The sequence below is a fragment of the Primulina tabacum genome, chromosome 14, assembly GCF_025594145.1.
Source record: "Primulina tabacum isolate GXHZ01 chromosome 14, ASM2559414v2, whole genome shotgun sequence".
Classification (NCBI taxonomy): domain Eukaryota; kingdom Viridiplantae; phylum Streptophyta; class Magnoliopsida; order Lamiales; family Gesneriaceae; genus Primulina; species Primulina tabacum.
Window position 1 is genome coordinate 28649975 of NC_134563.1, and position 109774 is coordinate 28759748.

General features: G+C 34.6%; 4 protein-coding genes and 1 long non-coding RNA gene across 7 annotated transcripts; 3 read left to right on the plus strand and 2 right to left on the minus strand.

The window, feature by feature from the left end:
• Positions 1 to 18375: 18375 nt before the first annotated feature.
• Positions 18376 to 22223, minus strand: LOC142525415 (E3 ubiquitin-protein ligase AIP2-like). The gene is made up of 5 exons (XM_075629702.1): positions 21978 to 22223; positions 20885 to 21110; positions 20234 to 20433; positions 19173 to 19388; positions 18376 to 18713 (listed from the first exon to the last, which is right to left on the minus strand). Exons 1-5 carry the CDS (start codon positions 22122 to 22124, stop codon positions 18564 to 18566), a joined length of 939 nt encoding a protein of 312 aa, XP_075485817.1. The 5' UTR covers positions 22125 to 22223; the 3' UTR covers positions 18376 to 18563.
• Positions 22224 to 25543: 3320 nt separating this feature from the next.
• Positions 25544 to 29555, plus strand: LOC142525130 (fatty-acid-binding protein 2-like). 3 transcript variants are annotated; one of them, XM_075629301.1, is made up of 10 exons: positions 25544 to 26851; positions 26958 to 27189; positions 27670 to 27745; positions 27835 to 27937; positions 28177 to 28245; positions 28586 to 28622; positions 28707 to 28781; positions 28865 to 28916; positions 29076 to 29120; positions 29193 to 29555. In XM_075629301.1, exons 1-10 carry the CDS (start codon positions 26358 to 26360, stop codon positions 29288 to 29290), a joined length of 1281 nt encoding a protein of 426 aa, XP_075485416.1. In that variant the 5' UTR covers positions 25544 to 26357; the 3' UTR covers positions 29291 to 29555. The 3 variants fall into 3 exon arrangements, with proteins under 3 accessions (XP_075485416.1, XP_075485415.1, XP_075485414.1); XM_075629300.1 differs by having other exon boundaries at positions 25544 to 25657; positions 26260 to 26851; positions 29076 to 29555; XM_075629299.1 differs by having other exon boundaries at positions 25544 to 25657; positions 26283 to 26851; positions 29076 to 29555.
• An 11050-nt stretch (positions 29556 to 40605) lies between these two features.
• Positions 40606 to 89322, minus strand: LOC142524581 (myosin-15-like). Its single transcript, XM_075628619.1, has 17 exons — positions 89270 to 89322; positions 81017 to 81211; positions 80103 to 80324; positions 79327 to 79466; positions 79051 to 79162; positions 78567 to 78656; positions 78231 to 78401; positions 77602 to 77742; positions 76943 to 77119; positions 69731 to 69868; positions 69574 to 69641; positions 69401 to 69500; positions 69269 to 69325; positions 69121 to 69177; positions 68922 to 69003; positions 41451 to 41532; positions 40606 to 41146 (listed from the first exon to the last, which is right to left on the minus strand). Exons 5-17 carry the CDS (start codon positions 79159 to 79161, stop codon positions 41023 to 41025), a joined length of 1398 nt encoding a protein of 465 aa, XP_075484734.1. The 5' UTR covers position 79162; positions 79327 to 79466; positions 80103 to 80324; positions 81017 to 81211; positions 89270 to 89322; the 3' UTR covers positions 40606 to 41022.
• On the plus strand, positions 81208 to 83966 carry LOC142523909 (uncharacterized). Its single transcript, XM_075627642.1, has 5 exons — positions 81208 to 81619; positions 82155 to 82877; positions 82958 to 83128; positions 83209 to 83864; positions 83957 to 83966. Exons 1-5 carry the CDS (start codon positions 81602 to 81604, stop codon positions 83964 to 83966), a joined length of 1578 nt encoding a protein of 525 aa, XP_075483757.1. The 5' UTR covers positions 81208 to 81601.
• LOC142524569 (uncharacterized) lies at positions 83965 to 84359 on the plus strand. Its single transcript, XR_012814913.1, has 3 exons — positions 83965 to 84055; positions 84126 to 84182; positions 84261 to 84359. It is a non-coding gene; the product is annotated as an uncharacterized LOC142524569 (long non-coding RNA).
• Positions 89323 to 109774: the final 20452 nt, after the last annotated feature.

The following is a 109774-nucleotide window of genomic DNA, read 5'->3' on the forward strand; positions in this document are numbered from 1 at the left end:
ATAAAATAAAACATGTAGATATCTGAGTTGTTTGAATTGTGGTATTTTTTTTTAACCATTTGACCAAGTAATTTGAGATATATGGTCAAAATACTAGAGCATGGTAAAATACAATATATGGTCTAATAGCAGAATGATCAGTAAATACAATAGTCGTTGATCCAATCAAATAAGAACGAAATTTATCTAATGCAAATATTACAGCAAGTAGTTCTTTTTCAGTTGTGGAGCAATTCATTTGAGCATTGTTTAAAGTTCTACTTGCATAATATATCACGTAAGGCTTACCGTTTCTTCTTTGACCCAGTACTGCACCTACTGCATAATCACTCGCATCGCACATGATTTCAAATGGTACAGACCAATCAGGAGGTTGCATGATAGGAGCTGATGTTAAATGTCGAATGATTTTATCAAAAGCATTTTGACAGTCTTGAATCCACTCAAATGCAGTGTCTTTTGTTAAGAGGTCACAAATGAGTTTAGAGATTGAACTAAAGTCCTTTATAAACCTCCTATAAAATCCAGCATGTCCCAAAAATGAGCGAATTTCTTTAATGGTTTTTGGAGGGGGTAAATTGGCAATGACATCAACTTTGGCTTTATCAACTTCAATTCCATGAGATGACACGACATGTCCCAAAACAATCCTAGAAGTAATCATGTAATGACATTTTTTCTCAATTTAAAATAAGACCTTTTTCCTCGCATCTTTTTAAAAAATTTTCCAAATTTTCAAGACATTTATCAAATGTATTCCCAAAACAGTTAAATCATCCATGAAAATCTCCAAACAATTTTCAAGCATGTCGCTAAAAATGCTTAGCATACATCTTTGAAATGTTGCTGGGGCATTGCATAATCCAAACGGCATCTTTCTAAATGCAAATGTTCCAAAAATACATGTGAATGTAGTTTTATCTTGATCTTCGAGTGCAATGAGAATTTGATAATAACCTGAATATCCATCAAGAAAACAGTAGTATGGATGACCTGCTACTCTTTCTAAAATTTGATCCAAAAATGGTAATGGAAAATGATCTTTTCTAGTGGCGTCATTTAATTTTCTATAATCAATACACATCCGCCAACTAGATGGGACTCGACTTGTTAACAATTCACATTTTTCTTTTTTTATCACTGTGATGCCTGATTTTTTTGGAACTACATGTGTTGGGCTTACCCACTTACTATCAGAAATAGGGTAGATAATCCCAACATCAAGTAGTTTGAGAAATTCAGATGTTTTTGCATTTTCTTCTAAGTGAATTTTGAGATGTTTTTGCATTTTCTTCTAAGTGAATTTTTGCATTTTCTTCTAAGTGAATTTTGTGAGTGCAAATTAGTGGATTAATGCCCTTGAGATCTTTTAGTGTCCAACCAATTGCATTTTTATGTCTTTTAAGCATATCAACTAATTTACCTTCTTGATCACTTGCTAGTTTGGAAGAAATTACCACCGGATATGTTTCATCTTCCCCAAGAAATGCATACTTCAATTCTTCTGGCAACGGTTTTAACTCCAATATGGGTGGTTCGTCTTTGTTCTCATATTTTGCCTCAAATTCTTTCTCTGATCCTGGTAACGAGTGATACCTGATAAAATTATCAAGATCAATTTCAATATTTTCTTTAACAGTTTCAATTGAACAAATATCTAATTGATCACGAGTACTCCTTTCTTGAATGTTTTCTTTCACAAGAGTTTCAATAAGATTTTCATCTTCACTTTCATCTCCTTTGTCATGTGGTTGCTTACAAAGATTAAAAACATTGAGCTCCAAGGTCATGTTACCAAATGACAACTTCATTATTTCATTCCTGCAATTTATAAGAGCATTAGAAGTTGCTAAAAATGGACGACCCAGAATTACAGGAATTGCATTACAAGCTTCGATAGGTTGTGTATCTAAGACTATGAAATCGACAGGATATACAAAGTTATCAACTTGGACCAACACGTCTTCTACCATACCTCTTGGCACTTTAACAGATCTATCGGCAAGTAAAAGTGTTACCGAAGTAGATTTTAACTCGCCTAGATTGAGTTCTTGATAAACTGAATATCCAAGTAAATTCACACTAGCTCCAAGATCAAGCAAGACTTTTTTAATCTTTCGTTCTCCAATAATACATGAAATAGTAGGACAACCAGGGTCTTTGTATTTCAAAGTGTTATTATTTTTAATGATTGCATTTACTTGTTCGGCAAAATATGATTTCTTTTTCACATTCAATTTTCTTTTCACAGTGCACAAGTCTTTCAAAAATTTGGCATATGATGGTACCTGTTTTATTGCATCTAATAAAGGAATATTAACTTTTACTTGTTTAAAAATCTCATATATATCAGAATTCAAATTTGATTTTTTTGTATTTTTCAATGAATGAGGGAATGGTGGTGACACTGTCTGTTGAACCTCCTCTTCGCAAGTTATGGGTTCCACATCCTTACCTTTTGGAGTTGATTTATCATCATCTTCACAAGGTTCAGGAATGGATTTTTCCACAACCTTACCACTTCGAAGGGTAATAACAGATTTTACCTGATCCATCGGTTGAGTTCCAGAAGTTCCAGTTTGTGAATGATGATCCTTGGGATTAGGCTGTGGTTGTGAAGGAAATTTACCCTTTTCATGAACATTGAGTGCAGATGCAAATTTAGCAATAGTATCTTTCAAATCTGTCATGGTTTGAGCAGTTTGAGTATTGATAGACTCTTGCTTTGCAATGAAAGAATTCACTAAATCTTCCAAATTTCTTTTAGGTGGAGGAACATATGGTGCATAATTTTGAAAATTTTGTTGAGTTTGAAAATGTGGTTGCGGAAATTGTGCAGCATTATCATTCCTCCAACTAAAATTTGGATGATTTTGCCAACCTGGATTGTAATTTTGAGAAAATTGTTCAAAATTTGGCCTTTTGAAATTGTTCAAAACATTGACTTGTTCATGGAGACATTCTTTAAAAGAGGGCAAAGTGGGACAATCTTTTGTAGAATGATTACTTGTATCACAGATGTGACATGCAATTTCTTGAATAGCTTTTAATTGACCATTTTTTTTCAATTCAAGTGCCTCAACTTTTCTTGCCAAAGAGGTAAATCTAGCTTGGAGATCATGTTCATCTTTGAGGGTGTACATACCTCCACCAGATGTGGGAGATTGAATCTTGTTTGATGGTTCGATTGTACCTATAGTGTCCCAATTTTGAGCATTTTCAGCTAATGAATCGAGATATTCAATTGCCTCATTTGGATCTTTATCTTCAAATGTTCCATTACACATAAATTCAACCATTTGCCTATCTTTAGGTGTTAAGCCTTCATAAAATTGAGAAACAACTCTCCAAATTTCAAAATCATGATGTGGACAAAGATTAAGCAATTCTTTGTATCTATCCCAACACTGATAAAAAGTTTCTCCTTGTTTTTGAGTGAAAGTGATGATTTGCCTTTTGAAAGAATTTGTTCTATGAGATGGAAAAAACTTTTTCAAAAATTGTTGTTGCAATTTATCCCAAGTTCGAATGGATCCCGATCTAAGATTTTGTAGCCAAGTTTTAGCTTTATCTTTTAAAGAAAAAGGAAAAAGCTTAAGTCGAATGATGTTCATGCTACAATTTAGATCATTATATGTGTTGCACACTTCTTCAAACTCTCGTAAATTCATGTATGGATTTTCAGAATCTAAGCCATGAAAATTGGGTAAAAGTTGGATAATACCAGGCTTAAAATTGAAATGAGATGCATCAGAGGGAAAAACTAGACATGAAGGTACACTAGCACGTGTAGGATTCATGTGATCTCTAAGTGTTCTTCGTCTAGCATGATCATGTTGAGATTGAATTTCATCTTCATTTTTTTGGATGGGTTCTTCCGCCATGTTTTGTAAAAATAAAGGGTTATTTCGAATGAGTCGACTACTAAGTGTACGTGACCAAATGCTCATGCAAATGCAAATGCAAATGCAAAAGAATAAAAACACACAAAAGCAATAAAAATTCAAATAAAGAAAAATAAACTATAAACAAAATTAAATAGACTTGAAATTAAATTATACTTCCCCGGCAACGGCGCCAAAAACTTGTTGCGACTTTGATTGTTGCACTCCCAAGAGCAGGTTGTCAACAAGTAGTAAAATTCGGTGAGTCCGAATATCGTATCCATAGGGAAGCTAAGGTAATTACAAGTTCACTACAATGTCTTTTTGTTTTTGTTTTTGTTTTTTTTTCTTTTAATGGTTTGAATATTTAATTGTTAATTTTTAATTGTTCAAATTTTAATTTAAGTAGTTGAGATTAAAGGATCCACTCTTGGTATTTTAATAAAGTTAACATTAATTAACATTATTGAAATCCACTTAATAAAATGGTTCCAATATATATTAAATAATCATATTTTTTATTATGTTATATATTATTATCTTATAAATATATAATATATACCAAAACTTGTAAATGTTATCAAGTATTTATTGTGCTATATATATATTTGTAAACACTAAATCAAGGTTCCCACTTTAAATGGTTGGTAAAACTAAACAAACATTTAAATGGTACCAATAAATTAATATTATGATATTAATATATAATAAATCAAGGCATCCACTTTAAATGGTTGGTAAAACCAAACTAACATTTAAATGGTTCAAAGAAATTAATATTATGATATAATCATATAATAAATCAAGACATCCACTTTAAATGGTTGGTAAAACCAAACAAACATTTAAATGGTACCAAGAAATTAATATTATGATATATTCATATATAATAAATCAAGGTATCCACTTTAAATGGTTGGTAACACCAAACTAACATTTAAATGGTTCCAAAAATTTAGTGTAACATATAGCAACAATAAATCAAAACTCCCACTTATAAATATGATATAATAATACGTAAAGAAATAAATATAACATAAACAATAAATAATGATTAAATAATATAAAACATAGATTCTTACCTTTTAATAACCTTATTATCATGCCAAGAGTTTCACCTTTTCATCTCAACTTTGGAAAGTTAGCTACTCATTATTCAAAGTGTAAAACTTTGAATATGAATTTCACATGCTAATTATATTTAAATGAAGAAATAAAGGAAAAACAAAGAGAGAAATATTATGAACTCAAAGGTTTGTTCATAAAATGAGGGATATCTCAATACATTACAATGCACCCCTATTTATAGCCAAATTTGGGGAGATAACCACAAATAAAATATTATTTTTTTACACATAAGTCTTCATTGGTATTCCAAGAAATTAATATTTTAATAAACATCACTTTTGAAAATCTTCCCATCTGAATTTTCTTCTCCACATAAAATAAAACATGTAGATATCTGAGTTGTTTGAATTGTGGTATTTTTTTTTAACCATTTGACCAAGTAATTTGAGAGATATGGTCAAAATACTAGAGCATGGTAAAACTGCCACTTCTTTGGTAACTTTAATTGTTGCTTAATTTGATCCCACTTGTGAGAAGATTTTTATCTCATGCTTGCCACCAATATTGTAGATATTAATATCAACTTTCTACAGGTCCAAGAATCATCTTAATCCCATTTGCAACGCCAAGTTTATTCTTGTTTTATCGAACCTGTAAAAAATAGTAAAAACTTATAATTACACAACAACTTATATTTTATACAATTTATTATAAAACATATAATATTTAAACATTTAATAAAACAAAAACTATATATTTATATTATAAAACATTTAATTAATATACAATTTTTTATCTTTATCAATCATCGTCCTCACTGGATTGCTGAGAGTCAGAGTTGGCGGTGGATGATGAACTGTAGAAAGGCTCAACCCTATTGTCTGCGAATTCCTGCTGCTTTTCTGCATCTTATTCATATTTAGATTTTCAGGAGCATGCACAGTGGTAGTGCGATTGTCTTTCTTCAGGTTTACCAGAAATTGAGCAAAAAAGATCTCTTCCTCATCAGTAGTTGTGTATCCTTTAATGATCACAGTTTCATCTTCGGAACTAGAGCTTGAGTTCTTTTCAGTAAGGCTTTTTCTTTAGAAATTACATTGCATTTTATCTCGTGATCAATTCAAAATTTGCATCCTCGTAATCATCTCCCGAGGAGAAATGAAGGATAAAAGGAGTAGAGGAGGATTATACTTTACTCTTAAGCTTCTTAGATGGAACCAAGTCAAGATCATAACATGCTTATCTATTGGACCTGCATAGTGGAGGAGGAAAACGAAATCCTGATTTAGCATATTGAAACCGGGCAGATTTTCTAGGTCATTGCATTTCATCGTTCACCAAGGGCTACTTACTCCAGGGGCACTGGATCTTTGTCCTCTATGCAATCAAGGAAAATGGCTGAGATGAGGTCGGCGAAGGGCTTTGTCAGATGGTGTTGGCACACCATGTGGAACACCTGTTCTCCCAGCCATTTCACTTCGAATATCATTAGGGTCAAAACTCTTTCCTGCCATTGTTAAAAGTTCTAAGAGAGTTGGTAATATCAGAGAATATAGCAGAGAAAATCAAACGGATATAGGAAAACAATTCAAAGAGCATATACACTTAAAGATTATCATATCAAGGGAAGATATAGAGTAAACAAGGTATTCGTTGAAATGATACGAATTGGAAGATAACAACAACCCTTCATTTCCTAATTGGTCGTGAAGAAATTACCAACGGTGACAAAAGTTAACGGGTATATTTATGAATTTTTAGGAAAAATATTGGCACAATAAAAGAAATAATCCAACGTAATTTATTTCCAAAATAAATTTTAGATTTAAAATTCACATCGTCTTAACTCAACTAAACCATCAGAAATCATAAATATTTGATTTTTTATAAAATAGGATTTTGCACCATGTGTTGCGTGTTGAACATTTATAACCTCATGAGCAGAAAATATTCACAAACCTAGTGTGTGTGTGTGTGTGTGTATATATATATATATATAAATATATGATCTAATTATGCCTAAAAACATAATGGAACACAATAAAATATGATAAATTGCATGTGATGTGTTCACTTGTGAGGTGTTTCGACCGATGTTGGCAACATCTCCTGACAGCACACTCAATCATGAAATTTTTTAATTTTTTTCCTTTCATAAGTAGTAGCTTCCAGACTAGAAGAACGATCTTCATTGTACCTCTCTAGATAGTTTTTTTCTCTTTTCCTCCACATTTTGAAATAAATGAGATAGCTCACATACTAGAAGAAGATTTTCATTGGACCTCTAGATAGTTTTTTCCATTTTCTTTTATATACATTTTTTTCTTCTTATTCTAGTTTCTCCAAGTCACTTTTCCCTTGGGACAAGATCATGGAATATACAAACATCTCTCAACTACTTTGTGACCAAAACAGAGTATTCACCACAACCAAGTTCTTGATGGAAATTTTGAGAGCAACTGAAAGCACATCAAGAAATTAGTCGGCACAGTACAAACATCATATATGAAAAAATGAATGAAAAGTGCACAATCTATAATGTCCTAAAATGCACATTGATGTTAGGTGTTGTCCTAGATGTTATAACATCCAATCCAACATTCGCGAGTTGTCAGAATGCACACATGCTTAGAGATTTTCTGAGATCGAAAAATCTCTCGAAATCTAATGCTTTTGTGAATATTTCCCGCCAATGATTATTAGTCCCAACAAATTCCATACGGACCAATCATTTTTGTACTAAATATCGAATAAAATAATATATGATGTCAATATGTTTTGTGCGAGAATGTTGTACATTAATTTTTGAGATGTTAATTGCGCTTGAATTATCACACTACACAATGTGAGTCTCACTCTTATGGTCATAGTCTTCTACCATTTGATTCATCCATTGAAGTTGAGAGCAACAACTTCCAACTGATCACATATTCAGATTCCGCAGTTGAGAATGATACACAATTTTGCTTCCTACTATACAAGAAAACTAAGTTATTTCCAATGTAGAAACACCCACTCGTAGTACTCTTTCTTAATCTAAATACTCAACCCAATTGGCATCACTAAATCCTAATATATTGATTGGTTTCTTATTGTACCACAATCTCACATCCAAAGTGTCTGTTATGTATCGTAACATACGTTTCATAGCTTTTAAGTACTTGATTTTGAGATTTGATTGGTACTTTGTACACAAACATACACTAAATATGACATATGGACGACTTTCAATCAAATATAGGAGACTGTCAATGATGTTGCGATACAAGTTGTTGTCAACACCTTCAGCAACACGTCTTTGTATAGTTTATCACTAGACCTCATGTGAGTTTTCATGCGTTTAGTATTATCATTGCATAATTTTTTCACAAGATTCATTGTATACTTGCTTTGACATAAAAATATCATCATGAATTTGCTCGATTTTTAATCCAAGAAATAAACTTAAATCTCCTACCATATTCATTTCGAAAGTCGAAGTGAGGTATTCACAAAATTATTTACATGTTTTTGTGATGAAACACAAAACATAATGTCATCCACATAGATTTGACAAATAATTATATCACCTTTAGACCTATGAATAAAGATAGTTTGTCAACCTCACCTTTTTTGAAGACAATTTTGAGTAGGTATTCAGTTAACCTACCATACCATACATGTGGAACTTGCTTCAATCCATAGAGTGATTCCTTTAACTTGTAAACATGGTCCAAGTGTTGTGGATCTTCAAAGCCCTTTGGTTGTCTCACATTGAATTCCTCACTTAAGATAGCATATAGAAACACACTTTTCGCATCCTTTTGATAGAGTTTAATTTTCATATGACATGCAATAGCAAGCAACGATCGGACTGACTCAATGCGGAATACATGAGAAAAGGTCTAATTGAAATCAACATTTGTACCTATGTATATCATTGAGCAACGAATTATAAGGTAAGCTTTCAAGCCTTTTTACTAGAAATTAAAAGGCGCAGTGAGCTGTAATTGTGAAAAGATTGGGATATCTGGCCAAATAAGATGATAGCTCTGTATATTTGTTCCCATGGTTTGATCATTTCCAGTAAAATGTGGCACGTTCGAATTCTGATTGCTTTTATGCGACATCAGGCTCGTAGAGAAAGCTGAATGAGATGTGGTAGATCGAGGCTTCCCTCGGCCACTAAGCGATAGATTTGAGATAAATAGCTTTAGCCGATCTGATCTGCAACTAACTTTTACTTTGAAACAGAGTAATCAACCGCCTTACCAGCGGGAAGAGTATTATGTTGACAAGAGAAAAGGCGCTTTCTCAGGGCGGGGAGACAAGCTATTTTACGGAATAAAGGAAGGACTCGAGAGAGTGATAAGAAAGTAGAGACCCTTTCCTTATTCTTAACAATGTTTCTTGACTCATTCGTTTTGTTTTTAAAAATCCATTTGGTTCCAATGAAGTAACCGTGTTAATGAGGTGGAACTAAGTACCACATATCATTTCACACAAATTGTTCAAGCTTATCATGCTTTGCGTTGATCAAAAACTCATCTTTTAAATTTTCATTAATTTTTCGACTCAAGATTAGAAATGAAACAAGAGTGTATTACCCGAAAGTATACAAAACTCATACATACTAGTCCAATCATCTTTTGATAGTTAACTTTTTCCTCCTTCGAGTTTGTCCCCAGGTACATCTCCAATTATCTTTGATGATGGATGACTCTTTTTTTATTTTGCTACAAATATATTTTTCATCATTGTTCATACCATCATCACTTTGTTGATCCTACTTGAATTCTTTTGATCTCAGAGGTATTGTTGTGCTAGGTTGTAGGACCGAGCACTTGCCGCTTTACCAAAAGTTATAGCTAGTAGTAATAGTACAACTCAAATCTTTTAAACCGCACAGCAGCTCAAGCACCATGATTCGATCGCTCTACCAAGCAGGGATAATTATTGCACCCAACAATCTCCCTCCCAATAATTGCACTCCTTGCAATAAATGGGAATCGAACACGTGACATTGGCTCTGATACCAATTTTAGGACTGAGCGCTTTCCGCTTTACCAAAAGCTATAGCTAGTAGTAATGGTGCAACTCAAATCTTTTAAACTGCACAGCAGCTCAAGCACCACGATTCGATCGCTCTACCAAGCAGGGACAATTATTGCGCCCAACATAAGTGTTAAAACATCTAGCACAACACCTACATTATCCGGTGGTATGGATACTTCCAGCAATTCTTTTGTATCATCTTGAACTATTTTCCTTTTGAGATCTGCATAATCATCAAATACAACATTAATAGATTCCATAACTTTCCTAGTTCTTAAATTAAATATTTGATAAGCATGAATATTTATAGAGTATCCAAGTAAGAAGCACTTATTCTTATTGGAATCAAACTTGGCTAGTTGATCTCTATAATTTAAAACATAGCATATGCATTCAAAAACATAAAAAATTGAATATTTGGTCTCTTTCTCGTGATTATCTCATAGGATGTCATATTAGTAACATTTCTCAAATATACGCCATTTGAAATATGACATGCAGTGTTTAAGGCCTCAGTCCAAAATTGTTTTGAGATATTTTTTGAACTCACCATCACCCTAGCCATCTTTATCTTTTGCAAGGTATGATTTTTTCGTTCGAATAAACTATTTTGTTGGAGAGTCTTTGGGGCAGAGAACTCATAAGTTATACCCTTCTTATAATACAATGATGAAAACAGAGAGTTCTCGAAGTCCTTACCATGGTCGATTTTGATTTTGCTTACCTTCAAGTTCTGCAGGTTAGTAATCTTTACGAATAAACTTTTAAAAGAAAAAAATGTATTTTTTTCCCCAAGAAAGCTTACTCATTTGAACCATGGAAAATCATCGACAAAAATAAAAGAACACTTTTTACGTCCATATCTTACCACTTCCATTGGACCCATGAGATATGTAATAGCTCAAGGCAGCATGTTGTGCCGAAGTGTTGGAATGCGGGGTGTGACACCCGAGTTTGCTTCTTCTTTTGACAAGCTCGACAAACAAATGGTACTCCTGAGGATAAATTGAACATACCTCATACAACATCATGCTTACTAAGGTTCTTCAATGTAGTTTGCATGCTCCAACTTTTAATATCATAGATCAAGTTCACTTGTTTTTATATGTTCGCAGTTAAGTTCTTCTCCTTGCTATCATTACACAAGTGTTAGCCTTATCAAAAACTTCACAATTATTTTAATCAAACTTAACATTCAAATCATCATCATACAATTGATCAATGCTTATTACGTTTGAATTAAGTCCCTCGACATGAAGCACCTTGTCAAGTTTGGAAGTCCTTATACATTCAGTGTTCTTTTTCTAATTATCCTTCTTTTCAACACCCCATAGGTCACTCTTCAACTCTTTCGTTCAACATAGTTTTTTAGATATTCTATTGAACCTATCATGTGACACGAGCTTTCATTATCAAAGTGCCAGAGACCTACAATGTTAGTTCTTATAGAAGTATAAATAACATGACATTTAATTTCAGCCTTAGTTACCCAAATTTTATTCACTGAAGTTTGTTTGTTAGAGGTTGTTGTCGTAGATGTTGGGAAACTTTGGCAACATCCCGCCATTGTTTTAATCTATGGGTCAGGCTCCTTACCCAAGGATCCCTCCCTTGCCTTCCTTGCTCGATTGTCTTCCCAGTACATGTAGTCTTGTTTGAGCTTAAAATATTGTGGTTTGATATGACCAGGTTTGAGACTATAATAACAAATAAAATGGGGTCTCTTTTGCTTCGGCTTCTGAGTGGAGACTTGCTTCTTTGATGGGAAGACTTTGGCCATAGGAGTGACTGTAGGTGTACTTGATGTGTTACTGCTTTTGATCACAAATACAGTTGGTTTTGATGATTCTCAAACTTAAAACGCATGATTGTTGAAAACTAGACTAGCCTTATCATCCTTTTCCATCATCAATATAGAGTCAAGCTTGGTTGTGCTTGTATTGAACTTAGTAAGAGTTTGAGTTGTTGTTTCAAGTTCGCCCTTGATCTTGCACAATTCCAAATATTTTTTTGCTTAGGATTATCTCAAGTTTGGCCACATCACCCTTTCTCTCAGTATTTTTCTTTGAGAGAGTCGTGTTCAATTTATTTTTTATGATCCAGTCAACATACAACTCCTCATACAATTTTTGTATGCTTTCTAGGGTGATTTCCTCATCATCAACTTCCATATCTTCCTAATCACTTGAATTTCCATCAAGTCCGTCGCTAAATTTAGCGATGGTTTTTCATAATGTCCGTCGCTATGTTTTTCATTAAATTAAAAAAAATTACTTTTAATAATTTAATAAATCTAAAAAAACTTACAATCAGACTATGCTAACAATATTTATGATCTTTACTAACATTTAAAAATTTACCAAAAATTGAAACGAAAAAATTTACCCTAAATCGAAACTAAAATAGTTTGAGAGAGAAAAATTTTAAGTGTTGTAAAGTGGTGTGGAGGAAAATAGACTGAAAACACGGATATTTACTGACAATTTGCGATGATTTTTGATGAAACTATCGCTAATGATAAACATTCGCTATTAGCGATGGTTTAAGCAGACACCGTCGCTATTAGCAACGGTTGTGTATTAATCCGTCGCAATTAGCGACCGTTGAGCAAAAAATGTCGTGATTAGCGACGGTTTAATAAAACACCGTCGCTAGTAACTTTAGCAAAACCGTCGCTACATTTAGGAATTGCGACGGTGTTTTGTTGAAACCGTCGCTAATTTAGGAATTGCGACGGTTTTGAAACCGTGGCTAAATTTAGCGACGGTTCGCTAAATTTAGCGACAGTTTAGCAAAACTGTCGCTAAATATAACAAATCGTTGTTGTTTTTCCAAAAAACACGCTAATATAAAACCGTTTTCGATTGTCCAAAAAAACGCGGTAATAGACAACGGTATATAGAACCATTGTCTTTGACTCTAAAAAACCGCTCAAAGACAACAGTTTGATTGTGTTTTTTCTTGTAGTGTTCCAAGAGCTATAACATTGAAGCAGACTGAATACTGAGTGATGTACCGGCCATGTTTTGCAACACAAGATACAACACCCAGTGGATTGACTTGCAACCAATATATTTTTTCCAAGAGTGTAGTCAGGAAAGTGTGACTTTATTCTTTATTGGATTCTTGCTCTTCATCTGATTTCTCATTGCTTAAGAAGACTTTCAATCCTTTATTTTTGTGAAATCCGTTCGCACATTCATTCGCATAATGTTCAAAATCAGTGCACTCTCTACATTGCACAGAATCAAACCTCTTAGGATTAGATTGATTCTTATCTTCATTCCTCTGTCGAAATTGTTCTTCGGTGGATGAAAAACTTTAAGATTTTTTGCGAGCTGTTAGACTTGGCAACTTAGATTGTTGTCCAATTTTATTTTTTTTAAATCTCTAATCATTTTCAAATAATCTCAAAACTTATTTTTGATTAATGAGATAGAGACTTCAAAAAGGTCCGACTCATTGACTTCTTGTGACAATTGAAGAATATTGTTGTAAGAATCATTAGAAACTTGGAAAACAATAGTCTTGATATTGAAGCACTCCGGAAGTGATCGTCATACTTTTCTGACCAATATTTCATTTGAAATTGGATCACCAAGGTTGAACGAATCATTGGCTATCTCTGTCAAGCGACGATCATACTCGGTGATTTTCTCAATTTCTTCTATCCTCGAACTTTCAAATTTAGATGTTAGCATTCTTAAATTCGTTTTTTTGGACACTTTCAGATCTTTCACAATAGTTTTGAAGGATTTCTCATGCATCCTTAGCAAAAACGCAGTTAGTGATCAGAGTGAACATGTTTATATCAAATAATGTGAAGATGCCATTTAGTGCCTTTAAATTATAGTTCAAAATTCTAACTTCATCAGTTGTCCATTCACTTTTTGGTTTGATCATACTGTCACCATCTTCATCAACTCTTTTTGATGGAGTCTAACTCGTTACCATGCTCGGTCATCTATGGCCTTGATATATAATCTTATTTTGACTTCCCAAAAAAGCATAGTTAGATCCATCCAAGACAGGTGGTCGTAGTGCAGTGTTGGCAAGTGACACGTCCATTAAATTTTACCTGTTAAACAAAAATAACCATAATATTACATAGTAAAGTCTAGAACTGGCTATGATACCAAGTGAAAGAATTTTGTTTAACATTATAGTAAGTATTGTGTGTATCGGATATAAGAGTTGTCTCATATGTTGTAATGCTTGACAACATGCAACAAAATAATATAACGCACAAATAAAAAACTTAATTAAAAATAGTACAATGATTAATAATGTCGCATGGCAAAATAATCACTAGAAAAGCAATTGAGTTTACAAAGTCAATTCTAGTGAAGAAATTAAAAAATATCTTCTTTAACAATTTAAGGAAATAAATTGCATCCTAAATATCAATAACAAAAATAATCAAAACACGAAAATGCAAATCTATGTGACCGAAATTCGGAGCAACAAAAAAATTCTTCAATCAACACTTTGTACGAGTGTTTTTTTCAGTTGTCTTCAACACATCATGACAACACAGTGAAACAACAATATTTCGTCTTTGCAAGTTCTTCAGAAAATTCTCACCAGATTTATATATTCTCTCTTTTTTCCTCTTGTATCTCTCTCTTGCATTGTGCACCAACTATTCTTCAAAATATAGAGACTTGTGTTGATTATGAAACAAACTCTTTTTAATATTATAGATCAAATCTAGAATTTAAGAAACTCAATATTCTAGAAAGACAAATCTCTTAATATACAATCTCATTTAAAAAAATAATAATAATTTTAAGATACTGTATCTTGTAATGCAAGTCATGTATAAAAATTTATAGTATATTTTACTCTAATGAAAGGACATGTTTCATAAATTTTAAAGCAATCTGACATTTAAATTCATAAATTAATTTTAAAAAAATGCAAAATTATTCAAATTTTTTATAGCAGTTTCAACATCGAATTCATTGCTCTTCAAGCTCTTGTATTTATAAGTCTATATTTCAACACATGTGTAATCAAGGACGTAGCCGTAAACTTTTTATCTTGTGGAATTATTTGTTTCAATTTTTGTGACCAGAAAACACCCAAATAGGGCGTCAGGCATTGCTCATTATTTCATCATTATCTCGCCCTTTCCGACAAAGCAAATTATGTTAGAGCAGATGTCTTGCAAGCCAACGGTTGGCCAATAAATTTATTGACTCAAGTGAAATCTTTATTTTAATACAATTAAAATTTTTATGGTTTCATTTTACTTTATCTGTATACTCATGCAATCAGCATAGATAAAGTTCTTGATTATACTTGAATACAAATTAATCGTAATTCGATCTTGAAATTCATTTGCAAACACTGTATATTCTAAATTCGTTCCTAGTTGATCCAGTCATCTAAAATAAGGATAAATGCAGCTTGAGCTTGAGACTAGCATCTATGATGTTGTGTACTGTGTTTCATGGTAAATGCATAAAGATGTCCAATCATGCAGATGGGTAATCATACGATGATTGTACCGAACAACCCTCCTTCGGACTTTCCAAGTGGTCAGCATTCATCGAGAGAAAAAGTCTGTGGTTGTGATTGTACATGATTAGCCCTTACGACTCGGGACAACACTGAGTCTCTAGATACTAGGATTGTGCTTTGACTCGTTTACCGACTCCGCGGGGGTCACAAGGTGGCGAGGTAGGGTGCAATTGCGAAATATGTGGAAGCCAGTGTATTGTAGTCGGGGATTCACCGCTCACCTACGGGTATGAATATCCTATGTGATCTAACGAAATAGTAGTGCATGAAATCTCTGGACAGAGTGTGAGATGTACATTAGGGAAATAGTTCTCTAGTTGTGCATATGATAACACTATGAAAATTTCATTATTGTATCACACATCTATCGAATTAATATGCAACCCTCGATGAACCAATGATTGCAGATTCGATCGGGATATATGAGATGAAGGGACCGTGTTGTACGTTAATCATAACCTAATGGTTCTTGCAGGCACTATAAGTAATACCTAGGGAATCATGGGGAAATGCTACTAGACGCTCTTACCATGATTCGATGGGTTTGATCAGAAAATAGTTTCTGACATTCTCATGATCAAATGTTGGTGCATGAAATGTGGGCAAATTGGGGTAATTCCCAATAAAGGAAATTGTCCTGAATCACAAAGAGTTGTGAACCCACGGCTAGCTGTATCCCTGAATCATTGAGGATCACACAAGCACTGATTTACTTGTTCCCGTTGAGATAATGAATTCAATGAGTTGAATTTATAAGAAATAAGTTTGATCTAATCAATCGATAAGCTTATAAATAAAGTTTATAAAAGCTTCTAGAAATTTTGAGAGATTGACTGCTAAAGACAGTCAAAGGAAGTGCACTGCCTTATTTGGACATTGGTGATCTCGAAACTAAAGTTTACATCATAATAACGAACAATTTGAAATTTTCACATCGATGATATTTGATAACCGATCGGGTTTATGATGAGATTAATGTAATGAGAGCATGGATCATGGGCTTGTAAGAGTATAAGCTCATTATGCTAATTTATTAAAGTTCAAATGGGCTTTAATAATCAAATTATATTTTAATTGAGTTAAAATATAGCTCATTAAGTTTCTATAATATATGGTATTGATTTGTGTAATATGAAAATATTCATACCATAATTTTATAAAATTTGCACACAAAGCAAAATAATATTAATGCGTGATATTCTCAAATATATATGTATTAAAAATTAGATTGGCTATGATATGACATGAATTTAGAATCTTTAATTAAATTAATTAATTATATTAATTTAGTAAATTAAGGATTAGAAATAAATATAATGATTTTGATTCTTATTTGTATATAGGCATCCGAAAGGTTATTTTTTTAGAAAGAGATTTTCGGCTCTTTCCAAGATCAAAGTGTGCTGCTCTCGAAACCTTTTTTTTTTTTTTTTGCAAGAAAAATTAGGCTTGTCTTAATTAATAGTATTGAGTCGATTTTTTCTTTGTGTTTTATCTCTAAGCAAAATATCTTCTAATTTTCTAATGTAAGTTAGAAGATGAACAAGTAATCCGGTAGTGGAACTGATTCGGAGATCGAAGAAAGTTCGTAGAGATTTACAACAAGAACTACGTCCGTTAATACTGGATTAGTTGGAGCCGAGTGAATTATTCACTAAAGTATATCTTCTGAGATCCTATGTATGTTTATGTTTAATTTAAACCATACGAATGTCCAAAATAATATTTGAATATCAAAATAAAATTTTAAAAATTCCGCTGCGCTTTGAACACGAGAAAAACGATTACCCAATAAATTATTTTCACAAAATATTATACCCAATATTTTAAAAAATAAATAAAAGAGTAGAAAATAATTAACAATCCAAATTAAAAACATAACACAACAAAAATACCCTTCAATCTTCATTTTATTTTAAACTACTCAAAATTATCTCCAATAATATCTCATCACTTGTATTGTTTTTTTTATATATCACCATATCTTTAATCAATATCATCCTAGTTCTTGAATTTTTTATATAAAAATAAATTTAATGTAATTTTATAAAATTATAGAACAGTATAATAGATTTGGATATTTGGTGGAATTCTTTTGGTTTCGGATGATCTTAATTGAGAAGAAGAAGAAGAGCGGTTGTTGACTATTTGTCTGAGCTAAATGATTTGCGAATTGTGGCAAATTTAGGGTATGATCAAATGATTGAAATAGACTTCACCAAAAACGATTTTTATTTATTGTGTCCACCACTCAATATATGTAGTAATAGATATTATTAAAATAAAAAATGAATTATTGTTAATTATTTAACTGATACATGTTGAGTTAGAAATTAGAGGAGAAAACTGTTATGGCCTTGCACCAAATTGATATTTAGCACCCAACATCAAAAGAGGGGATTTATTTTTAGATGCCAACAGCAAATGTAACATTAAAAAGTCGGCCATATTATTTCAGGAGTAGGTCTCTCGTCTGACATTCTAACGGTTTTTATTTGTGAAACAAGTCAATTATGCTCATATTTATAATAAAAAGTAATATTTTTAACATAAAAAAAATATTTTTCATGGACGACTTAAATAAAATCTCCGTCGTATAATACTGACCCGTTTCTCACTAGAGTTTTTGTGTTATTTCAAATATTCAGATCATGAACAATTTTGAAAATAAGTATCATTAATTTTTGCCGATGTTTATAGCTCATCTGTTGGTACCAAGATCTTAGTTTTTGGTATCGAGTTCGAAGTTCAATTATAACAATTTGTCCATATTAAAAAAAATAAGAAGCAGCTATACGCAAAATTATGCAAGGCACACGAGTACTAGGCCATGCCAGATAAGGAAAACTAGCAAATGCATGTATTTGGATATTCCGATTTCTCTCTTTAGATCAAATTCCTTTCTGTGATCTGTCATTAATAATATAACCCTGTTCGAATGAGTATATTATTACGATGAAAAACATCAGCATACAACGAAAATAATGATGAATACAGTGGATTCAAATCCACAAGTCACAAACACTGGAATCAAGATCTCACGACTCATTTCTACACGTACATGTATTCACCTCCACGTATGGCATTTGCAGCGCCTTTCCTCTCTTCTTCGGCTTCTTTTTCCCTCTCCTTCCAGCTTTCGTATGCATGATCATCTGTCTTCAGTTCATGCCGACATATTGGACAAGAATTATGTTCATCCTATCATGTCGAAAAATTTCAAGAGTAAGCTCGAAGTTAACTTCTTCAAAGTCAGATATTGAACAATTCCCTGAATTATGTTCATACTATCATGCAAAAAATTTCAACAAACTCGATTGAAATTTAGTCTCTTAGAGGTCGGGATATCAAGGATATAATTGAATACTTCATAGACAAGTTGTTCATTCTATAGAGTCGAAGGTTTCTAAGAAAACATTGAACCGTGGAGAAGCCAGATATTTAGTGGGACATTTAAGGGATGATGATATAATTTTAATTCATATAAAAATATATAAAAAAAAAATATAGTCTAAGAGGAAATTTAAAAGGAGGGGATGACTGCCCCTTTTAGCCCCTCTCATCTGGTACCACCAATACATGGATAAGTCAATCTCAAGTATACTTTCTTCAACTAAGACATCACACTGATAGATAATAGCAACGAGTGACAAAAGATACCAGCCATGGTTTGAGACAAGGAGGATGGAACATGTGCTTGCAGGGTAATTCTTGCATCTGATCTTCAACAACCAAATTTTCTTGGCAAATGGAACATGCAGCATCTTTACCAAGTTTGTTCAAGTTTTCTTCTGTAACTTTAGTAACTGGAAGCTTAGCCACAACTTCCTTGCTGGCAGGTGGGACTCTAGGGCCACCAGAATCGATGTCTAGGATCTTGAACCAAATGAAAATAAGTGAAAAATCATAAGATATGCTGAGTTAACCAAAGAACGTTGTTGTTTTTTTTTTTTTGCAATTCTTAGTTGGTAACAGATTTTATACACCCTGCCTTGAAGAATCTAGCTTGAAATTGTTTAACAAGCAACAAATCTTTCATCTAGTCTAGACAAATTGTAGCGCAATTTGCTGAATGCTATAAATTCTCGTCTGCCCTAAGTCGCAACAACTAAAAAAACAAAGGATCGGTTGATATACAGAAGCTATTTCTATAAAAACAACTTATTAATCTTTCAATGGTTATTCTTAAAAAGAAAGAGGCAGTTTTAATATTTGAAAACAATAATGAAAAACAGCCATTTTATTCTAAAAATTGAAGCGCACGCAGATGCCCAGAAACGACAATCTCCTTTTTTTCCCTCAGAAGAAAAGCCCTTTTTTGGGAAAAAAAGGTGACGTTTTGATGGATAACTTATTTAAATGAGTGAATTCTCGGAAACTGTTTTTAAGCACTTCATTTAAATAAGTTATCCATCAAAACGTCACCTTTTTTTCCCAAAAAAGGGCTTTTCTTCTGAGGGAAAAAAAGGAGATGTGAGTCAGAGTGTCAAGACTAATTCTCAATCCTAATGGAATCAAAGAAACTCATTGGGAACAAAAGATTAGCCTAAATGCGAAATACAAAATCTAACTAATTATGCCAAACTGGTATGGGTAACAGTTATTAGTCATAAGAAAAACAAAACAACGAACAATCTGATTCTTTTGCTGACATCTCCTTAAAATCTGATTTTTCGGTAGGAAAATATATTGGTAGACGAAAGATAAATGGCAAAAGATACCTCTGGGATAATATTATCCAGCCTATCGGCCAGCTCCTGGAGTATGTTGACAGCACCTTCTGTGGTGTTACTACTGCCCAATTGCCCAGAAGATTCACCATGCAACAAGGTAGCAGCTGCGGTAAGCAAATTCGATTGCACTAACCAATCAGGCTGTGGAGGCTCGGGATCTACAGTGAGATGCCCTTCAAAGAGATAACCTGAATCAAGCATTAAAAATTAAATTAACATTCCCTTGAAAAACAATGCACCATAAGAATAAAGCATTTAAAGAGTCTGAAATTTTATTGAATGACTGCACAAAACCACGGTCATAAAGATTATGTAGAACTGAGCCTTTCCAGTACGCAAAAAAAAAAAAAACTATAAATGATATTAATAATGCAGCTCAAATATTTTAAATCATGCACCCACACTCAATGTTTCAATCATTTTATTTTATAGGCAGCAGTCATATAAATCATTTATGCAATTTTCCCCACTCAACAAATTTCTACAATAATTTTCTCCAACTAGAAACACATGGTAATTGAAACCATGAAAACCAATTCCTAGGATCATTAGACGTTCAGTCTTATAAGTTATATGTAATAAATACTTATAACACACCACAACACATTTATAATTATCGGGAAAATGAGATCTTGAAACCTCTATTAATTCTATTTTGTGTATCTCTTAGTTCTTCAGATCCGTTCTGTATTTCACCCAATTGCTCTCGTGCCTGAGTGATGCAACTCTGCAAGTGTTTCTGCTTGGAGTCATCCTTGACCATCTGCTCAGCCTCCTGGAAAAGCCTAAGCCCAGCATTCCAAAATCCAGGGGACGTGTATCTCGCCTTCAAAATAGTCCCAACTCGGCATAGTACTGAATAGAACTGCAAATGAAAAATAAAACAAGTTGATTCCTAGAGAAATGGATACTAATGTTAACTATCAGCATCCAAAAAAGGAATCTAAATGGATAATACACATAAAAACAACTCTGTAAATGAAGGATTGAACGTTTGACACTTTATTAAATGCAATGTCTGATGAAGATAATTGTGTAATTCAAATCCCTTTAAATCATACAGCATCCCCCATAACCATATTATTTTTCACTTTTTCAGTGGGTACAATTGTTACTTCCAATAAGTTCCCACCTAAAACTGCACCAATTAAAAATTACTGAATCGAATAACTCGCGGCTTAGAAGCCAATAATAGGACCAAACACATGTAGTTTTAGTCATACCTTATGCAAATAAAATCCCTCGAATCTTTTTAAATGGCAAAGCAACCCCACAAACCATTGTTGCTCCCAAAAATAAAATTTTAATCTACAAATGAATCTCTTCTAAACGTATACATAAACATTACATTTTGAATAAGGAATTCCAAAGAAATTATGTAAATTATAAATTTAAACTCACGCCGCCACAACATTCATACATGTAAACGAAGATGAAGTCGTCTCATGTTAAACAGCGTGAATTCTTTCCCATCATATCATCAATACAAAAACGAGAATTATGTGACTATTGAACCCAAACCAAAAATGGGCAAGGAGAAAAAAAAAAGACGAAAAATAAAAAAACAGTTCATCCCAATACAACCCAGATGAAGTCAATTCCATAGAACATCTCACAAACACTGGCATATTCAGGGAAACTTTTCATCAACCAGCCATCAAACTCACGAGAGAGAAAACCTTTAATTAATTTTTTTTAAAAAAAATCGAATTTAGGGAAGAAAAAAACATACCAATTCTTGCAGAGAAGGTGAAGCAGATGAATAACGCTGTTGAAGGAGAGATCTGATGTTGGAAACAGATTCCTCGAACATCTGCTTCTTGGCAAGCTGTTTCTGCAGCTCCTGCAGCCTCGATTTCACGCCTTCCTCTTGCTCCATATTCTGTCAAGTTTTTGAAATAAATTTGGATATGTTGGATTTATATGATACGGAAGTCATTGAATGAAGCTGGCTTCTTTAGCAAGTAAAATCATTATTCGGATGGAGAACTTAATTTCAAATAAAGTATTTAATATTTTTTAGCTAAATAATAAAGATTATACGTATATAAACCTTTAAAAACAATTAAAAATATTTTTTATGTTATGACTTGTATATTCAAAATCATCATCTTTACAAAAAAAATTAAATTTTTTTGTATTGTTATGACTTGTATACCCCAAATCATCATTTTATTCAAAGTTGAGTTCAATTGATTTATCATGCGGAGGCGGCAACCCAAATTTGCATGTAATCTTTGGTTTCGATTATAATGTCATTAAGTTCGTGTTTAGACTGATGGATTTAAAATTCATAGATTTCACACATATTTTTGTTGTTTAGATAAGTAAAACTATAAACTTCAAGTTCAATACTTACGTGTTTATATAGTATTTCATATTAGACAAAAAGTTGTGTGAGACGGTCTCATGGATCGTATTTTGTGAAACGGATATCTTATTTGGATCATTCAATGAAAAAGTATAATTTTTTATTGTGAATATCGATAGGATTGACCCGTCTCATATATAAAGTCTCGTGAGACCGTCTCACAAGAGACCTACTCTTCATATTAATCTAAATGGATAATCAATTACATCCAATAATTATGTTAATTGAAATTCATTATAATTTATATTACTGCGTAAATAAATAACGCGTGAATTTAAAATTTCATATATTGTTTCATTATCAACAATAAAACTAATCGAAATATGTGGATTTCAAATTCACCTCAAATGCATCCTAAAATTTTATTTCACGAATTTTTTCGAAAGCGAGCCTTGTGATCATCAATAATCACGGAAGATGCTGATGACTTCGTCGTGGGTTGATATCACAATTATGTGATTGTAACTGAAAGGAATATTTTATTCCTAATCAATTAAGATTCGATTTTTATTTTGCATTTCTAGACTAATTTGAAAGATTTGTTTCCTTAGATATAGATAATCTTATTTTTGGGAATTATTCAATGTAAGTTGGGAACTTATCTATAAGATATAATGTACTAGCTTTGAATTGAGTTTTTATTCCTATTAAACTCTGATTTTCCTTGTTTATAGGCGACATGTATCTATGGAGATTGAGGAAAAAGAAGAAATATATATGTGATCGAATAGTGATAAAATGAGGGAAGAGAACGACGGGAGAAGAGTTGCTTATGGTTACTGGAGTTTTACTGAATCTGATAAAATTCGGTATTGAAGCTTCGCGTAAAGAGTTTGGGTGATTGACTCACATCGTGATCGTGTTGTTGTCTAGTGTTGACAACACTCGAAGAACAACACTGACACAGAGTGTTGATCGAAGAGTGATTCTGTTTGGCTTTATGCAACACGTTCTGTTTTTATGCATCTAGTTTTTAGTATTGATTTATTTTGATGTATTTTGCTTTCTGTGAGTGTCAAGAAATTTAGATTTGTTAGCCTCACTAGTATTGGTTTATTAAAACAGGTTACATAATTTTCTAGTGATTTTTCTTGTCATGAGGCATCGCACAAGTATTTCGTACTTGTGCTTGATTTAAATAAATGATGTTCATTTATTAAGCTTCACGTGTGTGTTAAATATTAATTTTCGCTGCAGTGTTGGTGTTGACAACACCGAGCACAACACCAAATTCTAATATACTAGTTTACAATTATTTCCTGTAAATTTATGAGCAACAACCCTTTCAGTAACTATAATCAGGTATATGATGATATTGTTTACATAATTACATCTTAAGATTATTATACAGGACATCCTAATAAAACGAATTCTGCCTTATTTGAATCCGTTCTAAATCCCATAGCCAATGGACCCGAGAGGATTTGTCTAAACAAAAATTGAGAATTAAAAATTATTGGTATTACTCCATATTTTCCTTTAGATTTTGTTAACGTCAAATCCAAGATTCATGCTTAAGTGAAGATTAGATAAGAAAGTTATCCTTGCTTTTTAAAATTCTTCTATAAATTCAGAATAATGAAACCTAATTTCATCTCAATACTCAACCGGCCTTCAAATAATTGAAACCTTTTTTTCTTTACTTTTTTTCTCAATTGTAAACCTTTATGCCTCTCTTCTCTTGGAAAATCTGATGAAAACTTTAAGGTATAGTTTGGTACATGAGATAAGAGAGAGATTGATAAATAATCTTCCTTATCTCATGTTTGGTATCTTTTTAGTCATGGGCTCGTGATAAATAATTTTATATTGGGATAAAATATCCCTTTTATGAGATGTGATAATTTTAATCTAATGATAAAAACACCACAAATAACTTAATTGCCCTTAATATATAAAAATTCTAAACCCTATTGTTCTCTCATTTCACTTGTAAGTAGAAATTAAAATAAAAATAAATGTTTTTATTTATTTTTATATATTATATAATATGATAATTATATAAATGAACTCGAGATAATTATATAAATGATTTGTATAAATCTCAATAAAATTATTAGTATCACTCGATTAACCTTAAAATTTTATATTTGAATTGACTCACAAAATTAAAGGCTCAATTATCATATTATATAATAAATAAAATTAGGTAAAAAAAAAATAAATCATGCAAGCACTGTCGGCGCATGAACATATAAGAAATATGTACTCAGGTAACAACATTGAAATTATAAAATTTATTATGATAAGGTTAATTTTGTCATTACAATCTAATATATAAATTTAATCACTCCTATTAAAATCATACCAAACATTAAATATAATATCCTACAACTTATTTATCATTAACTTATCATTATATTATATATCACATGTTTATCCTATTATGTGTACCAAACTATGCCTAAATGTACAGTGAAAGAGGTAACCCTATTTATCAATTTGTTAAAACATTTGTTTCTTTGTGGCAAATGTTTGCTTTGAACTATGAGATTCATATCAATTAGGTTTTAATTGTTGTGAGAAAGCCATCCAAACGAAATCGTAGTTGTCAAAAAAAGACCAACTGTCGAGCCGACTTGCAACCCACCATGACTAGTTGAACGAGCTTACTTGCAACATGAAGAAAAAAAGAAACATTGCTTCTATTTTATTTATTTTTATAAATAAAATGGAACATTATAGGTCCGACAAGCGTTGGACGTTACATGAGATTAATAATAAAAAAAATGATCCTTTAATAGAACATAACAGAATTGACACGTGGTCTAATAACAAGTAGAACACGTTTTTGGTTTTACCCAAAAAAATAACAAATAGTTGCCAACACGTTGTTAACCAGCGTGAAAGTGCGACTTGTCCAAGGAAGTCTTTTTGGAAATGTACGAAGTATATAACCTCGTTTCGTGAACGTCCCATTAGAAGAATATTCTTTTTCCAGTTCAATTTTCTTGATGAAACTTTTAGATTTGCCTGAGAAATCTTTGTTAAAAGCATATCGAAGTTCTTTTCCCGTATTCAGTTCTTTACCTTTTTCACAGGTTTGTTCCGTTTTTTTTTCCTTTTTGTTACGTTTTGCTTTAATCCGTACATAGTTTGATTGTTTGGATGATGAAATGGCATGCTTCATCGTGAACCATTCCAAGATTTTTCTATTGTTCAAGATTGCGATGTATTAGAGCGGGAATGGCGGTTCATTGTTAAGGTTTCCTGGTGGGATTTTGCATTCTTCTAGTATTTGTGAATTGATCCAAGAATATTGATCAATGCGACAGAGTTGTGCTTTTAATTTGCTTGTCTAGGTTGAGTTTTTTTTTATGTTGTTTTTAATTCGAGAGTAATTAAAATTTTATTCAACCTTCAACTTTGTAGTTCTCTTTGTAATCTGAAAAGGTACTCTTAAGATTTGTTTTTCTAACCTTAGAAATATAATCTAACGTATGGTACGAATTCTTTTAGGGTTAGTTGTTTTGCTAATCTTGTTGCAACATTTGATCTTGAATTTTGATCTTTTTGGTTTCTGGGATTTTTTTAGTCCGAGTTGTTGTAGGCATTTCTTATTTTCTCCATCGAATAATCTACTTTTGCATTTTTTGTTTGAAATTACTAAATATTCTGTTAGTTCTCGTATGAAATTAAGCAGGTTTCAATATGTTTGTGGTGTAGCTAAACTATACGAAGAGATAGTTGTCACACGGTTTCCTTCATTGTGTAAAAAATCAAGTGGTGGTTGCCTTGGATATGAGGAACAACTTTTTGTTCTTCATTGACCAGGATGGCGGGTCATCTGACATTTTTTCGACGAATCTCCTTATGCCACATGGTTCAAGGTGTCATTGGCTCTCTCATATTGCTTCATTCGTTGACAGTTCAAGATGTCTTTATCTACATGGAAGTGTTGTTCTTCAAGAGGCTTTTAATTGTATGTCAAAATTTTCTGGTGCTCTAGTGTTATGGCTTGCGACAGGGTCGAATACCAGCAATTCCAAACTACAGGGTGATCATATTGGTTCCAATTCCAGCAATAGTAAATCTTATACACATGTAAAGCATATTTCTTCAGTAAGACGGGAATTAACGGGATTTTGGTGGAAGGCGAGGTCTAGAAGGAAAACTTCCATTTTCAGAAAGATATCGAGTTTTACCCTGAAGCAATTGTATAGAGAAACTGAACGGATTCAGTCATTTCCATTGATTTCATTAGCTGCCATGTTGGTACCACCATTCACAAACGTGTAGGTGCAGTTGTTTTATCTTCTTTATTAACGATTATTGCGGTACATTTTTTTGCTTCTTTCATATTTGGTTTTTTATTTTACCTCTTCATTTTGTTTTTCTCAGCGCTACAAATGCACTAGCTTTTCCACTAGAAACAAGCTCTATGGAGACACTGACGACTATAGATCAAAAGCCCTGTGAGATTATAATTGGAGGATGCGGACCCTTCAATGATCTTTATCTCCAGAGTTTAGCTTTTTCTAAGAATGCAGTTGAGCCCAGAACAGGCATCGAATTCCCCACCATGTTGGACAGCAGAATGAATGGAGAAAGGGATTCCAATTTCAATCCAGAGGTATGTACATCATATCTAAATCTTTTGGCCAAAGGTTTCAGTTTTCTTGCTTCTATTTTCTAATTTAGTAGTTGGCTATGACTCTAACAAGAGATGCAGTGCAGTGCATCAATTATTTGTGATCTAAAATAACTTTGATACTCTTTCCCTATATGGGGTAGTGCAATAAAAAAATATAAGAACTTGTGAGTGCGGCATATAAATTTTACTTTTTCGAATAATAAAAAGCAAATGGAAATGTTTTCTCCTAAGTAAGATGGTTTTAATTTTACTTTTTCGAATGCATGATAATCACAAACAAATGGAAATGTTTTTTCCTAATTAAGATGGTTTTTACCCTTATGATTTTTATCTGCCAATCCTAATGCTGACTAGATGGAAAGAGCAGTATGCTTAATTTAATATTAAGCCATCCTTTCACATTTGCCTTTGGATTTCTGTTATGGTTAATGCTTGCTGACAATGTTGCCTAATTTTCAGGTCCTTGTTGGAACTGGATCTAGAATCATGACAATCATCAGAATTAAATCCCTAAATATATATGCATTTGGCTTTTGTAAGTGCTTGACCAGCTTTTGTAACCTTTAAAAATATTTTATTGCATCAAGTTCCTATGTTACTAGCTCATAGTGCCTCTCCCAACAGATGTTCATCCGTTTGACATTTGTGAGAAATTGGGGCCAAAGTATGCTTGCATTCCAGAATATGAGTTGAACAAGCGCCGGGATTTTTATCAGGATCTTCTTAGGTTTGTCGTAACTTTTACTGAATTATCTTATGATTTTTTTACCCGCACACACATACTGTGACTCGATTCTAGAAACCAAGTCCTATCAACCTGATTGTCCAAACATTTGACTAATTAATTGGCATGCACTGAATTGTTGTTTGATTGAGGAGATGAGGTGCCTCTGCCTTTGACAAACTGTTTGTGAATTGAAAGTTTCTTGGAACACTTCTCGTCAATATTTGGGCGATGTGCTGCAGGGAAGATATCAACATGACACTTAGACTTGTCGTCAGTTGCAATGGAATCAAAATCAATGCTGTGAAAGAGTAAGTTATGCGTTGCTCAAGCATTCTCATTTAAAAGATAATGATACTTGGATTGGCTGTGGGTAACATTTATTAGCTCTAAAACATCCTCGAATGGAGAAACTTTACTATTTTTTCAATTTTCTGATATTCTCCCTATACATCTGAAAACAGCTATAAAGAGATTTGCCTGTGGAGAAATGTTATATTCTAAAAAATGCCCACTTATGAAGTCTCAAGGGGCAAAACTTACGTGATTGCATCAACACTGGTTTAAAGAGAATGAGAGAAGGCATATATGCATATGTAACTATAACCTACAAATGTTTCTGATTCATTTTTTCCAATTCTTTTTTGTTAGTGCTTTTGAAAAGTCTCTCCGAGCTCGATTGACAAAAGTAAGTACTTTTAGACTTTTACCTGTTATCTGTTGTAGCGTTTCCTCAAATTATTGGGACTGACATTTTTGTTTACTGATTTAGACAAACCCTAACGCTGACTTTCGTTGCATAGATGCCTTTGGTTCATTATTTTCACAAGACATTCCCTTAAACATGGTAAAGATCAAAATTTGATCTTTTAGTTTCTTATCTTATGCTCCATTCAGAGATACATTTCTGATTACATTCAAAATATTCAGGGAACAATAATTGATTTCAGGCGTACAGCTGATGGACATATAATTACTGAAGGTAAGAGGCAATAAGAACTGCAATGTTCTGCTATACTTGTAGTGGCCATCTTGCCCAACCTTTTGTGTTTTGGCGAATGCGATACAATTAATTAAGACCTTAAAATATAGAAGAAACAGTCTTCCAATTTTACGCGTAATCTCTTTTTTGTTTGTGCAGTTGGAGGAAATCACATTGGAGCAGTCCAAAGCAAAGATTTGTGCAGTAAGTCGAACTCCGCTATCTCTACTTTCTTGTTTATCATTATTTTACAGTCCGATATATTTCTTGTTACAGGGGCTTTTTTCGATATGTACATCGGCGATATACCGGTGTGCAAGCAAACAAAAGAAGAGATAGGGAAAAACGTGGCCAATATGATGAGGAAATGCTGAAGCAACTTTCTTAGGAACACTTTATTGATACATTGGTGCTCCCACTTGTAGAGATCTGTTCCATATAAATGCTATAGCAGAAGTTGGACTGGTGGTTTGAATATTTGACAAATCCCCAGACTATTACATCCGAGGTGTTTACTGTTTAATGTATTTTCCTATAAATGATTTTTTTTTAGGTAGACCAATGTTCTGGGAGCATGTCTTAAGTATATTTATAATATTATTTTCTGTGTATTTTTGCTTAAATTAAAAGTTTTTTGTGCTTCTGGTTGTTTTTAAAACATGTGCGTGAGTTGTACGTGGAACATGTATTATTAGAAAAGAAGGAAAAAATTCAAGTGGATCAATCGGTATCAAATTATGTTGTTTTAAAAAAGAAAAAATTTGTATGAGACGGTCTCACGAGTCATATTTTTTGTGAGACAGATTTCTTATTTGGGTCATGCATGAAAAAATATTATTTTTTACGCTAAGAGTATTATTTTTTATTGTGAATATCGGTAAAATTGACCCGTCTCACAGATAAAATTCGTGAGACCGTCTCACAGATAAAATTCGTGAGACCGTTTCACAAGAGATCTACTCTTCTCTATACTACTTGATCATTTTCTCTACCAGTAGGTGTTGTTCCCCCTTTTGATCGTATTTGAACTTCTAATTTCAATGATACAGAATATTATCATGTGGATACTTTGTCTACTTCACTTCGATTAAATCAACGGTAGACATCGAATATAATACTATGACATGCATCGTCATAGCATACATGCCCTGTACGTGAATTTGACAACGTTTAACATGGACTACTGAAAACCATAATGACAACCAACATACAAGAACAAGAGGTTTTCGACCATAAGAAATGTAGACAGCCAAAATCACATTCAGTTGCAGAAACATAAAATACAAAAAAAAAAAAAAAAAACCCAAAGATATTAAATAAGTTTACATAACATTCCTAATAATAACAATAAATAGATATATAAATGTTTAAATATCTTAGTTTATGTAACGTCTTAATGTCAACGTACGTAAACCAAATGTATGTAAACGATTTAAATTGCTTATTTGCTTTGTTTAATTGGTTTTAAATACTTATGATATGATCGATTAGGGGAATCATCGTTGAGCTACTACAGTTCGGTTTTTGAAATATTGAACTCCGATAAATTAAATCGAGTTTGGTTTTCAAACCAAGCGGAAGACACTTGAAATAATTTTTCGTAGAAATCGATTAAACATTTGGTAAAGCATTTAAAATATATGTAAGTTGAATTAGTAAAAAATAATTTGGTTGAAGCATTTTATCAAACATTTGCTATGCAATAATTTTGTATTTGAAGAACACATAAAATGCTTCAACAATGCATCCTTAAAATAATGAAAATGATAAGTAAATGCAATAAACAAATAGACACGAATTTGTTTATGGATGTTCGAAGACTTCAAATGCTCCTACGTCACCCCTTCTTCCCCTTGGGAATGATTCACTAGAACACTTTGATTTATACAACTACTTGTACAAACCCATTCAGCTAAGACTTACGCTACTGCCTAACTGAACTCCTAGCACTCAAGATTGTAGGCAGCACCTCACAATCAGCATATTGTTTAATGTCTCATATGCAAAGACTACAAACACAATGCTTTACATCTTTGTGTAAAGACTCATTCAACTAATATTTGAAGTTCAACTCTCTTATATATGTGTGAGTGATTGTGTTTGAAGAATTTATCATTTACAGTGTACATCTCAAATGTATCCTTACACAAGGATTTGTGCTCTCAACTAGCTGATTTCTTCATGCTAACTGCTCATGCTTTGAATCCCATTCAAAAGCTCTTGTTTGATCTTCTAGATGTTGTATTTATATGCCCCAACAATGATATATACGTTACACAAGAATATGACCGTTTGGAAAGTTTCTGTACTGTTTCTGAGATTGCAACGGTCAAATTCACCTTGTTGGAATTTTTCCCAACTGGTCAACTCAACTGGTAGTTCAGCTCAACTGGTCAGCAGCTGGTTCAGTTCAGTTGGTCAGTTGTTGGTTCGGTTCAGTTTAGCTAGTCAGCAGCTGGTTCAGTTCAGTTCAGCTAGTATGCTGAAATCAGCCTAGCTGATTTCAGTTTGTGAAAAACCAGTAACTTCATCATCATTTATCAGCATCTTAAGCTTCGATTCGGACTTTGACTTCTGAAGATAATTTGTAGATCTTTGTCTTAACTTTCCAACGCATACTGAATCGATTAATTCTAATAAACGAGTTGAGAGATATGGCCAAAGTACCGCAACTGCTCATTCCTAATTGATTGTTGTTTTCATGCAATCGGTTCGGTAATTGAGCGATCAGTTAGACCTTGATAACATCCAAATTTGTCCAATTGACATGAAATACGACTTGTTCCAAATTGAGTTTTCTAATCAGATAAGTTAGCGGATTATCATTTGGATCATCCAGTTTAGAGGTATGATCAAAATACCGAAGCTTGCCAGAAATTTAGTTTATGTAGAATTCAGTTTCAGCTTGCTTCTTGTTTTAATAACTTCACACTTGAGTAAATATGTTAGAAACACAACAAGTTTTGTAACATCAAAATCAAGATTGCGAACATGAAATATTTCAACAACTTACATGATGCATATTATATGAGTAAAGGCCCAATTGAATGAGTAAATAATTATATGATATTATTTCATGTGAATTGAAGATATTATCGAAATATTCAATAATAGACTGGGGAAAGGAGACCGGGAACGACCAAGATAAAATAAATATTTTTCAATAAATATTTTCAAGGTTTATTAATATGATTAAATATTATTAAATTTTTCTAAAAATGGTAGAGTTCAAATTATTTTACGAGACGAGCTTGATTTTATCCGGGAAGCCGGTTTTGGGCAAACGAAGAACTTTTAAAAGATCAAAATATTATTTTTGAAAATTAATTTTTATAAACTTTTATTTTTCAATTAGATCGATGTTATTGGGTCTAATTTACCTAAGATTACTAGGCCTAATTGCTTCTAAAAACAAAGGCCCAAAATCTAAGCTCATTAACATGGAAATTTTAAATCTATAAAATAGAAATCCTAGAGTTTTTCTAAGCACATTCAGCCGAAAATTCACACACACCACACACACAAGAATTTGAAACCTTGAGGAGGAGAAAATAAGGATTCTTTGTCGCTCGTTCGTCCTTCTTCGCTCCCCACGCTAATATCGTATATTCGAGTGTTTTAAAACGCAAAGGAGCGTTTCTAAATTACTTTGATGCATCATTCAAACCATATTATGCTTTTTTTTTATTATTTTTGCATGAAAAATATTGAAGCATGAACCGTTTAATGATTGAACAAATATTTTCAAAGTTTCGATGATTTTACGTTTGTTTGAAAAACGTTTGAATTTCAAGGACATGCTGGCAGTAGAATGTGTTTAAAGGCTAGGAAAAGAGTCGTTAAGAGACAACACGAAGGCTGTAATCGAGTTGGATAAGGATGGAAGAGACCTAGGGTTTGCTAGGGTTTATTGGGCTCGCATGACTTCAAGGCCACAACTAGGAGGGGTGATGCACCAAGGCTCGGCCATGGCTGGTCAGGGGCTCGGTGTGGGAGGTGACTTGTGCTAGGAAGAGTCATAGCATGGCTAGGACTCAATAGCAACGGGTAGGGATGAGTCCTTCACCGCAAGTAGGGATGGCAACTTTCCCCGCGGGTTTGGGGCCCTGCGGGGAAAACCCGAAATGGGGATGGAGATCCCCGATTTTTTCGGGTTCGGATTCGGGTTCGGGGATTTTTTTAAATCTCCGATGTAATTTGAGACGGGTATGAGATTACTAGCCCCATCCCCAAAATCCCCGAATCCGTCCCGAAAATAATATCGATAATAAAATAATAGTATTATTAATATTAATAATATAATAATAATATATTTTTTTTAAATATTAATAATCTTATTATTATTAATATTGGTATTGATATTAATATGAATATTATCTCTAATAATAATAGATAATAATAAGTTTTGGTTTGAGAAAATCTCTGAATTCGTTATCGTCTTGCAATATTAATATTTTTGAAACGGGGATGGAGGCGGGGATGGGAAGTTGATCCCCTAAGTTTCGGGTTTGGGGATTCCCCGAACCCGAAAAAACGGGGATTGGGACGGGTATGGGGGTGGGGATGGAATTCGGAGATGGGGATGGGAAAGGCAAACCCGCCCCCGCCCCGGCCCATTGTCATCCCTAACCGCAAGGGCTCTTCCCATGCACGCATAGGTGCGACTTTAGAGGGAACGGTTCGTGTCTTGGTTGGGGTGGTCTAGGCTTGTCCAGTAGGGTCTAAGGCCGAGGCGGCTTGGTCCAAGATGGCTTGATGATAGTAGGAGAGACTCGCGCTACTAAGGAGTTGATCGCGCATGGGCTCTTGCGTGGGCTAGGTATGCTGGTCCAGAAGGGTTCAACGAGGGTCTAGAAAGGTCAGGGCTTGGTCTGGGCGAAGGTGGCTTGGCCATGGTTCGATGGATTTGGGTCGTGGCTCGATGGGGGCGAGTTAGGGTTCAAATTTTCGAGTTTAATGGGAAAAGGTTCGAACCATGGTCCATGGGGGTCGGTTCTGGTTCACGAGGGTTGTTTAGGTATGAAAAGTTTTTTGTTTAAAGTTTCGAAAGAAAATATTTAAATTTGAATTAATTCGAGAATTAAATGCTTCACGAATTAGTAATTAAATAATTAAATCGAAATCATCGAGTTTACGTTAAATAAAATATTAGAATTCAAATTTAAGTTTAAATAATTATTTGGGCTAGTCTTGAGTAAATAAAAGTGAGAGAAGGTCTAAATCGAGAAATTTTAAGTCCAAGGGCAAAACAGTCATTTTACATCTGGGTAATACGAAAAGGGTTTGCAGTGTCCCGAGGGATCATAATTCATGCTAAATGATATTTAAAACGTTTATGATGAAAATACGAGATTTTATGATTTATGGTAAAACTGTGAAATTTTTATTATTAAATGCTATTTTTCAAATGTGGAAAGAACACGGCATTTTATGATTAAAAAGAAAAATATTTTGAATGATGTGAATTGACTCTGACATAAAGGATATGATATATGATTTTGGGAAAATCGTGAGGGAGAAGGCCTCAGAGCGAGCCCGTTTACAGGAAAAAACCCCAGATAGAGCCCAACAATCGTATTTCCATTTTACGTCGGCGTCTAGTGCCTGTCCCCATGCACAATGGTGAGCTAAGACTGATCAGTTGACCAGAGGATAAAGCTAGTCACTTTCAAGGATCAAACTTCACCCAAAATGATAAACAATTGAAAGCTTTACGATTTGACGATTTATGATTTATTCATGCTTACAAGTTTATTTTTAAAAAAGTATGATTTTAATGCATGTGCATGTATATATATTATTTGCTACTCTTGTTTAGAACGTGTTGAGTCATTAGACTCATTAGGTTTGAATGGTGCAGGTGATGATGATATTGAGGAAGGTGCTGACGCTTGAGTGGATCGAGTCCGGCAATACACTTCCGAGGGACTTTATTTTCCGCATTAGCTTGATAGTCAAAGTTTTAAGGATTTTGTTAATGATTTAATTAGAGATTTTTATGATTTATTTTGAAGTTAGTTTGATAATGTTAAATGTTGAACTTGAATGTTGTTAATTCACGATTTAGGGATTTTTATGCACTTGAGATTTTAAATGTTAAATTATTTTGATTTATGGAAATGCTAAGTTATTTTAAATGGTGAATTTCGAAAGTATGTATGAAAAAAATAGAATTTAAAGTTTAAAATTAAAGGACGTTTCAGTTTACAATTAACCAACGTGAGCCATATGAGACACAATTGAATTATAGAAACAACAGCATTTTCCTTCAAAAGAAGTAGAGAAGATGGCAAGTCAAATTTGTTACTTTGGCCGACGACTGCAACTTTCTTTCTTCCAACTGAAATATCAGTTTCATGAGAAAAGCTCCAGATAACTTGTTTCCTCACTAAAAAAAAAAATTAAATTCTCTTTTAGAATTAACTTTTTGTACCATCAAGTATTGTGCAGGAAGTTCGAGATAGATGTTTCTTTACAAAAAAAAAAAAAAAAAAAAAAAAAAAAAAAAAAAACAAGATGTTTCTTCTACTTCAAACTCATCTTCTCGTGCTATCAAGCATTGTACAAGTATATATATATGAATGTGTATATCCGTATAATGCATCAATAGTTCCCCTTTTAAGGTGCAAGGGACAAACAAAGAACCGAGCAAAGGGGCCTAAAAAATTCTGTGTAGATGTTAGGTTAGGTATAATTACAAGCCTAAATAGTTTTTTTTTTTTAAATATAATCAACGACTAACCAACTTAAACAAAAGACCCAAAAATATCTTTGGGCTTTTTTTAAAACCCTAGAATATTAAATGTGGTTCAAATTTTGTCAAAGACGCCAAAGGGACAAACGATAAAAAAAGAATGTATGATTTATTTCTCTATAAATAATGTTTTGTTATGATATTTGATTATAATATTTTTATTTTCAATATTATATGTTAATATATATTTTAGACTGTATTTTACATTTTTTAAATTAACTACTAACAAAATAATTAATCGGGGCCCAACTTTTTAAATTCCTTTTGGGCCTGAAATTTGTCTAAAAGTGTGGCGGTGAATTTGTCCATTTTATCGCAACGTATCAATATTCGAACGACGTGAAGAAATTACATTTAGTTTAAAAAATTATTTTATTTATACTTTTATATCTATAATAATGACATACCAAAAAATCACAATAGAAAAATATCATGTAATAAAAAAAATACAGAAATAAAAACAAATCAGTATGCCTGTGCACCAACAATGAAACATCTACTACATAAAATACTACTAGAAATTTTTTTTATTTAACTCATTTTCGAAAATTATATCTTTATGAATATATGCGATAAAAGCTGAAAATTTCATATTTTAAAAATAAGTATTCAACTATTAGTAAAAGCACTGCAGTTAAAAAAAATATGACGAAGGTCAAATCTTAGACTGTCGAGCAAAATAATTCAAAAGCGAAGCATGCAAAATCTTAACAACCATCAACATATAAAATGAAAGCGTATGAGAAAAATATCCAATGCAATCCTATCTCATAAACATGATGCCCATGCTCACCTGCAACATTCACACCTAGTGAGTCTAAAGACTCAACATACCTGTAACGTTATAGCAAGTACATATACGTAGTAGACAATAGTGAAAAATATCCTAGAAAAATTACATTTCATGATCTTTAAAGCCTAAAAGTAAACATAATAAAGCATATGTGTCAAAGCATATCTCAACATATCATCATATACGTGTTCATCTCTTTTAATTGAATTTCATTCATTAGTTGTAACTTTTCGTATCAGCTCTATCGTATCAGTTTTATTCGATGCATCCATCTACGTATAACTGTAGTACCCGGCAGCGGGGACATCAGCGACAGTATTACCTATCCACTGAGCCTTCGCCTTACAGCTCATCGTATACATATTAGTCACAACCAACTTCCATCCTTCAAATCATGTCATCATATTCATCACTTATCAAAATCATGCATATGCGTAATTTTCCTTAAAATAAATCATGCATATGCGTAATTTTCCTTAAAATAAAGCATGCAACGTATTTTTCATAATTTCATAAAAAGTCATATATATGATAATATAAACTTTTAAAACATGTCAAAATCGTGTTTAGGGCGCTGTTAGGACTAACCCAGGTGCAAAATGACCATTTTGCCCCTGAAAACTCTAATTTACCATTTTACCCCTGGATCTCAGAATTTCGACTCGAATACAACCAAACTCCTTAAAACACCTAAAAACATAATAATAAGCATTTCTTAGACGTAAACTCGAGCATGTTTCACACTTATACGATTCGTTTTAAAACTTGGACGGGGATCCCGATTTTAACTCGAATCAACTCGAAATTTAACCAAATCTTTTCCAACTTAAACCATGACCCAACCGTGCCCTACCAGCCCCTAAACCACTTAGACCAGACCACTTAAGACCCTCGACCAGCCCCGGAAAGTTGCAGGAATTTTCTGCTCTAGCCAACTACAAAACCCTAGCGCCTCAAACCATGAACCTTTGACCTTAGCCCACACGAAGCCGGACCAGCTTCGAACCAGCATACCCTAGGACCATGAACAAGCCGAGAGCCCCTTCTTTGACCAACCTAACCATGCACTCAGCCCCCAAGCTCGCAAACGTGCGGTTTCATCAAACAAGTGCAGCCCGAGTCAAAGCACTCTTCCCTCGCGATCTGTCGCCTAGCCCACATGCGGCTTGCTCGAGCTATCCCAGGACATGTCTCAGACCCATCAGAGCCTGGACCACAGCCTGGAACCACCCTTGTGTCGCTGCAACCCGAACTAAACCCATATAGCCATTGCATGCTCTACACGGCCCAAACACTCAACCTGAAACCAGCCATGTTTCGATCGGTTCTCAGCCCTAGGTATCCATGCTCTGCACGTGATACAGCCCCTACAACACTACATCTAGCAGCCCCATTGCAAAAAAGCAAAGAAAACGTGAGATATATGAACATACATATTTCATGACAAACCGAAGTCAAAAACGTTTTAACATGCAAGGACCAAGCAATCTTCATACACGACACACATATCATCATATATGCAACATGAATGATGAGAAAAAGAAGATACATGGCGTGCCTTAACGTTTACGTGCTCGAAAACTCGAAGGTATTCGCATAGGACTTGCACTGGAGAGGTGGGGAAGAAGCTTTCTTGAAAACTATGGAGGAAATCGAGAATGGCTGCTGGTTTTTCTTCGAAAATAGGCTGCTGAAGGAGGGGAGGGGCGACCGTGCATAATGAGTAGGGTTAGGATTTGATGGTGTAGGGTTTAAGTAGATAACTCATGCATAAATGGACCCTAATAAAAATTAAATGAATTTAAAAAAAAAGGTTTTGGGCCCACTAAACACTAAAATTAACTTATCAAGCCCAAATACACCCTCGAAAAATATTTCGTTTTGGTACGTTTTTGAAAATATTGTCCGAACCCTCAAAAAATCCTCCATATCGATAAAATTTGTGTACCGGTTTAAAATACGGCCCGACGAGTAAAAATACTCAACCAAAGCACATTTTCGAAATTCTCCCTTAAATACATCTTATATTAAATAATTATTCAATAAAAATATTTTTCATGATTATCCCTGGTTTCCGTTACTCATTCGAGCGCGAAATGCAACTTAAAATCTTAATGCATGAAATTAAACAACCAATGAAATAAACACCTAATCAGGTAATAATCATGCAATAAAATGCATAAAAATCATTAAACACATATTTTAAACTAAACCCTAGATTGCATACAGTCGGGTTACGTAGTTCGAATTTCCTAGACCTTACAAACAAACTCAGAAAGTATCATAAACATTAAAGTTCACATTTGATCAATTCATAGACTTTGGCGACTAATTATGCCTTAGCTATGTCATCTGGCAGGTCCTAAGCAACGAGCCTGATTCTAACATTATTATGTGTACTCTTTTTCGTATTCACATTCTTTTGAAAAGTCTTATTATCCAGTAACAAGAACCGCTAACTCAAGCACTTGAAATCATCTAAAACCAAGAACTATAACACATAAATATCTAATTTTTGAAATAATATTGTTTTATGCTACCATGAAATAACATAGATTATAAGTTTATAGGTCACAAGGATTTATAACTAATAGGAAAAAATCTTTTCACTTGTGTTATAATTATGTGCAAGATGAAAGATAGGGTTGTTTTAATACTATTTTAAATTTTCCTGTTGAAGATGGGAGAGCATACCTGCAACCAAACAAATTAAATAATAAACATTTGAAATGCAAATAAAAATACTAATTTAGACAAAAACTTATTAGAGACGATTTATTAATACAAAATAAATTACAAATCTAAATCGTCGTAGATCACGCACATTCAATTTCAAATGTTGCGTATATTAAAGACATATTATAAACACAAAAGCAATTTCAAACACCAAATTAGATATTCAAAATATTATTGTGGAGCTAAGGAATTATTCTTTTCATATGAAATCATATTATCATTGTATGAAATCAACAAATCTAAAATAAACAAATCAATCATATTAGTAAATTGAGTTTTTTCATCATATACAAAACCAAATACATAACCCACTTAGAGATTATTATTTATTAATTATTAAAGTTAACTTTAATACCTCACATATATTAGTTTTCATTCTTAATTAATGGAAAAAAAAAATAAAAATAATTGTACGAATAGGCATTTTGTCAAAATATAAATATCAATTATTCTCTTCCTATCTTCGTAATTATTCTTCTTATTATTATAATAAATTACAAATTCTCAAGAATTTTGAATAATTAAAATATGTATTAAAACTTCCAACTATAATAGTAATTAATTTAGGTAAAAATCATAAACATTCTCGAGAATTATTTATTTCCAATTAAAACATAAATTCTAATCTTTAATATATATCCATTGAAAAATTAGAATAATAATAACATATAATTCATGAAAATGAAAAAGGAAACATGTATTTACATTAATCATGATTTTTTTTTTAAAATGTCATTTTTGATTTTTCTATAAAAAAAATAAATCATTAACTTGTTAATCTTGAACTGCAAGTGCTTTAGGTAATTTTCTACAAATTAAAAAATTTTCTTATCGTTACCACGTGAATTTTGAAAAATAATGTGGACAATCACAAGCTGGCAACTGAATTTAAATGATGGAATTTCTTTGAAAGAAAACGAGCTATGCATTCTTTGTTCCCAATTGTTAAGGAATTCAATTCAAATTTCAGGACACAATCCACCAAGATATAACTCAAGGAATGTAAGTAATTTGCATGCTAATATTCTCTCATTGTCCTTACATATTTTTTCGTTTTTTGGTGTATTTCAAATCCATCTCGATTACAATTACATTTAGCTAAATTAATAAATGATGGATGAGAAATTCAACTAATATAAATTTATCCAAACGATCAAATTAACATGGAATGAGGAATAAACTTCATTCAAAAGTCAACTTAGCTCTTCAGAACTGATGGACATACATCAATGTATGCATAAAGCAACAACCTGACAAGTGAACTTCCAAACTATAGAAACTCCACCTCTTCTAGACTGTGACCCCAATGTCAACAATAGTCTTTACATACAAAAAGAAACGAAAGATCCATGTAATACAAAAGCAAATGAAACGCAAAGAAAGCCGGCTTCAATTGCCCAAACATGTAACCATAAAGCACCTCTGTAGAGCATGTTACAGTAATGACAGTGAAGATGCAAAGAATACAACAAAAAGGCATCGTTGCTAAGATATTGAATTCATTTATGTACATAGCTCAATGAAAAGCTTTAGAAAGATTCACCTGATCCTTGGAGTAAATTTACTACCTATTCCTTTGTACAATCACAGGATATCCTAACCTAAATGTGATTTGAGTAATCTCATGGCATCGATCAACATGTAACACTTCTTCCATCATCTTAAACCCTGCCAATTCTAAAAAAAAACTATCCTTGTCTTAGGCAACTCAACATTCCAAGCAAACAGGGATAAGAACCAAGATAAATGCATGGTACCTCCAGTGTCCACAGCTGGACACATGATCAACAAGCCATACCATCAAAAGGAAGTGGGATAATATTTTACTTCAGAGTCTGCTGCGGTAATTTGGCTGAAGGATATTCTGAAAGGAACTCTGGAAGCTCAATATCTGAAGGATCTATTGCCGGAATTGCCATGTGTACATCTTCAGTGGAGAATGGAATGCTGCAGAGAAACGAAAAGGAAAGCAGCAACACATAAGGAAACTCTATCAACAGTTTAAATACACGATTTATTGTAATACACAGCTATAGCACCATTTATGCAAAGAGGACAAAATTTAAACAAAATGCAGGATTTTCATTATTGAAATTCGTTCAACCAAGCAAACCAAGCAGCTGGTGCAAAAGTTGGATATAGAAGAGTTAATAGCAGAAGAAGTTATGCACCATATAATTCATGAGGTTAACCATAATTTCATATAATATGCAATTTTTCACTAATATCTAACACAGCAGCAAGTTGTTACCTAAGATCGCCATCCAATAAAAAGGAATTTGATGACAAACTCTGTGAATCCTTATTTACAATCTCCCTCATCTGGGACACAATGTGAGAACCGAAAATTTCTTCAAACTTGTTAATTAATCATGTGTAGGGAGATTGAAGAACTTAGGATCTTGGATTATGGTATTAAGTGAGAAATATATTGGAAATTCTTGTATTGGAGATTTTATTATTGAAAATCTTAATTATCAAGTCAACAATATTCATATTAAGGCATGCAATTTCGAAAATTTGGAAGAGAGTCTTGCAAGATTTGTGTATCATACAAATTAAAAGAATTAAGGCATGATTTTGCTAGGAATTTTCGAAAATCCAACCATATTACATGCCAATTTATTGTGATGGTTAGATACTTAATTAGTTGGAAGCAAATCATCCAAGATTGCTCAAAATCCTTCCCACCTAGTAACCTAATTTTCGAACAAAGGGAGGACAAGGAAATCAAGGGATAAATCTCACCACTTAGGTAGCTGAATTTCGAAATTAAGCAAGGAGATTTGGAGTCAATATTGTAAGATTGAGGCAATTTTTAGCATGATTTAGATGCCATACTTAGTCTCATACTCCTCCCCTATAAATACCACATTAAAGCCTAGCATTCCCTACAAAAGATTTTCGAAATTTCCCTTGCTGAAATTCTCGAAATTCAGCAGCTCCCCTAGCCGAAGCTCTGCCCGAAAATTGTCCCGAAGTTAGCCTAAAAATCGAGCCGAAGCGCTGCCCGGACGAGGAGCGAGAAGCGACCTAAATCCAAAAGCCAAGCACCCACGTTTTTTTAGCATTCAAACACTGTAAGTGGGCTTGTTTTTAAACTTAAAATTTCGGTTTGTGCATACATGTTTTTCGATTTTTTTTATAAAAGAACAGTAATAAAAATTCGGTCGAGCACCGTCTCCCGAGTCCCGTCTATACGTTTTTATGAAATTTTGGTACGTTATGTTTGACACTGTGAGGACTCCCTGAAAATGGGTGGAATTCCAACATATGGCCCTTAACGGTGGGATAGAACCGTTTTATGGCCTCGCCCCCTTAGAGGATTAAAACTTAGGGACCGACGTCAGTAAACCGTTAAAGGTGAAAAATCGCAGTGTCGTTATGTTATGATATAATGTTACGATTATGAAAAGCATGGTGTATGTATACGTTATTTTCGAAAATTTTGGAAAATTTTTATGTTGTGTTCGATATCCCCGCTTGCTGAGTATTTCCCAAAATACTCACCCCCCTCACAACCTGTCCCAGAGAAATCCGAGGAGGAAATCGAGGAGGAGGAATCGGACCATTTTTGGGGCTGGCGAATTGCGAGACTTCAAGATTTTAGATTAGGTTGAACTTTTAATTTAGTTTTACGTTTCCGCAATCAAACTCTGGCGTTTTTGAGATTTCGCTATTGTAAAGACAATGGTTATTTCTTTGAGATTATGATTTATAAACTGGTTTCGGTGTACACTATACTACAAAGGCTTGTTGTTTCGATTGTGTGATTATTAAACGCCGGTGTCAATCCCGAGTCTAGGGGCGTGACATTTAAGTGGTATCAGAGCCGCCAGGTTCATAATCCGGCTGGGAAAAATGAGAAAAATTTTTACAAAAAAAAAAAATTTCGGTGGGATTTTTGAGTAAGGCCGATGCTATCCCCTCCGAAACGGCCCAAAGAGCGATTTTCACCACTTCGTCGTGACGTAGGGGTCGAAATCGCGAAATTCATTCGTTTAGGCCTCCGAAACGTCGTTTTTGCCGTTTAGGAAATATTCGTAGATCCTATAACTTCTCATAGGAAATTTCGAATTCGATTCCGTCGATTGTTCTGGAATCCTCTCGACATATGCTTCGAACCCATATGTCTAATTCCAAAATTTCCATTTTTGGAAAAAAAAAATATTTACGTAATTTTCGAAAATTTCATATATATTGCATACTGTCCATTATTCTACATTGTCTCTTTCTGATTCTGAGCATTTCCATTTTTGATTTCAGGAAATGGCTCCATCTACTACCTATCGACCCCACACCCGTGCCCAAGCTGCTATTCGTTTGAAGGAGCTTGCCCTTCACTATCAGTCCCGTCAGATTCAGCGACTTAGAGCCAGACTGAGTGAGAGGAAGAGGGAGGTCAAGACTTTAGCAGCCGAGAAAGAAGAGATTCGTGTCCGCCTTAACCAGTCTATCTATCAGGGTGAGCTAGTTAGAGGTGATAACATGGACCTAAGAGATGTCATAGAACATTGCAAGTCTCAACATGGAAAGTTACGAGAAGATACGGAGCGTTACCGCAAGGAGCTGGAGGAAGAGAAACAGCAGAATGCCAAAGGTAAGAGGAGACTGGAGAATTCAGGTGAGGCCATGAACAGCCTTGCGTATGTGAACCAACGTCTGACTCAGCAAGTTGAAGCACTGAAGGAGCAAATCAAGCAGAAGAAACAGTACCATCTGCAGTATCAGCAGCATTGGAATGACGAGATGGACGTGGCTGATGCGGAGATACAGGGACATAAGGCACAGGTGGCGCAGCTCATGGAAGAGAACGCCCAGCTCACCCATATGGTGGAGATACTGCAAGAGGAAGAGCCAGAGGAGGAACCGGAAGAGGAGGAGCCGATAGAGATAGATGAGCCTATAGCAGCAGTTGGCGACGGAGAGATAGATGACTAGGCTGTCTTAGTGACCTTGCTTTATTACTAGGAGTTATTTTATCCTTATTGCTATGTTATTCAGCACGATTTGTTTTCATTCAGTACTATTTGTTTCCATTCAGTTGTTCCTCAATGTTCAAAATTAATAAAGTTATATTTATTTACTTATCTCAGTTGTTCCGGCATAACTTATTTATTCAATCATGTCGTTATGCTCCGCAAACTCTTAGAAACGTTTAAAAATTGTAGGAAATGACCGGTAGACCTCTAAGTCAAAATCGCAACCCTCGCTACGCTAACAACAACAATGCCAACGAAGGCGATAATGGACCGCCATTTGGGTTCAGTCTTAACCAAGCAGACCTGATGGCTATAGCCACGATCGTGGCAACAACACTGCAAGGGTTAGTGAACCAAAACGCCAATCAACCACCACCACCTCCATCACAGCATGGAATCAAGTTCCATTATGAATCACTGCGCAAGAACAGGTGCCCAACTTTCGGTGGCGCTGCAGACCCTGAAGTTAGCCAGAGTTGGCTGAAAAGTGTGGAGACTCAGCTACGACTGTTGGAAGTCCCCGAGGCACTGAAAGTGGATGTGATAGTACCTTTCCTGGAGGATAAAGCGGGCAAGTGGTGGGAAGCAATCTCGCCAGCCATGACAGCTGCAGGACCAATCACGTGGCAGTGATTTAGAGAAGCCTTCCTGAAACAGTATTATCCAGCCGAGGTCAGACTGCAGAAACTGAGTGAGTTTGAAAACTTCATTCAAGCTCCGGATATGTCAGTCGTGGAATACACCTCCCAGTTCAATGATGGTCGGATGAAGCCTTGAAATTGCATCGTTTCAAGAAGGGATTGAACAGTAGAATCCACTCGGCTTTGGCAGTCTATCAGCCAACGAATTTTTCAGACCTGATGGGCGGCAGCTATCTGAGCTGAAACTGATATCCAGCGCAGGGAGAAGGAATTTAAGAACAAAAGGCCTATGAGTAGTCAATCCCCACATAACAGCTAGACTTTCAAGAGGCCTAACCAGTCTGGTAGACCATCAAAAGGGCCTTCACCTGCCACAAACTACCAAGCTATTAAGCCTTGCCCAACGTGCCATTTACGACACCTGGGAGAGTGTCATAGAGTGAGCGATGTGTGCTTTGGATGCGGGAAACCAGGACACTGTATGGCAGAATGTCCAGACGCCACCAACAGAACTGGGCCGGGTAAAGCAGACGGGTCAAACTCAGGAGTGAATACCAACAAGCCACGGGAGAACAAACCGAATGCCAGGGTGTTTGCCATAACGCAAGAGGAAGCAGACGAGGCGAACGATGTCGTGTCAGGTACCATATTTATTTAGCAAGTGCCTGCTTATGTGTTATTTGACTGCGGTGCTACACATTCTTTTATGTCTAAGAGATTTGCTAAGAAGTTAGGATGTAAGCCCGAGAAACTAAATGAGCCCTTTCGAATAGCCACACCTACAAGTAGGGCCATTGAAACTCAACAAAATTTATAGAGATTGTAAGATTAGTATCAGTACTCAGACTTTTAGCGCCGACTTGATACAGTTGATCATGGTCGATTTCGACATCATCTTAGGGATGGATTGGTTAGCCAAGAACAATGCAATGGTAGATTGTAAAGGGAAGAAAGTCAAACTCATCACTCCGAATCAGGAGGAAGTCGTGTACCAAGGTAGATCCAAGGAACGGAAATCATTGCTTTCCGCATCTCAAGCTTGGAGAGCCTTGAAATCCGGAGAAAACATCTACCTAGCAGTGGTCAGTGAAATAAAAGATGAAGTCGAGCTGAAACTGGAGGACATCCCGATAGTGAGAAAGTTCCCAGATGTTTTTCCAGATGAACTCTCGGGGACGGTCCCGAACCGCGAAGTGGAGTTCGAGATCAATCTGGTTCCCGATGCGCACCAATCTCTAAAGCACCTTACAGAATGGCACCAGCCGAACTCAAGGAGCTAAAAGAACAACTCCAAGAATTCCTAGATAAGAGGCAAATTCGACCGAGTGTGTCCCCATGGGGAGCTCCAGTACTCTTCGTGAAGAAGAAAGACGGAATTATGAGATTGTGCATCGATTATAGAGAACTGAACAAGATCACAATCAAGAACAAATACCCTCTACCTCGGATAGACGATTTGTTTGATCAGCTTAAAGGAGCCGCCGTCTTTTCTAAACTGGATCTGAGGACATGATACCACCAGTTGAAAGTTAGGGCTGAAGATATCCCAAAACAGCCTTTCGAACCAGATATGGACATTATGAATTCACAGTGATGCCTTTTGGTCATATTAACGCACCGGCAGCATTCACGGACCTGATGAACAGAGTATTCAAGCCATTCTTGGATCAGTTCATAGTGGTATTCATCGACGACATCCTCGTCTATTTCCCCGATAAGATGAGCCACGAAGAGCACCTTCACCTTGCTCTGCAAACTTTAAGAGAGAATAAGCTATATGCCAAGTTTAGCAAGTGTGAATTCTGGCTAAGGAGTGTGTCATTTCTAGGACACGTGATATCGAAAGAAGGAGTGTCAGTGGATCCAAGGAAAGTAGATGCAATTACAGAGTGGCCAAAACCGAAGAACGCCACCGACATCAGAAGCTTTTGATTCCAATTTATTGTTTTGGGAATCATAATATTACTTTTATTAATATCAGTAATAAAGAGAGTAGTTTCACCTCTTTTAGAACTAATTTGATTAGTATTAATTCTAAAATTAGAGATTGTCGAATTCATAACTTTATAACAAATTCTATATAATAAAACAACATTTTCTGTACCATCTATCATATCGAAGCCTTCAGTTTTTATATTTAATGTGAGGGCTTTCATGATATTTGGATCAGAAAGGGAGATCGGAAAATTAGGGAAACAACTAAAATTTATAGGTCCTTCACATAATGAAGACTCTACAATTCCTAATAATGAATCTTCAAATTTGTTATGCCTTTGATCCCGTACTAGGATTAAAGCCGAAGTATTTAAACCTAATCTGGTGAGTGGTTTTAAGCCTACTTGAATCATACCCAGATGCATAAATCTATAAGATTTCATATGAATATTTATGAGATTTTGAGATAACAGACTAAAAGAATCATAACCTCCTTTTAGAGGAATAGCTTCTTCAATAGTTTTTATAATATAGTCAGATTTAAAATTAAATCCTTTAGATCTATATATCTTCGTATTACAAGATACTGGTAATTTCCAGTTTTGAATATTTTTCTCGAAATTTTCGGAAATAATTAATTCTTTATTTTTAGTATTACTACTTGAAGATTTATTCTTGTTAAAAGATCGTATTATTTTATCCATTCAGGAATTTAGTAGATACGGTCAAGGATTTACCCCATTATGGAACCCGACTTGTAGAGCTACAGTCTTCCTTAATAAGATAAAAGAATATGATATTTTACAAGAATAAAACAACTTTATTGAAGATTTTCTTCAGATAAAATGGCTCTGATACCACTATTACAACAACAAAAATCACAAAAAACCTTAATAAAGGTAATCTTCAGCTTTACGCAGCAAGCTGTGAGCTCTGCTTCTCGAATGCCTTTAAGGTAATGTTGGATCTCTCCAAATGTGGATAAACAAACCACTGTTTATAAACAGGATTTATCTTTGGATCTTTTAATCGATTTTCAAGTTCTTCAATTTGAGTTTTGATTTAATTTTCTTTTTTAAGATTTTCAAATAATTTGCAGACGGCATGATATAATCAAATGGAGGATCATAAATATAATCATATGACATAAACTTACATAAATCTTGATGAAATGATGAAACTAGAAACTGAAGTACTTGGAGAAAACTTCGGAACTCTTATTATCAGAGAGAGTATTAGAGAATATTTTGGTGTGTGGATCACAAAGGGAGTCCACTCCTTAAATAGAGCAATTCCACTACTAGCTACAGTACAATCACGAATAAAAACTTGCCACATAAAAGTAAAAATTACAAACTTTAATAATACACAACAATAATGCATGACTTTTAGTCGAGACATAGTTCACAAAGCTCGTGACTTCCAGCTCACACATCCACCGTCTCATGCATTCAATAATGCAAATATGTCTTCACCCTCGTATGGGTCCTGAGCATCTTGTAGATCATCTTGATCGGTCATCTGTGTATCGTCTTCCATTTTTTCCCTTCCTTTTGAGGAGGTTGATTCTTGAGTGGATAAATTTGATTTTTCACCAAAAACTTCTGTAAACATAGAAGTAATGGTATCCTTGTCCAAATGTTGAAAAAGTTCTTTTAACAATATGGTTTGTGTTGGGGTGTCATGATTCAAATTCTTCATAGTTTCTCTGTCAACTTCCAAAGCTATTACTCCCTGTCGATCATAAACTTTGCCTTCTGCAAAGAAGTCTTCTTTTCCCCACCATTTTATAAGAATTTTCCTAATTAATACAGTAGGGGCAAATTTAATTTCAAACTTTTCTTTAGCCAGGTCTTGCAGTCCATATTCCCATCGAATAATCCATGGAACATTATAATTAATGGCAAATTGAATTATGGCTGTTAAACCATCGAACTGGGTATTGGCATTTTGGAACTTAATCCATATGTTCTTAACATTTCTTGGAAGGATCGAGGGCATTACCCCCCATGAAAAGAAAAAAGTTTTGAACCATGTGGGTATGAATTGATGAATATCATCTAATTGGAATTTCATCCACCAAGAGTGTTTTCTTTGAGAATTCTCATATAATACAATTGTATCCCAAGCCATGATATAATCATGATAATTAAACATATTAGGCATTGCCTGAAAAGTATTTAATTGTCTGGCTTGACTAAGGGGTAAACCCCAATTAGCCGCTGGGATAATCTTTTTTATTATCATTTTAGAAAATGCATAATCGCGATTTCGATCCATATGTTGAATTTCAACTGATCCAGTTTCTACTAAAATTGTTTCAAAGTAGTCTCTGGTTTTTTGCCCAATATGGGTTGTAAATCTTTAATTAAATAGCTTTGAGCTATATGGATAGGTGATAGACCTTTAAGGTCTTTATCAACAGGACAACAGTTAAGGCATCCTGAAATTAAATAGGGATATTTTAATTCTTCTTTTGATCCCTTTAAGGCAAATATGGCATTATTATAATGATGTATTTCATATGCAGTAAAATCTTCTGCGAATTCTTTAATTGGATCAAATTTTTCTTCTTCTGTGGTAGCCATATTAGACTGATGAATAGTGGCACCTCTTTTAAAAGGTGGTTTATTCATCGGCTTCTTCCCGGTGGCTGGTCTTTTTAAGACTGTCTTCCAAGGCTGATCCCTGCAAGAATTCTCTAGTTAGAAAGTCTGGTAAAGAATTAGATTTTCCAGATATATGTTCAATGTCAAAATCAAAACAAGCTAATATAGCTTGCCATCTAGCAAATATTTGTTTAGATGCTATAACTTTAACATCTTTTAAAAGAATATCTTTGGCAGATTTGCAATCAACTCTTAATAAAAATTTCTTATTTAAGAGATCACTTTCGAATTTCGTAATATATTTAACAATTGAAAGAATTTCTTTCTTTATTGTAGAATAATTTTTCTGTGTATTATTCCAGGTTCCAGAAGTATATCTGACAAGAATTTCTTTAGATGTATTATCTATTTTTGTTTAAGTATTCCTCCATATCCAATATCAGAGGCGTCTGTTTCAACTATTTTAAATGCTTCAGGATTAGCAATAGATAAACAAGGGAGTTCTTTAACTCTTTCTTTTATTTTTTGTATTGCCAAAGTATGACTATTAGTCCATGGTTGAGGATTTTTCTTTAACCTTTGAAATAATAATTTACAATCTTGTGCGAGATCTTTATAAAAATCTCCTATATAGTTAAGACTTCCAAGAAATCTCTGTAGTTGATTTACATCAGTGATTTTATCTGGAAATTTATCAGCAAAAACAATTGCTCTTTCAATAGGAATCATTATTCCATTTTCTATATAATGTCCTAAAAATTTTATCTTAGTTTGAAAAAGTTTTACTTTTTTTTGATTTACCGTTAATCCAGCTTTTTTAGTAACTTGAATAAAAATATTAAGATGTTTAAAATGCTGATCAATATTATCAGAATAAATAAAAACATCATCTATGTAAACTATGATATAATCAATATATGAATTATAAATTTCATTCATTATATTTTGAAATTCCATTGGAGCATTTTTTAATCCAAATGACATTACATTCTATTCATAATGTCCAAATGGTACAGTAAAAGCTGTTTTGTATTTATCTTCTTCTTTTAAAAGAATTTGATAAAATCCTGATTTTAAATCGAATGAAGAGAATATTTTTCCTTTAAATAATCTATTTAATAGATCTCTTTTATTTGGTAATGGATGTTTTATCCATTTTAATGCTTTATTAAGCGGTTTATAATTAATAACAAGTCTAGGAGCTCCTCTTTCTATTTCAGCTGCATTTTCTACATAGAAAGCTGGATAACTCCAAGGACTATTACTTGGTCTAATTAGTTCTTTTTTAAGGAGACTATCAATTTCTTCTTTGCAATAATTTAAAAGTCTAGGCCCCATTGCAATAGGCCTGACTTTTGTAGGAATTTTATCCTCAAAAAATTCATCTGTATAAGGAAGACTAACTTGATGTTTTTTCCTATTCCAAAAGGCATTAGGAACATCTGCACATATCTCTTTAGATATGGTTTCTGAAATAATTTTTATTTTTTCTTGGATTTTATCAGAATTTATTTTTTCTTTAATATTTTTTAAAAGAACTTCATCTCTTAATGAAGTAACAAAATTTTCTTTATTAGTCACAATTTTTTGCAAAATATTGATAGATTTTGAAACTGGTATTGTTGTAAATGGGAAAAATAAATCATTTCCTTTGATGTTGGTATATAACCCTTTTTCATTAATTTTATTAATGGGAAACAACATTTGGAAAAATGGTGTTCCTAAAATAACAGGAGTACATGTATTTTTAATAATAATAAAAGTAGTATTTAAACAAACTCCAGAATTACATATTGCCACATCGGACAATTTGTAATTTACTATGAGAGGTTGCTTATTAGCAGCTGTTATGAACTGAGTGGTCTTTTTATAATATTTAGAAAGAACAATTCCTTCACTGATTCAATTTACATCAGCTCCTGTATCTAATAATGCTTCAATCGTAATTTTAAATTTTTTATTAATAATTAATATTACTTTTGAGTACCATTTTTGAGAAATAATCTGATCAATTTTATTGATCCAAATTATTTGATTTATTTCATTATTATTGTCATATTTGGATAAAATTTCTTCTTCTTCTTCATCAGAAGTGAAATCTTTTTCCCAAATATGATTATTATTAATACTAAGAGTATTTACTCTTTCTTTTAAATATTTGATCTCAGATTTTATCTGATCTATTTCTCCTTTTAATTCGGATATTGTAAGTTCTCTTTCTTTTTGTTTAGCCTTTTCTAATATTTTATTATAAGAATATAATTCATTTTCTTGTATAGTATTTTGTACAAGTTTAATTGGCTTATGATTTGCCATATTTAAATAATGTTCTATAGCTTTTCTTTTTTCTATAGGGTTTTTTATTTGCTCTATAAGATCTAAAATGAAAGTTTCTTCATTTGATATAACATTTATCTCTAATCCCATAAAATTTATGAGACATGTATCACAATCACAATCTGGTTCACAGATTTTTTCTTCTGATATTTCAAAATCATTATCTGAGCTATTGTTAGAATATTCCGAGAATTCATTATCAATAATATTGATATAAAAATCTTTTTGTTTTAGATTTTCTTCGTTATTAAGAAGAATATTTATTAATGATTCTTTTAAATAATTATTTATATTAAGATTATTAATCTTTTTCTTGACATAACACTTATTAGCCTTATGTCCAATTTTTCGACATTTCCAGCATACTGGAACTTTAGTAGAATCATTTTTTATAGGTTTTTTAAATCTTTTCTTTGAATATTTTTTAGATTTTTCTTTATCTTTTAGATAATGTTTCTTTCTTTTAAAAGGAAATCTTTTTCTTTTCTTATCTCTTTTAGGATATTGTATTGGTTGAAAGCCTATTTGCTCACAAAAATCACCAATAATATTTCGATTTTCTTCTTTTTGCATATCAAGCTGCCTTTTTAGCCTGATATCATTACAAAGAGTTATTTCTTCTGCAGTTATTTCTGCAGATAAATCTCCATAAGTAAGAATACTCCAATCTATAGAGTTTGTTGGAGATTTAGATTTTAATCTATTTTTAACTCTTTCAGCAAAAAAGAACTGGAAGTCCAGAAATAAATTTTTCTTTCCAGAAATTTGCATTGCAATCATTTCTAGTTAAGACCTTTGTCATAAACACATCTTTATACCATCTAAATTCAGATAGTGTTGGACATCTCAAATTCATTAATTGTTCTTGAGATCTATCTAATTAAAGTTCATTAGCTCCAATAAAATTAGATAGAATGGTATAAATCAGTGTATTAACTGCATCAGACTCTTCTCGTCCATTAAGATCAATTATAGAAGAGTTAATAATTTTATTTTTTGCTTCTTTTGAGAGATAAAAATCCCACCAACCTTGAAGTTGGCCAGTAAAACCAGTAATAATGGCTTGATCAATTTGCCTATCATTATTACCTTTTATTTTTGCGGCAGAAGAGTATATTAACATTTGTTTAATAACAGTTTTAATCTGATATTCAGATTTACCATCTATGTTCCATTTAGTAATAGCCTCACCGTTAAATTGAACATAATCTTTCTTTTCTTCAATTTGAAGATCAATAGGTGTTGCCTTTTTATAAAAAGGTTTTACAATTGATACTTTATGCATTTAATTAATCTGCATTTCATTTTCAGAAGAACTTGAAGAATTTTCAAGTTGTTCATCTTTGGTAATAACCGAAATAGAACCCTTTTCTTTTATATTTATTTTTTGTAATCTGTCTATTAGATCTTCCATAAAATTTTCGTCTTTTTTAGAACTTAAAAGAAATTTTTCTTGTTTAAGATTAGGAGGAGGTTTTATCATCAAAATTTTTGAACTTTCTCCACAAGAAATTTCTTGTTTAGATTTAGATAAAATCTCTTCTATTCTTGTAGTTTGATTTCTTAAAGAATGTAAAGTTAGATTGGTAAAATTATTTTGCTGAATTATATGGTCAAAATTACCATTTCCTAACTCAGATTTTATAGGAGCAGCAAATATTTTTTTGTTGCCCTTTTTAATTTGTAGAGTAGTAAATGGAGGATGAATCTCAAATGATTCTTCTCCTGTTTCATGAACATATAATTTATATGTTGATTCAAGAGTATTTATAAAAGACCCATCTTTAAAATTTGAAAATATTTTATTTCTAGCTGGAAAATATAATTTTTCCATCCATTTGAAGAAATCCAAATTTAATTTAGTTTCTTCAACCTATTCTGTATATCTTGAAAAATATAGATTTTGTTGTTTTGAATTTAAACAACTTAAAAACCATTTTTTCTTATTTAGATTTTTAATCTTTTCTAAACTTTTTTGAATAGAATTGTTATTATTAATAACCATATTATAACCCATATCAGAAAAAGTAGGAGAATCTGATTTTCTATTATTAACAGAATAACTTCTTTGAAAACGAGAAGTGCTAGATTCAGGAAGATCAACCTTATATTCTGGTTGAGATATATTATCCTTAGTCTTTTGAAGACCAGATATACTGAATTTTTCAAAATCAGATATAGAAGAAGTAGAATTTCTACTTTCTTCTGGGAGTTTAATTCTTAAATGTCTTTGGGATGAGAATTTTATTTCAACATCACCATCTACATATTGAACTATACTTTCTAGTTTTCTAGATTCTTCTTTAATAGTAGTAGCAATATTCTTCATCTTCCATATTTCTGGTAAAGTGAATTGATTCTAATTTATTGTTTTGGGAATCATAATATTACTTTTATTAATATCAGTAATAAAGAGAGTAGTTTCACCTCTTTTAGAACTAATTTGATTAGTATTAATTCTAAAATTAGAGATTGTCGAATTCATAACTTTATAACAAATTCTATATAATAAAACAACATTTTCTGTACCATCTATCATATCGAAGCCTTCAGTTTTTATATTTAATGTGAGGGCTTTCATGATATTTGGATCAGAAAGGGAGATCGAAAATTAGGAAAACAACTAAAATTTATAGGTCCTTCACATAATGAAGACTCTACAATTCCTAATAAGGAATCTTCAAATTTGTTATGCCTTTGATCCCGTACTAGGATTAAAGCCGAAGTATTTAAACCTAATCTGGTGAGTGGTTTTAAGCCTACTTGAATCATACCCGATGCATAAATCTATAAGATTTCATATGAATATTTATGAGATTTTGAGATAACAGACTAAAAGAATCATAACCTCCTTTTAGAGGAATAGCTTCTTCAATAGTTTTTATAATATAGTCAGATTTAAAATTAAATCCTTTAGATCTATATATCTTCGTATTACAAGATACTGGTAATTTCCAGTTTTGAATATTTTTCTCGAAATTTTCGGAAATAATTAATTCTTTATTTTAGTATTACTACTTGAAGATTTATTCTTGTTAAAAGATCGTATTATTTTATCCATTCAGGAATTTAGTAGATACGGTCAAGGATTTACCCCATTATGGAACCCGACTTGTAGAGCTACAGTCTTCCTTAATAAGATAAAAGAATATGATATTTTACAAGAATAAAACAACTTTATTGAAGATTTTCTTCAGATAAAATGGCTCTGATACCACTATTACAACAACAAAAATCACAAAAAACCTTAATAAAGGTAATCTTCAGCTTTACACAGCAAGCTGTGAGCTCTGCTTCTCGAATGCCTTTAAGGTAATGTTGGATCTCTCCAAATGTGGATAAACAAACCACTGTTTATAAACAGGATTTATCTTTGGATCTTTTAATCGATTTTCAAGTTCTTCAATTTGAGTTTTGATTAATTTAATTTTCTTTTTTAAGATTTTCAAATAATTTGCAGACGGCATGATATAATCAAATGGAGGATCATAAATATAATCATATGACATAAACTTACATAAATCTTGATGAAATGATGAAACTAGAAACTGAAGTACTTGGAGAAAACTTCGGAACTCTTATTATCAGAGAGAGTATTAGAGAATATTTTGGTGTGTGGATCACAAAGGGAGTCCACTCCTTAAATAGAGCAATTCCACTACTAGCTACAGTACAATCACGAATAAAAACTTGCCACATAAAAGTAAAAATTACAAACTTTAATAATACACAACAATAATGCATGACTTTTAGTCGAGACATAGTTCACAAAGCTCGTGACTTCCAGCTCACACATCCACCGTCTCATGCATTCAATAATGCAAATATGTCTTCACCCTCGTATGGGTCCTGAGCATCTTGTAGATCATCTTGATCGGTCATCTGTGTATCGTCTTCCATTTTTTCCCTTCCTTTTGAGGAGGTTGATTCTTGAGTGGATAAATTTGATTTTTCACCAAAAACTTCTGTAAACATAGAAGTAATGGTATCCTTGTCCAAATGTTGAAAAAGTTCTTTTAACAATATGGTTTGTGTTGGGGTGTCATGATTCAAATTCTTCATAGTTTCTCTGTCAACTTCCAAAGCTATTACTCCCTGTCGATCATAAACTTTGCCTTCTGCAAAGAAGTCTTCTTTTCCCCACCATTTTATAAGAATTTTCCTAATTAATACAGTAGGGGCAAATTTAATTTCAAACTTTTCTTTAGCCAGGTCTTGCAGTCCATATTCCCATCGAATAATCCATGGAACATTATAATTAATGGCAAATTGAATTATGGCTGTTAAACCATCGAACTGGGTATTGGCATTTTGGAACTTAATCCATATGTTCTTAACATTTCTTGGAAGGATCGAGGGCATTACCCCCCATGAAAAGAAAAAAGTTTTGAACCATGTGGGTATGAATTGATGAATATCATCTAATTGGAATTTCATCCACCAAGAGTGTTTTCTTTGAGAATTCTCATATAATACAATTGTATCCCAAGCCATGATATAATCATGATAATTAAACATATTAGGCATTGCCTGAAAAGTATTTAATTGTCTGGCTTGACTAAGGGGTAAACCCCAATTAGCCGCTGGGATAATCTTTTTATTATCATTTTAGAAAATGCATAATCGCGATTTCGATCCATATGTTGAATTTCAACTGATCCAGTTTCTACTAAAATTGTTTCAAAGTAGTCTCTGGTTTTTTGCCCAATATGGGTTGTAAATCTTTAATTAAATAGCTTTGAGCTATATGGATAGGTGATAGACCTTTAAGGTCTTTATCAACAGGACAACAGTTAAGGCATCCTGAAATTAAATAGGGATATTTTAATTCTTCTTTTGATCCCTTTAAGGCAAATATGGCATTATTATAATGATGTATTTCATATGCAGTAAAATCTTCTGCGAATTCTTTAATTGGATCAAATTTTTCTTCTTCTGTGGTAGCCATATTAGACTGATGAATAGTGGCACCTCTTTTAAAAGGTGGTTTATTCATCGGCTTCTTCCCGGTGGCTGGTCTTTTTAAGACTGTCTTCCAAGGCTGATCCCTGCAAGAATTCTCTAGTTAGAAAGTCTGGTAAAGAATTAGATTTTCCAGATATATGTTCAATGTCAAAATCAAAACAAGCTAATATGGCTTGCCATCTAGCAAATATTTGTTTAGATGCTATAACTTTAACATCTTTTAAAAGAATATCTTTGGCAGATTTGCAATCAACTCTTAATAAAAATTTCTTATTTAAGAGATCACTTTCGAATTTCGTAATATATTTAACAATTGAAAGAATTTCTTTCTTTATTGTAGAATAATTTTTCTGTGTATTATTCCAGGTTCCAGAAGTATATCTGACAAGAATTTCTTTAGATGTATTATCTATTTTTTGTTTAAGTATTCCTCCATATCCAATATCAGAGGCGTCTGTTTCAACTATTTTAAATGCTTCAGGATTAGCAATAGATAAACAAGGGAGTTCTTTAACTCTTTCTTTTATTTTTTGTATTGCCAAAGTATGACTATTAGTCCATGGTTGAGGATTTTTCTTTAACCTTTGAAATAATAATTTACAATCTTGTGCGAGATCTTTATAAAAATCTCCTATATAGTTAAGACTTCCAAGAAATCTCTGTAGTTGATTTACATCAGTGATTTTATCTGGAAATTTATCAGCAAAAACAATTGCTCTTTCAATAGGAATCATTATTCCATTTTCTATATAATGTCCTAAAAATTTTATCTTAGTTTGAAAAAGTTTTACTTTTTTTTGATTTACCGTTAATCCAGCTTTTTTAGTAACTTGAATAAAAATATTAAGATGTTTAAAATGCTGATCAATATTATCAGAATAAATAAAAACATCATCTATGTAAACTATGATATAATCAATATATGAATTATAAATTTCATTCATTATATTTTGAAATTCCATTGGAGCATTTTTTAATCCAAATGACATTACATTCTATTCATAATGTCCAAATGGTACAGTAAAAGCTGTTTTGTATTTATCTTCTTCTTTTAAAAGAATTTGATAAAATCCTGATTTTAAATCGAATGAAGAGAATATTTTTCCTTTAAATAATCTATTTAATAGATCTCTTTTATTTGGTAATGGATGTTTTATCCATTTAATGCTTTATTAAGCGGTTTATAATTAATAACAAGTCTAGGAGCTCCTCTTTCTATTTCAGCTGCATTTTCTACATAGAAAGCTGGATAACTCCAAGGACTATTACTTGGTCTAATTAGTTCTTTTTTAAGGAGACTATCAATTTCTTCTTTGCAATAATTTAAAAGTCTAGGCCCCATTGCAATAGGCCTGACTTTTGTAGGAATTTTATCCTCAAAAAATTCATCTGTATAAGGAAGACTAACTTGATGTTTTTTCCTATTCCAAAAGGCATTAGGAACATCTGCACATATCTCTTTAGATATGGTTTCTGAAATAATTTTTATTTTTTCTTGGATTTTATCAGAATTTATTTTTTCTTTAATATTTTTTAAAAGAACTTCATCTCTTAATGAAGTAACAAAATTTTCTTTATTAGTCACAATTTTTTGCAAAATATTGATAGATTTTGAAACTGGTATTGTTGTAAATGGGAAAAATAAATCATTTCCTTTGATGTTGGTATATAACCCTTTTTCATTAATTTTATTAATGGGAAACAACATTTGGAAAAATGGTGTTCCTAAAATAACAGGAGTACATGTATTTTTAATAATAATAAAAGTAGTATTTAAACAAACTCCAGAATTACATATTGCCACATCGGACAATTTGTAATTTACTATGAGAGGTTGCTTATTAGCAGCTGTTATGAACTGAGTGGTCTTTTTATAATATTTAGAAAGAACAATTCCTTCACTGATTCAATTTACATCAGCTCCTGTATCTAATAATGCTTCAATCGTAATTTTAAATTTTTTATTAATAATTAATATTACTTTTGAGTACCATTTTTGAGAAATAATCTGATCAATTTTATTGATCCAAATTATTTGATTTATTTCATTATTATTGTCATATTTGGATAAAATTTCTTCTTCTTCTTCATCAGAAGTGAAATCTTTTTCCCAAATATGATTATTATTAATACTAAGAGTATTTACTCTTTCTTTTAAATATTTGATCTCAGATTTTATCTGATCTATTTCTCCTTTTAATTCGGATATTGTAAGTTCTCTTTCTTTTGTTTAGCCTTTTCTAATATTTTATTATAAGAATATAATTCATTTTCTTGTATAGTATTTTGTACAAGTTTAATTGGCTTATGATTTGCCATATTTAAATAATGTTCTATAGCTTTTCTTTTTTCTATAGGGTTTTTTATTTGCTCTATAAGATCTAAAATGAAAGTTTCTTCATTTGATATAACATTTATCTCTAATCCCATAAAATTTATGAGACATGTATCACAATCACAATCTGGTTCACAGATTTTTTCTTCTGATATTTCAAAATCATTATCTGAGCTATTGTTAGAATATTCCGAGAATTCATTATCAATAATATTGATATAAAAATCTTTTTGTTTTAGATTTTCTTCGTTATTAAGAAGAATATTTATTAATGATTCTTTTAAATAATTATTTATATTAAGATTATTAATCTTTTTCTTGACATAACACTTATTAGCCTTATGTCCAATTTTTCGACATTTCCAGCATACTGGAACTTTAGTAGAATCATTTTTTATAGGTTTTTTAAATCTTTTCTTTGAATATTTTTTAGATTTTTCTTTATCTTTTAGATAATGTTTCTTTCTTTTAAAAGGAAATCTTTTTCTTTTCTTATCTCTTTTAGGATATTGTATTGGTTGAAAGCCTATTTGCTCACAAAAATCACCAATAATATTTCGATTTTCTTCTTTTTGCATATCAAGCTGCCTTTTTAGCCTGATATCATTACAAAGAGTTATTTCTTCTGCAGTTATTTCTGCAGATAAATCTCCATAAGTAAGAATACTCCAATCTATAGAGTTTGTTGGAGATTTAGATTTTAATCTATTTTTAACTCTTTCAGCAAAAAAGAACTGGAAGTCCAGAAATAAATTTTTCTTTCCAGAAATTTGCATTGCAATCATTTCTAGTTAAGACCTTTGTCATAAACACATCTTTATACCATCTAAATTCAGATAGTGTTGGACATCTCAAATTCATTAATTGTTCTTGAGATCTATCTAATTAAAGTTCATTAGCTCCAATAAAATTAGATAGAATGGTATAAATCAGTGTATTAACTGCATCAGACTCTTCTCGTCCATTAAGATCAATTATAGAAGAGTTAATAATTTTATTTTTTGCTTCTTTTGAGAGATAAAAATCCCACCAACCTTGAAGTTGGCCAGTAAAACCAGTAATAATGGCTTGATCAATTTGCCTATCATTATTACCTTTTATTTTTGCGGCAGAAGAGTATATTAACATTTGTTTAATAACAGTTTTAATCTGATATTCAGATTTACCATCTATGTTCCATTTAGTAATAGCCTCACCGTTAAATTGAACATAATCTTTCTTTTCTTCAATTTGAAGATCAATAGGTGTTGCCTTTTTATAAAAAGGTTTTACAATTGATACTTTATGCATTTAATTAATCTGCATTTCATTTTCAGAAGAACTTGAAGAATTTTCAAGTTGTTCATCTTTGGTAATAACCGAAATAGAACCCTTTTCTTTTATATTTATTTTTTGTAATCTGTCTATTAGATCTTCCATAAAATTTTCGTCTTTTTTAGAACTTAAAAGAAATTTTTCTTGTTTAAGATTAGGAGGAGGTTTTATCATCAAAATTTTTGAACTTTCTCCACAAGAAATTTCTTGTTTAGATTTAGATAAAATCTCTTCTATTCTTGTAGTTTGATTTCTTAAAGAATGTAAAGTTAGATTGGTAAAATTATTTTGCTGAATTATATGGTCAAAATTACCATTTCCTAACTCAGATTTTATAGGAGCAGCAAATATTTTTTTGTTGCCCTTTTTAATTTGTAGAGTAGTAAATGGAGGATGAATCTCAAATGATTCTTCTCCTGTTTCATGAACATATAATTTATATGTTGATTCAAGAGTATTTATAAAAGACCCATCTTTAAAATTTGGAAATATTTTATTTCTAGCTGGAAAATATAATTTTTCCATCCATTTGAAGAAATCCAAATTTAATTTAGTTTCTTCAACCTATTCTGTATATCTTGAAAAATATAGATTTTGTTGTTTTGAATTTAAACAACTTAAAAACCATTTTTTCTTATTTAGATTTTTAATCTTTTCTAAACTTTTTGAATAGAATTGTTATTATTAATAACCATATTATAACCCATATCAGAAAAAGTAGGAGAATCTGATTTTCTATTATTAACAGAATAACTTCTTTGAAAACGAGAAGTGCTAGATTCAGGAAGATCAACCTTATATTCTGGTTGAGATATATTATCCTTAGTCTTTTGAAGACCAGATATACTGAATTTTTCAAAATCAGATATAGAAGAAGTAGAATTTCTACTTTCTTCTGGGAGTTTAATTCTTAAATGTCTTTGGGATGAGAATTTTATTTCAACATCACCATCTACATATTGAACTATACTTTCTAGTTTTCTAGATTCTTCTTTAATAGTAGTAGCAATATTCTTCATCTTCCATATTTCTGGTAAAGTGAATTGATTCTAATTTATTGTTTTGGGAATCATAATATTACTTTTATTAATATCAGTAATAAAGAGAGTAGTTTCACCTCTTTTAGAACTAATTTGATTAGTATTAATTCTAAAATTAGAGATTGTCGAATTCATAACTTTATAACAAATTCTATATAATAAAACAACATTTTCTGTACCATCTATCATATCGAAGCCTTCAGTTTTTATATTTAATGTGAGGGCTTTCATGATATTTGGATCAGAAAGGGAGATCAAAAATTAGGAAAACAACTAAAATTTATAGGTCCTTCACATAATGAAGACTCTACAATTCCTAATAAGGAATCTTCAAATTTGTTATGCCTTTGATCCCGTACTAGGATTAAAGCCGAAGTATTTAAACCTAATCTGGTGAGTGGTTTTAAGCCTACTTGAATCATACCCGATGCATAAATCTATAAGATTTCATATGAATATTTATGAGATTTTGAGATAACAGACTAAAAGAATCATAACCTCCTTTTAGAGGAATAGCTTCTTCAATAGTTTTTATAATATAGTCAGATTTAAAATTAAATCCTTTAGATCTATATATCTTCGTATTACAAGATACTGGTAATTTCCAGTTTTGAATATTTTTCTCGAAATTTTCGGAAATAATTAATTCTTTATTTTTAGTATTACTACTTGAAGATTTATTCTTGTTAAAAGATCGTATTATTTTATCCATTCAGGAATTTAGTAGATACGGTCAAGGATTTACCCCATTATGGAACCCGACTTGTAGAGCTACAGTCTTCCTTAATAAGATAAAAGAATATGATATTTTACAAGAATAAAACAACTTTATTGAAGATTTTCTTCAGATAAAATGGCTCTGATACCACTATTACAACAACAAAAATCACAAAAAACCTTAATAAAGGTAATCTTCAGCTTTACGCAGCAAGCTGTGAGCTCTGCTTCTCGAATGCCTTTAAGGTAATGTTGGATCTCTCCAAATGTGGATAAACAAACCACTGTTTATAAACAGGATTTATCTTTGGATCTTTTAATCGATTTTCAAGTTCTTCAATTTGAGTTTTGATTAATTTAATTTTCTTTTTTAAGATTTTCAAATAATTTGCAGACGGCATGATATAATCAAATGGAGGATCATAAATATAATCATATGACATAAACTTACATAAATCTTGATGAAATGATGAAACTAGAAACTGAAGTACTTGGAGAAAACTTCGGAACTCTTATTATCAGAGAGAGTATTAGAGAATATTTTGGTGTGTGGATCACAAAGGGAGTCCACTCCTTAAATAGAGCAATCCCACTACTAGCTACAGTACAATCACGAATAAAAACTTGCCACATAAAAGTAAAAATTACAAACTTTAATAATACACAACAATAATGCATGACTTTTAGTCGAGACATAGTTCACAAAGCTCGTGACTTCCAGCTCACACATCCACCGTCTCATGCATTCAATAATGCAAATATGTCTTCACCCTCGTATGGGTCCTGAGCATCTTGTAGATCATCTTGATCGGTCATCTGTGTATCGTCTTCCATTTTTTCCCTTCCTTTTGAGGAGGTTGATTCTTGAGTGGATAAATTTGATTTTTCACCAAAAACTTCTGTAAACATAGAAGTAATGGTATCCTTGTCTAAATGTTGAAAAAGTTCTTTTAACAATATGGTTTGTGTTGGGGTGTCATGATTCAAATTCTTCATAGTTTCTCTGTCAACTTCCAAAGCTATTACTCCCTGTCGATCATAAACTTTGCCTTCTGCAAAGAAGTCTTCTTTTCCCCACCATTTTATAAGAATTTTCCTAATTAATACAGTAGGGGCAAATTTAATTTCAAACTTTTCTTTAGCCAGGTCTTGCAGTCCATATTCCCATCGAATAATCCATGGAACATTATAATTAATGGCAAATTGAATTATGGCTGTTAAACCATCGAACTGGGTATTGGCATTTTGGAACTTAATCCATATGTTCTTAACATTTCTTGGAAGGATCGAGGGCATTACCCCCCATGAAAAGAAAAAAGTTTTGAACCATGTGGGTATGAATTGATGAATATCATCTAATTGGAATTTCATCCACCAAGAGTGTTTTCTTTGAGAATTCTCATATAATACAATTGTATCCCAAGCCATGATATAATCATGATAATTAAACATATTAGGCATTGCCTGAAAAGTATTTAATTGTCTGGCTTGACTAAGGGGTAAACCCCAATTAGCCGCTGGGATAATCTTTTTTATTATCATTTTAGAAAATGCATAATCGCGATTTCGATCCATATGTTGAATTTCAACTGATCCAGTTTCTACTAAAATTGTTTCAAAGTAGTCTCTGGTTTTTTGCCCAATATGGGTTGTAAATCTTTAATTAAATAGCTTTGAGCTATATGGATAGGTGATAGACCTTTAAGGTCTTTATCAACAGGACAACAGTTAAGGCATCCTGAAATTAAATAGGGATATTTTAATTCTTCTTTTGATCCCTTTAAGGCAAATATGGCATTATTATAATGATGTATTTCATATGCAGTAAAATCTTCTGCGAATTCTTTAATTGGATCAAATTTTTCTTCTTCTGTGGTAGCCATATTAGACTGATGAATAGTGGCACCTCTTTTAAAAGGTGGTTTATTCATCGGCTTCTTCCCGGTGGCTGGTCTTTTTAAGACTGTCTTCCAAGGCTGATCCCTGCAAGAATTCTCTAGTTAGAAAGTCTGGTAAAGAATTAGATTTTCCAGATATATGTTCAATGTCAAAATCAAAACAAGCTAATATAGCTTGCCATCTAGCAAATATTTGTTTAGATGCTATAACTTTAACATCTTTTAAAAGAATATCTTTGGCAGATTTGCAATCAACTCTTAATAAAAATTTCTTATTTAAGAGATCACTTTCGAATTTCGTAATACATTTAACAATTGAAAGAATTTCTTTCTTTATTGTAGAATAATTTTTCTGTGTATTATTCCAGGTTCCAGAAGTATATCTGACAAGAATTTCTTTAGATGTATTATCTATTTTTTGTTTAAGTATTCCTCCATATCCAATATCAGAGGCGTCTGTTTCAACTATTTTAAATGCTTCAGGATTAGCAATAGATAAACAAGGGAGTTCTTTAACTCTTTCTTTTATTTTTTGTATTGCCAAAGCATGACTATTAGTCCATGGTTGAGGATAATGTTCCCTGGATTATTCGATGGGAATATGGACTGCAAGACCTGGCTAAAGAAAAGTTTGAAATTAAATTTGCCCCTACTGTATTAATTAGGAAAATTCTTATAAAATGGTGGGGAAAAGAAGACTTCTTTGCAGAAGGCAAAGTTTATGATCGACAGGGAGTAATAGCTTTGGGAGTTGACAGAGAAACTATGAAGAATTTGAATCATGACACCCCAACACAAACCATATTGTTAAAAGAACTTTTTCAACATTTGGACAAGGATACCATTACTTCTATGTTTACAGAAGTTTTTGGTGAAAAATCAAATTTATCCACTCAAGAATCAACCTCCTCAAAAGGAAAGGAAAAAATGGAAGACGATACACAGATGACCGATCAAGATGATCTACAAGATGCTCAGGACCCATACGAGGGTGAAGACATATTTGCATTATTGAATGCATGAGACGGTGGATGTGTGAGCTGGAAGTCACGAGCTTTGTGAACTATGTCTCGACTAAAAGTCATGCATTATTGTTGTGTATTATTAAAGTTTGTAATTTTTACTTTTATGTGGCAAGTTTTTATTCGTGATTGTACTGTAGCTAGTAGTGGAATTGCTCTATTTAAGGAGTGGACTCCCTTTGTGATCCACACACCAAAATATTCTATACTACTCTCTCTGATAATAAGAGTTCCGAAGTTTTCTCCAAGTACTTCAGTTTCTAGTTTCATCATTTCATCAAGATTTATGTAAGTTTATGTCATATGATTATATTTATGATCCTCCATTTGATTATATCATGCCGTCTGCAAATTATTTGAAAATCTTAAAAAAGAAAATTAAATTAATCAAAACTCAAATTGAAGAACTTGAAAATCGATTAAAAGATCCAGAGATAAATCCTGTTTATAAATAGTGGTTTGTTTATCCACATTTGGAGAGATCCAACATTACCTTAAAGGCATTCGAGAAACTCGCATCCACGACAGTGTTGATCCTGCTCGTGGAGAATAAAGATTTCACTATTTACAGTGACGCCTCTAAGGACGGTCTAGGATGCATACTAATGCAAGAAGGAAGAGTGATCGCCTACGCGTCAAGGCAGTTGAAACTGCACGAGCAGAACTACCCTACTCATGATCTGGAACTAGCAGCGGTTGTCTTCGCCTTAAAGATTTGGAGACATTACCTCTATGGTTCCAAATGTGAAATCTTCATAGACCATCAGAGCCTCAGGTACCTGTTCACCCAAAAATAACTTAATATGAGGCAAAGGCGATGGATCGAACTTCTGAAGGACTATGACTTGACCATAAGCTACCATCCGGGTAAAGCAAACAAAGTGGCTGATGCGCTAAGTCGGAAGGGCCCAGGAAAGGTAACTCTAGCTTCTCTCTCGGCTCAGCCATGTCTGCAGGAGACCGTCAAGTTAAACCAAGATAGAGACCAGGTACTGACTAAACTAAAGAAGCAAGTCAGAGAAGGGAAGTCTCAGGATCATCAGATTGATGACAAGGGGATTCTATGGATGAAAGAAAGACTGTGTGTGCCCGACAGTGATAACCTTCGGCAAGAGATAATGACAGAGGCGCATAAGTCAAAATTCTCAGTCCATCCAGGCAGTACGAAAATGTACAGGGACCTCAAGAATAGTTTCTGGTGGAATAGCATGAAAAGAGATGTAGCTGAATTCGTCTCCAGATGTCAGGTATGCCAGCAGGTCAAAGCAGAACACCAGCGACCTGGAGGATTATTGCAACCTCTGGAAATTCCCGAATGGAAGTGGGAGCATATTTCCATGGACTTTGTGGTATGGTTGCCAAAGTCTAGGCTGAGCCACGACGGTATATGGGTGATCGTGGACAGACTCACGAAGACCGCACACTTCCTACCCGTCCGCATGAATTACAATCTCGACAAGTTGGCTTCACTATACATGGACAACATTGTGAGACTGCATGGAGTGCCAGTGAGCATCCTATCTGATAGAGATCCGAGGTTCGTTTCGCGATTTTGGAAGAGCTTTCAAGAGGCCATGGGAACAAAAGTGACCCTTAGTACGGCCTATCATCCTCAGATCGTTGGGCAAACTGAGAGAACCATACAGACATTAGAAGATATGCTGCGAGCGTGCGCCCTTGAAATCAGCAGCAACTGTAGCACTCATTTACCCTTAATTGAGTTTGCGTACAACAACAGCTACCACAGCAGCATTGGAATGGCTCCATACGAAGCCCTTTATGGAAGGAAATGTCGGTCACCACTTTACTGGGATGAAGTGGGAGAGAAAGCCGTGGTGGGACCCGAGCTAGTACAGATGACAGTGAATAAGGTTAAAATTGTCCGAGAAAAGCTCAAGACAGCTCAAGATCGACAGAAAAGCTAGGCAGATCTTAAAAGAAAGCCCGTAGAGTTCACCGTGGGCGAGAAGGCTTATGTGAAAGTCTCGCCTATGAGAGGGGTTGTCCGATTCAATAAGGCAGGGAAACTGAATCCTCGGTATGTTGGACCCTTCGAAATCCTGGAAAAAGTAAGCACAACGTTTCCACGTGTCCCAACTAAGAAGGTACATTCCATACCCAAGTCACGTGTTGGAGGTAGAACCACTTTTAATTGAAGGAAACTTGGGAGAATAACTGAAATACGAAGAAGTCCCCATTAGAATCGTGGACACCAAGGAACAAGTCCTTAGACGACGTATTATTCCCTACGTCAAGGTACAGTGGTCCAACCACACAGAGCGAGAAGCAACTTGGGAAGTTGAAGAAAAGATGCGAAAGGAATATCCCTACCTACTTGGAGACCAAGCCAACTCCAGTTTCGAGGACGAAACTTCTCTTAAGGAGGGAGGGATGTGAGAACCGAAAATTTCTTCAAACTTGTTAATTAATCATGTGTAGGGAGATTGAAGAGCTTAGGATCTTGGATTATGGTATTAAGTGAGAAATATATTGGAAATCCTTGTATTGGAGATTTTATTATTGAAAATCTTAATTATCAAGTCAACAATATTCATATTAAGGCATGCAATTTCGAAAATTTGGAAGGGAGTCTTGCAAGATTTGAGTATCATACAAATTAAAAGAATTAAGACATGATTTTGCTAGGAATTTTCGAAAATCCAACCATATTACATGCCAATTTATTGTGATGGTTAGATACTTGATTAGTTGGAAGCAAATCATCCAAGATTGCTCAAAATCCTTCCCACCTAGCAACCTAATTTTCGAACCAAGGGAGGACAAGGAAATCAAGGGATAAATCTCACCACATAGGTAGCTGAATTTCGAAAATAAGCAAGGAGATTTGGAGTCAATATTGTAAGATTGAGGCAATTTTTAGCATGATTTAGATGCCATACTTAGTCCCATACTCCTCCCCTACAAATACCACATCAAAGCCTAGCATTATTCCCTACACAAGATTTTCGAAATTTCCTTTGCTGAAATTCTCGAAATTCAGCAGCTCCCCTAGCCGAAGCTCTGCCCGAAAATCGTCCCGAAGTTAGCCTAAAAATCGAGCCGAAGCGCTGCCCGGACGAGGAGCGAGAAGCGACCTAAATCCCGAAGCCAAGCACCCACGTTTTTTTTAGCATTCAAACACTGTAAGTGGGCTTGTTTTTAAACTTAAAATTTCGGTTTGTGCATACATGTTTTTCGGTTTTTTTTTTTTTATAAAAGAACAGTAATAAAAATTCGGTCGAGCACCGTCTCCTGTCTATACGTTTTTATGAAATTTTGGTACGTTATGTTTGGCACTGTGAGGACTCCCTGAAAATGGGTGGAATTCCAACATATGGCCCTTAACGGTGGGATAGAACCGTTTTATGGCCTCGCCCCCTTAGAAGATTAAAACTTAGGGACTGACGTCAGTAAACCGTTAAAAGGTGAAAAATCGCAGTGTCGTTATGTTATGATATGATGTTACGGTTATGAAAAGCATAGTGTATGTATACGTTATTTTCGAAAATTTTGGAAAATTTTTATGTTGTGTTCGATATCCCCGAAAAATCCGAGGAGGAAATCGAGGAGGAGGAATCGGACCATTTTTGGGGCTGGTGAATTGAGAGACTTCAAGATTTTAGATTAGGTTGAACTTTTAATTTAGTTTTACGTTTCCGCAATCAAACTCTGTCGTTTTTGAGATTTCGTTATTGTAAAGACAATAGTTATTTCTTTGATATTATGATTTATAAACTGGTTTCGGTGTACACTATACTACAAAGGCTTGTTGTTTCGATTGTGTGATTGTTAAACAACGCCAGTGTCAATCCCGAGTCTCGGGGCGTGACACACAACCTGCCAAACAAAAACAAGGATAAAGATGTTATTTTAATCACAATCCAGCAAAGTATTCAACTGCCACTAAGCAATTGGCTAAACCACTTGCCTCAGCTGACACACTTTGAGTCCCATATTTATCATCCCAGTACATTGTACTTATTCGATAGATTTGCCTAACAGTTAGCTTCTGCAAAAATTATTCAGTACCGAATAATGATGAGACAAACTGATGACATTCTGCATACCAAGAGAATTAATTGAAAGGTGCATAACTGTAAATGTAACTGTTTAACAAAGGTTATACCGGGCAGAGATCCTGTTTTATCTCATCTAAAGATTTTTTCCTCTTTTGATCTATTACCTAGCTGGATAGTCAGAACTATAAATATTGTGTAACTGCGCATGAAAAGATTCAATAGGATAAAAGAAGAATAAAGCAGCATTTGATGTACCAGAAATCCAACAGCTTGTCTAATGTAATTTAGCTCACGCCAAGAGGTTCCTGCAAACTGAAGATGAAAATGCTTAAGAATGCCCAATCTGTACAGGAAAACGCAAGCAAACTAAAAATAACTACAAAATACCTCCTCTGTAACATTAACTATCCATTTTTCTAATTCAGCCAAACCAGATTTGACATATTCACCATTGGAAAATGTGCAGCATTCTCGCCGAAGTAGAAGACTGCAAATAAGTTGAGTTATATCATCTGATTAGTATGAAGTAATATTTAAGTACTTGAAATCATAAATCATACCTATTAAACAATTGTATATTGATGGAGAACACTTGTGTAGTGAGCTTCCGGATGAAAAAAGTGGGAACCTGAAATTCAAGGAGTCAGTCCATTAACAAACTTAAAAACCAAATACAGTAGATAACGGAATATCATGGATACAGAAAAGTAAGCTGACATGATTTCCACGTAAACGGCCCATAAGTGAATCCAGGAATTTGATGATGCTGTCCCACTCACTACTTGGCGATTGCTGAGGAACTCCAGAGGGGGCCCTAGATAATTTTCCACCATGGACTCGTTGAATTTTTGGCGCCTTTGCAACAGACCAAGGAGTATTAGGCATATGAGTTTAGAACAAAAAGATTATCAAACTATCTGCAGTGAGTTTCAAGAACATTTCAAGAACGAGAGCTGGCCTGAGATGGTTAGACACCCAATTTAGACCCAACAATGTACATAAGAAATAGTATCACGAAAATGAAACAATACTCTGCCTATTCTCCATCGGGGGAAGCTTTTCAAATAAAGAAAAGGGTATGAACTCAGAGCTGTAAGTTACGTATTATCTACCTGACCTGACTAACCCCACATTTTCCAGAACAAGCCCTGGTCATACTAGCATCTAGTGAAACCCAGTAAGCAAAGTAAATGCAGTAGGAACTTGATCATTTGAAATTGTATAACGAAATTTTGATAATAGTAGTGATCAACAATATTCCAGATATGCCATGCATACTGGCGCCAGAGTATCTCCACAACCAGAAAAGAAAGCAAAATGATGCCAAAACATCGTAAGGATACAAGAATATTTCTTTATTTTTATATAAGGAAAAGAAAACAAATATATTTAGGATTAAGCAGAAGACAAGCGCACCAATGGGAACACAAAAACAAGGTAGTACAGAGGATATATCATTCTTTAGGCCTATCGATTCGAAAAGATGCGAACCAAACAGCTAAGCATTGTTGGGGAAAATCCATAAACCGTAGAATCCATCATGTTAAATCATCAAGAATTTGAGTGAAAACTTAAGCGAAAGCGTACCTGAAGCCATAATCCTGAATTCTTTAGAACGTGTCTTGATCTTCCAGATCTACGCGCTCTTTCCTTGAGAGAATCCTTTAGTTTCTCTTTAGAACTATTTTCTTAATGGGGGAGAGAATAGTGAAAGTGATAACGCGAGATCTGGGGACCATGACCCATATTTATAGATAATGTTTATCAATATCTTCTGATATTTCTGTTTTAGCCCATCATAAAAACAGAAATTACACTTATGTCTCTACACATTAAAGGCCCACAATCCATTAGATACATTAAAGCCCAATAACCCGAAACATTAATTGATCACTTTATTTTGGGCTTAACTTAATAGACAATCCACAACACATAATTTATTCACATATAAGCTCATATAAATAAATTGATCAAACAATCTCCCACTTGGGCTATATGTGCAACTTTATAATTATGTTTGTGAAAATAACCTTATGAGCTCAAAATTGTTGTCATTCCGAAATGTATTTATAACCAATCCGGTCCATCAATCACATCAACATAGGATCAAAGCAGTCTTCACTACACTCAAGGTAACTAGACCCATCAATGGTCACATATGCCAACACAACTGAATGACATGGATCATGAAGTGGATGTGTAGCATGGAAATTTCATGCAATGTGACCGTAACATACCTATTTCCAACTGGTCCTCCCTTTAACCTTATCGAGATCAAACTTTAAATCATAATCAGAGTGTGACTTAACTTGAAATTTATTTCTGCAGAAAATAAATTTACATAACTGTAACTGAAAATGTCTACAACTGAAAAGTATTTAAAATAGCAAACTCCCACTAAAACTGGATTTCCTCAATTGACATAACACCCATACTAACAGTGTGCTCATGAAACTGTTTGGGTGGTAGTCCCTTAGTAAGCGGATCCGCAACCATGGAGTTTGTACCGATATGCTCAATAGACAACTTTCCACTCTGAATTCTTTCTTTAACAACCAGATACTTGATGTCAATATGTTTTGACTTCGTCGAGCTCCTGTTATTGGAATACATAACTGCTGATTTATTGTCACAATATAATTTTAGTGGCTTTTCAATTCCATCAACAATGCGCAGTCCCGTGACAAAATTTTGCAGCCATATTCCATGATTGGATGACTCATAACACGCTACAAACTCAGCTGCCATGGTGGAAGAAGCTATAAGTGACTGTTTAGCACTCTTCCAGGAAATGGCACCTCCAGCAAGGAGATAGATGTAGCCCGACGTAGATTTCATACTATCTTGGCATCCAGCAAAATCAAAGTCAGTATACCCAATGATCTCAAGCTGATCCAACCCCCGATATATGAGCATGTAATCTTTTGTTCTCTGTAGGTACCGTAAAACCCTTTTGACTGCTTTCCAATGTTCCACTCCTGGATTACTTAAATATCGTCCCAACATTCCTGTCACATACGCAATATCTGGACGTGTACAAACCTGAGCATACATCAGACTCCCCACTGCAGATGCATAGGGAACCTTCTGCATTTTTTTTCCTCAAAATCATTTTTTGGGCATTGTTTGAGACTAAATTTGTCTCCCTTAATCACAGGGGTATCTGTTGGTTTACAATCTTGCATCCCGTATCGCTTGAGGACTTTCTCGATATAACCTTTCTGAGATAATCCAAGAATACCCCGAGAATGATCCCGATGTATCTGAATACCCAGTACAAAAGATGCATCACCAAGATCTTTCATCTCAAAATTCTTAGCTAGAAATCTCTTGGTTTCATGCAACAACTCTATATCGTTGCTAGCGAGTAGAATGTCATCAACATATAAAGCCAGAAAAATATGATTACTCCCACTGAACTTATGGTACACACAATCATCGACCAAATTCATCTCAAAACCAAACGAGATGATCACTTGATGAAATTTGAAATACCATTGTCGAGATGTCTGCTTGAGCCCATAGATAGATTTCTTTAATTTGCAAACCATATTATTTGTGTCTTTGGACACAAAATTTTCAGGCTGCACCATATAAATCGTTTCATCAATGTCACCATTTAGAAACGCAGTCTTTACATCCATCTGATGAAGCTCAAGATCGAAATGCGCCACCAAAGCCATTATAATCCTTAAAGAGTCTTTCGAATAAACCGGAGAGAAAGTCTCTTTATAATCAATGCCTTCTTTCTGTGTAAAGCCTTTAGCGACAAGACGAGCCTTATATCTTTCCACATTGCCTTTCGAATCCCTCTTGGTTTTAAATATCCATTTGCAACCAATGGGCTTCGTACCTTTAGGCAATGGGACAAGATCCCATACGTCATTGTCCTTCATGGACTTTATCTCCTCATTCATGGCATCATTCCACTTTTGAGAGTTAAAACTTTCCATGGCTTGACGGAAGTTAATAGGATCATCCTCCATCAATCCAATGTCTGCCTCATGTTCTTGAAGAAATACAATGTAATCATCTGGCAATGCATTTCTCCGCTCTCTAGTGGATCTCCTTAATGGCATAGGTTCTGGAGGTGCTTGAGTTTGTTAATCTGGAATGGGAGGATCTCTAATATTGTCTTCCTGTATTGTGTCTTGGTCAAAGTGAGGAATATGATCCTGATCAATGTCCAAGACACCTGTGGGAATATTTACATATTCCTCTTCAAAGACAATATCCCTTACTTTATCTCCTCATGCAAACTCAACATCCTCAAAGAACCGGGCATTTCCTGACTCAAAAATCGACTTACTCGTGGGATCATAAAACTTGTACCCCCTAGATCTTTCAGAGTATCCAATAAAATAACAACTAACCGTCCTTGAGTCCAGTTTCTTTTCATTAGGCTTGTAAGGCCTTGCCTCAGCTGGACATCCCCAAACGTGCAGATGCTTAAGACTGGGCTTTTTACCCGTCCAAAGTTCATAAGGGGTTTTGGTCGCTGCCTTAGTTGGAACCCTGTTAAGGATATATGCTGCGGTCTTTAGTGCTTCTCCCCAGAGTGATTCTGGTAAGGTAGAATGACTGATCATACTCCTCACCATGTCCTTAAGCGTTCTGTTTCGTCTTTCAGCAACACCATTCATAGTGGGCGAACCCGGCATAGTGTACTGTGGGACGATACCGCATTCCTCCAGGAATCTAGCAAAAGGTCCTGGACGTTGTTCACCTGAACCGTCATATCTACCATAGTATTCACCACCACGGTCAGATCTAACGCTTTTAATCTTTAAGCCAAGTTGATTTTCAACTTCAGCTTTATAGTTTTTGAACACATCCAATGACTGTGACTTTTCATGAATGAGATAAATGAAGCCATATCTTGAAAAATCGTCTGTGAACGTTATAAAATATTGTTGACCATTCCAAGAAGCCGAAGGGAATGGTCCACAAATATCAGTATGTATAAGTTCTAAGACGCCTGAACACCTGTTGGCTTCAAATCTCCTTTTGTTGGTTTGTTATCCCTTTATACAATTAACACAATATTAAAATCTGTGTAATCTAAAGGTTCGAGAATTTCGTCTGACACGAGTCTCCTTATTATCTTTTCAGAGATATGACCCAATCTTTTGTGCAATAACGCAGCTGAATTCTCACTGGTTAATTTTTTTTAGTGCCTCTACTTGTTTGCAAGGATTCATTAAATAAAGCAATAACATCCAAAGAATAAAGATTATCGTATCCTGATAAAGAACCAGAACCAACCAATTTTGAATCGAGAAACAAACTGAATATTCCATTTCCAAAAGAACAAGAATAACCAAATTTGTCTAATGCAGAAATGGAAATCAAATTCCGTCTAAAAGACGGCACAACAAATGTTTCATAAAGATCCAAATATATTCTAGTCTTTAACAATAATCTAAATTTTTCTATTGCCTCAACTTCAACTTTGTTGCCGTCACCAACATAGATGAATCTTTCAGCATCACTTGGTTTTCGGCAATCCAGGCAACCCTGCACAGACACAGTGATGTGAGTTGTTACACCAGGATCTATCCACCACGTGTGTCTAGGCACTGAAGTTAAATTAACCTCAGAACAAACCATATTCAGAAGCATACCTTTCTTAGCACGCCAAGCGTGATAATTACTGCACTGTTTCTTCATATGCCCATCACTGCCACAGAAAAAACAACCAGAACTTTGAGAATCACTAGGATTCTTCTGTTGTTTCTTCGGAGACTGTGTATCCGCAGCTTCTTTATCCTTCCTTTTCTTTCCTTTAACCTTCGAGGTAGAGGCATAATGAGCACTTTCTGTCTTGTCTTGCTGCAACCTTTCCCTCTTCCTGGACACAGTGCGAGATGAGCTCATTCAGAGACCAAGTCTCTTTCTGATAGTTATAGCTCACCTTGAACTGGTTAAACTGAGGAGGAAGAGATATCAAAACCAGATACACCAGCAAGTCCTCAGAGAGGTCAAGCTTCAGTGCTTTCAACCTTGAAGCAAGATGAGACATTTCCATAATGTACTCCCTGATGTTGCCCTTACCTCTGTACCTCATTGAAACGAGGCTTGCCAAAAGTGTACCAATTTCAGACTTTTCACTTTTAGCAAACCTCTTTTCGAGGTCTTGAAGGAAAACCTTAGCAGTAGCAATGTCGCTAGACATTGTGGCCCTGAATGTTTCTGGAATGGCCCTCTTCATGATCATCATACACATGCGATTCGATCTCTCCCACCTTTCAAACTCCCTCTTTTCATCAGAGGTACTCTTATCCGTAATGACGGGAGGAGAGTCAATCCTTATCGCAAGGTCTAAATCCATGACTCCGAGAACTATCAATAAATTCTCTTGCCACGATTTAAAATTCGAGCCATTTAACATAGGAATAGAATTATGTTGGAATGAATATTTGCAGGAGTCAAATCTGAACAGAGAACAAAAAACCAAATATACATGCTCAACCAAATATCCAAATAAAATAATCAATAAATTCAAATAATGTAAACCTCATCAACAGAATATCGTGCACTCCATTAATGTTTCATCTTTGGACAAAAGATTAACTTGTAAGTGATATCCTGGTGCAGCAGTCAAACACTGAAGTAAATATCATGTCAAATAACAACCTTCCTTTGGGCCGATTTATTATTCACATGAAAAACCGAACAACTATCACATGTTTACCGCCACAAGTGCATATGTAATTATATTAAATATTAACCTTCCTTTGGGCCGATCAATATTCATATAAATCACATGTACCTAAAATCCTTTTGTATTTCAAAATAAAATTAATTTCCATAAAAGAGGTCACTTTGGCAACATTTTATTTCAATTAATCAATTTTAAAAATACATATAACCTTATCATTATTTGAATTAATGAATATTTAACCTTAACCGAATAAACTGAACCGAAAAAAAAAATTTTAAATTTTCGGAAATTCCGTACGGGTCGGGTCGACCCGGTTCCGTACGACCCGACCCGAATCCGTACCTTTTTTTTTAATCCGAATTTTCGATTTTCCTCTAAAATATTTTGTTGAACAAAACTGTAAGAAAAATCGAAATCTTATACCAAATTTTTTTTAAAATTTACGACCAAATCTTTTTACCAGAACTGAAACTTTAAAAGATTTGATTTTCAGCCAAAATATTTTCCAGATCTGAAACCATATCAAAAAATTTTCAATTTCCAGATCTGAAACCATATCAAAATATTTTCAGATCTGAAAACATATCAATATATTTTCCAGATCTGGAGCCATATCAAAAAGTTTTTCAGATCTAAAACCATAACAGAAAAGTTTTAAACAAAATTTTTTTTCAAGATCTGGATCCAAATAAGATGCAAAACATTAAACAAATCTCAATGATTCAAACATGAATGGCTCAGATACCACTTGTTGGGGAAAACCCATAAACCGTAGAATCCATCAAGTTAAATCATCAAGAATTTGACTGAAAACTTAAGCGGAAGCGTACCTGAAGCCATAATCCTGAATTCTTTAGAACGTGTCTTGATCTTCCAGATCTACGCGCTCTTTTCTTGAGAGAATCCTTTAGTTTCTCTTCAGAACTATTTTCTTAATGAGGGAGAGAATAGTGAAAGTGATAACGCGAGATCTGGGGACCGTGACCCATATTTATAGATAATATTTATCAATATCTTCTGATATTTCTGTTTTAGCCCATCATAAAAACAGAAATCTAAAACAGAAATTACACTTATGTCTCTACACATTAAAGGCCCACAACCCATTAGATACATTAAAGCCCAATAACCCGAAACATTAATTGATCACTTTATTTTGGGCTTAACTTAATAGACAACCCACAACACATAATTATTCACATATAAACCCATATAAATAAATTGATCCAACAAGCATATCAAAGAAATACAGGTAAACAAGCCACCTGAATACATTGTCCCAGTAGTGGAGATATTTCTTTCTTCAAATTATCCCGGATCAACCCAAAATTTTTTTCTGCACAAGCAGTTAATTGTTGTTTGAATAGTAGTGCTGGATATTTTGCTTCCATGTGTGATAAGCCATCATCTGATCCAAGATACTTACGAGAAGGCTTTGGATCCTGAGAAACAATAACCAGGACATCAAATTTGTCGTAGTTCAGTGAAGGGAATTTTTGCATACAAGGGAGAAAAACTGAATGTTCTTACAAAATATACTAGCAACCAAAAAGCGTGCATTGAGTACCGTCCATACAAAATGGCACCTGATGATTGATGCCTCATAGTTGTATAGGATTTTACAGTAAATAATTTATTTGGACACTCTTCTTTATCATGGTTGATGACAAATGTAGATTAAGACATCCTTACTCAAACAAGAGCTCGTTAACACTACAAGGTTGCATGCAGTGGATCTAATCCCGCCAATCAAACAACCATGTTTCAGAGGCGAAATAGAGTCAACTTGAATGCGAGATCGCTCGTCTGGCTTTATCAGCAGATAAAAGATGAGCAAAGCCTTAAACTTTGACAATGTCATCAAGACATCTTCAGTCCACCCAACTTACATATTTTTTTGATATTTAATCATCAGAAAACTTACTTGCATCACTCTCCCATTCACCCCTGATCGCTGAGAAGAGGTAGTCAGGAACCCATTTGGGCGCTGGTTTCTTGGGAGAAGACATAAAAGTGCTGATGCATTAGATAACCAGTAAGGAAGAGTTGCATCCTCATTACCCTCCTAAAAGAAAAACCACACAAGTAAGAACGTGTAAAACAATTGCAGTTTTCACCATAATCATAAAGACACTAATTCTATCCCTTACGACCGCCACATAGCTACTGTCAAATGAACTTGCGTAATCCTATGTGTAACCATGAAACTGAGTTAATTTATCATTTGAATATTTTAAAGTCTTAAATCATATTCCCTGTATTTTTACTCGAAAGTTTTTATTGTATAAATAATGCCAAAAATAAATTTAATAAAAATAAATAAATATTTTGACTATATCCCCAAAATTCGACATTAAAAAGGACAGCGGGAGTGAATTACAGAATAAACTCCATATTCTTGCTAGAAGCTCTTACTCACCAAAGCAATTCATCAACCAGATTCAACAGATTATGGCAACCATTAAAACAGAAATAAAAATACAAATACCATATATTAAATGGACTTGGACAAGATTTAAAATTCATATCATCAATAAGATATAAATAAATAACCTTCACAACATTGTTGATGATCTCAATAACAAAATCAAAGTAAACAATTTTCTCAGATTCAAAGGCATGCCAATGAAGAAGACATCTATAGATGACACAAGCAGCTGTTGGTTTTCCATCTTTGAAACCCAAATTCTCCTTAATGCAGCGTGATAGAATTTCAAAGTTAACCTGCAACAGTATCAAAACATGAAGTGGGATACACACAACCATTTTTATCTTGGCACAAATACAAGGTTTCTGGGTAACTAAATCACATCCACTTTTAAGCCATTTAACTGCCAAAAACAAACCTAAATGCCTAATCACCCAAACAAAATTCAAATGAGACAAAACCTGATTATTTCCAGCGACCAACTTTGTTCGACGAGAATCAGACAATCCTTGTGACAGCGGTGCTATTAACTTGGAAGGTGTGGGTGATTCCTACGGCAGAAAGGAAAAGGAAAAAACATACAAGCAGTCATTTAATAGAGCTACCAAACTGAGCAGTCATTTGATGGAAACACCAAAATTACACATGAAGACTTCTGATCTGAAGAAGAAAGAACAAGCGCACCAACGAATTTCTGTTTCAAAAGGGAAAGAAACCAATAATTACAAGAGTAATTATAAATTGAGAGGAGCAGGAGATCCAAATATATTTCGGACTCAAAAGGCAAAACACTCATTAGTTATGAGCTAATCATTATGTGGCAGTTTTCTCTGAAGCCAAGCTTACAAGCCAGATTATATGCTAAGTTACATAGTTCTGCACTCAACAAGTCACACACGTCTTTCATAAACTTAACACTAGATGATGGAAACAAGGACTGCTTACATCAAAGAAAGGCTTGACAAATCCAGGTCGTTTACTCCTTGGAGACAGATTCAAGGTCTTCTGACGTAGGATATGATTTTCATTCTCCAGATTCAAGAGCTTCTCTTCCATACTGATGCAAAAGAATGGCAGTGGTCACAACTAAGCATATGCAAAAAATATCATAATTTTCTGGTGTCATTGGGCTAACAACAAAGTAGATGTACTATTTCTATAATTTTTCCATGTTTAGAGTGAGGTGGTGTATTGACAACCCAACTTACAGTCATAAAATACCTTTGCAAATTATGTTGAAGTTGCAGACATGTCTTTTCAACTTGGTCCAACTTCGCTAGAGTTTTATCGCCATCTTCTTTAGCCTTGGCCAGTTCTTGCTCCAAAGATGAGTTTTTCTCTTCCAATGCATTCAAGGAAGTCTGCAAAAGTAGATTATTGAAGTTCATGAGTAATCTAGTGAATAAATTATAACAAGTTCTCATGTTATTATCTCAATGCTTGGGTAACAATGGGTAGCAGCATGGTGCGGAGACATTGCAAAAATATTCAAGAGCTAACCAGAAAGACTATATAAAGTAGAGATAAAGTCAGATAACAAAGTAAAAGGGATTCAGAGACCATTAACAAAACAAAATGCTAAAAGCGAAGAATGTGAGAAAACTGACAATGGACAAAGGAATTAGGTCATGAAAACGGATTTCACCACTATTTGAAGTATGCCGATAAATATAGTATTTCGGAGTTAAAACTTTTAAGTATGCATAGTCTCACAGGAAATACAAAATGAAAAAAATGCAAATATTACAAACACTTTTAAAGATTTCAATTTATCTACATCAAAATTATATCCTAGATCAGCAGCATCGGTAGAAGAACTAAAAGACATTATCCCAAACAGAAGAAAATAAAAACATCTTAACATAAAAAACAAAAAAAAAAAGTGAAAATGCTTAAATAAAATTACCACAGAGAGATAAAAAAATCTTCAACAGAAGAAGGCGAGATAATCAAATTACAATCAATCCAAACACTGACAGTAGCTCATGCAACATTACCTTTAAAAGGGTATTTTCACTCCTCAGTTCAGACAAAGAAATTAATTCTTTTTCCAATGCTGATTTTTCCTTGGCTGATAAGTCAAGCTGCCTCCCTAACAATATGTTCTTATTGCACTCATTAACAGTTGCAAGTTTGGCTGCATCAAGTTCAAGCCTAAGTGATTCCAAAATCTTTTGAAGTTTTGAAATTTCCAATAATTTAGATTCTTCGTTGGAAACCTGCACTCCAAATCAGCGAAAAAAGGCTTAACACATTAAAATTTCTTTTCAAAGGCATTAGAAGACCAAGAAGTCATTCAATTGTGCATGTTTATTGGGCATGTTTTATATAGTGATCATTCATATTATATATGACAAACAAAGCAAACACATGACACAAAATAACAAAGGTGAATACACTCCCAAATTCATTTTATTCACCACAAACTTGAAATTTGTAACAAGAATACTTCTAATAAGATAAATAATCATCAGAACATATAGGCCAAGAAGTTTGGGATGTATGAAAGATACCATAGATGTCCGATAGTCATATATGATTGAAGGATGGAGATATCCATCTAAATGGAAAGTAAATCTTCTTGGTTTTTTTGCGTAAAACACAATAAGAGCTAAAATTAATCCACCAATTTTATATCACCAAGACAAGAGTTTTAATCACTGTGGTCACATGCCACGTGCTACAATTATATAAGGAAGAAAAGGCAGTTAGAACTTAATACTGTTAGCTGGGGAAAAAATCACAGATCTCAATTCTACCACAAATAATTTAACGGTTCGGTCGACCCTACCCCTGCGGGCACTGCCTGTAGGGGTCGATCCAACTCGGATTTTTTCGAGCCAATTTTTTTTTTTTTTTTACAGGGAGGTGGGCCCCGATGAAAAATATAAGCAAATCGCGAGAAACCAACCGATGTATAGCAGGACAACAAAATGCAATGGATAAGAACAAAATGTTATCATTGGTTTTCTTAATTCCTTCTATAAATACTCCAACAATTAGTATCCGCAATTTTTTCTCCAGATTCCATCGCCAAGTGAGATCCTCCAATTGCTTTTCGAGCTTACTCTTTTGCTAGCCGCAAGGCACCAGCCTCATTAGCCTCCTGTAAAAGAAATGAAGAAGGCTAATTGCGTAGAAAGTACAAATATGTCCAGTTTGATACATCAATAGAATAACATCGAAATATGACCGAGAGTAGGCCAGATGTGCCTCATAAGAACTACAGGGAGACACCGGACGGGAAATTTAGGGAAAAAGGAGTCCTCGGTGACTTATTTAAAAAAAAGGATTCGGATGGTAATTTATGTAAATATCTTTGTATTTTAAGTTTAAAATTGATTAATCATTTTCACTCTTCTAAACTTCTTCACTTCACTGTAAACCCTACGCACTCGCTTCGACTCTCTTGCCCTCGTTTTCTCGTCGACTTAATCCGCGCAGCTGAATCGACGAAACCCTTCTTCAACGTTTTTCTTTGCAAGGCATCCGAGAAATGGCCGACCAAAATATGGTATGTTCACTTTTATTCTGTCATTTCATTGTTCGTGCGTGTGTTGAGGAAGAAATGGTGGAATCGTCGTGTTGAGAAAGAAAGGGTGCGTGTGTGTTGTGTTGTTGCGCTTGGTCGACCAAGCGTGGTTTGGTGACCACCACTTGGTCGACAAAGCGTTGGTCGACCAACCCACACTTTGACCACCGAGCAGCGGTGGACAAAGTGTGGGTTGGTTGACCACGCTTTGTCGACCAATCGTGTGTTTGTCGACCAATGTTTGGTCGACCAAGCATTGGTTGGTCGACCAATCGTGGGTTTGTCGACCAAGAAGCTTTGGTAGAGGAAGAAGCTATGGTCGACCAAGCGTGGTTTGGTCGACCCACTCTTAGTCGACCAACGCTTCTTGGTCGACCAACGTTTGGTCCACCAAGCGTGGGTTGGTCGACCAAGCAACCAAACGTGGGTTGGTCGACCAAGCGTGGGTTGGTCGACCAACGCTTGCTGGTTCAATGTAACATTAATTTTTATTCTAATATATTTGTATTTGTGACAGGTATATTTGCCGAGAAAACTAGGCAGGGATGCAATTTTTCGCTGCAAGCTGACACTCGAATCAAGATATAAAGAGGTTTCGGAGAAGATTGTTCACTACCTCAACAACAACGAGAGAGCCCTTTTTTTCGAGCAGTCTCCTTTTGGTAATTTGGTTAGGTATCATAGAGATATAAATATTTCTAGTCAAATTATGTTGTATTTGATGAGTAATCAGATAGTTGACACGGGTAGTGATGAGTTTTGGATGGTGGTGTGCAAGAGGCCGGTTAGATTTTCTTTGTTAGAGTATTGTTTAATAACCGGCCTCGATTGCGGTACAGAGCCTGTAGATGTACAAGAGGGAGGTGTCTTTGGCTCCAGACACTTTGGCGGTAAGTCTGAGATTATTTTGAGTGAATTGGAGGCAAAGATGAGGGTTCAAGTGCAGAATGAGGCTGGTGTAGACGTGGAGAAGTTAAAGATGGCTAGTCTTTACTTCTGTTGTTTTGTGTTCGGTGAGGGGACTAGGAAAAAAACGAATAAGATCGACCCTAAATACCTGAGGCTTATAGATGATTTGGATAGGTTTAACAGCTATCCGTGGGGTAGAGTAGCCTTTCGTGATGCGGTCCGATGTTTGAATAAGGACCTTTTAGGGCGATATAATTACCTCACCGATGCACAGGGTCGGAAAGAAGTTGATGGCAGCTTCCTTGTCGGTGGTTTTGTGCTGCCTCTGCAGGTATATTAATTTTTGAATGTTAAAACTGGATTTGTTATCTTTATTTCTACTAATAACATTGTTCTAAATTTATGTTACAGATCCTCGCTTATGAATATTATCCGAGCGTGGCACAAAAGTTTGCAAGGAAAAGAGATGTGGACGGTTTGATGTTGCCCAGGATGTTTCAATGGGTCACTAACACGTGGCCGTCAAACCGTGCCCCAACTGCTGTTGATGTCACTGCAGCCTTTGGTGATTCTACTATAGATGTAAGTAATATGAATTGATTTGATATAATAAATGTGTACTTACTTTTTAATTAATCTGATACGTTATTAATTAAATGTAGGATTGTCTTGGATGTTTGACTCCTACTCCCGAGGAGCTCGTTTCAACGTATTATACGACCGGAGATTTTGTTGATTCTACGCCTGATGCGGTCACCACTCGGGTACTCGAGCTCTGGAGGCAGGGTCAGACAGTCATATGTAGCGAGCACCCTCTGGAGTCTCCCTCAGTCCAGCACATGCATTCCGCACATTCACCTCCCTCTGTCCAGAACACACCTCCTGCACATGCATCTCCTGACGTTTCCGGCACCCGTCCTGGTGATCTCAATAGATCCAGCTCTAGCACCAGTTCTCCTATGCGTACGGGTCCTAGAGTCCACTTTGGACTCAATCCTTCCCGCCGCCCATCACCTTTGGAGCATCGTTTCGAGCGGCGATTGACTGTGTTGGAGGATTCTGTTACGTCCATGCATGTTAAGATGTCAGCAGAATTTATTGAGATCAGAGCGTCTATCAGGAGCATAAATCAAGCTCTAGTTGACTTGAAATCGAGTTTCAATCTTGGTCTCGATCAGTTGAGATTGAGTTTGACTGAACAGATTAGAGCTGGTTTTGCTGAGATGAGGTCTAACATGCCAGTGCAGCAGGACAGAGATTATAGCATAGCATATACCAGAGGGCGGAAGAGGAAAGCGTCCGAGGCAGATTTTGGTGAGTTAATTTTATTAATTATATTTATGTTTATGTAATATAATGATTTAGTACAATTCTCATAATTATTTTAATTTGTTTAATGTACGCTATTAGGGTTGGATGATAATCTGGCCAGGGAAATTGACAGTACTAGCCAAACACTACATATATTTGAGCCTAACCTTCCGGTCATTATAGAGGAGTCCTCAGAAGGTGAGTTAATGCACTTTTTTGATTTGATATTTTTGTATAGTATATTAAACAACAATCTTTTTATTTTTAGATATTCAAGTTACTCCGGATTCGCGTAAGTCAGGTGGCGAGGCGACCACGTCGAGAGGTTATTATACTAAACCTTGTCTATTCATATTTGCATTAAATTTCTTATTATTTTAATTTGTTGAATGTACGCTGTTAGGTGTGGCTGATAATATGGGTAAGGAAATTGGCAGTAGTAGCCAAACCCAACAGATATTTGAGTCTAACCTTCAAAGCATTCTAGAGGAGTCCACAGGAGGTGAGGTAATGCACATTTTTTATATTTATATTTATGTATAGTATATTAAACAATATACTTTATGTTTTTAGATATTCAAGTGACTCCAGATGCGCGTATGCCAGGAGGGGAGGCGACCACGTCGAGAGGTTATTAAACTATACCTTGTTTATTGTTCATATTTGCATTAAAGTTGTTACAATTGATCATTTTATAGATGACGGTGTGAGGCCACTTGCGGAGACCGTGACACTGAAGGTAAACAACTCGCTTGCACGAGTTAGGGCATCGATGCTCGACCGTTCGCCTAGTAGGATTCGAGGTTTTACGCCGAATATGAGAAGTCTTTCTACGGACCCATGGCGATCGCAAACTCGCGTGTCACTTTCTCTGTAAGCTTTTAAATAAATCTTTTATAAAGTTTAAATTTGTAGAGGATTTCTTTTAAAACATTGAAAATCTTTTGTTATGTTGAATTCAGCACTTCGGCGAAGCTCTCCGTGGATTGGTTGAGATGCAGATCCGACATCCTGAAATGATGTCGGCAGATGATTCGTTGATGGACGGACATTTCTACGGTGATCTCAGTTTTGGCCGAAGATAAAGATATCGATTTCAAAATAAATCTGGCACGGATTGTGAGCAAAGTCAAAGGTAGTGATCCAGAATGGCCGTGTCTCTCGTGGGAAAAGGCATGAAGAATTCTCATCCCTGTCTACACAGATCGGGGCTGTTTTTTGCTAAAACTCGTGACAGAGGTGAATAAGTGCATTATATATGACTTGCTGCGAAGGCACGATCCCAAATTCAAAGATCTGAATAAAGAAATAGAGCCTATACTTTAAACGCTGCTCGTCTGCTATCCATTGTTGGGAACAACCCACACCCCGAGAGGCTATGGAATATAAAACTACATGATGAATTCCGTGCCAAGATTATACAGTACGTTATTCCGTCTGCTATTTCATGATGAATCATAATCTCAAAACTATCCTAATTTCACAATTATGTTACATATTTTCGACAATTATTAATATCTATTTTTTAAAAAACAAAACTAATGGTCGACCATGAGGGTGATGGTCGACCAACAGCTTGATGGTCGACCAGAGTCTGGTCGACCATAAAGCTCATGGTCGACCATCATCCTCATGGTCGACCGATAGCTTGATGGTCGATCAAAGAAAAATAGTGGTCGACCAGCAAGCTAATGGTCGACCATGAGCTTGAACGTCGACCAAAATAAACTTATGGTCTACCAATCAAGCTAATGGTCGACCATTAGGCTCATGGTCGAACAAAAATAAAACTTTGGTCGACCCTCAAGCTATCTCTTTCTGAATTCACCGATCGAAGGAATTCTGTTTTGTTTTCTTCTGCCAACTCTCTTCTCTAACAAAGGAGGCAACACCAATGAAAAATTAATGTTGCGTGGCCATTCATTTTCTTCCAAAACGGGATACACAGTCTCTGAGTAAGCCATGCACCATGACATTGTAGAATAGTACTCTGAACACATATCGTATAAATCAATCTTCGCTAACCAACTAGCTGCGATGGCTTGAGCACATGGGATTCTATCAATATCAAAAACTCGACATGTGCATCTTTTTTATTCGAGTTCCACTATGGCCGAATGTCCACGACTCCTAACATCAAACTCCAGACGTCCTAATTCAAAAACTTGCATTCCTTGGGCATCTGTGAACCTGCTACGAAGAATCCCCTCGATCGTAGGGGTCAAGTTAGTGTTACTTGCAATTGATGCGTGGCGATATCGAGCAAACCAAGATGGCCAGTTTCTGCAAAGAATCCAAGAGTGCAATGATTGGCAGCTTCCTTTCTTCAAGTAGTCTAGCATTGATCGACTCAACCCCGTTTGTCGTCATAATATTGTAACGGGTCTTCGGACAATACGCTCGAGTCCATCTATCAAGTGAGTCTCTCTCGTCCAAATATTGCACTGCCTCAGGATATCTATTTCTAAAATCATTGTATGCAATATCAAACTCGAAAGTTTTATAAATTTTAGCAATGTGCAAAAACATTTCGGTTGCACCCTTTTTTTTGCATCTAGTCTTCATGTTTTGGGATAAATGCCACGCACAATGACCATGATGCGCATTTCTATAGACAGTAGAAACCGCATTAATGATCCCCTGATGCCTGTCAGAAATTATCACCAATTCATCCTCGTCAGGTGCTACTTCTAACAACTTCGTTAAAAACTAACTCCACGAAGAAGTACACTCGACATCTACGATTCCCCACGCCAAATGATATTGGTGATAATTTCCATCTTGTGCCGATGCCACCAGTAAAACACCATTATACTTGCCCTTCAACCACGTACCATCAATTGATACAACTTTTCGCATACTTCGATATCATCTAACGCATGCACCAAAAGCAAGAAACATATACTTGAATCGATTTTCCTCGTCGACAAATATGTCTGTTATGCTTCCTCGATTCATCCGCTCAACCATGTGCAAATAACAACTCAATTTAGTAAAACTCTGCGTAGGATCACCTTTCAACATATTGTCTGCTAGTTCTTTCCTTTTCCAAGCCTTGTAGTATGATATATCAGCATTCATACTATTGCGCATCATCGCCATCACCGCTTTTGGTACCATTGGCACTGGATGACCTTGGAAATTATCCACTAACATATCACGAACAACAGCAGAACTCGCTCCACGGATTCTCTTTCGTCTCCCAGTCAAACCACATGTATGTGTATTGCAATATGTTCTAACGGAGAATGCACGTGAATCATTCTTAATCAAAGAGGTCCAGATTCTCCACTTACAATCAGACACTACACATTTTACGACGTACACCTTTTGGCTACTTTTAACCGTCTCAAATTCAAATCAAGCTTCCAAACTTATTCTAATTAGCTCTTTTTTCACCGCTTCTCGGTTTGGAAACTCTTGACCAACAAACAAGTTTGAACCATCCGTGAATGAAAACGTGTCATTATCAATATCCACATCCGCATCCAAATTTGCGTCATTGCTTTGAACCAAATTTGCCTCGACCTCAATTGCATCATTACGTGCTTTGTCATATAACTCGTCTGTGTTACTACGATCCACATGCAGGGCATCCGCATTATGCGCTTCGTCGAATGTGTTACTACGATCCACATGCATGGCATCCACATTATGCGCTTCGTCGAAAAAATCACTGCTATTATTACGATCCACAGAAACAATATTCAAGTGAAAATAATCATCAAAATGACTCTGTTCGTTAATATTGCAATTGTTTTCATCAATACCATATCCGTGCACATTATCAAAAGAATCAAAAGAAGCAACACATTCAATTTCAACTTGAAGCACTGGCCTACTTCTCGGACAACCAAGATACATATATGCTTTCAAATCATGGTCATTCTTTATATAAATTGGTTGAATGTTGCACGGCAAATCTAGAAGATAACTCAACCTCAAGTTGGCAGTGTCTTCTACTTTCCCAGCTCTATATATTTCACTTTTTAAATTTTCAAAATAACAAATATCATCATCCACTGGAATAGCAACACACTTTGCATTGGCCCCTGGATTCCATTTATAAACCAGCCCCTCTGTCACTTCCCATTTCCCATCAAAATGAACAACAATAACGGTTGACATATCTAAAAAGTGCACAAACAAATATGATAATTATAATGAGCAAAATGATTTAATAACAAAAAAAATTACACACATGGTCGACCAAAAATTAGTTGGTCGACCAAGAAATTATGTCGGGTCGACCAAGATGATCATGGTCGACCCGGCAAACACAACAACTTGGTCGACCATTAAGAGTGTGGTCGACCATGAAAAAATTTTCTTTGGTGGACCGGGAAGCTTTTTGATCGACCAACTTAATTTTGGTTGGAAAATATTCTTCATTTTAATTTTGGTCAATTTTGGTCGACGAAAAAAACAATGAACCACACAAATTATTCATCTTAATTTTGGTCGATAGCTGCATGAAATGAAGAAAACAATGAACTGGTTCAAAGAAAATGGAGCAAACTTACTGTATTTTTCAAATAAAGACGAATTGGTCTTCAAATACAGAAGAATGGGGCAACATATGCGGGAGTAGATTTAGATCTGGATCTGAGGAATGAGCGCAACAACACCTGAGCAACAACAGTGTCAATTTCGATTTAATGTATCGCGGAAGAGGTAGATGGGGTAGATGAGTTCTTTAAATTTGGGAAGCTGATAATTGGGAAAAATGTGCGTCGAATGAGAAGAAAGAGAAGACAACAATTAATTTAAAAAGTTATAAGGTTAATTAAGGTTTAATTTACTAATCAAAAGTCAACACCTTCTTTTTTTAAAAAAAAATTCAGACTCCTTGTTTTTTAAATCCTTCTTGTCTTAATCCTATTTTTTTAATTGCCCCGACACCGGACATAGTTTAGCTGCAAATAAATCTATCCATTTTTCCAATTCAAGAACCAACTAATCAAAAGTGACACAAGGATCCATAAAAGAAATGGATGGTTACACTAAGTCGGAGAAAACAGTGAAAATTAATGTTTCACCAATACATACTTCGCATGTGACATATTTTATATTGGACAATATGTCATATCAAATCATGTTATTGTGTTATACAAGAATGTATAAAATGAGTAAGACACACGTTAAATCCAACTGACTGAATCCTTCCCTTAATTGATTTGAATCAGCAATACAAAAATATTAGAAATTTTAAAAACATGAAATACTTCATATTTTACCAACTTAGATACTTATTATCTAGCTTGAACCTAAAAAAAGGTTAAAAGTGATTATAGATCAAGAATGACGACATCCTACCACCTTCTATACCACATGACAAAATTAAAGATGCGTACTTCAAAAAAAAAAAAACCAAAATTCTTCAGAACCTGTCAGACAAAACAATGTTCTCACCTTTTTAAGCTTCCTCAGTTGTCTTTTTTGCCAACTTTTGCCTCCAAAGAAATGTAATATGTAAAATGTATCCAAAAACCTTACTTTGTTTACTTCACTGGTAGGACTACTTCTGTGTTCTAAAATTATCCATATGCTTGAACAAGAAATATTTAGAAAACCCACAAGAAAATAGTTACATAATTCTGTTGGTCCCACGTGCGGAATTTGAGATAATAAAACCCGAAAATAAAGAATAAACTGGACACCGAGATTTACGTGGAAAACCCCTAAAAATTATTAGGGTAAAAACCACGGGCAAGATGAAAAGAATTCCACTATAATATTTTGTGGTGTACAACTCAATCACTGTGTTTCCAAAGAGAACACGCACTCTCTTAATACAGGAGAACAAACACATCACAAATATTATAGAACTAAGCACTTAAATGCTATAAGATGAGAGAAAACTCGAAGAATGGATGATTTCAGAATGAAGGGGGGAGCTCTATATATAGAGCCCCTTGACCGTGTGAAAACTCGTATAAAAACACATTTTCTCCTCTGAAAATTTACGCGAAATTTCCGCTGCTTTGCATAGCCAACCACACGTTTTTCTTTTTAGCAAATTCAGCCAATTCTCCCGACATGCAATAAATGCTATGCTCCTGCCGACATTTCTCCCACTTGGAGATTTGATTGAGAATCAAACACATCTCCACACATCCTTTCAATATCGCCATTCCCTGTTGCTTACGGTTTCGCTAGACCACTTGATGATCTACACCACTCAAACTTATCAGTGTTCACTGGCTTGGTCAAAAAATCAGCTATGTCATCTTTGGTATGGATTTTCTGCATATCCACGCTTCCTTCTTCTACTACTTCCCGCACAAAGTAAAATTGGACTCTAATGTGTTTATTTTTGGAATGAAAGGCTGGATTTCTTGCAATGTGCAAGGCACTTTGACTGCCACAAAACAAAGAAACATTTTCTTGTTTGTGCTCGATCTCCTCCAATAACCTTTTGATCCATATTGCCTCATTGCAAGCTTGAGTAGCTGCCATGTATTCTGCCTCTGTTGTAGCCAATGCCACAACTGTCTGCAGTTTTGAAACCCAGTTTACAGCTCCTCTTGCAAGTGTAAACACATAACCAGTAGTTGATTTTCTCTTATCAGGATCACCTGCATAATCTGAATCGACATAGCCCCTGAGTGTAAAATCTGATCCTCCATAACATAATGCAGCAGCATTCGAGGTACCGTTGATGTATCTAAGGATCCTCTTAACAGTGCTCCAATGCTCTCGCCCAGGATTCGCCATATACCGACTAACTGCTCTCACTGCTTGAGCAATGTCCGGTCTTGTACATATCATGGCGAACATCAAACTTCCCACTGCTGATGCATATGGAACTCGAGACATCTCGATCCTCTCTGCTTCACTGCTAGGATACATCTCGGAGAATTACTTGAAGTTAACAAGAAGATGGGTCGATATTGACTTATTATATTGCATGTTGAAGCGTTACAAGACTTTCTTCAAATAATTTTTCTGGGAAAGCCAAATCTTTCTATTATTTCTGTCTCGATGAACTTGCATCCCTAGAATCTTGTTTGCTGGTCCCAAGTTCTTCATATCAAATTCCCTAGCCAACTGTGACTTCAATCATTGGACATGATCTTTGTTGGGACCTGCTACCAACATGTCGTCCACATACAACAACAAAATGATATAATCATCACCAGACCTCTTGAAATACGTACAAGGGTCTGCACTCAGTCTGTTGTATCCAAAGCTCATGATAAAGGAATCAAATCTCATGTACCAACACCTCGGCGCCTGTTTGAGACCGTACAAAGATGTCTTCAACCTGCAAACCAAGTTCTCTTTGCTTATTTCCGCAAAACCTTCTGGCTGGAGTATATAGATTTCTTTTTCAAGATCTCCATGAAGAAATGCCGTTTTCACATCTAGCTGTTCTAGATGTAGGTCAAACACCGCACACAATGCCAACACTAATCTGACTATTGTAAGCCGAACCACAGGAGAAAATATCTCATTGAAGTCAATGTCATCTTTCTGAGCATACCCTTTTACCACCAATCTAGCACGATATCGCTTCACTTGGTTATTGTCATCACGCTTGATCTTATAGACCCATCTATTTCCAATGGCTTTCATCCTTTGTGGTAGTGTAACAAGATCTCAAGTTTTATTCCTGTCTAATGCCTCCAATTCTTCTTGCATTGCTATCATCCACAAGGATACATCCGAGCTTTGAGTAGCCTCGTGGAAACTCAAAGGCTCACCATCCTCTGATAATAGACAATATGCAATATTGCTTTCAGTGACATAATATGAAAGCCAAACTGGTGGTCTTCTGTCTCGAGTTGATTGCCTCACATTAGAAACCTCAGACTCAACATGTTCTTGTTATTCGTGCTCTGGTACTGCTTCACAAGAAACTTGACCTTCGTCCGTCTTATTTTCCACCTGAAATATAGTAGTTTCTGAATTCAATGTGCCTTTCTCTCCCTTTACTTTAACTTCCTCGAAGATAACATCTCTGCTGATGACAAGCTTGTGAACAGTAGGATCCCACAGGCGAAACCCCTTTACTCCATCAGCATATCCCAAGAAGATACATTTTCTGGATTTCAAATCCAACTTCGATCTTTCTTGCTCATTGTACAGAACGTACACAGGACTTTCAAATGTATGCAAATGAGAATAATCTGTCGGCATTCCGGTCCACATCTCCATCGGAGTCTTCAGATCAATCGCCACTGAAGGAGAACAGTTGATAATATAACAAGCGGTTTTGACTGCTTCTGCCCAAAATGACTTTTCTAGACCTGCAGTCCTCAACATAGCTCTTGTTCTGTCCAACAAGGTTCTGTTCAACAAGGTTCTGTTCATCCGCTCCGTCACTCCATTCTGTTGAGGTGTGTGAACCATCGTAAACTGTCTTTTGATGCCCTCATGTTGAAAATATGCATCAAATTCGTCACTGGTATATTCTCCTCCATTTTCAGTCCTCAGACACTTGATTTTCTTTTCAGAATCAAGTTCAACCCGCGCTTTGAAATCTTTGAAGACTTGGAAAACATCTTATTTCTTCTTGATTGGATACACCCAACATCTCCTAGAGAAATCATCAATGAACGAGACAAAGTATCTCGCTACTCCTAGGGATACAACCGGTGCTTGCCAAACATCCGAATGAATCAGCTCCAATATGATTTTGCTTTTGGCAATAGAAGTACCAAAATTTAATCTGTGTTGTTTACTGGTAACACAATGCTCACAAAAGGGTAGTGACACTTTTGTAAGTCCCGGCAGCAGCTTCCGTTCTGAGAGAATTTTCAACCCCCGTTCTGACATATGCCAGAGCTTTCTATGCCATAACACTGTTAATTCTTCTCCTGAACCAATTGATGCAACAACTAGTTTTGCCTCTTTGTGTGTTTCTCCCAAAAGTACATACAGATTTGCAGCAACTTTTTCCGCCTTGATAACCACAAGTGCACCCTTCACAAATTTCATGATCCCATTCTCGATACGAGTTTTGCACCCTATGTCATCCAATTGCCCCAAGGACAAAATATTTTTCGTCAGTCCTTTCACATGTCGTACCTCATGTATGGTGCGAATAATGCCATCAAACATTTTAATTTTGACAGTACCGACCCCACCGATTTCCAAGGCACGATCATTTCCCATGAATACATATCCTCCTGAGACTATTTCATAATGATCAAACCATTCTCTCCGAGACGTCATATGCCACGTCGCTCCTAAATCTATTATCCATGTGTCACAAAATTTGTGTCTGCCTTCTGCAACAGTTGCTGCTTCGCTGAATAATATTTCACCACCGCCTGAAGTACTTGCCACATTTCTTTGAGCACTTTTCTCGATACTTGTACACTCTTTCTTGAAGTGCCCTTTACCGCCACATTTAAAGCAGTAAATATTTTTCTTCTTACTTCTCGACTTTGATCTACCTCGTCTTTGACTCCCACTGGAGTCACAGTCCATGAATCTTCCTCTTATCATCGGTAAAGCATCTGATTGCTTCGAAGTTACCAACCTGTCTTCCTTATTCTTGTGCCGGCTTTCTTCTCCGAGAACCGCAGTTAAGACATCGTCGAACTTTAGAAAGCCCATAAGAATATTGTTGGTAATGTTGATGATAAGTTGATCATATGAATTTAGCAGACTTTGAAGTAGAAGCTCCGCAAGTTCATTTTCCCATATTTTATGCCCCATGGAAGTGAGTTGGGCAAATAGAGTATTTAGTGTATTGGTATGGTCGGTCATCGATGATGATTCCGTCATCCGAAGAGTATAAAGCCTTCTCTTTAGGAAAATCATGTTGTGTAGTGACTTGACCTCGTACATCTTTGTCAGAGTATCCCAGATAACTTTGGCTGTTTTTATCTCAGAGATACTTGACAGTACTTCATCTGCAATAGCCAAGTGTAAATTGGCAACAACATTATCATTCATCTCATTCCACTTTCCATCGTCCGTAATTTCCACCGGTCTATCTCCAATAGCTGTCAAGCAATTCTCTTTTCTTCAAATTGATTGTATCTTTATTTTCCACAGCATAAAATTGTTTTCGTTGAACTTTGCTATCTCGTACCTGCCCGCCATTATGTCTACAACAATTTTGTAGACTGGACAAAATAATCCCGCCTTAATAAAAAATCTCAAAAAATCTTTTCTGATGTGGAAGATCAGTCTAGGCTGCAACCACAGAGCATACTCAAAATTTTAAGAAATTTTAAACCAAGGCTCTGATAGCACTTGTTGGTCCCACGTGCGGAATTTGAGATAATAAAACCGAAAAATAAAGAATAAACTGGACACCGAGATTTATGTGGAAAACCTCTAAAAATTATTAGGGTAAAAACCACGGGCAAGATGAAAAGAATTCCACTACAATATTTTGTGGTGTACAACTCACTCACTGTGTTTTCAAAGAGAACACGCACTCTCTTAATACAGGAGAACAAACACTTCACAAATATTATAGAACTAGGAACTTAAATGCTATAAGATGAGAGAAAACTCGAAGAAGGGATGATTTCAGAATGAAGGGGTGAGCTCTATTTATAGAGCCCCTGACCGTGTGAAAACACGTATAAAAACGCGTTTTCTACTCTGAAAATTTACGCGAAATTTCCGCTGCTTTGCATAGCCAACCACACGTTTTTCTTTTCAGCAAATTCAGCCAATTCACCCGACATGCAATAAATGCTATGCTCCTACCGACAAATTCAAACAAAATAAGGCAAAAATATGAGACTTTTTGAAACCTCTTTTATCAATAAAATTGCAAAGCCTGTTGCAACATAAAACAAACCAATGCAAAACAGCTTCAAGCAAGCCAGAGTCGTAAATATGATTCCTCAAATATTTAATGTTCCATGGCCAAGCATGATTGTTAACGGAGAATCAGAAAGTCCCAGAAGATTTTCCACCACAACACATTACAAATAAATTCTGAACCTGTATATCAAGATCTAAGAGAAAATTCCAAACTCAAATGGCGGAACACAATAATGTTACCTGGATAACAGTGGCAGCTTTGTGTTCCTTCCAATAAAGAAACTTCTGGCGGGATAAGAAACCACGGATGCTAGATTGTATGAGTAGAGAGGCTGCACGGAGTTGCATATATTTATGCTTTGAAAACCAGCATTTGAAATATTTCTGTGTCACAATGGCAACTGTTGTCTCCCTCATGAAAGCAAACCTATTTCGATCTAGATACCTTGCAAAAGAATGGTAAAACCATAAATTGAAAAGCACCAAGTGATCAAACTAGAAATTCAAATTTTCACCAAATAATAAAACATTACTTCCAAGCCCACGTGATCATGAAATTGCTAAGGTAGAAGGGAAATGTTTCACAGATAGGTGTCTCTTGATGATGCTACTACCTACATAACTCACAGAATAGAAAGTTCTGTATTATTATAACAAACGTTATTTTATTAATGATATGATAACAAATTACATCAGTGGACTAGCGGTCCACTACATCATGAAGTACATATGACGAATATTGTTTTAATGATACACAAAAGCTCAATCTCGCAATATATCTAATATCGAGACATTCTTGAAGTCATCATGAGTGCCGATCTACATAGCTACTGTGATCTTGATTTTTTCCCAACAATGTTCTCTATTTTCTTCCTTGTCATAAAAAATTGTTCTATTTCTTTCCAGCCATACTATCCAGGATATGCAATGAACCACGACTTCCAAAAAATTCTTCCCCTCTTGCTAGTTTGCCTTCCTAAATCCGTAGAAAATAAATCCCCTGTTGACTTCGGCGTCACCCAAACCAACCCAAGCTCTTGCAAAGCTATAGCCCACAATCCGGTCGTGAATGGACAATGGATGAGCATATGATCCTGAGTTTCCGTTTCATTTCTACACAACACACACCAATTTGGGCAAATAGCAATTGAGGGCCACCTTTTTTGCATCATCTCCGAAGTCGGTAGCTTACCCTGAGTTGCTGTCCATGAAAATACCTGAATTTTTTTTGGAACTGGAACCTTCCAAATTTAATTTAATAGTGGATAAACTGGAAAATGAGTATGAGGAAAAAAGACTCGAAGAATGATTTGACCGAAAAAAAACTAGAAGAATCCCCTCTCCACACCCGAAAATCATCTACCCCTTCAATCAATCTAGTGCTCTCTAACACACCTAATAACTCAGACAATTGGAAAATCTCTACATCTCTGACTGCCATTCTAAAATGGAAGTCCCATGATTGAATAGACAATGCATTATAAAAATGGACAAAGTAAGAAATAGACAAATTATGAACAGCCGATAACTGAAATAAAGCTGTAAAAAGTTCTTTGAAAGAAGAATACCCCCACCACCTATCTTCCCAAAATCTCACTTGTTACCTCCTCTCACCTCAATAGAGACACGCAGTTGAAAAGTCGGATATATTCGGGAAATAAACTTCCAAGGGCACCTGAACGTAATGTTTTTTGCCAACCCCGCATCCCACTCATTCTCTTGTAAACCATATATACTTACAATAACTTTCTTCCAGAACGTCCCATCTTCCACACAAAATTTCCACTACCACTTGCCCAACATGGCCTTGTTTATCAAGATAATATTCCCAACACCCAATCCACCTTTTTCCTTAGGTTTGCACACATGCTCCCACGCGACCAAGTGGCTATGTACATCTCCATCCACTCCATCCCAAAGAAAATTTCTTGAAATCCTCTCCATCAGCTCCGCTATACCTTGAGGCACCCTAAAAACAGACATGTAATATATCGGAATTGCATTTAAAACCGATGATATCAATGTTAATCTTCCCCCTCTTGACAAAAAAGCTTTTTTCCAACTTGCCAATTTTTTCGACATTTTAGCCACAATGGGTTCCCAAAACGATGCTTTTATCGGATTTCCACCTAAAAGCATTCCCAAATACGTAATTGGCCAAATCTCCTTACCACATCCAATTTGTTGTGCCAACATTTGAACTTCTCTTTGTTCACAGTTGATACCCAAGAGAGAACTTTTTTCCCAGTTGATTTTTAATCCAGACATATGACAAAATGATTTGACAACTTGAACCAAAAACCTGATATGTTCCTCATTCCTCACAAAAAATAGTGTGTCGTCCGCATACTGAATGTGGGATATCTCTATCTTGTCTCTACCAACCTCGATGTCCTTTATAAAGTTTCTTTCCTTAGCTTTGTCAATCAACCTCCCCAACACGTCCACTACCAAATTGAACAATAAAAGCGACGGTGGATTTCCTTGTCTAAGCCCTTTATGCGCCTTAATTTTTCCCCTTGGCCTCCCGTTAATCATAACAGAAAATGATACGTTCGACACACATCATTTAATCCACTTTCTCCATCTCTCTCCAAACCCCTTTGTTGGTAACTAGATTCTGGAGTTTGACAAAACATGAATCAATCGATTAACAAAATATGAATCAACTGATACGCGCAAGCAAATTCGGCAACTGAACTTATCAACTGAAATCAGCTGATACAATGATACAGAGTAAACTGATCAGTTGGAACTGATCAGTTAAAACATTCAGCTGAATGCCTCAAAGTCTCTCAACTGAATATGTCTCGGGAAAGAACAAAGAAGACATAATAGATTACAAGAGCACCGCACAACAACCAAGACTACTTAAAACAACGCATTCAGGACAAAGCAATTAAGACGCCGAATTACAATGAATGAAGCAAACAATATCGAAGGAATAATCAAGTGGAAACCAACGGATACAAAGATTCAAATTTATCTCAAGATTACCGTTGGAAAAGAAGAGTATAAATATGGCAGAAGAAAAAGAAGAAAACATATATCATTCAAAACTTGCTATTACTCTGTCAAAATCTCGGCTCACTCTTATTTGATTTATTCGTAGCAATCAAGGCTACAAGTTGAGCAAACTAGCACTCTGTAATATTTGTTAATTCAATAGTGCTAAGATCAGTTACGCACAGAGATCATTTTGTAATACTAAGAGTTTCAGTTTAGGCAGTGGGTAAGTCCTAACTGAAGTGGGTCTGTACAAGTGTTGTATTGGATCAAAGTCTTTTAGTGGAAATCATATCCTTGTGATAGAAGGGATGACGTAGGAGTAATTAAATTCTCCGAACATCCAGAAACAATCCTTGTGTATTTTATTTCAGTTCTGTATTCTATCTGTCAGTCAGTTACCTTCCGCAACTACCTCAGTTTAACTGATTGATATTGACCAACAAGATTCCGAGAATCAGTTTGTCACCAAACTGGACTCAAAAATTCGAAAAGACCAATATTAATTGAGAGTGTTTATTCAACCCCCCCTTCTAAACACTCTTGACACGTCAATCGATCCTATCAAGTGGTATCAGAGCGGTTGAATCTTGTTCTTGAATACTTCTGATCTATAAATCTGTTAGCATGACTTCATTCAATAAAATTCCTATGTTCTCAAGAGAAGATTTCGATGACTGGAAAATAAGAATGCAGGCTCACTTAGCTGCACAAGATGATGACATGTGGTATCATAACAGACGGACCCATGAAGATTCTAAAAGCAAATACAGCAATTGCCATAACTGAAGGGCACCACAGAGAATTCAAAAGCCTAGAGAAGAGTGGACAACTGAGGACAAAAGAAAAGCCAATCTTGACAATGTGGCCAAAGATACTCTATACAAAACACTGGACAAAGCAACATTCAACAAAATAAAGATGTGCAAAACAGCAAAAGAAATTTGGGAAAAGTTGATTCAGTTATATGAAGGAAATGACCAAACAAAAGAAAATAAACTCTCTGTTGCTGTTCAGAAATTTGAAAATATCAAAATGAAGGTTGGAGAATCAATGAATGAGTATGATGAAAGGGTGAGCAGTATTGTAAATGAATTAAATGCACTCGGAAAGGTGTATACTAACAAAGAGGTTGCACTAAAAGTGATGAGAGGTCTTCCAAAGGAATGGGATGTCAAAACTATGGCTATGAGAGAATCTAAAGACTTGAACCAGATCGAACTTCATGAACTATTTGCTGATTTAAAGGCTTATGAATTTGAATTGCAGGGCAGAGAAGGAGAACCATTTACTCCTACAGCTACAACTGCTCTAGCAGCTGTAAGAACTGAATCAACCAGTTCAGTTGAGAAATCTGCCGATCAGTTAAGCAATGATGCTATGTCATTATTCATCAAAAAGTTTGGGAGATTCATGAGAAAGAACCAAGGAAACCTTCAGAAGCAATACCAGAGAAACAATTCCAAAGAAGAAATAAATGCTTGCTACAATTGTGGCAAAGCAGGTCATTATATTGCTGACTGTCCTAAACCTAAAAAGGACAGTCAAGGATCAACTGATAGAAGAAAGAAATCATATGAGCATAAGAGAAGATCCAGAGATGATAAAAAAACCTAAAAAAGAAACATGAGGTTCTATTAGCTGAAGAGAACAAATCCAAATGGGCAGAAACTGATAATGACGAATCAGAACCAGAAAGCTCATATAGCTCAAGTGATGAAGAGGAAGTCAAATGTCTAATGGCCAATGATACTGAAGCAGAATCTATAAGTCAACAGGTATTTGATTTTAGTTCAACTGATTTTACACGAGAAGAACTCATTTTAACATTGCATGAAATGGTAAATGAGTACCAGAAACTTGCATCATCATTTGAGGAAATAAAGTCAAAGCAAAATGATCCCATGGACAATAAAACCAAAACTGATGAATCAATTGATGGGTTGAGTCTAAAAAGGGAAATTGCTGAGTTAAAAGCAGAGAGAAAGAAAGATCAGTCACTGATCCAGAAATTAATCCTTGAAAATTCAAAACAGACTGAACTCATTCAATCTTGGAATAAGTCGTCTACCGCACTGAATGAGATGCAGAATTCACAAAAATCAGTTTCTGATAAAACTGGTTTAGGGTTCAATAATCAAGGAGAAACGTTTTCAAATGATACTCAACCAAAGCTGACAATGAACAAAGGGAAGTACATTCACTTTGTCAAATCAGCAGTGGTACAAAAACAAATTAAGCCCAGTAAACTGATTGAACAACCTACTGAGAAGTTGAACAAGGCTAGAAGATATGGGATTGGCTATAGCCAAAAGCTTTCAACTGATTCACAAAGCGGGTCATCAAAAAGATTTCACAAAAACTATTCGAATATCTATGTCAATTACTATAACTGCAAGCCAGTTCAGAAGAGATACAGATTGAACAATCAGTTGAATAAGACTAAAACACATACTGTATCAACTGTACACTACTCACCAAGCACACAAAAGCCGAGAAAAACCATTTGGAATACAGCTACTGGAAAGTCAGTTAGACTAATCCAAGTATGGGTTCCAAAGGGACTAATAAGTTCTGGACCCAAATAGATACGGGTACCAAATCATATTATGTGTGTGCTTGCAGGTAACAAGTACAGATAAAAATTCAATATGGTATTTGGACAGCGGTTGCTCACGACATATGACAGGAGATGCAAGTATGCTATCTCAACTGACCAAATATAGTGGTCCAAACATCAGTTTCGGAGATAATTCCAAAGGTAAAACCGTGGGTAAGGGTAAGCTTATCCATGGTAACTTTACTATTAAAGATGTTTTATTAGTAGAGAATCTGAAGTATAACTTGATTAGCATCAGTCCGTTATGCGACAATGGATTCTCGGTACAATTTGATAAAAACTCATGCTCAGTTAAAACATCAACTGATGAAATCATACTAACTGGCAAACGATGTGGAAACACATATAAAGTCAGTTGGAATGAACAGTCTCATGCACCAGTATGCTTTATTGCTTCAAAATCATCTCAAAACTGGTTGTGGCATAAAAGGTTAAATCATTTAAACTTTAAATCCATTGCCTATCTGAGTAAACATGAACTTGTAACTGGTTTGCCCAAAATAAATTTTTCAAAAGAAAAACTTTGCTCAGCATGTCAGTATGGAAAACAAGTACGATCTTCTTTCAAAAACAAGGGCTGTAAGTCTTCATCCCGATGCTTAGAACTATTGCACATGGATCTCTTCGGTCCAATACCAGTCATGAGCTTAGGGGGAATGAAATACACCTTGGTGGTCGTAGATGATTTTTCAAGATTTACTTGGGTTATCTTTCTCAAATCCAAAGACCATACGGCTGCACAACTGATTAAACTCTTTAAAAGACTTTTAAATGAAAAATCAGTTGGGATTGATCGAATCAGATCTGATCGAGGAACTGAATTCATCAATCAAACACTTTCAAGCTTTCTAGAAAATGCTGGAATCAAGCATGAGCTCTCAGCAGCAAGAACTCCTCAGCAAAACGGTGCAGCTGAGAAAAGAAATCGAACCCTTAAAGAAGCTGCTAGAACAATGCTTGCTGATTCTGGTATTTCTCAAAGATTTTGGGCAGAGGCAGTAAACACTGCATGTTATACTCAGAACAGATCAATGATTAATAAGAATCATATGAAAACACCATGAGATCTGGCATGGAAGAAAAAGTATAATCACTTATTTCAAAATATTCGACTGTAGATGTTTTATTCATGATAATGGTAAAAATTACTTAAAAGCATTCGATGCCAAATCTGCAGAAGGAATTTTCCTTGGATATTCATCAGTTAGTATAGCTTATAGAGTCTTTAATAAGAAAACTTTAAATGTTGAAGAATCTGCGCATGTTGATTTTGATGAAACTGCACTAACTGATAAGCCAACTGATCAAGTTGAGCTAGCTGATCGATTTTCAGATATCAGTTTGGAAGATGATGACAAAGATGAAAATCATAATAATCAAAACATCCTTCAAACACCAGAACCAGAGATATTGGATCAATTAAATGAGCAGGAAGTCAATGCTGACAATCGGTTATTAAAGAAAAATGATAATATTCAAATATCAGCTGACGAGGCATCAACTGAAGCTGAAAACTGCATTCAGTTACCAACTGAAGAAGTTGCAGATGCAACAAATGCTGAGTACAGATGGAGAAAATCACATCCACCAGAATTGGTAATAGGAAATTCATCTGATCCAGTAAGAACTCGCAATCAAATGTTAAATTTATTTATTCATTCAGCCTTTGTCTCACAAATGGAACCAAAGAAAACTGATGAAGCTCTTGCTGATCCTAACTGGGTAAATGCTATGCAAGAAGAGCTGAATCAGTTCACTCACAATAATGTCTGGAACTTAGTTCCAAGACCAACTTCAAAAACCATTATAGGTACAAAATGGGTGTACAGGAATAAACTAAACGAGGACGGTTCAGTTATACGCAACAAAGCAAGACTAGTAGCACAAGGATATAGGCAAGAAGAAAAAATTGACTACGATGAGACGTATGCTCCAGTTGCAAGATTGGAAGCAATCAGAATATTTCTTGCTTATGCATCTCACAAAAACTTCAAAGTTTACCAGATGGATGTGAAGAGTGCATTCCTAAACGGTCAGTTACAAGAAGAAGTGTATGTTGAACAACCTCCAGGTTTTGTAAATCACAAACTTCCTGATCATGTATATTATTTGAACAAAGCATTATATGGTCTTAAACAAGCTCCCAGGGCTTGGTACGAAACTCTTTCAAAATTCCTAACTGATCATGACTTTACAGTCGGATCAGTTGATAAGACCTTGTTCAAATTTATTAAAAATAATCATATTCTATTAGTTCAAATTTATGTTGATGATATAATATTTGGGTCAACTAACCCCAAATTGTGCGAAAAGTTTGCTAAGTTAATGCAGGAAAAGTTTGAAATGAGCATGATGGGTGAACTGACATTTTTTCTTGGACTGCAAGTGAAGCAACTGGAAACTGGTATATTCATTAGTCAAACAAAATATACAAAGGAGTTGCTACAGAAATTTGGTATGGAATCATGCTCAGCTGCAACTACTCCCATGAGCACATCAGTTAAACTAGATACTGACGAAGGGGGAATATCAGTAGAGGCGACATTATATAGAGGATTAATAGGTTCATTGTTGTACCTAACAGCCAGTCGACCTGATATTGTTTTTGCTGTCTGTATGTGTGCCAGATTTCAAGCAAATTCTAAGCAATCACATTTCTCAGCTGCTAAAAGAATTCAAAGATATCTTAAGGACACGCAAAATGTTGGGCTATGGTATTCCAAAGACTCCACCTTCAATTTAGTTGGATATTCAGACGCAGATTATGCAGGATGTAAGCTTGATCGCAAAAGTACAAGTGGATCTTGTCAGTTTTGAGGAGACAGACTGATCTCTTGGTTCAGCAAGAAGCAGACATCCATAGCTACCTCAACAACAGAAGCAGAATATCTTGCTGCTGGTAGCTGCTGTGCACAACTGATCTGGATTCAGCAACAACTGAAGGATTATGGAGTAACGTCAACTGAATCGCCCGTATTTTGTGATAATACCAGCACAATTGCCATCACTTATAATCCAGTTCTTCACTCAAGGACCAAGCATTTAGATGTCAGTCATCACTTCATTAGGGATCATGCGTTAAAGAAGGATATTCGACTAGAATATATTTCAACTGAACATCAAGCAGCTGACATCTTCACAAAACCATTACCCGAGGCTAAGTTTTCTCACTTTCGAAATATTCTTGGTTTAATTGATTTATCTTAGAAATTATTAGTAATATTGCTTCACTAACAAAATTATATGCAGAAAATAAGAACACAACAAATTGAAAATAACACTTCATTAAGAATACCAACGTTCCCATTTTACAGAAGATATCATGGAATCAACTGAATCTAGCCACGCCCTAACCCAATCGTTTAACTCATAAATTCGAACTCTAGCAAAAGCCCTAGATTTCGAAATCTTATCAACAACATGCCACTCCTTCCATAGCATCGCCTCCAAAAGACATTTGTCTTCAACCAAATCCCTAACATGCCTCACTTCAAAAAGTTTAAGGTATTTCAGTGCTCTTGCCTCCTGAGCACGAGTAGGAATAGCACCACTGTCACTCACCCTCTTCAACTCATGAATCTTTTCCCATGTTAACATCACCTTCTGAAAAACATATATCTCCATCTTTCTCTTGATATCTTTTAAACGAGGGGTTGACTGCTCAGTAACATGAACATGAGTGCTGCTGCATGCATCAGAATCAGACATATTGAAATATTTTTGAACTGATATTGCATCACATTTTTATCACTATTATCTTATTTATAGGAAAATGATGTTGGAGAAGCTGAAGAGTCTCAAGTCAATCAATGCGTCTTTCACATTTACCAAGGACTTTAAGTTATCAGTTGTTCATTGTCAACTGACACCAGTTTGAATTCTATTAATAGTTGTTTAAATAGTCCCAGTTCATGATCAACTTATGACAGTTAGTCTTTCATCAGTTCATTTGTTTACATATCACAGCTGATGAAATATATCATTTGCAGAAAAACAGAGTTAAAACCAGATAAATATTTCATTACTTATAAATGTTGGTCTGAATTACATCATCATACTTCTCCTCCACAACAATTATCCAAAATTTCAGCCAAACAGATAGAGAAGAAGGAGCAGTCATGAGAAAGCTGTGAGAATGAGCTATGCGCCTCAGGATCTTCAATTCCTTGCGGAGCATCAGCTGATACATGTGACCATCCTTGAAGATGTCCACCCACACAGCAATATTCAAGTGCTTTCGCACTTGATTCAGTTCTGCCACCAATTCAGGAGTGGTGGCCTCCCCAGAGTTGTATAAGAGCTCAAGCTCCTGCAATCGCTCCCAGTAATGCAGACTTTCATAGAAGACTTTGTCTTCTATCTCAGCCTTCCTGGCCTCCACAGAAAAGGGAGAAAGACTTGAGTCACTCGTATCAGACATTTTTTTTTTGAATATTTTGGATGATATGTCTAAAACTAATTGAGCCATTTCTATTTATAGCAGAATATCAAGAAAGCTGAAGAGTCGTCAACGTTTCAGCAAAACCAATAACCTCTCTGACTCTTAAAATTATTTTGTAGCACTACTTTAATATGCACCAATTTAGGGGGAATGTCAGTTTTTAAGAAGTTAACTGAGAAGACAATCGTTTGTGAATTCTCAACTGACTTGAATCAGTTTCCCAACTGATCGTTCAGCTTGAAAATTTTACAAATCTTCTCACATAAGTTAACCAATTAAAAACTTATTATATTCCAAAACAAATGAGGTGACTAAATTTTTATGACGTGGCATATTTTAAAACCGCTCATTATTATATACACACGATTACAGCACATGTGCACACATTTTTATTCAAATTTTAGAACTTATTCTCTTCAATTTGCAGATCACTACACTTTCCGAAATGGCAAACCAGATCCCAGCCCATATCTTGAATGCGATGGTCATCGATTTTAATTCGGTTCTATCAACCCAAGAAGCAGACGTTAAGAATGTATTTCTAAAGCTTGAGTCGGCAGGTCTCAGGATGTTCTTGGGACAATCTTCTCAGAAGATATACCTCAAGGAGGTAAATGAATTCTATCGGAAGGGATTTATCACTACTAATGACACTATCTCTGTGACTATCAATGATCAGTTGCTACTCCTTTCTGAAGAAGCTTTCGGAGAAATCTTCTCTTTGCCAACTGATGGTTATGTTAGTTTTTCTGAAGTAAAAACTCATGACATTGAAGAAATGCAGTCTCGACTATCTGCTGATGGACGGAAAATCAAAGTTTCCGATCCAAAGAAGGAACTGAAACCAGAAATTCAGTTGTTAGCTGATATCGTGGCAAAGGGAATATTAGCAAAATCCGGTTCTTATGCTGCTCTTACACTCGAAAAATTCCAGGTAATGACCATAATCATGGGTAAAAAGAAAGCAAATTGGAGATATATTCTTTTTAACATCTTGAAGAATATGCTCAAGTCATCCAAACAGTCATGTGGCTTCGCCATCCAAATCAATTATCTGTTAAAACTGAAGGGTTTGGTAGCTGAAAATGCTGAAACATCATCAAAATTCAAGGTATTTACTGCCAAAAACATCTTGCCATCAAAAACCAAAATAGAGGTTGAGCCATCACCAGTCAAGAAGGCCAAAACAGCAAAAAGGAAACTGATTCTCAGTTAATCAGATTCAGAGAAAACTCCTTCCCCTAAGCTTGTCAAGAGACCAAGGACTCAAAGAACCAAACCAATAACCACAGTGGAAGTCATTCCACCTGAGAAAATTATTCAATCAGCTGCTCAACAGCCCATTCAGGCTATCCCTTTGCAAGTAGTCTCACCTGATGATTCAGTTACCAAAGCAAAGACACCAGCTAAGGTAAGAGCTCCCTTGACTCTTGTAAATCGCCCTACCATCCTGCCTAGAGACAGATCTAAAGGTGTAATATTAAGGGAACCAGTGCATTCCACACATTCTGGAATGGATCTTCCTCACATTCTCTCAACTGACAAAGGAAAAGGCAAGCTGGTTGAAGAACCCCGGCCATCCAATGTCATTCAAACACACATTGACCTTGTTTGGGAATAGGTCAATGAATTTGCCACATCACAATTAAAATCGTTTGATTGTTGGAAAAGTTTCAGAACAGAAATCTTTGCCAAAGAACTGAAGCATAGATCTCAACTGAAAAAGTTCATCAAGCTAGAAGCAATTGTTCTTGAAGAAATCCAGAACATACAGTACAATATGCAGCAGATGCTCGCTGAAATCAAGAAAATTCAATTTGAACAACTGTCTCATATTGTCAAATTAGATTCTTCGACTGAATTTGACTCGGCGAAACTAAACGCTCTTCAAGCCAACATGGACTCTCTTAGCCGAACTGTGCATGAAATAAAGAAGGGGCTACTTAACTCACTCTTTACAACTCAGGATGTAATCAGTCAGAGAGTTGAGCGACTGGAAACCTCTGTTTCAAATAAAATAGAATTGCTACAGACCTCCCTCAGAACTATTGCCTCAAGTATCTCATCAGATGTAAAACTTCTTTCCATTGACGTTCGAAATTTATCAGACAAAATGAAGTTGTTTGACAAAAAGGGGGAAGAACAGCAGCTGAAGAAGAATTAATCAGATTATTAGAATCAACTGATAAAATATTCTCAGATTTTATGTTATCTACAAGGAATCCAGTTATTATATTCTCAGATTTTATGTTATCTACAAGGAATCCAGTTATTTTATGATTCAGTTGCGTAATCTATTATCTACAAAGAGTTCAGTTATTCGATCTTAAATCACTTGGTTTTGTCAAACACCATAAATGGGGAAATTGTTGGTAACTAGATTCTGGAGTTTGACAAAACATGAATCAATCGATTAACAAAATATGAATCAACTGATACGCGCAAGCAAATTCGGCAACTGAACTTATCAACTGAAATCAGCTGATACAATGATACAGAGTAAACTGATCAGTTGGAACTGATCAGTTAAAACATTCAGCTGAATGCCTCAAAGTCTCTCAACTGAATATGTCTCGGGAAAGAACAAAGAAGACATAACAGATTACAAGAGCACCGCACAACAACCAAGACTACTTAAAACAACGCATTCAGGACAAAGCAATTAAGACGCCGAATTACAATGAATGAAGCAAACAATATCGAAGGAATAATCAAGTGGAAACCAACGGATACAAAGATTCAAATGTATCTCAAGATTACCGTTGGAAAAGAAGAGTATAAATATGGCAGAAGAAAAAGAAGAAAACATATATCATTCAAAACTTGCTATTACTCTGTCAAAATCTCAGCTCACTCTTATTTGATTTATTCGTAGCAATCAAGGCTACAAGTTGAGGCAAAACTAGCACTCTGTAATATTTGTTAATTCAATAGTGCTAAGATCAGTTACGCACAGAGATCATTTTGTAATACTAAGAGTTTCAGTTTAGGCAGTGGGTAAGTCCTAACTGAAGTGGGTCTGTACAAGTGTTGTATTGGATCAAAGTCTTTTAGTGGAAATCATATCCTTGTGATAGAAGGGATGACGTAGGAGTAATTAAATTCTCCGAACATCCAGAAACAATCCTTGTGTATTTTATTTCAGTTCTGTATTCTATCTGTCAGTCAGTTACCTTCCGCAACTACCTCAGTTTAACTGATTGATATTGACCAACAAGATTCCGAGAATCAGTTTGTCACCAAACTGGACTCAAAAATTCGAAAAGACCAATATTAATTGAGAGTGTTTATTCAACCCCCCCTTCTAAACACTCTTGACCTTCAATCGATCCTATCACCCTTTTTCATCAAAACAAAATCTAGGAATTTCCAATTCACATTGTCATAAGTTTTTTCGAAATCCACCTTAAACACACATCATTTCTTCTTCTTCCTCCTTCCCTCTTCGAGTAGTTCATTTGCTATAAGGCCACAATCGAGTATTTGTCTTCCCTCAACGAAAGAATTCTGAGATTCTGATATTGTCTCTGATATCACATTCCTGATCCTCGCAGTTAAGACTTTTGCTATTATTTAATACAAGCTTGTTGTAAGGCTTATCGGCTGAAATCTTTCACTTTGGTAGATTTTTTTTTTCGAATCAAACAAATATATGTTTCAGTGGTTAGACCATTTATGATTCTGGTGCGAAAGAAATCCTCGAAACCTTCATTAAATCTTTTTGACTATATCCCAACATTCACACAGATTCGATTAGACCCCTCCTACTTTTTCATAAATATCAACATCATCCGGAATGTTGCTTTCAGTAATAGCATATGGTTATCTTTCTGTTTAGCATAGTCAATATCCTCCACCCAGTTGAAGAAAAATTCTTTCTTTTCATATTTTATAGTTTATCACAATTAGTTTGAGAATGTACATTTTATATCAGAAAAACTTGCAGGTTTCATACTGCATAAAATATAAGTGTGATTATTATTTTAAAATTTTTGAGGTATATCATGTTTTACCAATGTAAATCAGTTTATAAAAATCAGTGGCATAAAATTTTCATGTTAGCTAATGTTAAATTCAATAAAAAAATTATGTGACTTTATGATAAAAATATCTATATATATTTCTCGAGGGTAAATTAAAAATATATAAGTTTGATATTTTAACCTAATTAGTTATATAAATATAACAAAAATATGTATGAGGTAAAATTTATTTGTTTGTATAATTAATTACAATTGATGTCTATTATGTGATCCAAATTCACTTAATACATAATTTTTCATAATTAAGGATGTTGTGACTATTTCTCAATTATTAAAATTATACAGTTCAATGTAAAAAAATTGAATGTAATTAATGATTTATATAAATTATTTAGTGATACAATCAACATTTTCAATGGTGCTCCCAGGAAAAATAGGTAAGGCTAAGATCTTAAATACCTAACTCCTAGAAAGAGCAACATTCCTCAGGTAGACCAATGGCAAGTCAAAAAAACTTAAACTGATCTATGAAGACCTCCATTAGATTATGTTTTCATATGTTACCTTATAATTATTATTTAACTTAATTATTCACTTTTATGTGAATCTTTATAACCAAAAACTTTTCATTAAAACTACTTTACGTTAACATTGTTTGACACATTCTTTGAAAATTATAAACATTTTTATATAATTTAATATGAACATAATGTTAATTTTAATGTTCTGAAATCTCACATTAATAGCATAAAAACATTTATGATTTTAATTTAAGTGTAAATATTATTTCACTTACTATTGTATGTATATACATAAACAATAAATTATACATAAAAAACAGAATAATATTTATACACAAATTAAATTATATAGAAAATTTAAATATTTTTAATGTTATAATTAGTCACCAATGTTTATCATTACTACATTAAAGTACATTTTAATTAATATTTTTAAAAAAATTAAAAAAAATAAATTGAATTTATTTACCGACAATTGTATATCGTGGGCCTTCAATTTTAAACAATTCAACATATCACACGTGATTTGCCTTGGAATTATTGAATACATGACTTTAAATTCACTTCAGATTTACAAGCATTTTTCTTCGACTTCTAATATTTTGCTCT

Coding starts and splice junctions, on each gene's coding strand:
- LOC142525415 (XM_075629702.1), bottom strand. CDS start 22,124: ATGGAGCAAGAGGAAGGCGTGAAATCGAGGCTGCAGGAGCTGCAGAAA. Junction 21,111..21,977: donor CACCTTCTCTGCAAGAATTG/GTATGTTTTTTT, acceptor TTTCATTTGCAG/TTCTATTCAGTACTATGCCG. Junction 18,714..19,172: donor CTTGTCTCAAACCATGGCTG/GTATCTTTTGTC, acceptor TCGACATGATAG/GATGAACATAATTCTTGTCC.
- LOC142524581 (XM_075628619.1), bottom strand. CDS start 79,161: ATGGAAGAGAAGCTCTTGAATCTGGAGAATGAAAATCATATCCTACGT. Junction 78,402..78,566: donor TGGTCGCTGGAAATAATCAG/GTTTTGTCTCAT, acceptor ATACTGTTGCAG/GTTAACTTTGAAATTCTATC. Junction 69,869..76,942: donor TACTGGGACAATGTATTCAG/GTGGCTTGTTTA, acceptor TCTGTTGCAAAG/GCGCCAAAAATTCAACGAGT.
- LOC142523909 (XM_075627642.1), top strand. Junction 82,878..82,957: donor GTTTTGTGCTGCCTCTGCAG/GTATATTAATTT, acceptor TTTATGTTACAG/ATCCTCGCTTATGAATATTA. Junction 83,129..83,208: donor TTGGTGATTCTACTATAGAT/GTAAGTAATATG, acceptor AATTAAATGTAG/GATTGTCTTGGATGTTTGAC.
- LOC142525130 (XM_075629300.1), top strand. CDS start 26,358: ATGAGGAACAACTTTTTGTTCTTCATTGACCAGGATGGCGGGTCATCT. Junction 27,190..27,669: donor ATTCCAATTTCAATCCAGAG/GTATGTACATCA, acceptor CCTAATTTTCAG/GTCCTTGTTGGAACTGGATC. Junction 28,246..28,585: donor AAAATCAATGCTGTGAAAGA/GTAAGTTATGCG, acceptor CTTTTTTGTTAG/TGCTTTTGAAAAGTCTCTCC.